Here is a 144,179-nt window from a genome sequence, read left to right as displayed (position 1 = left end):
GCTTATAGCGTAATGGGCACTTAGGATTAGTATTTCACAAGGGAGTTGTAATACAGAAACATGGTGTGGCTCACTCGCATCAGCCTTTTGCCTTTTTCCCCATATTAGCACTGAGTGGTGTAACTGGAGTTGGTAACACCCAGTGTGTCAAATAGATCATTTGCGCGTGCCGGAGGCTCGTGCGCTCGAAAAGGGGGCGTGGTCTCGCAGTGAAGTGATGTGGCCTTGCGCCACACCCCCAGGTTTCATCACTTTGGGGGCGTGCCCAGCACTCTCGGAGATGCCGGGCTGCCCCCAGAGATTCTCCCCGCGTTGTCGGCTATTCCTCAGTGACTGGGAGCCGGGCGCTGGACAGTAACATCACAGCGCCCGGCTCCCCCCTCGTACACTTGGGCATATGTAAGAAGCTCTGGAAAGTGATAAAGTAGAGAGTGATAAACGACCAACCAATCAGCTCCTAACTGTCATGTTACAGGCTGTATTTGAAAAATGACAGTTAGGAGCTGAGTGGTTGGTCATTTATCCCTCACCACTTTATCACTTTTCCAGAGCTTAATACATCTGCCCCACTGTGCAGTCTGCACCCCTGTAATGATGTCACTGTTAGTACAAGAGTCGCTCACCACTGCTGTGTCAGTACAAAACTACGTAACAGGATGCATGGCAAGGCTTAGTTGCATCATCTGTGGATTTGAGGATCGGTGTATGTCGACACAACTGTAAATACTTCAATTTCACACAATCCAATATAATGACCCTTTTTACATTAGTGCAGTCACACAATAGAAAGGAAGGGGGACATGAGGATGTTGGACGTACAGCAAAACAGTTACGTGAATAGAAAATGTCCAATGGGCTACAAGATAAGCATTTTAGTATGTACCGGTTGCAGGGAGCAGTTTGTCAACATAACATTTTTTTATTTGCAGCGAAATGTATGACTCGATCGGTTTTGTAACAAAGCGATAAAGAAACGTTGCCTGACTGTACTCTGCATGAAGGAATGAAGTTACGTATTGTGTCATCCTGAATATTAAATGCCAGCTTGACAGCTGGCGCCCATCATTAACTGGCCGCGAATCAGCAGTTACTCCATATGTGGCTATTTCATCTCCTGAGTCTCATTAGTACATAACCCCCCCTCCCCATACAGCCATGTAAATGGAGAAAAATTCCATTTCAAAGCCCGTGTTTCTCTAGCACTCTCTCCGGAGTCTGACGTCCGCATCGAGATGGGACGAGTGTTTTTTTTTCACCCTGCACAATGCAGGCAGGTAGTGCTCTCGCTGTGCTTCTCTCCCTCCTCTCTCCACTAAAGAGCAGAAATAAATTGAGTGTATCCCAGAAGAGCCATGTTGGGCTTTAAGATGAGGAGTGCTGATACCAGCAGGACAGATAGGAGCTTTGGCAGGAGCCAATCACTCATCTGAAGGATTATCAGCTGGGGATGAGACTGCCAGATCAAACCCAAAGTATGGCTCTCCAAAGGATTAACACTTTCATCCAGTAATCTCTGCTCATGGCAGGAGATATGTGATCCAGTGTCCTTACTTACACTCCCCTCTGATCGACGTAGCTGAACCACATACAGCGAATATCCACACTGTATACTGGAGGTGTTAGGGGAATGGTGGGATAGGAACACAGGGCATGATTCACTACAGATCGCCATTGCGATACCAGCTGCGATTACGCACGCAGTTCAACTGCGATAGTATGCTAATCTATTGCGATCACTATGCCCTCGCAGCACTACACAAGGACGCCCACTTTACTTATCACACATCCGTAATGTTTAGCAAGAATGTGAAACCATCGGTACAATGGGGTACCATCGCTCACTCACGCAATCTTGCACAAGCCCTGACCATACTCAGAAATTGCTAACAACCACGCACGCTATGAGGCCTCAGGCTGCGTATTCCATCGCAGTGGATAATTTATGCACGCCCCCGCAATGGCGTTGAAACACACGTTCGCCCGACCACCCCCCAGTCACCACCCACAAACGGCACTTCCCGTCAATCACTTTGCGATGGGTCTGCGTAGTCACTGCGATCGCAGTCCCGATCGCAGTAGCTAGTTCACGCACCCGCAATGCATACGCATGCGCAGAACGCAACAATCGCCCAATTGCATGCGCATTCGCAGTTGCATTCGGTAAGGAATCAGGCCCACAGGTTGGTGTGCAATGACAACATGAAGTAAAACAAGACACTAGAGTGGGGCATACTTGCCGACATTCAGCTCCTTCTGGGAGGGAGGGAGCTGAATGCCTGCATACAGCGTGGGGGTGTGTGGCCGGGCAATGACTCCGTATTGGGGGCGGGGGCATGACCACACGATTGCATCATCATGGCCCCGCCCCCTCTTCACAATGCCGAAATCAAAGGAATTGTGAAGCAGGGGGCGGGGCCACAATGACGTGATTCAGCACGATTCGCTTCATCCCCCCCCCACTGCGGGGGTTTCTATTAGTAGTCTGGGGGGGCAGGTGGCAGCCGGGTGGCTTGCCTGCCTTTCCCGGGGGTCGGGAGTGGCACCCGATATTTGGGAGGCTCCCGACCAAATCGGGGGGTAGGCAAGCCTGGAGTGGGGGCTATTGCATTGATAATCAATTATTAAATTCAGTTAAAATACGCTATTAGGAAGACATATAATAATAAGTTTATGTAAAACATTTTATTCTGTATCTATGCAACTACATGAGTTAGCCACCTGTCTGTCTGTGGTTTGGGGTAGGTACATATTCCCTGGCATCAACTTCTGGAGCTCAGGGCCTGATTCAGAGCCGGACGCTCTGACAGAGTGCTCGCTCTGAATCAGGGCCGTCCTTCTCTTTTTTAGAGCGGCCTCATGGCCGCTCGCATAGCTGTAGCAATAGCGAGCGGCCAAAAAGATGGTCGCGATAGTCAAGACCATCGGGCTTGCGACGAGACCCTTGTGGTAGGGTCTCGTCTGCCGCAAGCCCTGGAGTGCTTTTGGCTCTATCAGAGCCAAAAGCACTCCCACTGACATCATTTGTGATGTCAGTGGGCCCGGCCCCAGACGGTAGGCGTTCCCATGTGAACGCCTCCGTCTGGCCAGCCACGCCCCCGGCACGCCCACCAAAGGGCTTGCCTGTCGCTATGCGGGTCTCGCGCATGTGCACGATGGAGCCGGCTCCCTCGTGCACATGCGCACTTGGCCAACATCGACCCGCTTGCGAGCGCTCGCAAGCGGGTCTGAATCAGGCCCTCAGTCCTTTTGATCCCAGGACATAGGGGAAGAAGTTACATGGACAGGTGCCCCTGCCCATGCCATATTAGTAGCAAGAAAGCGAGCAGCATGCAGATGCGGGCTCAGTAGCGTAGTATACTCACATAATAAATCTACTTTATTACTTATTTTGGTTCCACAATACTGCTTGGTTGTGTAAATCACAGTTGATTCATATAATGTATCCACTGAGCTGAGTCTCGCTGATTAGGACTTTCTCTCTGTCAATTATACAGTAAGTACAGACAGTATACCCGGTTTAGACAGTCTCCATACAAACAACTGCCCGGTGTGGACATATATTTACTAAAGTGCAGGTTTTTTTAAAAGTTTAGATTTTGCCCATAGCAACCAATCAGATTCTGCTTAACATTTAACTAGCACCTTCTAGAAGATAATAGCTAGAATCTGATTGGCTGCTATGGGCAACATCTCCACTTCTAAAAACCAGCACTTTAGTAAATTTACCCCATAGGACCCAACTGTTTTAATTGATGGAAGGGGATAACCTTAATGCTGCACCATATGATTGAAAAATGCAATGCATAGACATGGTTAGTGGCTGAGGCAGCACAAATATTGTATGCGCTCAATCACCCACAGAACTGGCTCGTACTGTAAGTCAATACTTTTAACGTTAATCTCCCTGACAAGCCAGGCTGGCACCAACTGACCAGGCTGCAGCTCTCACCATAGTATGAGCAACGTCTCTCACTATTACTGGGTTATAGAGCCCCCTCTCAGAACTCAGGGCAGGATTCAGAGGTGCATGCAAATCCCAGAGGGACTGCAATCCCGTACGTAGCACTTCTGCAAAAATATACTAAAGATTTAGCAAGTCTTGTGCACAGAGACACCCGCCTCTGGTTCATCACAAAAGACGCAACATCGGGAACATCGGTCGCACATTGAACACCTGAGCAACCCTTTGCTACCTCAAAAAAAAGGCGTAACTAGACTTTTTGGTGCCCTGAGCCAGAAAGAACATTGGTGCCCCCCTTCCAGCGTGACATAAGACGTGTGCCCGAAAAAGGGGATTGGCCTCATGGGTAGGGGCCATGACAAATCTTATTTGACCCGTATGATGATGAAAGGGTATTGATGCTTATGTACCACTGTTATCCAGGTGTCACTGCCAAATACAGTGTGAATCCAATGGCTGCAGTGATGATACACCGTAATTATTCAGTGTAAAAAAATTGACAGGCCCAAGGTGCCCTGTGCCGTATCACATGTCGCACCACCCTAGTTACGGCCCTGCCTCAAAATGTACGTCTCAACTAAGACGCTGGAGCCTCTGCAGCTGCGTACGAATTTGCAGAGCCTCACTAGGGTGCGACCAAAACATGGTCCTGGTAGGCCTGTGTTTTTGTAGCCAACACTCGTTACCTAACCCAAATGCTGACTACAGCAGCTGGCCCTCACTTTGCTAAAAAATCCTCAATGCGACCACCGTCTGAAACCCATCACCCATGCTTTCCAACATTCTGGCAGCCCGCTCCTAGAGGGGGCAGCCAGGTCGGACAAGCAGGGGGGCGTGGCCGGGTATATTATTCTGTAATGGAGGCGGAGAGGGGGCGTGGCCACGTAATCAAGTCATTTTGGCCCCATCCCCGCTACACAATGCCAAGATTATCTCAATGTCGCGTCATCGCCCCCCCTCCCCTGCTGCAGAGGTTTTTCTAGAAATTGCAGTGCCAGAATCCTGACAGCAGTCAGAATCCTGGTTCCAGAAACCCGACCCCTGACACCACGACAGTGAGTATTAGGGTTAGGGGTTAAGGTCAGGCACTAGGGGGAGGCTGCGGGAGGGGAGGGTTAGGATTAGGCTGCACGTGGGGAGGGTTAGGGTTAGGCTGCAGGTGGGGAGGGTTAGGGTTAGGCTGCAGGTGGGGAGGGTTAGGCCTAGGGTTAGGGTAGGGCTTAGTATACTTACAAAATTCTGTCAGGATTCTGCCGGGATCCGGTACCCAACCCTTCAGATGGACTCAAGCTCTGCTGCTAGCACCATCTCTCATCCGGATGTCTGCTGGAGGGGAAACATAAGAAGCATAATCTCACCGGCTTTCTCCCTCTTTTGTAGCTGAGAGTTTTTCCGAAGGAATAGATCTAAAAATGCTCCAGACCAACGTCAGAGGTGTTACCATATTCCACATGACGCAGGAACAAAAGAGATAATAAGGAAGTTGCATAAACAATTTGTGACTGGAAAATGGTACAGAGAAGGGGCTCACTACAACTACAAAAACACTTCCCTTGTATATACACCACTTTCATGATGTATCATGTAATGCCAACATTTATCGTGCCAAATATATGTACAGTCTCCGTCAATCAGATACAGGCAGCCCCAAGTGTCTTGTAGGCTTCCCAGCAGCTATTAGTACAACAATACAACATCTCCCAGGAGCCCAAGAGACAGGAATTGATGCAAATACACAGTTCTGCCATCACTTCATCTCTGGTGACGCTGGCTGAGAAAAGTAAGAGTTCTCTTTGTGCCAGAGAGCAAGCTGCCCATCCCAAGCTTACCAAGAGGCAATAAGCAGGATCTACAGAGAGAGAAGCTGACTGTCAGTAACACCAGAGGTTTTTTACATTGTGGTTGATAGGGAGGCATTCCTTCCAACCATTCAGATTTGGCCGGACAGTCCCCATGCATGGGTGGTACGGTATTCCTACTGCCACACATAACCGCAGCAAGTTCCTCCACTGTGTACATCATTAAAATGGTGGTCTTGAAGAAGAGCTCTGCATGCCCCTCGGGGTGTGGCTATGTCATTTGGGGCATGGCCACACCCACTAAGATGCAGCCACGCCCCTGTGTCCGGATTCTGGCATTGCTAATGTTGGAAGGTATGGTGAGAAGATCTGACCTACAGGAAAACCAGAAGCCTCTGTCATTGTTGCCAAGACCCAGGCTGTGAGCAATACCGTCCTCAGTATATATAGTGGAAGCCAGTGGTGAATTTCCCATGAGGCACCTGCCTAGGGGTGCCACTTGCTGGGGGGGGGGGGCCGCACTTGGACGCTAGTTTTTAATACTGTCAGTCTCAAATTTACCAGTAACTACAAAATAGTTCTACTGCAAATACCGTACGCCATCTGCAGTGGAGTGTAGGTGGGTAGGACATGTTTAGACTGTTCCTGTAAGCTGTCCTACTTATTTAATATGTATACATAACAGTAACTAAAACTAAAAGTTATAGTTCATGGTTTGTTTTATTATTATATTAAACTGCCAATCATCAAATGAGTCTTGAGGTATATTTACTAAAGTGCAGGTCTTTAGAAGTGGAGATGTTGCCCATAGCAACCAGTCAGATTCTAATTAGCATGTATCTAGCACCTTCTAGAAGATAACAGCTAGAATCTGATTGATTGTTATGGGCAACATCTCCACTTGTATAAACCCACACGTTACTAAATATATCGCCTTATTAAAATCAAACAATGAAAATAGTAAAATTGGGTGGAGGGGGGGTATGCAATCAGGAAGCCGACTGCCTAAATACCGGCAGGCGGCTTCCCGACTGTCATATCTCGGCAAGGGTGAAATGCATCTAGACGCCCGGCATTTCCCCGACGGAGACCGGCGCCCGGCATCCCGATCGAAGAGATGTCGAGCACCGCCAGCGGACAGCCATAGGGGGGGAGGGTTAGGTTTAGGGCACCCAGGGGGGACTTAGCGTTAGGCACCCCCCCGGGAGGTTTAGGGTTAGGCTAGGGGGAGGGAGGGTTAAGGTTAGGCACCCCCGGGGGGGACTTGGGGTCAGGCACCCCCCCCCAGGAGGGTTAGGCTAGGGGGAGGGAGGGTTAGGGTTAGGCACCCCCGGGGGACTTAGGTTTAGGCAGCAGGGAAGGGGGGGTTAGGGTTAGGCACTTAGAGGGGGGATTAGGGTTAGGCACTTGGGGGGGAGGTTAGGGTTAGGCACCCCTAAGGAGGGTTAGGGGGTTAGGTTAGTTTATACTTACCTTAGCGGCGATCGGAATTTCCAGCGCTGTCAGGCTTCCGCTGCCGGGAACTCTGCTTTTGTCGGCCAGGCGCTGCCGGCATACCGATTCCCCTGGAACAGCGCCCTGCAGCCACTATCGCTGCGACAAGGCCGCCTGGAGCGTCCTTTGGGCACTCCGGACACGCACCATGCTGTGTGTGCAGCTACTCAGGGCATACGTCTAGGGAAAAGGGAAGAAGTAAGATTCCAAAGTGGCGATGGAGTACAAGAGGTTGAAAGGCAGACCATTTTATCTTGTCACATTTAATCTAACACCTAGGAATACGGCCTAGGAAATGATTTCACCTACCCTGTCTGTCTTAAATGAAATATTTGGGATCATTAGTGCACAGCCTGTAACTGCATAGTATTATGGTGAGTGAGATCCTGACACTGACCAACATGGAACTCACAATGGAAGGAATATTATTATCATTAACATTTATTACATACACACTCGCCGGGAGGCTCCGGAGAATCAGGGGGTGCTCCCAGCCACCCGGAAAAGTAGGCAAGTCTCCCCCACCCTCCTCCACTAACCCTCATCTCCTCCCCGCCCCTGTGCGGCCCCCCCCTCCACTCGCTTGCAACCCCCTCGGCCGCCCACATACAGAGCACAAGTGGGTGGTCCAGGGGTGGCTGATGACGCCATTCATGGCGAATTGCGTTTCGTATCCCCACCCCCCTCTATACAATGTGTTTTCTCGGCACTGTATAGCTTGAGGGGCACAATGATGCAATCGTGCCAGCACGCACCCTGCAATGCCCACTTTCCCACCCCCGACGCTCCCTCTCTGATAACTTGGCTGCCCCCTCCCGGAGGAGGGGGCAGCAAAGTCGGTAAGTATGATTATATAGCATTACATATTATGCAGCATATTTACAGAGCATATTTTCAGTCACAGTGACTCGGCCAGTAAGCTCTGCCTGAAAACTGGGCAGCTATTTATTATGATGTGACACAGTAGAAGAGTTCTAAATCTGACCTAATTTGTTGCTCTCGCTGGAAATAGTGCATCTCCCTGTTTAACCAGCCAGAGCAGACAAAAGCTATCACTAATGGTGGGTACACATCGGGCGATATTACTGAGCGACTGCACGATTACGACATCGTAATCGTGCAAACGCTCAGTAATTGTGCACTTTTATGTCGGAAACGACCAGCGATGCGCACTCCCGCTGGTCGTTTCCCACATTGTCCATCGCCTGAAGCACAACCTGACAATAACGACAGATTGGCATGTTCAGGAATGATCGTTCAGTGCAGACACTACAGGGGATCAGGAACGACGGTACGATTACGATGTCGTAATCGTACTGTCTTTCCTGATCGCCTAGTGTGTAGTTTACCTTTAGAGTGTAGTGAGTGGAGCAATACTCTTATAGCTATCGCCTACTTTATTTAAATAAATACAGTTTGAATTTTTATAAAAATGTATATTAAAATATTTTTTTATGAAATTATTATTTTTCTTTATTTCCAGTTGTATTATTTTATACATTTAGAAACTGCCCATGCATGTGTTGTGGCAAGCAACATGTCAAATTAGGAATTTCTGTGACTTTATATTACATTAAAAAAATATATATACATTATATATAAAATTAGCTTCATTATGGAGTACTTTCCCTGCCAAGGCAGTACATTTTAATACAACACCATAACCCATTACTAAGTCTAATATATATATATATATATATATATATATATATATATACACACACGTATGTGGCAGTGATGTATCTCACTCCCTACTCATTGTAACTCTCCCCTCACTACACTAAGCTTCAGTGTCCATTTATTCTCCTACTTGTGTCTTCTCTTGCTTCTGCTCATTGAGCTCCAATCTCTAAACACTGAAGTGCACTTCCTGTTCACATGACACATCCAAGGTGTCCATTGGTGCTCATGGCACGGCACCCATGCTCTCTTCCTGTGCAACTTACTGCCCGTGGTGTGGCCAAGCCCCCATCCGATATTGCCCGGGTTTAAATCTTCAAGTTATTAAATTATCAATGAGTTGGATGTAATTGTCAACATTATTTTTAAAAATTAGGAGCTTAACAGCTCCTCCAACACACCCATGAAGAAAGTTCTGTCTGGCGCTCTCTGCCGTGAGGTCCGACCTGACCCGAACCACTTCATTAGGCATCCAAGACCGAATGCCACCCCTCTGTGAAGTTTTCATCCAATCCATCCAGTGAGAGGTCCAGAACAGATTCCCGGGTCAAAGTTCTGCCCAGCGTACACCCACGGGAGGTCCGACCGGGAACTCAACAACCTAGTATGTCTTCTGGGACAAAATGTTAACTCTGTGAAGTTTTCATCGAAATTCCTCCAGCGAAAGGGCCAGAACAGGGTCCCGGGTCAAAGTACTGCCCAGCGTACACCAATGGGAGGTCCGACCGGGATCCTAACCACCAAAAAACCTGGCCAGGATCCAAACTTCGCGTTGGTATCATCCCAAATGGTGCAGGGTTTTACGAATGCAAAACCGGACATACACACAAACAGACAAATTAATTTTTTATATAAGATATTGATGGTTGGCAGTCGTTGAACAGCTGATTGGTTCATCCATATTTTTTATTGATTTTCTCATTTATTGTGTCTATTCTAGCGCCTTGGGTGAGTTTTTATTTATCACACAACAGGAAACTGCCCCTATGTGCTCCTCTGAGTAAAAGCAAACATTTGGCCTGGAGAATGGAAATTCGGTCTTGACTGACATCGAATAAAGCATTAATTCCAGGGGGGCTTATTTACTAAACAGGGCATCTAGAAACTGCAGATTTTTCGGCGGTTTTGCTAAGAAATTGGAAAAAGGATAATTGTTTAAAGCCAATACACGCCGCTTTAAATCTTGTAGCACAACCACTGACAATATTTTTAAGTAAATAAACGCCTAAGACCTTAATTGTAAATAGAAACAGGGCCGTAGCTAGGGTAGTGCAGCCGGTGCCATCGCACAGGGCACCACAGGTCAAGGGGCGCTGTTTGGGCCTGTCAAATTTCTATTTATTATCTTTCTTGCTTGTAGCTTCCTCTTATTTCATCCCCAGCATCTCCTGGCCTCTCCCATCTCTTCCCTGGCCCTTCCCCATAAGGCCTTAGCCCTTTTTTGGGTGCATTATGTCCCTTTGAAAAATGAGGGGGGCACCAATGCTCTTTCTGGCACAGGGCACCAGAAAGTCTAGTTACGTCTCTGAATAGAAATATCCATTTTCTGCTGAATAGTAGGAGCATAATTGTATTTCAGTACTGTGGGATGTCTTATAACTCTGTCTATGTCATACACATGCACCTGGGAAATAGTCCGTGTTATAATAGTTATTGTTCAATGATATATCGTTCATATCTTCCAGTGTGTATGCACTCACCGACGAACGTTGCGGTTCGATAACGATATCCCCATTCGGCTGTACACGCAGCTCAATCTGGGGATATTGTTAACTATGTCATGCTGCCGTTATCACTCTTTTCTAATGCAAAAAAGGTGCTTAAGCAACATTCCGGTATTTATGAAGGCAGATAACGCAGTTTAACTAACTGGAATACTCGGCTGCTTTCTCCCATTTATACAAACTTAACAATGAGCGGTGTCTGCGACTTACCGTCCCACAAATTGTGAACATTCTAATTTTCCAGGTAATCCTGGCGTCCAGCTGCGCCGGCAAGTGGTAATGTCCCGACGGGTAGACTGCATCCGGGACATTACCCACAATGCAGTGCTGCAGCACCCTCTCCTTGCCCAGCTCTCCGCCCCCCTCCCTCCGGCTCTCCGTCCCCTCTCTCCTGCTCTCTGCGCTGAAGTCCTCTTGTTCATTCTGCACACGCGCCAGCTGCCGGGACCTCCCACGGATCCTCTTCATTCATTGGCGGCCGTGGAAGAGAAAAAAAAAATGCTGCCTGGTAAAATAACACTACAGCTTGCTGCGCGGCACCGTAGTGTTAAATATCAGCAGCACTTAGGTAAATAGCGCAGTGAGTGGCAGCAAGAGTGGGCGCTATATTCCTCCCGTTATTTTCACGATGTTGAACGGGGCGCTAAATGTGGCTTTCACGCAGTCCCTCCCACAGAAAGCTATTTTTGGACTTGATAAGTAAGCCCAACGAGGACTTGCTTGTTTACATATTGCTACTAGCGAGTAGCTTACAGCTTTCCCATTGCTTCAATGAGGATGACGCCAACTAGGGCACTGTCACGTATATTTCCTTCAGCGTCACATCAATTACAGTACGCTGTTCACATGGCTTAGAAATAGCATAATTGCTTTTTTTTGCTAGAGAATAGAGAGTACAGTAGAGAAAGCTCATTCCTGAGAGAATATGGTAAACAGAGAGCAATATACTGTAATACTGGAGAGGATTTGGGAGGAATAAATGGCAATAAGCATCCTAAACTGTAATAACGCACATGGAAGTGATGCTCCTTTAGCAGACGCAGGCCTTGATACACACTGTTTATACCGGACAAAAGGCTCTGGCACCAAACCAGCCTCATCCCTCCACTCCTGACTGTCTGCTACTTCCTCATCTTGTCACTTGTCAGATTATCCTGTTCTATTCCCGCTCGCTGAATTACATTTAGACTCTCCTAATGCCTCGCTCTGTTATGCTTGCTTTTCCCTTTCATCTATTCTCCCTGTCTTACCTCCACGCTCTGTTTTTGCTTTAATCTCTCTTCCCCAACGAAAAATCTGTCATCTTCGAAGAGAAAGTAAGTACGGTACTTATGCACTAAGTATGATTTTCTGAGACAAACTAAAATCATTAACGATTTGTCATTGGTAGTGTTTGCCGGGAAATGCCGGGTCACTTCTATGCCCATGGATATTCCCCCCCGCCCCCAGCGCAGGTGATATCGTTACTTCATAAAAGAGGAGTTCAGGAGATGAGAACTGGGCACCAAGTGAGACCCAAGAACCTCCAGGTACCCCACAGACTGGAGAGGTGTGGCACTAGGGAAGCAACATTGCTGCCCCTTTGGCCTTGGGCTCAGGGCAGCAGTACAAGTCCTACCAACCTCTGCCTTAAGTGTTGTCTCTCGTAGTGGACCTGATTCTGAGTTGGAAACCAAGACGCTCACTTGCAGCCTCTTGTGAAAGTGCATTTCCATCTCTTGAAACGCATCATTGGTCACACCATCAAAACTTGCACCACACCTATGGCAGGTGCAGTTTCTCCGTCTCAATATGGCCTCCATGTGTGAGCGGTCTTGCGGGTTTGGACGTAGCCACTTTCAGCAACACACCTGCGTTGGCTTAGCCATCCCCTGTTATGTCCCAGGAACGACCACTAAAACTCACAGACCGTGCGTCTGAACCTGTTCTGCGTTCCTGAGCGATAACAATCGGGACACATGCGCCGTGCACCTCGGAAGCCTGCGCAGATTTAAAACATCGGCCAACTGCGCGTGGCATTGACACTGCGTTTGACTCACCATCAGGCCCAGGGGGATCTCAACAGGTATCTTCTGAGTTGTGAGTAAAGGGCCTCATTTATCAATGAGTTTTATCACTCAAGACAAGTAATTAAGGGGTCTATTTACTAAGCTTTGTTAGGAGATAAAGTGAACGGTGATAAGGTACCAGCCAATCAGCTCCTAACTGCCATGTCAAAGGCTGTGTTTGAAAAATGGCAGTTAGAAGCTGATTGGCTGGTACATTATCACCATTCACTTTATCTCCTAACAAAGCTTAGTAAATAGACCACTAAACTCCCTGTGTATGATAAATGGTGCTCCAGCCAATCAGCTCCCAACTGTCATTTTTCACACAGATGACAGTTGGGAGCTGATTGGCTGGGGCACCATTATCATACACAGAGAGTTTTATCACTCATTTTGAGTGATAAAACTCATTGATAAATGACTGAGGCCCTTTGTGAGTAGATTACAGTACCCCTTGGTCAGTGGCGTGCATAGCTTGGAGTAAAGGGGAATAAATCTGAGCTCCTGTCTGCCGTCACAATGTCACCATGAAAGGGTCAGGTTTAGCAATGCAATATACAATATCGACATTATTAAGACCATGTCGTCATAACACCCACGTTAACATTCTGACCGTCGACATAACATACCACAGCCATATTAGGCAGTGGTACACAGGTGTGTCTCAGAGCTGACATTCACTCCCTTGGGGACTGTCTCGCTGTCTCTCAGCTTTTATAATGTCTCACCTGTCTAGTTCTCTTTCTTTGGGGTATATTTACTAAAGTGGGAGTTTATAGAAGTGGAGATGTTGCCTATAGCAACCCATCAGATTCTGATTAGTTGCTACGGGCAACATCTCTTATTCTTTAAACCCACACTTTAGTACATACAGTATACTCCTTTGTGTCTCTCCGTTCAGTTCCCCAGAACCTGGGCTCTGGTCACTCTGCTCCTGTAACCTACACATTGACGGTTCCTGCGGACCATTGATCTACATCAGAGGTTCTCAAACTCGGTCCTCTGGACCCCACACAGTTCACGTTTTCCAGGTCACCCAGCAGGTGCACAGGTGTAGTCACTACTCAGCAACACATTTTAAAAGTTCCGCAGGTGGACCTAATTATTTCACTTGTGATTCTGGGCTCTATTTATTAACATTATTTTTACTAAAATAAAGTGAAAAAGGGTGTTTTCACACCCTTTTCACATTATTTTAGTTTCACCTCTAGTTATTACAGGGCAATTGGAGTAGAATTAGTAAAATTCTACTCCAACCCCCAGTATCACTTATTTTTAGTAAAGCAGATCGCATCTCCCATAATTGTAATGGGAAATGTGATCCGACCACAGTTACTAAAAATAAATTGTAAAAAAATACCGGGGGAAGCCCTGTGATAATAACGCCACCTGGAGGTGGCGTTATCCAGGGTCTTCCCCGGTTACCGGGCTCCCACTCTGCTCTAACTGGGAGAGCAGAGGCGGGAGCCGGTACCAGTAATCAGCTGTGTGGTCTAAGCAGACCGCAAGCTGATTACTGTAAAAAAAAGAAAAAACAATTAAACATTTTTTTTTACTTACCTGAATCCAGGGACCGGTGATCGGGCCTCCGGTGATGGCTCCTCTCCGGTCAGCTGGTCTCCCATAGTACACTGGGGCCCGGTCATCAGGTGATCGGGCCCCAGTGCAGTATGGGAGATCACCTGATCGGGAAGCCCGGAGAAGATCACTGGAGGCCAGGAGGATGCAGGTAAGTGTAATGAAGGGAGGGGGGGGGTCCGCGATCGCGGGGGCGGGGCTTAGCGCCGGGGGACGGGGCTTAGCATCGGTGGGGGGGGGTAGTAGCGGTGGACGGTCGGCGCATGCGCGGGCTCTTAGTCGCAGTATTTTTTCCGAAAATACCGCGACTAGAGTGCGGATGGGATCCGCAGGGACAGAGCTTTATCGCAAGCTCTGTCCCTGCAAGGGATTTATAGTAAATCCCTGTGATATTGCCTGAATTCGCAATGCGAATTCACTCGGTAATATCACACTACAATCCGCATTCAATATGCAGATTGTAGTAAATAGAGCCCTCTGTGAGGAAACCTGCAAAACATGCACTGTTTGGGGTCCTGAGGACTGAGTTTGAGAACCTGTAATCTACATCATGATTCGGTTACCTGGTCTCTGCAGGTTACCAAGAGTCTGTCAACAAGCTGACAGGTGCAACTCTTCAGGTAACCATGAAAGTAGACTGCGGCTAAGGAAACTAGATACACATAGTCAGGGGCGTATTAACAGAGGAGGGGACCCATGTGCAATCTCCGTCCTGGGCCCCCTCCTCTCCGCCCGGCTGCTGGCAGCGCACTGAACGCAGCAGACTCTGGGCACTAGAGTAAACTCTAATGCTCTGCCTGAGTCTACTGCGCATGCACAGATCACTGGGAAAATGGCACGGCAGCCATTTTCCCGGTGATCTCCTCACTGCGCCTGCACAAAACACCAGGAAAATGGCCGCTGTGACCATTTTCCACATGATTTGTAGAGCTATGGTACCGCCGATGCAGGACTCCAGAGAGATAAGTATTTAATAGATGGGTGTGCGGTGTGGGCCCCCTCTGGACCCAGGGGCCCGTGTGCATCGCACACTCTGGAATCTCCGCAACCTTAGGCTGAAACAGTACAGTATATTCTGTCATCAGTATTGCACACTAATCATGTCACCACACACACCACATTTGTCCCTTGGACCCCCAAAATTTGAACCCCGCAGAATATCTATGAGCAATATGCTGCTAATGGTTACATTTAAACATAAAGTGAAATAAATTATAGACTTTCTTGATGAATCCATTTTCTCTATCAAGCAAGATGCAGTCTCCTAGCCGCAAGCAGGAAATTATCCAGTAATCTTATTTCTCCTGTCAATAAAACAGCTGCTGCATGTCTCATTTAGATGAATGGTTCTGTATCCTCTGAAACATCAATTTTTGGCACGAAAACCCTCCCCCCTCTATTCCATTTAAATGGTAGTGGGGAAACTTTAAGCAGGTATGATATGGCCATTGTGCCTAGCTAAGTGAAATGTGTGCCATTTGGGTTGTAATAATGCACATTGCACACAAGTATTCTGCAAATTGTTTTATTCTATTCCCTTGATCCTAGCTGGGTTAGGGCCAATGTACTTAGGGCCTGATTCAGCAAGGAACGCACGCTAACAGACGCATGCACTTGTCCGTTGCGAGAATATGCTAATCAGTGCATATGCACGAAGACTGCAGCAGAATAGGCAGACGTCCAGCCCCATACTAAGCTGCCCATCTGCCTTTACTCACAGCCTGATCAGCATGCAAGATAGCGTAAACTTCGGTAACATCGAGAACCATCGGGCCCATTAGCATAAGACTGGTTGACCTGACCTGCCGATGGACCGCTTCCTGTGTACAGCTTACGGTATGGCTGCTTATTCCGCCGCACTGCCTTAATTATGCACACCCCGATAATGGCGTCATAACGCCTGCATTCGGCCGACCACCCCCCGTCACCGTATGTCATTCAATACTGGAGGGATCTGCGTACACACTGCGTGTAGTCTGCGTACCCTGACCCGATCGCACTGGTTAGTTCGCACACGCGCAGTGCGATGTATGCACATGCCAGTGCAAAAACAGTGTCCGACTGCGTGCGTTCTCTCCTGTGCGTTCCCTGCTGAATCAGGCCCTAAGCCTTGGATGGAGAGAAAGTGGTAATCAATCAACTCTTAGCTGTCATTTTCCAAATATAGCCTGTAAAGTGACAGTAAGGAGCTGCTTGGTTGGTACTTTATACCCTGCAATATATGCACTGAATACCTGCTACCACTGGTTGTATATGCACCACTACTACCCACATACATCACTTGCTAGTGCTCTGTATGTTCCGCTCAAGCTACACTGCATCAGATACTGTGTGTATGTAACAGTGAGTACAGGTGTCTAAACTTACTACCACTCAATAAACCACACTCTGGTTAAGCACCTGGGCCGCATCAAATGCGACCACACCAGACAGGGTTTTCCCTGACATGGTTGCATCTGAGGCGACCAGTCAGAAATGCCCACTAGGCAGCTGCGGGTAGCTAATCTTCCCACAGCCGCCTATATCAGAGGGACCTCCTGGTAGCTCCTGGTAGTCACCGCGGCTGCTGCACTATGTCCAGCCAGGGGAACCCCCCTCCCAGTGCGGCTGCCTTCAGTGAGAGCAGCCGCAGCAGCGCAGCTCCTAGCATCCGCTGCTCCTACTTAGCTGTTTCCTGCCCCCGGGGACCTTCCGCCGGCTTCACAGTGCTGCTGTGTCTGCACTAGAAGCAGACAGCGGGTTTGTCAGCGCCATCTCTGCCCTCTGCCTACCATGTGCCCGATCACTGCTGGCAACAGTGATCGGGCAGTATCTTATCTACTGAGTGTGTGTGTGTATACTGTATATATATAGATACCAACAGTCCGGCACTCCAAATACCAGTAATTAACTCCGGACGGTGCCCTCACAGAGTAATCGTATATAGTGGCAAAAGTGCGCACTCATCCTAAGAAAGACGCTCCAGACTTTTAGATAATATACATCAACGTTTCAGTGCATTTATTTGCACTATCTTCAGGATATATACCCGCCCTTCGTTTCCTCCTCCCCCAGTTAGCAGGTTTTTTAAAACTACAGTATAAAGTATTTTTTTTTCAAAAACTTCCCCAAAATGGAACATGTTATTATTATCACATTATATAATAAATAGCTATTTAAACATAATTTTACATTCTTGGTAAAAATTATATATTGAATCAAGTTTAAATAGCTATTATTTAGATAATTTGATATTAAAAAAAAAAAAAAAAAAAAACAATTTTGGGTTTGTTTTTTTTAAATAATTTCGTCAGTTAAGTGGTTAAGCACAGAAATATAGTATACTAGAGATGTACAGGTCCGGGTTTCTGAAATCCGATCTCTCCCGAATTTAGAGGTTCCAAGAAGAACCGGGTCAAGGTTCAGATACACTTTTGTGACCCGGTTCAAACCGAGTGCCGGTTTGAATCTGTTGCCGGTTCGAAAATCGGATTTAAAAACCGATCACAGGTTTTTGGATTCGGACATTGTAGTTGTTTTTAATCGATTTTTATCCGAATCCAAAACCAAAACACGAAGATGAACCCAGATCTAAAATCAAAACCAAGACATGGGGGTCCTCAAACATCGCTACAGTATACGTAGGTGTCACCTTAGTTACAGGTAGATGAACAGTAGACACAAGAGATGTACGGAAAGGCTTGTCCTGATGTGGGTCTGTAGAACATTACAGTATTTTGTTGCTCTCAGACAGCCTCCACCGGGTGGCACCACATGTTTGGCCACAACCTTTCACCCGCCTCGCTCAAAAAATGATTATATTTTATCTTCTCTCATGGGTCTATTGTTTCTATAAAGGCTTCTATGTCCTGCCGCTAGTCCCTTTCCTGCCATCCCTCTCTGGCTGTTTTGTTCTGCTATTATCCTTTCATTTAACCCTAGACGTGTATTCTCCCTCCACACTCAAACCTTTATCTCCTCTCATCTCTAGAGTCCTCATCTGGACCACATCACGCTGTTTGCTCATTTCCCCAGGCCTTTCCTCTCGCTGCGTTTTTCCTCCCCTGCCATTCCCCCTCCTCTCGCCAGCTCGCTGCTTTCTCACCGCCATCAATCTTCGCTATTGATTGGCACAAATAAATGTAAGTGATTTTACGAGAAGGAAAACTAAGGACACTGGAAATCGTCAGCTGAAGAAATGTTATTATTAATAATAGATTATATTTATGTAGGCCCTTTAGAAAACAAAGCACTTACTATCTTCACAGTCAGAGGCAACCATTTGTGGTGCAGACTTCTCACCTCCAGAATTGCTGGATTGTTTTGGAAGGAGAAAGGAGGCATAATTGTATGATTGTTTCATTTAGCAGTATACTGTAAGTTAACACTAATTACGGCCAATACTTTGTCTATTTAAATAATAACTTTTGTATGCTGGCTCTGCCAGGGTACGTTGTCCTTTTTTTATCCTAAATCTATTTATGTATTGTGAGAGGCAGATAAGGTACAGAGGACAAGTGATGGGAGAACATGGTGAGATAAAGCAATGTCAGAGGACGTTACTGTGCCAGGTCATTTTAGGATAATCTATTACAGTCATGAGCAATAGGAGTCACTCCTTAGTGAGCCCACCTGCATCACTGTCTTCTTTTGCTGCTGCTGCTGCTGACTGAGCTCCAATCTTTAAACATTGCAATACACTTCCTGGTCACATGACACATCCAAGGTGTCCATCAGTGCTGAAAGCACGCCCTCCGCCATACTCAGAGGCATGCCTCTATTATCTCTCCTTTTGTGCAGCTTACTGCCCTTGGTATGGCCCCGCCCCCAGCTCTGCAAGCAGTGTCTAACTATACAGAAGCGTCCATGAGCTGTTGCTGCCTCATCTCTCGTCTCCTTGCAGTCCCAAGGAGCTCCACAAAGCTGGTGAGTGTTAACTATAAAAATGATTACAATAAACAAAGAAGATGTTTATAAGTTATAAATATCTTCTTTGTATTATTCTAATCCCCCTGCCTACCCTGACTGCACATCCCTGGACAATACGATCCGATGCGAAACCTCCTATCGGCTGAGGGGTGTCCCCTATGCTAGCCCCATATCCTAAAAAATACTAATCAGCTCTCAACTGTCATGTGACAGGCTGTATTTGAAAAATGACAAGAGCTGATTGGTTGGTACTTTATCTTCAATAACTTTATCTCGCTACAAGGCTTAGTACATCTCCCCCGTGAGGGAGGTGTTGCTGCCCCCCGGCCCCCCCATAAGGGAGGTGCAGCTCATACTATAATCACAAAGGTGAGTGCACCCCAAAACAATGGTGTGCTATCCTGCCGTTCTTCCCCGCCCAAAATAGCCACAAAATCAAGGAGAGTCAAGCAACAGGGAGGTTGGGAAAGAGGCCTGGGCTATTGCAACACTGTACTAAATAATATCACCCCTAACACACCCCTAGCCCTACCATAGACTAGCACAACCATGTGACCAGCAACAGCCCTCAGACTTGTGGTTTGAAACACATCAGGCATATTTTGTCTTCTTCTAAATAAAGATAACGCCCAGCTCCCATCTCCCACGTGTGTCAAGAATCAAGTTACTGCCGCAGCGCCGCTGGTCGGCAAGTTCTGAGACCATCGGCCCTTCTGGCAAATGCCAGAATTACCAGATGGCCAATCCGGCGCTGCCGCCTACTGTTTTCCCATCTTCAGCCGTCATAATTAGTGTCTGGGCTTCCACCCATCCCAATCTGGCTGCAACAGGTCCGTCTGAAACAGATGTCCCACCTCTGTCCACACGCTACAATCAAGGAAGGAAGTTTGCCTATTCGACCACAACACTCCCATGAGGTGGAACAGTTCCCGCCCATTTCATGTACAGTGCAGTCTGACAGATTTATCCGTATGCAAAAATAATTTCTGTTCATGAGCGTATGCCTGATTCCGGATTATGCGCAGACGCTGATTTCATCTTTTGGCGCGTACGCAGAATGCCGATATCCACAAGATGCGCCATAACCCCCTTGCATGCGACTCAGATTGAGGCCTATAGTAAGAAAGAGAGTATCAGTTTTCCTATTTCCTCCATAGTCAGTGGTAACCTCGGCGAGTGGTTCCTCTTTCAGCACAGGTTCCTTATTTACCAGTAGGACCTTTTCTCTGGCGATGAGACACTTTTTTTTTTAATGACGCTTATTGAAGCAATAAAATCCCTTATTGCCACAATTTCACATAAAGATCTTATCTGCTGCTGTGATGTTGGCTCAGAGCGATTGAATGTAGTGGGCGTTCCTCAGAGGGGGCTTAGGTCCGTCTTATGGGCGTGTTTTGGGAGTGTCCCGTGCGTGTCAGGGAAAGCGGTTGCGTGCTGTATACAGACGTTTTGATGGTGCGACCGATGGTAGCGTCTAAGGATGCGGCAGGCGGCATTACATCGCGAACGGATGCTGAAAGTGGGCGTCTCAGTCCTTGCACATTCGGACGAACGGATGTACACCAGGGAAGCGCTCTGCAGCGGCCTTTGTATAAAGACGCAGACGATCGCCAATAGAAGCACCTGTGGGTGCTTCTATATACAGCTCTAAATTACGCCGTTGTTTTCAGAGTGTGGCGTAAATCCAATTACATGCAATGTACTCGCGGGTGCGAGTCATCATGACAACGGGCGCACTGACGGCAACCCGAATTCGCATAAGAGAGCTCACATCTCCATAGTCCTCTGAGTAAAATGATGCAAATTCGGGCTCGGAGCGGATCACGGAGGGTGCGAGATGCGGAGCTGTTGCCGGGGTCTTAACGCTGTTACAACGGCACTTTGCACCCTTCGTGTGGAATTGGATTGACCCCTATAACTGAATTATTATTATTATTATTATTACTATTATTATTACTATTATTATTATTATTACTATTATTATTATTACTATTATTATTATTACTATTATTATTATTACTATTATTATTATTATTATTATTATTATTATTATTACTATTATTATTATTACTATTATTATTACTATTACTATTATTATTATTACTATTATTACTATTATTATTATTACTATTATTATTATTATTATTATTATTATTTGAATCTTGTGATCCTGAGGTAGCGTTTTTCACCCTTTCATAAATCAGCCTAGAAATCTGCGAGCTCAGTATCCACGATTCTTTCAGGCGCATTTTTTTCTCTTGGATTTTACCTTTGACTCCAATTGCAATATATTTAATTTAATTTAGCAGTATAATTAAACACTAATTACTTTAATGGTGGCAAATACTCTTGTCAATTCAAATAATTGCCTCTGTGTGCTATGTGCCAGTATGCTGTCCTCTTATCTGGGTAATCTATTTATGGATTCTGGAGAGGCCCATAAGTTACAGAGGATAATATGGTGAGATAGAGCAGTCATGTGTTAGGTATTTTTTTGGGGTTGAAATCTTCCTTAAATCTAGCCCATGACCAAAGAATGTTTAAAATACCCCTTTTACACCAGAGCAAAAACCTGGGTTATTGCTGGGTCTACCCGGGTCGCAGCTCAGTGTAAAAGGTTCCCTGAAAAATAACCCGGGTCAAATGACCCTGCAATCTAACCCAGGTAGCTACCAGGGTCGGACCCAGGATGGACCTGGTTAATGGTGCAGTGTAAATGGCGCAACCCGGGTTATCCGACCTGGATCATGCCTAAAATGAGCTGATTGGTGGTTGTGGAGCATTCACCTCCCACTTTTTATGACCTCACAGGTTTAGCAGGGCAGACCCAGGTTCAGTGTGAATGGGGCTGACCTGAGATTAACCCAGATCGATGGTGCTGTGTAAACGGTGTCTGACCTGGGTTAGAACCATGGGCCTGATTCAGACCCACTCGCAAGCGGCTGTCCGCTCGCAAGTGGGTCGATGTTGTGCACTGCGCATGCGCACGACGGCGGGAGCTCCGTCGTGCGCATGCGCCAGACGCGACGAGCGAAGGACTTTCCTTCGCTCGTTGTGTCTGATCAAAGGGGGCGTGCTGTCGATGTTGATTGACAGCACGCCCCCTTTGGTGGGCGTGCCGGGGGCGTGCCTCCCTGACGGGGGCGTTCCCAAGGGAACGCCTACCATCAGAAGCCGGCCCACTGACATCACTAGTGATGTCAGTGGGAGTGATTTTGGCTCTGATAGAGCCAAAATCACTCCGGGCCTTGCGGTTGAAAACCTCAACCGCAGGCTCCGGCTCGCAGTGGCGATGGTCGCGATGGTCAAGACCATCGCGGCCATCAAACTGCACGCTCGTATAGGCTGTGGGTGGTGACCCACATCTATACGAGCGTCCAGGAGGACGCTCCATAATTATGGAGGGCGGCCCTCATTCGGAGCGTGCGCTCTGCTCAGAGCGTACGGCTCTGAATGAGGGCCCATGTCTGTAAACCCAGGTTGGACCCAGGTTTTTGATGGAAAAGAGGTATAACTTGGAAAAGAGTTATCCAAGTGGAAGCCCATAGGCCAGTGGTTCCCAAACTCGGTTCTCCAGACACCCTAATGGTCCAGGTTTTCAGAATATCCATACTTAAGCACAGGTTTCTTCATTAGTACCTCAGTCAGTTTGATTATACAGTCTATGTACAAGCATGGATATCCTTAAAACCTGGACTGTTCGGGTGCCTTGAGGACTGAGTTAGGGAACCGCTGCCATAGGCTAAATTGGGCCCTCTAAGGATGTCTGTGTCCAGTTGCTTCCTTGTATATACATATATTATATATGCTGACCCCTAAATGGTTTGTGTTTTCTGTGGACAATCTGGTCAATCTCATGTTTACCTGTTTCTTCTGCCAAAATTGTTCCGGCTCAGTTAGGTGTTTTTGAGGAGCAGAGTCGGTTTAAGGTTTGTGGGGACCCCAGGGCAACTTTTTTGTTGGGGCTACTACCAATAAGATGTTCAAAATGATTAGCTGTAATGTTATTAAAAATTACAGTTCAAAAATTAAATATCCCAGCACCGCAAATGTGTTGAACACAATGTTGTGACCCCAGTTTATATTATACCACACAGAAGCCCCAGCTCACATTATGCCACACAGAAACCCCCCAGCTCACATTATGCCACAGTGACCCCCCTGGTAATGCAGCTATACGTGTGGGGCCCCTGGGTGACCACCTCGGCTACTCTGTTGTTAATCCGGCACTATTGGAGATCAAAATTGGAAAACTATTCAGTTCTGCCCTTAATCACATTAAAATCAAATTACATTGTCTGTAATGTGGATATTTGTATTCATTATCATGTGTCTGAGCCTGTGTCAGAGGTGTACGATGTTAGCAGTGATGCAGCAGGAGGCACCTGGTGTAAGTAGATTGCTTGTGTGAACCGCAGCTGCATCCGAGGAAGCACCATCGGACCACTTGCGAGACCATCGGCCAAAAAAAACCCCAAGTTACTCTGATGGCGGTCTCACATCCAAAGCCAAGGCCAGAAAATATGCATCGCCTAACACAGACAGTGGCACTCCCAGAAAATGCCTCTGTTTCCCAGAATGCAGACCATCCCTGCTCACTCCTCCCCATGTCCAAACACCCGCAGCACGTCAATTAGGCTGCAGCTTTGGGGAACTGCGAGAGATCTCACAGGAGAAGACCGGCGCATGCTCAGTACAGATCCTGCACATGCGCCGATCTTCTAACATCGGAGATGTACGCTACTCTGTCTCCATGTTGGTTAGTTTTTGGAAAAGAAAACTAAGGGCGCTAATCTAATAGGTGACAGGAGCTCTGCAAGTTGTTTCTTCATCGCCTCTATTTCCAATATGCTGATTTGTTTCTGGATTTTATTTTGTTTTTGTTATGGTTTTTCTTGCAATTTTCTTCTTGTTTTCTACTCTGTTGTTCTTTCCTATTCCTTCTGCACTGCTGCCAGTCTCTCTCCCCCCTCTGTATCTAGTCTATCTGCACTCTCTTTCCAGTCTCTTTCCCTCTGCTGTCAGTCTTTCTCCCCCTTTCTTTCCAGTCTCTCTCCCCCTCTCTCCAGTCTGCTCACTCTGCTGCCAGTCTCTCTCCCTCGGAATGGGTATGGTTCGATTCCCGTCAGCGGCAGCCCGACAGGAGCAGAGTGCGATGCAGCGGAAGCCCGACAGCGCTGGAAATTCCGATCGTGGATAGGTAAGTATCCACTAACCTAACTCCCTTAACCCTCCTTAGGGGTGCCTAACCCTAATCCCCCCCTTCCCCGCTACCTAAACCTAAGTTCCCCGGGGGGTGCCTAACCCTAAGTCCCCCCCGGGGGTGCCTAACCCTAACCCTCCCTCCCCCTAGCCTAACCCTAACCCTCCCGGGGAGGTGCCTAACCCTAAGTCCCCCCCGGGAGCCCTAAACCTAACCCTCCCCCGCCAGCGGCTGTCCGCTCGCGGCACCCGGCATCACTACGATCGTGATGCCGGGCGCCGGTCTCCCGGCATCGGGGAAATGCGGCCGTCTACATCTAGACACCTGGCATTTCACCCATGCCGGGATAAGACAGTCGGGAAGCCGGCTGCCGGTATATAGGCAGTCATCTTCCCGATTGCTTCCCCTCTCCCTCTGCTGTCAGTCTGTCTCCAGTCTCTCTCCCCCTCTCTCTCCAAGTCTACTCTCCCTCTGCTGCCAGTCTCTCTACCCCTCTATCTCTAGTTTATCTCCACTCTCTTTCCAGTCTCTTTCCCTCTGCTGTCAGTCTCTCTCCCCCTCTCTCTCCCCAGTCTCTTTCCCTCTGCTGCCAGTCTCTCTCCTCCTCTCTCTCCAGTCTCTCTCTCCCCCTCTCTCCAATCTCTCTCCCTCTGCTGCCAGTCTCTCTCCAGTCTCTCTCCCTCTGCTGCCAGTCTCTCTCTCCCCCTCTCTCCAGTCTCTCTCCCTCTGCTGCCAGTCTCTCTCCAGTCTCTCTCCCTTTGCTGCCAGTCTCTCTCCCCCTCTCTCCAGTCTCTCTCCCCCTCTCTCCAGTCTCTCTCTCCCTCTCTCTCCAGTCTCTTTCCCTCTGCTGCCAGTCTCTCTCCTCCTCTCTCTCCAGTCTCTCTCTCCCCCTCTCTCCAGTCTCTCTCCCTCTGCTGCCAGTCTCTCTCCAGTCTCTCTCCCTCTGCTGCCAGTCTCTCTCCAGTCTCTCTCCCTCTGCTGCCAGTCTCTCTCCAGTCTCTCTCTCCAGTCTCTCTCTCTGCTGCCAGTCTCCCTCCCCCTCTCTCCAGTCTCTATCCCTCTGCTGCCAGTCTCTCTCCTTCTGTCTTTTGTCTCTCTCCCCCCTCTCTCCAGTCTCTCTCCCTCTGCTGCCAGTCTCTCTCCAGTCTCTCTCTGCTGCCAGTCTCCCTCCCCCTCTCTCCAGTCTCTCTCCCTCTGCTGCCAGTCTCTCTCCCGCTCTCTCCAGTCTCTCTCCCCCTCTCTATCCAGTCTCTCTCTCCCCCTCTCTATCCAGTCTCTCTCCCTCTGCTGCCAGTCTCTCTCTCCAGTCTCTCCGCTGCCAGTCTCCCTCCCCCTCTCTCCAGTCCCTATCCCTCTGCTGCCTGTCTCTCTCCGCCTCTCTCTCCAGTCTCTCTCTCCCCCTCTCTCTCTCCAGTCTCTCTCTCCCCCTCTCTCCAGTCTCTCTCTCTCTCTCTGCTGCCAGTCTCTCTCCGCCTCTCTCTCCTTCTGTCTTTAGTCTCTCTCTGTCCCCATATCCATTTTTAGGTCTTCTATTTCATTTCTAGATTTCCTCCTTCCAGATGTTGACCTGCTCGGTACATTATTCACCAATTTCGGAGTCTTTTATTTCCAGTATCGCCTTCAGCTCTTTCTGTTCCTTCTTAATGTTCTGTACGTCATAAAGTTGAGATTATAACCAAAAAGTGCTGTTTTTATCTATAGACTATAAAGCTCCATTGTAAGCACATTCATTCAACACACATCTTACGCAGTACAGTAAGAAACATCAGCGGATGCGGTATGAACAGTCGACTTATGTAGCCTAGCCCTAAACCTAATAATAAGCAAAAAACTGTGGCCATTACACCCACTTGCCTCAGATCTATAGATAGCCCTGTAATGCAGCAGTGAATATTAATACTGCCCAGAGCCAGGAATTTGTGCAGTTCCCATAATAATCACCAATTTCCCAGAACCAGAAACTAGCACTGTCCCCGTAACTATCAAATACATGCATTCGCACCATGCCCCGGACTGCGATGCACTCCATGCGGTGGGTAACGCCATTTCCCCATTTGGCACTACCCTATCTGATTGGATCCCTCCCAGCACCCCCCCCCCACCCCCTGCGGCACACACATCCTCCTGCGCATGTACAGAAGGACGCCAGAGGGGCTTCTGGGTCATAGACTCGGAAGTCCCTCCATTGCAAAGGCCCGCTCTTACTGAGAGAACGGTCCCTTGCAGTGTTCGCCATGCATACCGGAATTATCGATACCGGCATGCATGCATGCATGCAAAGAGAGGCGGGATGCATCACATCTAGAATGCGATGCGTCAGAAATCTCGCCCAGTATGGATTAAACTGTTAACATATTAGATATCTGCCACAATATTTTCCCATCCCTCACCTGAGTCTGAGGGGGTAGCCAGGCTGGAGCTGCAGGGGGCGTGGCAGTAGTAATAGTGGGCGGTACGAGGCATGGTGGTGCAATTGGTTCATCTCATCCCCACCCCCACAATGCCAAGATTACCAGCACTGAAAATCAGGGGGCGGGGCTGCAATGATTCAATGACAGGAGGTGCGGGGGGAAGTGGGGGATGGCGGCCAAACCGGGAGAATTGCCCTTTCCTGCTGGGGCCCGGGAGCGCCACCCGATAATCGGGAGCCTCCCGGCCATTGCGGGAGAGTCGGCAAGTCTGCTATATGGCAGGGTCGTATTATCATACATTTGTACATATGAATTATAAAAGATAAACAGTGACATTAGTAGGCAAACCTACTGCTAGTATTTATATGTTATGTGATTAATAATATAGTGTTTATTATTTCCCGCTTTTAAAATATGCGATTATTTGTTTGTTTCTGCCGGTGCATAAATAGCTTTTGTGATATATTACTCCATTTGGCGCTTATAAAATAAGGTCATTTTTACTTCAGTATTTTTTAAATTACAGATATTTTGTCATCTACTGCTTTTATTTGTAATAATTCTTCACTGTTTAATGATAGACCTGATACGCAGAAGCCAGGGCCGGCAACAGAAATCTCGGGGAACGGTACAGTGATGTCTCTGGGGACCCCACCTTCTCACCACCACCCCCGATCCCACACATCCCTCCCCTGCATGTGTGATATGTGAAGCATGATAATGATAATGATAAGATATACCAGCCTTTATATAAAGTAATAATACACTGTGACTTACCACACTGTCACTGATGATGTAGCTGTAGTTCTTCTCTACCGTCTCTTGCAAGGTCTTCTCGATGACAGTGGATGCCTCAGGGGTAGGACGGAAGGTGTCTGCAGCCAGCCATCCACAGTCCTCAGCCCCTCATCACCTTCCTCAAATTCCGCCTCTCATCACTATCCTCAGCCCAGAAGCCCCCCATCATCTTTCTCCATCCGCAGCCCCCATCCCCAATCACCTTCTGCCCCCAGCCCCCATCACTTTCCTCTGCCCACAGCCTCCTTCATCTTCCTCTGCTCCTTCACCATCCTCTGCTTCCAGCCCCTGTCACCTTCTGCCCCCATCACCTTCCTCTGCATCAAGCCTCCTTCACCTTCCTCCGTCACCAGGCATCGTCACCTTCCTCTGCCCCCTGCACTTTCTTCCATCCCCAGCCCTAACAGCAGCCTCAACTACTTACCACCTGATGGCCGGCCCGGGATCCATCCACTTCCACCTGGAGACGAGCGGCAACGTGACTAATGATGTCACACCGCCGCGTTGCAGTCAGATGTAAAGGTCAAGGCGCGGCCCGGGTAGCAGCTGAGCAAACTGGAAGAGCCAGCGCTGTCCGGGCCAGGCTACAAGGGAGCTGGGGCTGGGCGGGAGTGGCTATGGTTCCCCTCAGGACCTCGGGCCCCTCTGGACTTTGGGGGCCCAGTGCGGGTGTCCCCTTAGTCCCCCCTGTCGCTGGGCCTGGCAGAAGCAGAGAGCTCATGGGAATATCAATAGCTGAAATTTGGAACCAACTCATAGTTACTGTGTTGTTTTCTCCTAGCAGCAGGGTCCAGGGACACCGAGGAATCCAGCGGCCCTGAGTGCTAGAGGAGGCGTGGCCAAACACAGAGGTATGGCCACACCCACTCAATAAACTTTGATTCAAATTACTATGCTTTGCGGTGGTATGCGTTTAGAAGTGGGATGGGGTTTCTACCTCCTCCATGGAGTACTTGGGCCCCCTCCAGGCCCCACATGTGAGCCCAGGCACAGGTAATCAATACCCTTCCCACCATCCTCTCAATGCTCCTGGCTGGGTAATTGTAAGTTAAAACAGTCGGAGGGTGACATCCCGTGCGGCCTGCACCCTCCTAGTGACGGCACTGTGCATGAAGGCAATTTAACAACACAGATGGCTGTCAAATAAATCCACTTTAACTTGGTCATATGAGATAAAGTTGAATAATAAAAATATTGTTATTGTGTGGGTTCTTTCAAATACACTATTAGGACAACAAACATTTATCTAGATTAGAACAGACAGTATGGTATATTATTTCTTTTGGTTATTTAGTTTATTAAAGGTATAATACTTCCTTGTACGAAGCAACAACACAGAGCACAGGCTCACAAACTCAGGGTCTGATTTGGAGCCGGACGCTATTTGTGCTCGCTCGTTCAGAAAAAAGGGCTGGCTATTCAAATGAACTGTTCGCTCTTTGTGGTCTGTTCACGCCTCTAGGTCTGAACGAGTGAACAAAACATGCGGTCGTTTTTTGGAAAAATACGCCCCCTGGCCGCTCGCATCCTACATCATGTCCGCTATTTATTAGATTAATCGAGTACATCGAACAGCGTATGAACTGCTCGATATTCTTGTGGTTGGTTTTTCCTACCGTAATCTTGTGAGCAGTTCTGACTATAAAATAACCAAGTGACGGGGTCAATGACGCTGCTGTATTAATTATGCACACCCTTAAAACGCCCGTTTTGACCTTTAAGCACGCCTGCATTCTGAATTCCACTCCCCGTTTTCAAGCACCTTCCCCTGTTACCACCCACATACGCCTCCTCCTGTCACTCAAAATAGCAGGCATTCGCTATTTAGCGAACAAACGATTTTCGGCCGCACTGACTGGTTCGCGCATGCGTATTATGATCCGTACGCATGCGCAGTTGTGCAAACATTGCTCGGAACGAACGAGCGGCCGCTTACGAGCGGCTCTGAATGAGGGCCTCAGTCCTCATTACACCCCAACGGTGCATGTTTCCCAGGTCTCCTCACAAAATAACAAGTGAATTAGCTCCACCTGTGGATCATTTAAAATGTGTCAGTGAGTAATTACTGCACCTGTGCTCCTGCTGGATGACCTGGAAAACGTGACCTGTGTGGGGTCCTGAGGACCGAGTTTGAGAACCACTGATATAGAGTAACATATCCTACTATTGCAAGTGAGGTTTTTAGGTGTTATAATTAATCTAAAAATGACTTTTTTGGAACGAAAGCTTTTTAGATCAATTATTTGCTGAAATATACAGTAGAGTAGAAATATTTACTCATGTGGGTTAAATTAACACACTGGGGTCTACAGTATGTACTAATCCTTGGAGAAAGATAAAGTGGATGGAGACAATGGACCTCATTCAGAGGCGGCCGTTAGTTGCAAGCGGTTGCACTGAATCAGGGCGGCCGCTTGCATCCTGAACAGCCGCAACCTTGTCGATCGTTAAGCTGTGGGTCACCACCCACAGCTTAACGACCGACCTGGTTGACGATCACCATCACGACCATCGTGGCTTACGACCAGACCCTAAGGTTGGGTCTGGGCACTCGTAAGCCCCAGGGAGCTTCCTGCTCTGATGGAGCAGGAAGCTCCCCACTGACATCACTGATGATGTCAGTGCGGCCACCCACAAAACGGTAGGCATTCGTAAAGGAACGCCTCCGTTTTGGAAACCATCCCCCCGGCCCGCCTACCAAACGGGGGCATGTCGATCAACATCTAATGGAATGGGTTATGTTGGAGGGTCTGCAGTAGGGTAGAATCAGCCTAATGCTACATACAGACCGGACAACTTGCTCGATCATCGATATCGTTGAGCGATTTTTTCTATTTAAAATTGAACGATATTGTTGAACGATTTCATCAATGATCAAGAACGATTTTATGAATGATGAACACTTTCTGTCAGTATTTAATTGATGAAGAATTCCATGATATCGAGCAAGTTGGCCAGTCTGTACGGTCGACCTCAGATATTGTTATCGTCCATACGGCCACACGCATCGTTGGTCGTTCAGTGCAAAAAAAGTCAACGATATGAATGATAAACGATAACGTTATCGTTCATATCGTTGTCGAAAATCGTCCCGTGTGTACGCAGCTTAACCCGTGTATTGGTGAGGAGAGCACCTTAAGGCTTAATAGCTAGACAGTAGCTGTTGCCGTTCTTTCATATTTTGTGAGTGTTAGCTTGTTTATTCTAGCTGCAGAATTTGATGGGAAGTTATAGATTTGAATTTGCATCTTGTGTGAATACAGCAGGGGTGGGTGATAGATTGTTGTATAAGGTGTTAGGGCTTTATGTACTTTGTGTAGTGCTGGGCTCCATCTGTAGGGGCTGTCACCTGGACGCAACTCCCTGGACTATTATGGATCTGACCTGTGATGAGTTAATCTCCTCATTACTGCTTTCACCTGTTTCACCTGTTATAAACCACCCACTGACACAATGTTAGGGCTGGTGGTCATTGATGTTTTTGTTCCTGCCTATGGTACTGGTTCAGCTTTCAGTGACATCCAGAATGCCTACTCTGGTTTGTTCACAGCTACCAGTGCTATCCTGAACACTTGATCTGCGTTGCTCCACAGCAACCAGCATACCTGTATTCTCCAAGTATACTTTGATACTGTTCTGAGTCTCCTGCAAACCTGCTTGTTCTTAGTGACTGTGAACTCCCAGTGGGTATCCTGTGTTCTGTTGCAGGAGCCCGACAATCGGCATACCGAATGGAGGTAATCCGCGTGGCGGCCGCGGATAGGGGATGGATAGGTGCTCCCTGGGGAGACTTAGGGTTAGGCATCCCCCCGGGAGGGTTAGGCTAGGGGAAGGGGGTGTTAGGGTTAGGCACCCCTGTGCTGTTCTGTAATAAACCTTTTATGCACCTGTATCTGTTCTAGAATCTGAATTTGGACACGCTGTGAAGTTATAACCTAAGGATAGGATAAGTAGGAGGGAACTTCCCGTATTCTTCAGGACTCCAGAAGGATAATTATCTGTGAAGATTGAACTGCATAAGATGTTGTTTTTGCTTAACTCTCCTCCCTGCTATTGGCACTAGGGCTGGTTAAGTGGTTATACATAGGAGGGTTGTTTGACCCCCCTGGGAAATCCAGGTCTGGTGCAAACTGGTCTGGGGATGGTGGAAACATGGTCAAGCTTTGGCACCAGGGCTGGATTTCCTAGGGGGTCAGACGGCCCTCCTGTAGCATGGACAGCGGTTTACAAAAGACCATCAAAACCACTGCTTAGTAGATATTGTATTTTAAACACCAAAACTGCGAGCAATGCCCATCGGTTTTCAATTAAAAGAAAAAACGCTCATTGGAAAATTTACCCCCAAGTATTTGATTTGCTCTATATATATATTTTTTTTTTCGTCATGCTATATGTAGAAGGAAAATCAGCCAAACATGTGACATATCTACTCGTGGAAAAGTATCCATTCCACAAGAACACTATTTGATAGAAGATTAAACTTTATACAAGTTTAAACCTCTCACCACCAAGTAAGTGTTTACATATACAGATGTGTCCACATAAAGCCTCGCACGTTAAACTGCCCATCTTGTCGCACGTGGCGTGACTCTGTAGCGTAGAGCGTATTTTCATGCAACTTTTTACCTTTTAAATGCATCTTATTTGCAAAGTGATGCGAATAGGATGCAAAAGCAGCTTCTGATTGAAATGATATGCGGCATGCCTATATTCTGTGTGCCACTGCGGCTGTATCTGCATGTGATACACTACGGTACAGTGTCAGCGGCTGTGACCTTGTAACGTAGCATTTTATCAGCTGAAGGCAAAAAGTCGCACGAAAAGATGCTCTGTGCTACCGAGTTACATGGCGCTCACGTGTTTAATGTGACTTGTAGCGCATGGAGGTAAGATGTATGCGGGCACATATGTAGCAACCTTTTGTTCTTATTAAAGCCTTAAGCTAGGTACACACTAAACGACGTATGTACGCAGCGATGCAACAGACAATCCCCCCCACACTGGATGATACGGTGCCCAACCGCCCTATATATTGGCCCCCGCTGCATGGGGTCATCAGCCGCATTGTCTGATTGAACTGCATGTACAAAAGATCAGACTATGTGACTGACGGCTGCACAGGAACGCGCAATGCACGATATAGTGCATACACACTGCACGATTTTAACGATTTGTCTTTCTGATGCATCGGAATTGGCCAAATCTTTAACCAAATCGTGTGGAGTGTGTAGGGGCCTTTTAATGTCACCATCAATCGGTATCCTTAGTTATCACTGATACTGTTTGCTTGCCCAAACAATTGGTTACAGGATGATTGAGAGCTCTTGTGTCCCCTCCCGTGACCTCACCACTGCCTGCTCTTGATCTATACTCACCAGTGCCTATCTGTGGTTTTACAGTAATGTCTTATATTCATGGTTAGTTGTTCTGTATTGTACTTACTGTTTATTTCTTATTAGGTCTACCATGGGTTCAGCGCTGCGTAAACTTTGTGATTTTTAATAAATAAAAGATAATACATGTAAATAAGATTTGGGATTTACATGATGGGAGAATTAGGAAACTCTGGACCCATGGACCTCAAATAATGATATTCCTGTTTCTTTATCCCAGACTTTCTCAAAACTTTTGCAGCCCTACATGGAATGTTTAGCTGGTGTGGAAAGACTACCGATCAAGAATTGCAACATTTTCTAATGTATTTTGTTAATTTACATGTAGAAATTGTGGAAGAGTGATACCCTGGGTGGTGTTGTTGGCACAGATAAGTTAGGTTTAGATGGTATCTTACAGCTTCAGTGGATCTTACTGCTGTACTTCTCTGGCAATGACCTCACGGGTTTCATCCACCTCAGGCTGTAGCAGAGAGACTAGCCCCATACACACATTAGAATTACATAACAAGAAAGCCTTCGTAAATAGATTAAGCAAGTAGATTTATTAAAGGGGGGGGTAAAAAGATGAGTGTAGGGAGGGTCACTGTATGATGAAAATAATGATCACCATACATATGACAATAAATTGCAGCACAAAAGGTACAGCAATATAGCACAGTAGTTTGCAATACGGTGACAATTAGGCAATGACTCTTTTGGATAGTGAAATAGTCTTCTTTATCTTAACTGCTGCAGCACCTCTTTGGCTATGACTAAGCAAAAATGTAGTTTCCTAATGGTTTCACTTTACTATAATCTAAACACACAATAACATAAGGTAATGGCAAAACAGATTATCACTTAGCAGAATTATAAAGAAAAAAAAATTGATCAGTCATTCACGTTAAGCACAAAGTTCTGTTGTTGGATTATTCTGTTACTGGACAGTCACTGTCCTAAAACATGCATATAATTTTAATCCACAATAGGCAAAAGTAGTTAACATCTAATGCTGGTCTTTCTTTATTCATGTTAAACAATAGCTTTGGTTTTCCAATGTCAAGGCACAATAAACACCGTTCCACTTAATAGCAAAACTCTATTTTCAGCACTTCACAGTATCAATAGCTCAGTCCCAAAGTGCACTTTAATCATCTTAAAATTCTCTCGCAAAATAGCTTAATCTCTTTACACTGTTAAACTTGGTAACTGATTCATTAGCCACTCAAACAAGGCATATATCATGCTTTCAACACATTTAGATCTTTAGCTCAGTATTTTGCACGTTAGGATTACATAGTACTTTCAATATCTCAGTATATTCCCAACAGTTTCCAGTGTTTTTCATTATTTCAATAATATTTAGAATCTCTAAACAATTTTTGGTATCTTAATATATCAGTAGGGACATCTTCCCAAGAGCAGCCATGCCCTGTGCAGAACGGGACAGAGAATGGGTGTGTGGCCTAATTACCATAGGCCACACCCCCAAATTGTTATTTGGGGGTGTGCCTATATGGCACACCTCCCGTTTTAACAGCAGGCTGGGGGCAAGTCCTGCACTCCATCAGTAGCTAGGCTGCCCCAGCCCTCTTCCTGCACTGAATGGATGCTATGTGCATTCTCCAGGGTCCGGCAAAGCTGTGGAGGTGCCCAACCTCCCGAACACATGCAGTACACTTTGACCTGCAGGTGGAACAGCGGGGCAGTGCCTGAAAAACAGGACTTCCCACTGAAATTCGGGAATGGTTGGAAATGGGTGCGCTCTCTATGGGGTGGTGCCCCTGTTGGACCGCACTGGTTGAACGTGCCTCAAGCCAGCCCTGCATCTCCCTTTTACAGCTTGTACTCGCACACAGCCTCCACGGATCTTGGATGCAGCTCCCAGTGCTGACACATTGTCTCCAGATCTCAGCCTCACTCTGCCTAAGCTCTGCAGCAGTTCCTAATGCACCATCCATGGGCATTGAGTGGCACATTTGTCACTCTGTACCACTTCAGCATCGTAGCTTGCCCAGTCTATCTCCATACCTGTGGCACCTCACAACACTCTGCTACTCCACTCCCCTGTTCTGTTGCTAGTGTCTCTTTTTGATGCATTGCGGTTCCACCTAGTGGCAGCCTCCTAAACTGCAATGTCATTTGGCTCCTATGGAGCCAGGGGTATCACAGAAAGATTGAAGATCAGCACCTATAGTAATGGCTTCTTCAAACCTAAAAGTCCTGGACTCCATGGGAAAGTTACTATTTGCATAATAGCATTGAAATTGCTAATGTGAAAATTTTAATAAATGCAAATTAAACTGGAGGGGGCGTGTATAGAGGTTTAGCTCCCATTTGAAATATACAGTACATATGCATAAATACTCTGATATGTAAATACACATGACTTGCTCTCCTATAGGGCCTGATTCAGAGATGCACATAAACCTTATGTTTGTGCAACCCCCGATGTTCTTAGATCTGCCGCACTGCACATGTGCTGATCAGGGGCTGCAATGTCTCACTGTATCCCAATTGTCTCAGCATGTTTGACATACTGATGGCGCTGGGAGGCGGCAACACAGAGCCTCCCCAAAGATTGGGGGCATGTCGGCCTTGTTTTCTGGGTGTGCCAAAGCCAGTGGCTGCATCCTTGAATGCAGCTCACTAACCCTGGCAACGTGATATTGCTGGACGACCTGAGGGTTAATCAGATGTCCGATGGTCACCCAGTTGATCTGATGCTTCGTCCTCGGATGCAGGATTGGATCAGAAAGGCCGGAAGTGGGCATGTTTTTACTTAAGACGCCTCTTGCGGCTTTTGCATATTGTGGCGCATTTACAAAGATGCAGCAGCTGTAATACTGAGTCCATCTCTGGATCGGGGCCCTTACTTGCTTAAATTTTTTATAGCTAGTTGCAAGCTCACTAGGACACACAAAATGTGGCTGTGCTCACTGCATCTGGGCTGTTTTTAGCTACAACAGGAAGAGATGGTATATTGGCGGCTCCAGTGGGGAAATGAGATGTTCAGAGTGTACGCCCTGCACTGACAGCGCGCCGTTTGATTAAAGCACCGAGAAGCTTAGCACAAGCTAGAAATGTTCTCACAGTAACAGCTTTTCATTAATTCATGCAAACCTCTCGTCCCCTAACACCTTTGAAGCAGGAGAAGAAGGATTTACCTGCGTGTGTTTCTCACGGAGCTACTCCAAAGTACATGTTACAAAGGTTATTCACCATGCAGCTCCGAGTGATAACGTTTAAATGACAACTATGGCAAACTAATATCAGGGTTATTGCAGTAAAATATTTATTTGCAATGTGGTGATTGTTTCAGATCTCTAAAGGAAAGAAGATATATTAATCACAGTTTGGTAATAACTGCTAGACTCTCATCATTACTGGCCTTTAGCATTCCGAGCAGGCAGCTTGCAGCTGTCAGGCTTATTGCCAGAAATCTAAATCCAGTTACACACAGAGAATAGGAGTTTTTACAAAAATTTGATTAATACGTTCCTTCCTTTTACGATATTAAACAGTGACCACATTGGAAAAAAAAAATATTATTATTTAATATAGCGGTTATTTTTTCAGTTTTTGCAAAAGTTGTCTTTTAAAGTTGTACTACCACCTAGTAATATACCTCCCAGCTATCCCTAATATGTCAGGGCAGTCCCAATTTCAATGGACTGTCTCGTCATCTCGAGATCGGGATCTTCGTCTCAATTTGTGTGGGGTTTGGGATTTATGTATTTTTTTTAAATGCATCCTTAAACACCACTATTAAAGTAATAATAACAGAATGTCCTCACAGTGAGGATCGAAGTACTTAAAATTTTTACTTCAAGTGCTCATTAAAAATTTTCAACAGTATGCCCTTTGTGTGTCGCAGCACGGGCAATGAATTTCCAGAGGTTTCAATCCAAAAACACACACTGACAGGCGCTAACCAGCATGAAATTTAATAAGCAAGGTAAATCAAATTAAATTAATTAAAACCACATATAAAATGCATAGGTATGGACAAAAAAAATATATATTAAAAATAAATATAAACATATAAATAAAGGTAATAAACTCAATTAGCACAAATTAGTAGCATAAGAAAAAATAAACGATAATAGAACTTGTGTGCCCTTGTGAACTTATCTCTAAAACATATGATCATGAATTGTAAGCACAATTTATTCAACTCTAATGGCATTTAGTATAGTGGCTATTTTCCATAAGCTGTAAGCCACACTTTATTTTAAAAAATCCGTATCTAATGTAGCAATATTTATCAGTGTCTGTTACTTCCAATGAAACAATGTTGCTAAAGACCCGGATATTGATTTCCTCAACAGAGGATTGGTATAACACCGTTCTGGTTTAGATTTTTTTTAAAAAGTTCTCAGCTCCGATGCTGCTCACAAAACCATGAGACTCCCCTCTATAGCACGATATAATTATTGAATATTCCCGGATTTGGTGGCTATTCTTTGGACAAGCCACTCCAACTTTAGGATAGACTGCAAAGCCGTTGATTTAGTGCAACAAGGTTTGCCACAGGCAGAAACGAGTGTACCAATTATGCATGTATGCTTATTTTAAATGGTGTAACTCACGGTCTGCTCGGATCCACTTAGCCGGCTTGGACTTTTCTCTTGGCTCTCTGCGGGCAAGTATATATACACCGGTATAGATGGTAAGTCCGATGCAGTCACCCGTCTGTGATCTTCTGTCTCAATAGTATTTTAGCCAGTCCTAAATTTGAACCGCCAGTGGTCCGGTTAGGCGGCAAGCAGTCTGATGCTTCTCTCTACATGTTTCTCCACCTACAGAATGTCAGTGGCTTCCTCAGGAGACAGTCACAATCCAGAATATCCTAACTGTCAACTCATTTGATATTTATTCACTTCATACAATCTAGGCTAATTCATAATTATTCATAGCACGTCACCCCAATTCCAAGAAATGAACAGATATCAGCCTTAGAAGATAAATGCATCATTTACGATTGTTCATAAGAGCTCATTACGTAAAAAAGCCTGTCTATGATTGGTCTTTGGCTTTTATTTTTCTTGTAAATGGTCAGTTGTCATCTTTTAGCTCCTAACATTATGTTCTCTCCTTAGTGGCAACTTTACTTCTCCACTTTTGGGCTTTATCATCTTGTGGTTGAGAGAGTCCTTGGCAAGCACCTGTGTGTTAACAATAAATATTGAGTAGCTGTATGAGAAAAGAGAACATTTTAATTGGTTGCAGAAATAAGCCTGCTTGTTAACATTCCATAATGATTGCATCAGCTAAATGCTAAACAGAAGCCATCTATACCTGTTTTTCTAATTCGAATCCTATTTCTAAGCACTTCATATATTCTCAAATAATATAATGACCTATACAAATGCCACACACATGCTATTGCATCTAACCATCCATAATGTTCATTTTTGCCAGCCCCTCGAATTTGCTTTTGCTTGATACCATTATCTCCTGAATAGTGTCCTTTTAGCTGACCACAATTAAATAACAAAGACTGTTAATATTGTATAAGATGAAATGCCAAGGGCAAACACCTGGCATTGTAACATTATAATTCTACCATAATTCTGCTTTGTTTATCTGTTCTAGCTTTGAAACAATATGTTCTATTAATACACTATCTTCCAAGGCCTTTGGCTAGAGTAATATGTCTGCATACACAACTTTTACATACAGGTGTAGCCATCGAAATCGTTGCTGGGCACACGCATTGCGGCATAGCGCGGCTCTCGCCATGCCACATCTAGGCATAGCCGTAGTTTCCCCATTGAAGTCTATGGCATGTGCATGCCATACACGCGGCTACACTAGTCACGCCATCCATGCCGCGATGCGTTTGCGAGATATTAAACATAATGGACATCAAAGGGATTGTTTAAGGAGATAAATAATAAGTAATGAACAGGCCTATATAGTTTTTATTATTTTAACAAACAGTCCAAAAAGAAACCTCTTCTGATCCCAGAAAAAATATTGGCATGCCACCAATATAAAGCATAACCAGCTCCGGACCTATGAGCTTGTTCTAGTACAGGAAAATCGGAGGGAAAAAGCGGCATGGGGTTCCCCCTATTTTTCTATAACCAGCACCAGGCTGAACCAGCTGGGGTGGTAATGCTGTAGCAGGGGGATGCATAGCATGGGGTCGGTTCCCTTCCCCAGGTAGAATCCAAGGTCTTCTGAAAAAAAAAAATGGAATTCCCGATACCCGCAAAACGGAAATACACTATACTGCACCGACTGACAGGGCCCACGTGCGTTCCTGCACTATAGCCATGATTGGCTAAGGGCCAGCGGAGGTGTCGCCACACCATACAACAACATGCTGGGCTGCACCCAGCTCACTTTCCTTTTCCAGCAAAACATCCCTTTAACACTGTGTATCTAACATGGTTATGTGTGGTGGCATTGAAGAGACACCTGCCAGCAGGGCACCTCTCCCAACTGACCTGTAATCGGCACGGCCGTAACTAGGGTAGTGTGACCTGTGCCCTGGCACAGGGCACCGCAGGGCAGGGGGCACTGTTTGAGCCTGTCAAATTTCCTGTTTATTATCATTCTCACTTGTAGCTTCCTCTTATTTTATCCCCAGCATCTCCTGGCCGCCCCTATCTCTTCCCTGGCCCTTCCCCATGGGGCCATAGCCATTTTTGAGGTGCATTATGTCCCTATTTGAAAAATAGGGGGGGGCAACTATGCTCTTTTTGGCACAGGGCACCAAAAAGTCTAGTTACGGCTCTGGTAATCGGGACACATGTCCTAAATTGGGGCAAGTGGAAGATATGTTATACTGAATTACAACGTTCTACAGTTTCTGCTTTTTCTGACTTTTGGTTGTTCCTGTGGACAGTACTGGGGTGTATGTACATTGTGTGAGCAGACAATGCTGTCACAAGGAAAACAATATAAATGGAGACTCTTTGATTGAAAGTGTACATAGAAATATGCTTCTAGAAGGCACAAAAACTAAAAGAAGCATTGTGATTTTCCTCCAGCAGAGATCTGGTACAAAATCAGACTGCTTGTGCAAGGACCCTTTTGTGGTTGTGTGTACTTTTATTTTATTTATTTTCCAAATAATTTGTTTACAGTGGGGGTACAGGTGCCAATGGCCTGCTTGAACTTATGGTCCTACAAGTGCCGCAGGGCAGGCTTGCTGGGACCTGTAGTCCCACTGTAAAACAATATTGTCTCTAATTTTTACACCCACACCCTCCACCACCAGGGGTGCATGGAAGACCCCTGAGCTTTCAGCCCAGGACTGGTAGATCCTCAACAGAGGGGTCCCTACTTTCCGAGGTTTGTCAGCCCTGGGTTGACCAGTTTGGGGCTGTATAATGCTTTGGCAGGGGGACCCCATGCTGTGTCCCCCCGATATGGCATTACCACCCCGGCTGGTTTAGCCCAGTGCTGGTTATAAGAAAATGCACTAATCTGTGCAGTGCTTCGGCAGAGCACACAGCCCACAGGCACTTCTATTAATTTCTTCTATTGTGTTTTTAAACACAATTCTTACTAAATTCGTGAATTGTATTCCTGTCTATGGAAAGTACTTGCGTTTTGTATCAATGGTCTATTGACTTCTATTTGCATGTTTGGTCCTCCTATATCTGTGCTGGATCATATGTTTGCCTTTAGTAAATCTCCCGAGTTGCAAAATCAGGGGAAACTCGCACGAGAGTGCAATCTCGGCCAGACACGAATCTTAGTAAATTTACCCCATAGATTCCTGCTTTTTACTATTTTGGAAAGGTGGATTATTGGTGAAACAAGAACCCTTCTTGAAATTTCAATAAAAAAAACAAATATATATATTTTTTTGGGTTACACGGGTGAGAAAACACACAGTAGCGAATGGGTTAATGAGTCTTTTGTTTTAAGTTGTGTTACATGGAAGTTTAATGTTTACAGAAAAATCAATAATTCAGCGTGCTGCATTCATGTTGCGATACACTACAGTACGTATAATTACTTCCTGCACAGTGAATGTAGTTTCATTGGTACAGTTTTAAGGGACGGCATTTTGCCTCTGGCTTAGTCAAATGAAATTTGACAATATATTTATTTAACGGGGGTCTGTCACACCTTGGGTCTGATTCGGTGGCGAATGGAGTGTCGATGCGGCACGCAGGCGGCCGATGTTTTCAGTCTGAGCACGTGTCGGAGCTGCACTGCACATGTGTCCCAATGGTTAACAGCGGGAGCTGCAGAACGAATTTGGATGCACTAAGAGGCAATTTCGGTGGGTGGTAAAAAGGAGGGGGTGGCTAACCACATGGGGGCATGTTGCGTGCATTGACTACGTCTTTTGCCACAGTAACACTGGCGGCCATGATCAGACGGATATTTTGCACCGCTGTAGGGCTTTTGGAGTGTTCAATGGTGCGCACAGTGACTGGTTAGTGCAGTATTCTAGCAAGGGGCTGGTGCACATGGTGATACTAATGATTGCAGCTCCAACTTGTAGCCGCACGAATCCTCCTCCTACAGAAACTCTTATTAGCAGTAAGTCAAGATTTAGCGACTTCCCGCGAACACTGACTCTTTGCCTGCAAATCAGAATCCACCCCAGTATGTATTAATAACTGAGTGATAAAAATAAATGAGCTGTCACAGTTGCAACAATAAGCCGTGTGTTACTTGAAACTCAGAGATACTTTAATCAAACCAGGTTCACTGAGAGAATGTAGAACATTCAACTGTACCTTTTAAAAATGCTGCATATAGGGCCTGATTCAGAGCCGCTGGCAAAAAGCAAGTGCTCGCTCTGAATCAGGGTGGCCACTTTGTTTTAAAAAACCCGGCCTCCCTCCTGGCCGCTCGCTAAGCTGTGGGTGACCACCCACAGCTTTAGCGAGTGGCCAGGTGATGGTCGCGACCATCGGGCTTGCGACGAGACCCTTGTGGTAGGGTCTCGTCTGCCGCAAGCCCCAGTGAGCTTCCAGCTCTAATAAAGCCGGAAGCTCATTACTGACATCACTGGTGATGTCAGTAGGGCCGCCCCCTACAAATGGCAGGCGTTCCTTCAGGAACGCCTCCGTTTGTCTAGCCACCCCCCCAACCAGCCTACAAAACGGGGTGAGCTGTCGATCAACATCGACAGCCACCCCATTTGTAGTGAGCCCCTGAGCGAGAGAATTTCTCTCTCGCTCCGGGGTTTGCTCATGCCACACGTACGCAATGCCCCACCATCGACCCGCTTGCGAGCGCATAGTGCTTGTGAGCGGGTCTGAATCAGGCCCATAGTCCAGTAAGTGCTAATATTCACAGCAGCTCTGCAGGAGCAATGTTTTAATATAACGTAGCGGCAGTTCCAGCACTAATTTGTTCGCTCACGCATTTCTCCGCATTTGTCTCTCTAGTTTTTTTCAGATGAAGGCTCTGTGACCTGTGTTTACATTTTGTACATTGAGAGCAATGGGGCATAATTAAAATGAAATTGCTGGAAATCTTCTGAAAATACCAGTTTTTCTCTGCAAAATCTAAGGATCCCCAGCATTTAACAAAGAGGGACCGCAGCATATATCGGAGGTCCCTCAATTTCTGACCGCAAAGCAGCCCCCGTAGTTTTCTGTTAGAGCTGCTATGCTGTTGGATTTACCAAGCTCCACAACCATGGAGCCTGTAGCAGCTATAACCTTGTCATATACTTGGCAAAATTGTGCAACTCATTGCATGAATACTTTATAGCCTCATAAAAACGTGGAGCAAAAAAAGGAAAGCGTTAGAAAGGCAACGAGAAGCAAAGGGCCTTGATTTAGAGGTGGTTGCATGGTCGGACGCAAGCGGCCAATGTTTTCAGGCTGAGAATTGCATCCGAGTCGCACTGCGCATGCGTTTCAATGGATACCGCTGATGGACGTAGAACGAATTTGGACGCAAGAGCTGGGGATTTTAGTGAGCATTCCAAGGGATTAACAAGGGAGGGGCTAGCCAGATGCAGGCATGTCGCGGCCCGCGGCTGCGTCTACAGATGCAGCTGCACTGACGCTGGAAGCCATGTTCAGACAGATAATTGGCACCTTTATATGTCTGGTGCAATCCTCGATGGGGAGGCCGATGGTGCCTCTAAATATGCACAGTGATGGATTAACGCCGCAGCCAGTGGGTGTCTCAGTAGGAAGTTATCGGCCACGGCATTAGCATAAGGATGCAACTTCGTCCACCACCTTCATCCAAAGTGGACATATATAGGGGCTTATTCTGCAAAGGGATCTCGTGGATTTTCACCATACTGCACATGCATCAAAGAAAGAGATCTGCTTCTGTGGATCAGGTATCAGCATACTGATGGAGATCGCTAAGTCCTATGAACCACACTTGTGTAATGGGGGGGGGTGAGTGAGGACCACTCTTCTGTCTCTATTGTAAGGACGGAGATGGGACGTCTGTTTCAACTGGATCTTTTGCACCCATAATGGGACAGGTTTAGGGATGGGGACTTGCTTTCTTATAGTACAGACGGGCAGGGATCTGCCTCTTTTGTTTGAGTTCCAGGATCATACTGCTGTCCATCTATTTATTTTAGTTAAGTGATCATTTAGAGATCTACATTATGGTAACAATCTGACATACACTGATAGAGCGTTTATACTATACAATCTTTGTATAGTATAAACTAGTAAGCAGTCTGCCGTGGCTTTACGATAAAGAAGGCGCAGAATCGGGGCCAAAAGATAAATATTTGTATGTAACAGCTTCACTGTGTTATGAGGAGAAATATTCTGTATTGTCAGTGCATTGATTTCCTGTACACTGGGATATTCTGCTGGATATGTCGTTCTATGCCGTCCTAATTGTGTTTCACAACTGCAGTGCTGAAGGATCTCAGCAGCAGATGGCAGATACGGTATGTAATTACTGTGTGGACATTCAGAAGGTCAACCCAGTCGCGTAGAATGGCGATGTTGACAATATCGACATGCAACATATCGACCATCAATATGTCAACATTGACAAATGTTGATATCAGGGGGTAAATTTGTTGGTCGATTTTAAGAGTGATTTAGCTCTTCTCAAATCGAATTTAAAAAAAACAGTGATTTTGCCAGATTTACTATAGTTCCATTTGTTTTGCGATTTGCAAAACAAATTCGATTTGAGTCGGTTTTGAACAGTGATTTGCTGTTCGATTTGGGATGTTCATGTACAAATTGAACGGCAAATCACACCTCAAACTGAACTGCAAATCCCCGACAGCATAGAGCTGCTTCATGATTTCACTTTCAGCATGTGCAGTTCATTCTCACACAGATACATGCAGACATCAGTGAGATACCTGCATGTATCTGACTGTAAAAAGTAAATAAAGAGTTAAAACTTTAAAAAAAAATTATGTGAGGTACCCCACCCCAAAAAAAAAAAAAAAACAGAACCAGCCCCGGACTATTTAAACCCAGTTCTGGTTGACTAAGTACAGGGAAAATATTGCGTAGGGTCTCCCTATACTTAGTACAACCAGCACTGGGCTATGGGAACCATGGCTGGTTCTGGAATTGCAGGGAAAAATTTGCGTAGGGTCTCCCTGTAATTCACAGAACCAGCCCTGGACCCTTTCTAACGGGGGACTGATGCCACAGCCAGGGGAGCCCTATCACCGGGCCCCCCAGCCGCAGCATCAGCCCTGACCGCTAGTCAGCCCAGGCCAGGGATCCCTGGGGAGTTGGAGACCCCTCCAATAAAGGGGTTTCCCTCTACAGGGCACCCCTAGCCTTGGATGATAGCCCAGGGCTATCCCCGCCACCCCTGGGTGGTGGGTGGCGGGTTGATTGTGTTAGTGTAGTGTAAAAATAGAAGAATAAAAACATTGTCTTTACAGTAGAACTGCAGTTCCCAGCAAGCCTCCCCCGCATGCTGGTACTTGGAGAACTACAAGTACCAGCATGCGGGGCATTAAGGGCCCACTGGGACCTGTAGTTCACCTGTAAAGAAATGTTGAAAGAAGCACACACACACACCTTATACAGTATAAGTTTAATACAGTCAACTCCATCACAGCCCCTCCTCCTCATATCCCCTCTTCCCAGCCCCTCCATCACAGCCCCTCATACCCCTCAACATAGCCCTTCTCACTCATCACAGTCACCTCCATCACAACCCCTAAAATCCCCTCTTAACAGCTTCTCATATCCCCTCTTCACAGCCCCTCACTCATCACAGCGCTCCTCACTCATAGCTCCTCATCGCAGTCCCTCCTCATAGACCCCTACTCACACTTACCTGCTGGCTCCAACAGCGGCAGTAGAGAACTGGATGCGGGGGACAGGTCGACGGGAACCCGCCTAAGTACTGCAGCGCGTCTGCGCAAGCAGCTGTGTCACAGTGTCTGCCCGGAGGCCACTTTGGATACAGCAGCATGGGACTCACTGGGAGTGGAGGCGGGACCGCATGACGTCATGCAGTACTTGCGCAGTGCTCCTCTGGGAGCACTGTGATCAGACTAATTTCTTTGGGCAAGGGCCCCTTGGGTCCCCGCCGGGCCCTAGGCGAGCGCCTAGGATGCCTAGCGGGAAATCCGACCCTGCCCCTGGCTGTGGCATCAGTCCCCCGTTAGAAAGGGTCCAGGGCTGGTTCTGTGAATTACAGGCAGACCCTACACAAATTTTTCCCTGTAATTCCAGAACCAGCACTGATTCCCATAGCCCAGTGCTGGTTGTACTAAGTATAGGGAGACCCTACGCAATTTTTTCCCTGTACTTAGTCAACCAGAACTGGGTTTGAACAGTCCGGGGCTGGTTCTGTTTTGGGGGGGACCTCACATAATTTTTTTTTTACTGTTTATTTGCCTTTTACAGTCAGATACATGCAGGCATCTCACTGATGTATGCATGTATCTGTGTCAATCTAACCTGCTCATGCTCAAATCGAAAGCAAGAAGCAGGTCTATTCATTTGGCGATTTGAAGTTCAATTTGAAGTCCGATTTTGAGGTCGATTTCAAATCAAATGATAGTAAATAAGAGTTTTGTCTGTTGGGCTATGTAAAATTACCAATGTTTTTTCAATGTTCGATTTGAGGTCGATTTGACACAAATTCGATTTGAAATTCGATTTTACATTCGATTTGGCCTTTAGTAAATACCCAAAAGCAAAATCGAATACAAATCGATTGAAAATCGCACCTCAAATCACTCAAAATGCCAAATCGACCTTAAGTAAGAGATGGGTTAGGCATGGGTTGGGGCTGGGGTTAGGCTAAGACTGTGGTTAGGGTTAATTTGTGGTTAGGCTGCAGTTAGGGTTGGGGTTAGGCTGTTATTAGGATAAAATAGTACTGTCAACATTCTCCCTTTCCATATGCATAATGTCAACATGTTGAACATCTCAATATTATGTCAGTGTCGACACTGATACCAGGTTGACATCCTGAATTTCTACATTCATATCATGTCAACATTCTTCAATTAACAACCCGATACAGATGCAGATACAGATCATCTGATTTAGGTGGGACAGTCCCACTGTTTTTAGTATGGCTGTCATCCTGACCTCTGGTACTTTTGTCACATACAGTACATTGCTGTTTGCAGCAATGAATGACTTTATGAATATATATGTGTGTGTATCTATATATACTTCACACATTATGAAATATGAATCTGTTATCGCCATCCTGAGATGGCAATAACAGCAAGGTATTAAAGCTGGTTTATAAACACACTAGCTGAAGTACCCGGCATTACCCGGGTTTAAATCTCCAAGTTAAGTGTTATTATGTGATGTCATCCAAATCCATCCAGTGGAAGGCACAGAACAGGCTCCCCGGGTCAAAGTTCTGCCCGGCGTGCACAAACGGGCGGTCCAACCGGGAACCTCACCCCCCCCCCTAAGCTCTGCTCTGGATCCAAGTGGGTCACTTTGCATTGGTTTCATCCCAATCGGTGCAGGGGTGTCCAAATGCATAACTGGACAATTTTCTATATAAGATTTGGGGCACAGTGACCGGGCAGCAGAGAGGGGTCTGCCTTAATGTCAAAATTGCAGTGATTTCTTCATGAACATTTTTGGAAGCATTGGGCTTCCAGTAGCTGGAGTAACCTGACCAACCTGGCAGCAAGAGTCTGTACAATGACACTCGAAATTAGATATTGGTTCAACTGTTGGCGATGAAGGGGAGATTTTAAAAAGATTATGGAGAGAAAAAAAGCCACAGCAGCACTGCAAAAATATATACTGTATATGTAGAACACACAAAGGGCTCGAGGCTGGTCACGATGACCCATTGGCGTCCCTCCCCGCGGTGACATCGTGTGCAGGGAGGGATTCCATGCGCAAGCTCAGCCATGCACCACCGAAAAGGGGTATGGCCTCGGGAAGGGACGTGGCATCGGAAGGGGGCAAGGCATCACGGCTCGAACCCCGGCCCATGGCTATCAATGGGGAGATGGGAGGTGCAGGCCGGGCAGTGCCGGCTCCATCACTGTGACAGGAGCAGAGTGCTGCACTTAATGCTACAGTGCAGCACCCGGGTTCGGACACTGAGGGGGAGCCTACACCTTGGTGTCCCCCCTCAGCGGGTGACAACCAGGTATGGCCCGCACCCCCTTGGCCACATTCTTGCGCCCAAAATGCACAGGTTTAGCTGTGTAAAGCGGTTTCTCCTGTGCAAAGTGCCAGTTAAGGCGCCCAAATGCCGGGCGCGCTGCAGTTAAGGCGCTAAAAAAGCCCTACTTTAGGTAGTTTTCTGCTCGCACCTCAGGAGGCTATGAGCAGAAATCCGCGATAAGTGATGGGCCGCCCAAAACAATGTAATAGATCCCAGTCACTTTAGACGGGAGCTGCAGCTGCGAGAAACAATTGAATGCTGCCTTCATGTCTTTTTATAAGTGGATTAAACCAGTAGATCACAAACTTTCTTGAATCACAGCGCCATAGAGTATCAGCATTTTTTTTACGGCACCTCTAGACCCAAAGTCTCTACTTGAGAAACTCAGCAAAACTTATTATATTAAGTAAATTGTGCTTACCTGTGATCTTTGGGTTCAATTATCTTTAGGTGGACAGGGTTCTTTTTCTGTTTGTCTATATATTTGATAGACAAAACCAGTACTGGTGGCTGCCAATCACATTAACATAAATAATTAATTTGGGGGTCTATTTACTAAGCAGTGTTAGGAGACAGAGTGAAAAGTGATAAGTGATAAGGTGCCAGCCAATCAGCTCCCAACTGTCATCTCACAGGCTGTGTTTGATAAATGACAGTTGGGAGCTGATTGGCTGGCACCTTATCACTTTTCACTCTGTCTCCTAACACTGCTTAGTAAATAACCCCTTGATTTGGTACTGGACCACCAGCCTGTGACACCTCTGCAAGCGCTCTGTAGCACCCCAGGGTGCACCGGCACCCAGTTTAGGAACCAATAGATTAAACAATTACTTGGCACAACAAGGATAATGTGGAGTGGTGGAGTGGGAAGTTTATTCTTGGTGCCAACCCGTACTATGGGTTAATACTCTCTGGTTTCCAACTATAGCTGTGTAGAATAGAGTGTAGGATTACTGTCAGCCTTCAATTTCCTTTCTTTAATAATGTTGTAGGTTCTTGAAGGAATTACTGGAGGTTGCAAAGGCCAAGTACAGGTGCCTTATTGCTGTTCTATCTGTGTGATGTAGCTCTAGTCTACACCATCCATCTCGATTGCAGTACCCTGTGCAACACCTGCACCATAGGAGGTTAGAAACTTCTTAGTTGCAAAAAGAAATGGCTCGACTACGTATATGGGTACGGGCAACCGCCATTAGACGCTGCTGAGTGCGCTGCTGAGTGCGCTTCTTCATGCGATTCAGAATCCGTCCCAAAATGTGATGTGAGTTCGGCATTGTGTCGTTATTGGTGTTAGTACGATATGGATGGTCTTATATAGGGGAATTCAATATGGGTGCGAAAACTCAGTTTTTGCATTAATTTCGCACATATGACGTTATTATCGCAGATTTTGGTTTTACACCATATTCAATTTCAAAGACTTTTCGCAGGTTCGAAAAGTCTTTGATAAAAAACGGGGATAACTTTTCACCATTGAATAGGTGTCAAAAAAAAGTGCAGAATTGGGGTTTAAGGGTGCAGGCTTAAAAAAAATAGCCTGCACCCCTGGGAATGACATTTAAAAAATAACTGTCCAAAAAAGTAAAAAAAAAAAAAATAGGCACACCCCAAAAAATGTATTTAAAATATGGGGTGAAAAAAAAAAATGGGAAAAAATTGTTTAAAACTAGGGAAATAGGTTCAGGGCTATTCTGCAAGTATGCAGCAGGTGTTTTCTAGAATAGAATTATTAGCGGCAGGTGAACAATTGCAGAATTTTTAAAAACTTACTTTACGGACATCAAAATATGCTAGTACCCATTTTCATGTACCCCAAATTTGATGGGACAACTTAAAAAAAACGAAAAAAATAACCTAAGTGCTCTTCTGCATCACTTCTTCAATGTCGGGGAAAAAAGCACCTGCTGCGGCTATTTAAATCCCCGAATTTCATTTGCAGGCTAAAACGGGGGACCCATAGTGATCCCCCATGTTTTTACAGCTTTAGGGGGGTCCTACAATTCTTTCAAGGAAAAATTTGTTTTTTTTATGCAAATCCCACTTCGCCAGGACCCGTTTTCGGAGGTTTTATATTGAATACGGGGATAAAGCGGGCAAGCGTACGATACTTTATCCCTGAAAATTCTCCGATGTGGAGCGAAAAGTCCAGCACTGACTTTTCGCTCCCATATTGCATACCCCTCTTAGTGTGATGTTGGGATGGCAGTATGTTGTATTGGATATTATTGTACAGTATACTTGGCTCTGTAGTGTGGGTATTTTGATAGTAGATTCATAGAATCAGATGTATATGAAATTTTCACTGACCCCCCCCTCCTGTAGCAGGGATGATAGTACAGCATCACCATGTATCGCCCAGCAATTTCATAGCTCGAAAATAAAACCCAATTTGTGATCTGCCTTCAACATAACTGTGACATGAGCGACCACAAATGAGCCCGAGGAGTCAGTCTCAGGTCGGAGGTGGGGAGGGAGTGAGAAGTTCTGAGTCTTGTTTGTTCCTCTTTATGCAGTCGAGTGGTTTCCTTGGCAGGAGCGGACTGTGCAAGCAATGAATTTATTACAGCGGGGAGATTGATGACACGTGTACTGTATGTATACATTCCCATGACAGCCTTATTATGTGTATTAATCAAATTCACAGGTCTGCTTACATCAGGCAGCTGTCACCTTCTCTGTTGTGTAAGAACAAAAGGCCTGTTTATATCGGTATAAATATGTGCCATTTCTGGCCGGGTATAAATGTGTATGCACACTGATACAGTAACTACCTTTGCTGAAATTTAGGCAGTGGATTTAAAACAGACATACTCTACCTGAAAATATATATATATTTTTTTGTCTGGGACCAAATTATGTCCGAGTCAGGTTTCTGACCTATTATTGTCCATTACAGTGAATTCATTATGCTGTACTCAAATTACTTAATTGTTCAATGCGTATTGGAAATGATTAGGAATTACGATCATATGGACTGATTCTTATGTGGACGGTATTGCACAGCAGCAGGCAATCTGCAGATGCAGCAGGTGTCTATAAGAAATAGACATCACCTGGGTGCACCTGCGATCCGAGAGTGGCGTCCGTTGGTATGGTCATGCAGCGTAAGCCGAAGTTTACTCAGCCTGGCCGCTTATGAGGCCAGGAAACTTGCGTCCAACGAGGCAGAACCCCGGCCTCGCCACTCCCAGGAAACAGGATGACACACCCCCATTTTCAGAAACGCAGCCCGTCACCACCCCCTCCCCGCCCCAAAATGGCAGAACACTGTCACTCACCTGATGTCTGCAGCCGTATTGCGAGCGAGGGTGCAGGACCTTACCTTTACATGCACAGTTCGGGTCCTGCAGTTTTCCTAACCGCGGAAAACTGCGTTACTCCCCACATTACCATAGTTACCCATACCCTTACCCATACACATTACCCTTAGTTAGACCATAAGTTGGGTCCTCCTTAATCGTCATTGGAACCTATGTACAAGGTTCAAACTCACAGGTTAAAATTCATATATTATATAATATGTGATACTGCTAAAATGATAACATCCTACTGTATCTAGAAAGATCCACACGTACATGAAAAGCTGGTGAGTTATGAGAGGTTTAGATGTCTCTGTAATCCCCGAGCCATGCGACTTCACACCTTTACAACTGGAATCTATGAAAACATAAAATGCCACAGTAGGCCATAAAACTTCTATCAGATGAAGTGTGTCGTGTGTGCAAATCACCTAACAACTAAATTACAACAATAAATAAAGACACAGAGACTTAGGGGTACATTTACTAAGATGGGAGTTCTATTAAGAAGTGATGTTGCCCTTAGCAACTTGACTACCCACCCTTTTGGGTGATACTACCCCCCGATAGGGTGGTGCAGCCAACTACCAGTCAACGAAGGAATCTCATCTCAAATAAATAATTGCACCCGGACTGGTGACCTGCCGTTCTTTCCCGCCGCAACATAGCCAACACAACAAACACTAAGCCCACTTGCTCAAGCCCAAGCCCAAGCCCCTTAAATAAACTTCATACCAACCCATGCCCCTGCACTACGATAGGCTACTAAGATTAGTGATCATCACCCATGCCAGCCCTCATCCTAGAGGTTTAAACTACCTCTTTTCTTATTCAATCATTCGGTTTCTCTTCTAGTGTAGTATTATTGAAAACTAATTTTATTCCAGAATAAAAAAGCTGCATTAGAGATGAGGAGTTCGGTTTTCCTGAACACCGAACACACTCGAACTTTGGGGTTCTGAGTCATACAGAGTCCGGGCTCGGATCACTTTAGGGCTCCGATTAGAACCGTCCTGACTTGGGTCTTCTAGTTAAGTTCAGAACTGATCTAAAAAACGGATCTTGTGTATTTTGGATGTCAGGTATGTCCCTCACTCATGACTTCAGGTGCTGTGAGGTGGTCATACTTGACTGGAAATGAATGTTATTGATGTTAATAATACTAGAGGAACTAGAATTGGTCCAAATTGTATGATTTTAGCTTTTTTTTTTTAAGAAAACCAAAACACTTGAGGCTGGTTTTGCCAAAACCAAATACGACAATGATTTAGAACCAAACCATCTCTACTAAAATTATCCACTCACAATAAAAAGGATTGAAAATTATTATCTGATCAACCAGAAGATTATCTGCTTGTGGTAACTGGACTACTGCAATGTTCTGTGACACAAAAGGAAGTGGGAGGCTACTAACGCATATCACCGCCAGAACTTCATGATGACGTTTTTTAGCTTTTTGGTCTGGAATAAATTAGTTTCCGCTATACTTGGATCCACATGTGCATGAAAAAGGTACAATTCTTCTAGACAGGATGTTATAATTTTAACTATCATACTAAATGCATCTTCTTGTCCTTTGTGTTCTAAATATTGTTCCGTCGTTCAGAGCTGGACTGAAAGTTTGTGTACACACGGTCAGATAAACTGTCAGGATTATTATCAGTTATTGTACAAATCTATTGTTTAAATCCGACAGATTCTGGCCCCTGCAAACGACCAAACGATGGTCGATGCGCGGCCACGTAAGGTCATTATCGACCACCGTTGGTAGTCTGTTCAAGCAGGCATACCTGGTCGATATCAACCAAGTTAGCCTGTTTACTATAGGGACCCGCGATCATTAATCGTGGGTTGATATAGTTGTAAGGGGCTTGCAGCATGTATTGGATGTTCAAGAACGATCATCCAACACATGCAGGACTATCAAATAACGAACGCTATCTTTATCTGTTCGCCCCCCGTCGTACCGTGTGTACGCACCATTACAGCTGAACATTTTCCCACAGTAGCAAACTATACAGTATGTTTTGTGGCTGCAAAGGGGGTCAAGTGTAAAGTGGAACAATTTAAAAGTCCCACAAACACATTTTTCCGAAATGGTGCATGAATCTGCCCTGCCCAATACAGAGTGGGCAGATTATTACAAAAGGGTGAGGCACAGACCTGGGAGGGACAGATAGGCGCCATTGTGTGTCGTGCTTTGCCCCAAATCCACAAATTTAGATATGAACAATCTTCACATTGTAATGAAAATTTCTATCTGTGAGTGGCTCTTTACATAACTGACCCTCGGTGTCTATACTCGTCAAACATTCCACATTGTCAGTTCTCACTTTTGATCCTAAGTGTGTGGGCTGAGTGGTTCTGCTAGTACGTGGCTGAGATGGAGGTTCTTCTACTGAATATACAGAATACACAATAGTTACATACATCACAGACACTTTCTATTGTACTGCAATAAAGACCTTGTAATAGCAAGAGTAGAAAAAAATGTGGCATGCAGTACGTTACAACCAGGGGCATGCAGTCAGGGGAGGTAGAGTCATACTCCTGAGATTTGATATAAAAATTATTAGAATTATACAAGAAGATATTTATAACTTATAAACATTTTTTTAGTTTAGTGTAATCATTTTTATAATTCACACTCACCAGCTTTGTTGAGCTCCCTGGGACTGCAGGGAGATGAGGCAGGAACAGCTCAGCCTCACTTCTGTATAGTCAGACACTGCTTGCAGCGCTGGGGGCGGGGCCACACCACGGGCAGTAATTTGTACAGAAAGAGCTAATAGAGGCATGCCTCTGAGTATGGGGGCTTGTCTTGAGCACTGATGGACACCTTGGATGTGTCATGTGACCAGAAAGTGATCGGAGCTGTCGGCAGCAGCAAGAGAAGACAGTGATGCAGGTAGGAGACTAAATGAATACTGAAGCTTAGTGTGGTGAAGGGAGAGTTACAGTGAGTAGGGGGTGAGACAGGCTCCCAGCACTGAGACCCATCTCCATGTGTTCCTCCCCAGCTATTGACCTCCCCGCACGTCACTGGTCACAACTGCTGGGTTGTGAAGATCTAGAATGGGATCTTTGGGCTTAGCTGGCTTAGTAGATGAGAAGTTAAAGCTGGGGTCTTGAGGAAGCTGCTGCTTATCTGGGCCTTACCCAGAAGCGTGTCATGGCTTCTGTGGATGCTATGGACTTGAGAAGTGAAACTCAGAACTGGAATTTGCAGCTGTAAACTCAGTTTTGAGTGTCCCGTGACCGGTTCCAAATCTAAGACCTGAGAACAGGCGTACAGACCTGGAACCCGCTACAGGGAACTCAGAGCTGGAATGAGACTCAGAACAGGCCCAGCTGCAGAGCACTCAGACCTGGAATCTGCCACAGAGCCTCTAGTGCCGGAATCCGTGAGAACATCAGATGATGTACTGTCCAGAGTTTGACTGATGCTGTGTAGAAGGAGCTGTGCCCAGATTCGGAGGCACCTTGGTGATGCTGGCAGAAGATAATGCAAGCAGAGGGCCTGACTTGGAGATGGACGGATTTGCAGAGCTAAACACAATCAGCTGTGACAAATCCATCCATATCCGAGGCAAATACAGCAGGAGATATCGGACACCTCACTGCTGCATTTGCGATCCCAGCACTGCGACCGATGTCTCAGGCTGGGATTACCATCGCAACCGTCGCGACTGATGTTTGCTACTGTGGTGAGGCTGTGTGAGCAGAAGCTTCCAGCAGCCTGACCGATGGCTGGTCATGTAAAGAAGAGGCCAGGAATCTGTCTACCGAAGCAGACCCTGGGCTAGTTCCTCCTGGAAAATGGGGGCAACACACTCCCGTTTCCGGGAACTGTGTCCATCCACATCACCACTCCGCGGCTTGGGGGGTCTGCGAGCATAATGGCGTCTCTCCCGTCTCAATAGATTCCGGGCTTGTTGCACTTGCTGGGACTCGGGAGGCGGCGCCAGAGACTCAGACTGGGTGAGTCACACTCTGTCACATGTAGGAAGGGAGCCGGAGGCTGCGGCTGTTAACTGTCCTCCTGCTGTGCGCTGTGTCCGCGCATCATGCTTTAAGTAGCGGCCGCCCATCGCCAGCGGAGAGACTAGAGAGAAAATGTGGTGCTGGCCGGTGTTTTCCGCCATCAGGGCAGTGCCGTCAGGGCAGTTACGCTGTGTGCAGTGGCACCAAACCACCCTAGCTACGGCCCTGCTGCCTGGAAATACTACAAACAGGCTCTGACTCAGGAGACCATTCCCAGCAGGAAAAGAGTTGTTCTGGCAACGTGCAATCAGCAGTTCCTGGTTTAAATAGGGCGTCTTGAGCACTGATAGGCTGGCTGAATCATGTGCCCGGAGTTTCTGGAGTCTGGTTTGTCAGAATGGATCATGTGATGCAATCCAAGATGACCACAGCAGGGACTGTTTGTATGCAGATAGTGACTCATGACTCAGGAGTGCCACAGGTAGCCAGGAGGGGCACAGATGGCATTAGCTGACACTGCCGGACCAGGTAAATGGGTCGAAAACCCCAATGTGTGCCAGAGTTTACCAACGTTGTCTGTAACTACAATAACCAGACAAGGCTGTACAAGCAGGGCCTCTATTTGATGTATTGTAGGAACAGTAATATGCCCTACTTTCTCTTGAGGGTGAGGGTGAAGTGCTATTTATTGACAACCCTATAATAAGCATACCTCCGAAGATTTAAGATTCATGAACAGAGACATTCCCGAAAACGGGACGGTGCTTCGGGTAAAAGGGGTGGGGCATTGTAAAAATGGGGCAGAGCCTGTGGAAAACTGGGCGGAGCCTTGGGGGCACCTCCCTTTTAAGTTACTCCGAGATGCTGGGCAGTCCCCAGGCTCTCCCTGCACTAGTGACCAGATGCCGTGCGCATGCCCACGGCATGTATTCTACCTCTGCTTACATGCTGCTCTGCTATCCAGAGAGACTTTACACACGGAACTGTAGGAGCCTTGGGTGGGGAGATGTAATGACGTCTCTCCCGTCTCAATAGATACAGGGCTTGTTGCACTTGCTGGGACTATGCGCTTCTCCTAGCAGAATGCCGAATAAGAACAATAAACTATTATTGCACTTGCTATTTCATTGGTTATCTACTGCCATGAGTGACCTCCACTGTTATCATGTATGTAATCCTGCTCGCCCGTCTCTTCCATCTGTGAATAAATGGTCAGTCTAAGAGACATGCATGTGATCTACAGGGTGGCTATTGCGCCTCAATCACCACCAGGTAAGCTGTCTGCATTTTTGTCTCTATTATACAATTATGTTTTTTTTTAAGCTACTACACTATTGGCTGCCTGTGGCTTTGTTCGGGAGTGGAATGACTTGCCGACATTCAGTATGTCTACACCATGTTGACAAACATTTGGACGACAGCGAATATGCCGACATGCATTTAGGTCGACCGGGTTAACACATTCTAAATGTCGACATATAATGTCGTTTTTTAGCCTAACCCTGAAATTCATTTAAAAAAAAAGAAAACATTTTGGTGTCAACCTTTTAAACCTGTTGACATATTGGTTGTTGACCAAATTACTGTAAACATTCTGACTGTCGACATGCAGTACCTGTCTACATTCTGGTGTAGACATTGTGACTGTTGACCATCTTAATGTTCTCCCTAATTCGCAGAGAGGTGTCAATGAAACTGTTGGACTCTACCATGTTTTTTTATGGACATCGCAGACATCTATTACTATAGGTCCCAAACTGCTGTTGATATTCATACACTGTTGCTGAAGTCGTGGCAAATAGCCCCTGTGGGCGTACCAGCTCCCGGACGACTCAGCCTTACTGAGCCTCTTTCTTGCTCAAAATGTGCTTCTTATTAACAGAAATAAAACTGTGAGCAACAATAGCATTGCTAGATTACACCGATAACTTTGATGTGCGACATCCGATGTGAGCGGCTGGGGCTTTTATTTCTTTTTTTTTTAGGCCAAGTTTTGTTGTGCTTCATCTGTGACTTTTTACTTGTTTAAAACTAAAGATTTTGCGGTTATTGTCACAGCCCAGCGTTTCTAGTAGAGATGAGCGGGTTCGGATCTCAGAGATCCGAACCCACCCGAATTTTGCAGATCCGAGTCGGATCCAAGCCGGCTCGGGTTTTCCCGCCTGACTATGATCTCTAAGCGAGGCAAAACGTCATCATCCCGCTGTCGGATTCTCGCGGGTTTTTTGCATTGTATAATGGTTCCCCCCGCTCGCCTCCATTTTCATTCTGGCTGTGGAGAGTGAAGAGGATGCAAGGGAAGGGCTGTGCTGTTGCTGTGTATAGGGGCTGGCTGTTGCTGTGTATAGGGGCTGGCTGTTGTCCATAGGGGCTGGCTGTTACTGTGTATAGGGGCTGGCTGTTGTCCATAGGGGCTGGCTGTTACTGTGTATAGGGGCTGGCTGTTGTCCATAGGGGCTGGCTGGCTGTTGTCCATAGGGGCTGGCTGTGCTGTGCTGTTGTCCATAAGGGCTGTGTTGTTGTCTATACTCTATAGGATTTGTGCTGCAGACAGAAGAGGGGGGCTTTAGTGGCTCCTGTGTCACTGCAGACCATAAAGGGGTGCTGCTGCATTGTCCAGGGGGTCCTCTGTCCATCAGGGGTGCTCTTCACCCCCAGTGTGAAAAAAATGAAAATAAAAAAAGTGTTGGTTTTTTTTGTGTGTGTGCGCGCGCATTAGCCACACTTATCAGCAACGTTGCTGTGCAGGGGTGGTGCCTGTGTTGTTTATCAAGGGGCTGCTGTGTCCAACCAGGGGTGGTTGTGTTCATCTAGGGCAAGGGCTGCTGTGTCCATCCAGGGCAGGGGCTGTAGGGGTGTATTCGTAAAAAATATTGTCACACTGTAAATGCAAAACGCAGTGTGTTCGTAAAAAATATTGTCACACTGTAAGTGGTAGTGCAGTGTGTTCTTTTTTTATTCATAAAAAAATCTTGTGACACTAAGTGGAAACTTCACAATTTTACAATTTAATAACACACAGTTAGCAATAAAAAAATGCAACTTTTCACTTCTTTCCTCAATCATGAATAAATGATTAGTCTACTCTACACACAGACTACAAGACCACAACAAAGTGCTAAATAACGTGCATTATATATTAAACATAATGACATCACAAACGCCTCAGCTGAGATTCACATAAACATTTTCAAAAGGTGAAAAAAGAGGATATGGTTTAAAAAATAGAATAAAGCAGCTAAAACTGCGTTCCCTGATTATAGTGTCCCTACTCCCTACCCATGGCCCCCCTATCTGAATTTCAGCGAGTCAGAGGGGCAACTCCATGCAACCGTATTCCAGAGTGCAGCTGCTCCTCCTGTAGCCCAGGTCAGAAGATGAGTAGGGGGAGTGGTGATATGGACTAAAATGGAGCTCACATCCACTTAAGTGGACAATGAATCCCCAATCTAAGAGGGAGCACAGCTGTATTTTATACACAACACAGGATGGGATGACGATATAGGCTTGGGTGATGGTATAATCTGGGGTGATGTATACATCATCATCTTCACACAATATTAATTTGTCCCCACTGGAATCCACCATTACAGGTGCCTCTGTAATTTTGCCATGTAATTGATGGTAAAGGTCTTTCTCGTAGAATTTGTAGTTCATATTGATGGACATCATCTTTTCCACATTTTGGGGAAGTAGTCTCAGGCCGATCACTCACAAGGTTCCCGGCTTTGCTGAAAACTATTTATGAGTACACACTGGAGGGTGGGCAGCTCAAGTAAAGCAAAGCCAGTTTGTGTAAGGGCCTCCAAATTGCCTCTTTTTCCTGCCAGGAGTTCTTTACATCTCTTCAGATCTGTGTCCATTGGGAAGACAAAACAGTGTCTTCAGCCTTTCTGGGATGAAAATCCACTCCCAGCAGCAGGCATGGTGCTCAAGAATTCTTAAGAAAGACACAACGTAAGACTTAAACCTTAAATCTGAAATATTGTATTTGATCTAATCCTTTTGTCCACATATCTGTCACAGATTCTGTGCTGGTTAAGTGGACAGTGGGTACAACGGCAGTTTGAAGGCCACTAACTATGTTTTTTTTTAATGTCCCTGTACAGTTTGGGAAAAAGTTTCAAGGGGAATCTTTGCAAATGATTATTTAACATTCAATTGTTTTGGAAAGCACTCTTCCTGGTCCCCTTCTTGGATGAAAATCCACTCCTAGCAGCAGAAGCAGGCGCAGGATTCTCAAGAAAGACAAAACGTAAGGCCTTAAATCTGAAATCTTGCATTTGCTCTGTTCCGCTTGTCCACATATCTGTGCTGGTTAAGTGGACACTGTGTACAACAGCCGTTTCTAGTACATTGTGCGTGGTTTTTAGGTGCGTCTGGGCATCTTGCGCCGTATGGCTTCTATGCGCTAGATGTACGATCGAGGAGACATCCTTATTTTCTAACTTATTCTTGATGACCCCTTTATTGGCTCTAGTGATCAGACATCTATCATTCCTTGTCTAAAAATCCAGCCCTGGATTTATTTATTTGCCTATTCTACAATCTCATGTACAGTATAATATCATGTGACCTATTATCTCAGTGATAAGCTCCCAGAATCCCCCAACAAGACTGCTATCATTCTAATATACAGGACATGTAATTCTACACTGTGTCAGTTTGTGAATTGTGTGTAACATCCTCTTCGCTCTGTGCGTACATAAATTGACACCTGCTATTCTCATTGATGTAAAAAATGCAGAGAGACCACGTCTTGACACAATAACATTAGACACAGAGGTGTTACATTACGCCGCATACAAAATGATGCTAACATTTAGACACCACTGCTTATTTGCAACTGTGCTCAAGAGATCACTGATATAATTGACCAAGCTTATGTGACTTCTAACCACTAGATGGCGAAGTTGTGCTGTTTAGACTTTAGTAATTAGACTGGTACTAATCTCAGACTGATACCCTTCCCCTCTCCTCTGTCCTGTTTCCAAGTACATCCTCAAGAGCAGTTTAAATTAGGGATGTGCAGGCTCGGATAGGTTCGAGTTTGCACGTGGAGTTCGGATTTTTCCCTCCAAAAAAACGGAACTCAGAACGAGGCAAAACGTCATCTTACATGGACGAACATCATCATTCCTGGACTTTTGTCCAGGAATGATGATGTTCGTCCATGTAAGATGACGTTTTGCCTCGTTCTGAGTTCCGTTTTTTTGGAGGGAAAAATCCGAACTCCACGTGCAAACTCGAACCTATCCGAGCCTGCACATCCCTAGTTTAAATGTGTTTCAGTAATCGTGGTTTAGCAAGAAAAAAATGCAGTGTGGTTTAATAATGCGTCCTTATTTTGTTCAGGGTTTTAGGCTATGTATTCCAGTTTTCCTGGTTTATCACTCCTTACCCTGTCCAGCGCTGTAGCTAGACGGCAGTGCGCCCAGTGCAGCACTGTCGCCCCTCTCACTGACTCTCCGCCCCCCCGAGCGCTCACCCTACCTTCCGACGGCAGGAGGGAGGGCGGAATCTTCCGCCGATATTCAATGTCCGGCGCGCACCACAGCCGGAGGTCTCTATCTGCAGACCTCCGGCACAGAAAAGTGTGTGCCCGGTGCCGCTGGAGGATGGCGCCAGGTGCACATGACCCCTCAGCCCCCCCCTAGTTGCGGCCCTGCCCTGTCATTCAATTATTGATTCTCCTTCTTCTGTTCCTATTTCCGTCCCCTTTCTCTATTTTTCATCCCTCCCGTGCACAATTAGTATAATGCATCCTGTTATTACAGCACCCATTCTCCTACTTCTCAGTCATTACACTGACTCCATCATTAGTACTTGAATGCAGCCCGTCCCTCTCAGTTACACTCTATCTGCAGTTGGTGTGACCTGTATCTCTAGTTCTCACCTCTCTACCATCACTTATAGCTCCCTCTTAACCCAGAGGCGTGCTCATCTGGCAAACGGAAATGAATAGCTAAAGCTACGACCTTATCGCCTCCACTATGCGGTCCCACGGAAATATTCTTTACTGACAGATGTATAAACTGTTTACTGACAGTCAGCATATTTAAAAAATTGTTTTGGCTTAATATTTATTAAATTCCAAAATGTATAAAGGTGAAGTAACCAGGGAGATTAGCAACTAGAGGAAAAAGATGTTCATAGACGGAAAACAGATGGCTCATAACCCAGTTCAGACCCAACTGTACTGCTGTAGTGAGGGCAATGGGAAATTCGGCTCAATCAGTGGTTCTTCAATTTAATTTCTGATCTCAGTAATAATAATAATAATTAATAATAAACAGACAGGTATAAAACAGATACTATTTTAGTGACTGCCACTGATAGGGCTGTTTGGAAACCATTACGGTCATTGGTGGAGTTCCTCCATCCAAATCTTGCTAGTGGTCCCCGGGACCGCTTGTCGGATTCAAAGGTGAAATCCAAATGGAACTTGTGAACAGTAGTGAGGAGTAAAGGATGTGCACACCCAGGGCCGGCCCTAGCCCAAATTTTTTGATAAGCGAGTATATTTTTTGGCGTCCCCAGGCATATTGTTGCACGTGCCCAAACAAATTAAGGGGCCATGAAACACACCCCTTTCTCGTCACTCTGGGGAGTCCTTTCCATTCCATATGCACCTTAATACAGTCCCCCCAGTAGTGCCCCTTATACAGTACCCCAAGTATGCAATGCCCCCTAGTAGTGGTCCCTCTTATGCAGGCCCTAAGTAGTGATCCCCCCTGTGCAGTGCCCCCAGTAGTTGTCCCCCCTGTGCAGTACCCCTTGTGCCCCAGGAGTGGTCCCCCTTATGCAGTTCCCCAGTAGTAGTCCCCACTATGCAGTGCCCCCTGTAGTGGTCCCCCATATCCAGTGCCCCATGTGCCCCAGGAGAGGTCACCCTTATGCAGGACTCCAGTAGCACCCCCAGTAGTGATCCCCTCTATGCAGTGCCCCCAGTAGTGGTCCCCCCTGTGCAGTGACCCTTCTGCCCCCAGTAGTAAGCCCCTTATATAGTGCCCCCAATAGTAGTCCCCCCATGCTGTGCCCCCAATAGTGGTACCCCTTAGGCACTGCCCTTTAAACAATGGCCCCAGTTGTAGTTCTCCCCCCTATGCAGTACCCCCAGTATTGCCCTTTATATAGTGCCCCCAATAGTGGTCCCCCGATGCAGTGCCCCCAGTGTTAGCCCCCCTTGTAGTGCCCTTGTAGCAGTCCCCCCCCTTGTAGTAGTCCCCCTCTGTTATAGTAGTCCCTAGTAGCAGTCATTGGTTGTAGTGCCCCCCCCCCCTTGTAGACACACACCCCGCCATCCACTCCTCCGTTCGTCCTCCCTCCAGGTCCCGGTCTTGCAGGCTGCGCCATGTCTTTAGTTTTCTCACCTGCATCCCAGAATGCCAGGCGCGGCCGTAATTACATCACGCGGTGCATCGCACAGGCATTCTGGGAGACAGTGGGAGGGTCTTAGGGACAATGGGAGACGGTGGTCATCATGGCGCCCACCGACAGTGTTCAGGGCATGGCTGCAGCACTGGCGGTGGGCAGCGCAGCGGCATATAGTATAATAAGTCACTGACTTATTGTGATGCCGGCTGCTCCCTTACAGCTTGGCGCAGTACGCGGCTGCGTACCTGGCGTAACGGGCCAGCCGGCCCCGCACACACCTGATTGGGGACATGCCATCTTAGGTGCCTGATCAACCCTTGGGCCAGGTACACATCAGAACGATGTGTTCCTGGCCGATCCGCTGGCCGACGGACCGACTTATCACACCGTGCGTACACACTACATGATGTACAATGACATGCTGCGTTCAGCGGCACTGTATTGTAATCAATATCTTATGTTTGATCGCAAAGAACGGCCAACCAGAGTATATCGTAAATGACCCACGGGAGCTCGCAATTGCTGGTACTCGCTGAACGATCTTTCCGATTTGTCGTTCCAAGTTGCCTGGAAACAACAAATCGTGAAGATATCGTTCTAGTGTGTACCCGTCCTCAGGCTTCAGCATCTGGCTCCAGTAGGGGGCGCCGCAAAGTAGGCAGCTGGAGAATAAAATTAAGACCTAATAAATTGTTGGTTGCTGCAACGCTATATTAAATACGCTTGTTAGTTATCCAATCATACCAAAGCGTTGTTAGGGGGGATAGTTTCTGCTGTGGCTGTGTGACTTTGCATAAAATAAAGATTGTAGCAGTAAATTACACATTGTGGTAGAGCCCAATCTGGAATGCCTTCTTAGCAGCTGCCTGTGATTATCTTTGGAGTCTTCCTCGCATTCTCCAGAAGACGAAGTCTCTGTTACACTGCACAAACAACACTAGATGCCAAGCTCAGACATGTCGGTTACATGCTCAGGAGATTTCCTCAACATACATACGCACTGTGCTCTGGGCCTGGTTCCGAGAAGGACTGATTTGCAGAGCCGCACACAAGCAATTGTGCAAATCCATCAGTCTCCGATGTAAATGCAGAAGGAGGTATCGCACCACCTTGCCGCATTTGCGATCCCAGCACTGCCACAGCCTGACGGGGTGCTGGTAAAGAGGCTGGGAATCTGCGTACGCCGATCCTGACCTCATCCCGTTTCCCAGGAACTGTGATTAGCCCCGTCCCCTAGCGCTGTTCAGTAGCCTGTCCATCAGCCTGGGGGGGGGGGGCTCTGCGAGCGATATCGCAGGACCCGTTCTGCACATGCACAGAACGAGTCCTGCGCAGACCCTTTATCAATCGTCGGATGGACGTACATCTCTGAATCAGGCCCTCTATGTTTAGCAGAATTAAAGGGGGCGCTACCAGTGTATTAGCCTAAGGAGTCCAGAAGCCTTAATCAGGCCCGAACCATCTTGCACATTTATCAGCAGACAGGGTCTGAGAGGTGGACGCTATGCCAACATTGCAGTTGGGTACTGATGGCAATCGCAGTGAGAATTTGGATGCAGAGTGATTGACAGTCGGTGTGCCTTTATGGCAATGGGATGGATGGCTAGTGCTCCACAGGCGTGTCGCAGCCACTAGTACTCCACAGGCGTGTCGCAGCCACTAGTGCTCCACAGGCGTGTCGCAGCCACTAGGGCTCCACAGGCGTGTCGCAGCCACTAGGGCTCCACAGGCGTGTCGCAGCCACTAGGGCTCCACAGGCGTGTCGCAGCCACTAGGGCTCCACAGGCGTGTCGCAGCCACTAGTGCTCCATAGGCGTGTCGCAGTCACTAGTGCTCCATAGGCGTGTTGCAGACCTCATCTGTGTATGCGGTTGCCCTGGAGTAGTTCCAGCAGACATTCCATAGGGTTGCCCATGGTGCATCTTTGTACATAAGCCGGGGACTAAAGATGCAGGCAGTGGGAGTTCCTGTACAGATTTCATTGGCTGAACCATTAGCATATATTATATTCACAGTACAAAGACGCAGTTTTGAATGAAAATGCATCCACCACTGAATCAAGCTCGGCTACAAATGTATTGATGGTGGGTATTTGAAAAGCATTGTTGGAAGGGACATAGGGGCCTATTCATTAAACCTAAAAATTCTCTAGAGATAATTAGGTTTAGAACTCGCATGGAGTTCTACCTAATTATAGGTGGAATTCATCATTCCACCTCTCCATAAGTATCTATTCCGAAAAGCTGTCATATTTGCGATGACAGCTTTTCGGGAAATAGATACTTTTCCCTGCCTACACTACCTTATCGCATCTGGAAACAGTGTTGCGTATGCGCTGTTACATCTGTAAAACCAGCGCATGTGCAGCACATGCCTACAGATGCGGTAAGTTTGTGTACCCCCCCCGACCCCCCCCCACCCCCCTCCACTCACCTGTCCGCGCAGCAGCCTCCGGCTCAGTCCTGCTGGTCTGTCATGTGGTTTCCCAGCAGACCACATGACAGATTAGAAAAAAAAAAAAATCTTTTTTTGTCTAAACTTTCTTGTGCTCTGCTGGAGAGCACACATGTCCGACCAGCCTCCGGAGCCTGAGGACGGAGCAGAGCGCAGGAGGGACTTTTGATAATTTTCGGAATTTGATGAATACAACAATTTCCACATCCCCATACTAATGTATGGGGAGTGTGGAAATTAACGCAGGGGAATTTAGGAAGGAGATATCTGTGATATCTCCTGTGCTAAGTGGCTACATGAATACCAAAATAACGTTATTTAAGGAAAATGCCCTTAAAAACGTTATTTTAGTGTTGATGAATAGGCCCCATAGAATGAAGCAATAGCTTGTACATAAGCTATCAGTGCAGTAACATGCTAGAACGCAGTATGATACAAGAAGTGAAAATGAAGTGTAGAAGCAGTTCGCATACAAAATAATACCACTGCTATATCAACAACCACAGGAGAACTGTTAACCTCTCCAATTCCTTAACACTTAGCTAGTGACTGATTAGCACTCAGTCGGCCCTCTGTCTCACGCCCACACATTCTTCTACTTGCAGAGGCGCATCATGCATTGGCAAAGAGAATAGAAACCTAATAAGAGGTGTGATGCTAAGATATAATACACTAATGTGCTCAAACACATTGGTCCCGTTAAAGTATAAATGATCCCCTAGCACACCAAATCAAATTACAACCGAGATAACATTTGTGTGCTCACCTATTAATGGTGATCATTAAGCATGACGGTCCTCACAGATGTCTTTTTATCTTGGCGGGGGGACCAGCTTTATCCAGTCATTGGGAGATTTCCACGTTCCACTTTGGTTACAGAAAAAGGGTCCAATGGAAAGCGATCACATTGCTGTTCACCATTGTTTACTGCATAGAATCAAAATAAAAACTCTGTTGTGATCCTCAATCTACAATAGTGACGCGTTTCATGAGACACTGCTCACTTCATTAGACAAGTAGCACTAGCAACGTTTCACGATACACGTTACAAGTGGTTTAAGCGTATCACTCTGAGACAGGAGGCATGTCATTCCCAGACTATTTCTGATGCTGCAGATCAAAATAATTGTACATACGTAGGGTGGATGTATTACCCCTGCTAACCATGTAACCACCCCTTTTGGACATTTTTGTTTCATTGGTGAAAATATTACACTATTTTAAACATTTATTCCAGCTATAAAGCTTCTTCTCTGCTCCCGCTATTTTTTCTACAGCATGTCTTGGGAGTGAGGGCGCAGGCTTCCCTCCCCCATTATAAAGCATGCTGTGGCCTGTAGTCTCTGTCCATGACCAGCCAGTACTCCCATGGAAGTCCGAACTTTCCTTTTCTTTTTTAACTAATCAACCCTTTTTCCTTCTTTTTATTCTCTGTGACTAACGGCCCCATATATCTACAATCAATTGGGACCATTCCCGGATCCCCAAGCGTTGGGGTCTGTGCAGCGATGAAATCCAACATGTTGGATTTCACTGATTTGCCGATCACGATCAAAATATGATTGTGGTCAGCAAATTATCAGGCTTCTTTTTTAACATGTAGAATGTCACCGAATGCCAAACGGATGGGCAACCATTGATGGCTGCCAGTCGGCATCTCCAACTGGCGGATCAGCGGTTTCAGTCCGATCGGCAGATTGCCCTGTAGATGTATGGGGCCCTTAAAGGCTCATATACATCTGCTGGCCGCTCGCCCATTCCCTGATCTAACCGGAACCGCCGATCCACCAGTCGGAAATGCAGATCGGCACCCGTCAATGACCACCGACCCATTTTCATGTTAAAAATCCCCGATTTGCTTTACAATCATATTTTAATCATGACCGCCAAATCCGTGAAATCTAACATGTTGAATTTCACCGATGCCCCAGCATCTGGGAACCGGGGAATTGGCCCAATAATCACAGATGCATGGGGGGCCTTTACAACACAAACTTTCACATGAAGCTATGCATTGATCTACAGTTTGTTATTATTACAGCTGGTTCAGTGGTATGTGTCCTTTAAATATACTGTAAGCACTTTGAGGTAAAGATTTCATGACCTACTCCTGCTATTTTTTTTTTCCTTTCTGTTTTTAACTCCCTGCCTTACCCTTCCACAATGCATCTCTGCCTTTTAAAGATCATTAGGATTTTCCTGTTTTTTTCCCAAGTATTAATGTTATCTTTTATTTTTTTTAAATCCTTTGTTTCCACATTCCATTTGCCAATTACGCCATCAGTTCCCAACACAATTATTGCTTTCAGCATACTTCCTAATTGTCCCAATTTTGGTGGGTAAATCCAGAATTGCTGCCCTAGAATAGGGTGAAGTTACAACTAACTGCCAGCTATACACTTTACAGTAGGGATCGCCTTCTAGAATGAAGCAATCGATGGTTTTACACCATCGGGCAGAAACCATCCATGGTTTTGCCATGGTTGGGGACCGTGCATGCAAACATGACAATAGTCGCACATGTACAAGGACTTCTGTCATCGGACCTCTACCATTGACTGCTAAAATCAATGCCATCGGATGCAAACCAAAGAGTTTGAATCTATCGATGGTCGATGACCATCATTAAAACATTGAAAAGACTGAAATAAGTGGTGGGAAAAATTCTTGAATAATCTTCTACCTTTTTTTTTTTCTACGGGTCCCCATTGTCATTCCTAAGTATAAACTTCTTCCATTCTCTTCTGTATTTACCTCACTCCCAAGTCCTTCATTTACCGCTCACGTCCTCCATCAATCATCCACACCTCTGTCCCCACCCCTCTCACCCATCATCTCTCCTGCACATGCTGCTTACCCCATTCCTTCCTCTATACTTTCTTATTGCATTCACTTCTTCCCCTCTATGCCCATGTTTCCTCTGCCCTCGCTACATCCATGCCTTCCTTACACGCTTACCCTGCACTATACTGTACACTGGGATGGGCTGTGCCAGCTTGGAGTGTGTGCTTGCCACAGGCTGCCAATCCAAAACCTTCCAGGGATTGTCTTCTAAACCAGGTCTGTCATTATCCTGCCGTAATATAACAGATTAATGATCTTAACAGCCTGACTTGTTTGCTCCTTGATAATCCGCCTATTCAGAGTTTAAGTCTAAGTGCTTATTAAAAGCAGTGAGATATCTTAATCTGAAAATAGAGAAAAAGCAAAATATTAAAACAGAGTATAGAAGTATATGAAAATTTGTGTTTTTAAATATAGTGTATGTATGTATGTATGTGTGTATATATATATATATATATACATATATATATATATATATATATATATTATAATATATATATATATATATATATATTTATTGTGATACTTGGGGTTAATTAGCTCGGTAGACTGGGGTCAGTGGTGCAGAGAGTAGGTGCAGAATTAGACTCCACACGTAGCATTCCAGTTAAATAAACATAAATGGTGCTTTACTTCCAGCATGTGAGATCAGGAAACAGAAAAATAATAAACAAACCTAGCCCTTGTTTAGGGCACTAGCTCACTTCTGGAACCCTCTCTACAGAAGCAACTACTCTGCATGAAAGTCTCTCACAGTCTCTGAGATTTGTGGTCCTTCCTGCCACATGCAGGACTGGACACTGGCCTCCTGGCCTGGTATAGCTTCCTTAGCTTGTTGGCTGCCACCTCTCACAGTCTGGCCTTCTTCCTTGAGGGTACCATAGCTCAGTCCCAGAGTTGGATAGCCTTCCCTGTATCTCACAGGTCTAGGCTCAGGCCTCCTGGCCCTCACAGGCTTGCTAGCACAGTGAGCTCTGCCTGACTGGTCTGCCTCAGTCCTCCCTGGACTGAGTTCACTCACCAGACCGATGAGCATTGCACTGTGGAGTCCACTATGTAGGTGCAGTAAACATCCATATTTCCATTAGCTGCTATAATCCACTTTCTGTGCAGATCTTGTTGCGTAGACCTTTGTGTGTAGAATCTTTATGCCCGCATTCTCCACCACATGTGATACTTGGGGTTAATTAGCTCGGTAGACTGGGGTCGGTGGTGCAGTGAGTAGGTGCAGAATTAGACTCCACACGTAGCATTCCAGTTAAATAAACATAGACGTGCTTTACTTCTGGCATGTGAAATCAGGAAACAGAAAAATAATAAACAAACCTAGCCCTTGTTTAGGGCACTAGCTCACTTCTTGAACCCTCTCTACAGAAGCAGCTACTCTGCATGAAAGTCTCTCACAGTCTCTGAGATTGGTGGTCCATCTTGCCACATGCAGGATTGGACACTGGCCTCCTGGCCTGGTATAGCAGCCATTAGGCATGTTGGCACGATGCCTCTCTAGGCTGTGTGGGCGGATCTCCCCTGCCCCACACAGAATCACCAGTGCCACCTCTGGTGATACTGCCACTATATATATATATATATATATATATATATATATATATATATATATATATATATATATATATATATATATATTAGGGGTGTGCACCGGCCACTTTTCGTGTTTTGTGTTTTGGTTTTGGATCTGGATCTTTCTTCGTGTTTTGGATCTGGATTGGTTTTGCCAAAACCACCCTTCCGTGTTTTGGGTTCTGGGTTTTGTGTTTTGGATCTGTATTTTTTTTTTAAAAAAGCATAAAAACAGCTAAAATCACAGAATTTGTGTGTTTTTCTGCTCCTATGCTATTATTAACCTCAATAACCTTAATTTCCACTCATTTCCAGTCTATTCTGAACACTGAACACCTCACAATAGTGTTTTTATGTCCAAAAGGTTGCACCGAGGTAGCTGGATGACTATGCTAAGCGACACGAGTGGGCGGCACAAACACGTGGCCCATCTAGGAGTGACACTGCAGTGGCAGACAGGATGGCAGTTTGAAAAACTAGGCCCCAAACAGTACATAATGCAAAGAAAAAAAGAGGTGCAAGATGGAATTGTCCTCCCACCCACCCTTATGTTGTATAAACAGGACATGCACACTTTAACAAACCAAACATTTCAGCGCCAGGGTCTGCCACACGACTGTGGCTGAAATGATTGGTTCGTTTGGGCCCCACAAAACAAGCTGGCAATTAATCTGTCCCTGCACAAACTGGCTCTACGGAGGCAAGATGTCGTCCTCATCCTCCGATTCCTCACCCTCTTCAGTGTTGTGTACATCCTCATCCTCACAGAGTATTAATTCGTCCCCGCTGGAATCCACACCACAGGTCCCTCTATACGTTCTGGAGGCTGGTCTCCCTGGAAGAGTTGATAATTCATTTTATGAACATCATCTTCTCCACATTTTGTGGAAGCAACCTCTTACGCCTTTTGCTGACAAGGTTCCCGGCTGCACTAAACACTCTTTCGGAGTACACACTGGAGGGGGGGCAACTCAGGTAAAATAGAGCCAGTTTGTACAGGGACCTCCAAATTGCTTCTTTTTCCTGCCAGTACAGGTACGGACTGTCTGACATGCCTACTTGGATGCTGTCACCGATGTAATCCTTTAACAGACAGACGCACGCTTGTCGCTGCTGCTTTAAGGATGCAGGTGCGGCTACAGCCCACACATTTCACAAAGACAGAAAAAAAAAGAAGAATTTTTTAATTGTTTGTGGAGCGCACTTTGAGGGTTACACCACCCTTTAACAGACAGACGCACGCTTGTCGCTGCTGCTTTGAGGACAGTATCATATGCAGTGACAGTAGACTTGTCAGAAATTGTTGGCACGTCCTTCAGTCCGGACCAGATGTCCAAACCGGCCCTTGACTTATGACACAGGCGCACGCTTGGCGCTGCTACTGTGTTGCTGCAAGTGCGGCTACATCGCACACAATTCACAAACACATAAAAAAAATATTTTTTATTGTTTGTGGAGCACACTTTGAGGGTTACACCACCCTTTAACAGACAGACGCACGCTTGTCGCTGCTGCTTTGAGGATGCAGGTGGAATCTAGATGGGATTTGGAACCGGGGACACACTACCTCCTTCAATTGTCTAAATCCCACTGCACTAATGGCGGATACTGGACGCATGTCTAACACCAACATAGCAGTCAAGGCCTCAGTTATACGCTTTGCTTCAGGATGACTGCTGTCGTACTTCATCCTCATCGCTAGGGACTGTTGGAGGGTCAATTGTTTAGTAAAAGTGGTGGTGTTCCTACTTCCTCTCTGGGATGATGAACAACTCCCAGCAACAGCACTAGGAGGAAGTGGTTCTTGATCTTTCCCTATTTTATTTTTATCGGAGAAAGTTTGGTCCTCCATTTATGTTATATTGATATATACGTGCGGCTAAAGCGCACACAAACACAGAAAATATTTTTTTATTTTTGCTGGAGAGTAGTGCACTTTGTGGGTTACACCACCCTTTAAGAAATGAGCCAGCCGGCTCTTTACTTATGGGACACAGGCGCACGTTTGGCGCTGCTCCTTTGTTGATGCACGTGCAGCCACAGTGCACACGATTCACAAACACAGAAAATATTTTTTTATTTTGTTTGGAGTGTACTTTGGGGGTTACAGCACCCATTAACGGTCAAGCCAGCCGGCCCTTTACTTATGACACAGGCGCACGCTTGGCACTACTTTGTTGATGCACGTGCGGCTACTGCGCACACAATTCACAAACACAGAAAAAATATTTTGTTATTTGGTTTGGAGTGTACTTTGGGGGTTACAGCACCCTTTAACGGTCAAGCCAGCCGGCCCTTTACTTATGACACAGGCGCACGCTTGGCACTACTTTGTTGATGCACTTGCGGCTACTGCGCACACAATTCACAAACACAGAAAAAATATATATTTTTTTGGTTTGGACTGGAGTGTACTTTGTGGGTTACAGCACCCTTTAACGGTCAAGCCAGCCGGCCCTTTACTTATGACACAGGCGCACGCTTGGCACTACTTTGTTGATGCACGTGCGGCTACTGCGCACACAATTCACAAACACAGGAAAAATATTTGTTTTAGCACTTGGGGGGAGCACCCCTGATGGACAGAGCACCCCCTGGACAACACTACAGCACCCCTTTAGGACTGGGACACTGCACAGGACTTTGGAGTGGACACAGCCCCTATGGAGAACTGACTGCACAACACAGTCCAGCCAGCCCCCATGGACTTTGAAGTAGTGGACACAGCCCCTATTAACAACAGCAGCACAGCACAACACAGCCAGCCCCTATGGACTTTGAAGTAGTGGACAACAGCAGCACAGCGCAGCACAGCACAGCACAACACTACTCTGCACTACACTACACTACACTACACAGCCCAGCCAGCCCTAACTCCCACCCTCCCTCTTCACTGTCCACAGCCGAGTGAGAAAATGGCGCCGACGCGGGTACCTTATATAGGATCCAAAACCCGCGAGACCCGGAAGGCGGGATGATGACGTTTTGCCTCGATTTCAGATCCGAGTCAGGCGGGAAAAGTCGAGCCTGACTCGGATCGGGGGGGTTCGGATTTCAGAAATCCGAACCCGCTCACCCCTAATATATATATATATATATATATATATATATATATATATATATATATGTATAATGTGTGTCAGGTGCTTTCCTAGGTGTTCAATGGCTGATTTGCTTGAGGGTTGTCTTTTATATAAAAGCCTGTGTGCAGGTGAGCTTCAAACTAAGCAGCATATCAAGTTTAATTCTAATGTGATCGCAATTGGCAAGTTTCTAATTCTTAGTGATAGAGTAGGAACTTGTAGAAGCTACCATCCACCGCCCAGGTCAGTGCGGTCCGGAGTAGTGTAGTGCTCACACTACTCAGTAAAACAAACACACCGCTGCCGGTAGTACATTCACTGACAGTGAGTGTACTTCCCGGCGGTGGTTTTAGTTATTGTGTAGTGCAGGGTTGGCCAAAGAATCGGTCAATTGGACACACGACCAGTCGCGGTGGACGTCCGGGAGCAGCCAGCAGCAGCCAATAAGAGTCAGGCAGATTCTTATTGGCTGCTGCCCCCTGTAGTAGTGCCCCTTATGCAATGCCCCTTACATGTAAAAGACAGACACACCACTATACTTATCGGATTCCCCACTTGTGCGTCCGCCATCATCCTACTGCTTCTCTCACTCCACCCACTGCGGGAGCCAGAAGGTGGAGCTCAGGAGGCTGTAGGGAAGGAGCTGCTGGATGCCCGCTGGTAACAAAATCTCAGTGGGCGCCCAGTAAATGGAGTAGGCCGAGGCGGTGCCGGGCAGGAGAGGAGCAGTAGGATGGCGGCGTACGCAGGAGCAGGGATTCAGGTAAATATAGCTGTGTGTCTGTGCCTTTTATGTGTATGGGGCACTACTACAGGGCAGGGCCGCCAAGAGCCGCGGGGAGGGCCCGGGTGACAGGGGGCATGGTCTAATCGCGGGAGGCATGACCACGCCCCCTTAGGGAAAAAATAGAAAAACAAAAAACATTTTATCAGCGCCGGGTGGGGGGTGCTGTGAGCCCCCAGCCCAGCACACAGCTAATGGGGGGCGTGATCAGCGTGATTGCCCCCCCCATAGGCATAGGAGACTGCTGTGATGTAGAAGGGAGGGGGTGCGGTGTCAGACCTGGGCCCCTGCCGGGCCCCTCCAGCAAGCCCGAGCAATTTGTACCCGCTCCCCCCCCCCCTCTTGGCACCCTTGCTACAGGGGGCATTGCATAAGGGGCACTACTACAGGGGGCATTTCATAAGAGGCACAGTTAGAGGGGGGCGTCATTTTTCATTTTGCCCTGGGCGACAAAGACCCTAGTTAAGCCTAGTAAAACCCCAGGAGAAGTTGGTGTTACCAGAGCTTATACATATTGGTAATCTAGGCCACACTTGGTAAAGAGTCCTGACATCAAGGGGTCTATGTTATTACCATTACCCCCATTGTTGCCAGAAATGAATCCCTTAGAGTTCGATGTTGGTGGTAAAAAAATATGAAGCTGTTTCCTACCTCTGCGCCATATTAGCAGATCAAGCCCTGCTATACATATTGTGAGCTATTGATAACAAAGACCTGTACAGTATGTAGATGACACACAGGTGTGTAGTTTGTGGGCTTGTGTAAGTGTGTTCCTGTGAAATGATCACATCTTTGAATTTCTCCTCTCATTCCCCCCCCCCCCCCTCCTTATTTCACTCCGAGCAGCCTGGACTGTGAATTTTAAGTTGATTAAACCTCCTCGCTGACTCTGCATTTGCAAATTACACAGACACAATTTGGCGGAATATCAAATGTTCTCCTTTTGTGATCCAGCACTCTTCATAGTTCTCTGTAAAAACCTCCATTCTCTCCCAGGGTCCCAATCAAGTTTTCACTAAGAGCCTTCAGGAGAGGTTCAACTCTTCTGCTGTTAACGTTTCAAATGCCAAAAGAGGATGTTGGGTCCACGTATACTGCAGAAAACATCTGTTCTACGCTTATGTGCCATATGTATCTCTGCTCCTTCTTCGTAATATTTGCATCCAATATTAGCTTAAATTTTTTTTACTGAAGACGGCAGTGTGTAATGCCCCCAGTATATTTGCTAAATTTTCGTAATAAGTGCAATTTCAAATGATACCTCCCCCTCCTCAAATGTTTAGCTTTGCTCTTCACAGTGCTATAGACAAAGGTGCTGAGAGATAACGTCTAAGTACAGTATATGACATTCCCCTCTTCATTGCTGTTATAGAAGTGCTCCTCCCAGTGACTACAGAAGACCGTGCTGAGTAATCATGTCTGTGTGTACAACTTTCCCCTCCTTAGATTGCGAAGCAGAGCTCCTGCAGGGTGTATCAAACCTAAAAATGTAGCCAAAACCTCCAAACACTTCCATTTTCAGAGGTTTGCCGTAAACCCCATATGTACAAAAGTAGTCTCCAGCGGATTTCGGCACTGCAGTCCCCAAAGAACGCTACGGGTCTGTGATGGGCCGGTATGCATCAACTTAGTGGAAGTTTTCGGAGCTTGTTCCTGATAGGCAACGCCATCTATAGATGGCGTTGCCTAAAGAGTACTATGGGATTCTTAACGCAGAGTTTCCCTGCTGCTTGAACATGGGCGGAGGCATAATATGTGATGCACAGTGACACTAATGCTGGGTACACAATAGAGGATACGTCGTCCAATCCCGCGGATCGTAGCACCATATAGGGTGCGTCATCTAGTGTATACCCAAGATATGCGTGCTCCTGCGGGTCATTAGCAACATCGTCACTCGGCCCTACTGGAGGGTTGTTGCTAAGGCTGTCATGCCAAATGCAGCATGGCGTGTCTCTCCCCCAACCCCTCGGACAAATGTGCATGCACTTGCCGGGTCCCGTCGTGCTGTGTACACGTAGTCTAATGTGCACCCAGCTCAAGAGTAGGCAATATCGCATCACATCTGTTTGTATGAATCGGCAGCAGCGAGAAATTTCTTTATTTCTCATGATTGGAAACCCCAGGATGATTCTACCACTTACATACCTCCGATTCCCTCAAACTCCCCCCTGATCCACGATGATCCCCTCTCTCATCAAGCAGAAACACCCACTTTTGACTGAAACTCTGGGTCTCATTCAGACCCGCTCGCGAGCGCAGGACGCTCGCAAGCGGGTCGATGGTACCCAAATGCGCATGCGCGCAATGGAGGGAGCTCCGTCGTGCGCATGCGCAAGACCCGAATAACGACAGCCAAGCCGTCGTTATGGGTCTCGCACCACAGGGGGCGTGCTCTCGATGGTGACTGACAGCACGCCCCCTTTGGTGGGCGTGCCGGGGGTGTGGCTGCCAGACGGAGGCGCCTACCGTCTGAGTCCGGCCCCACTGACATCACTAGTGATGTCAGTGGGAGTGATTTTGGCTCTGATAGAGCCAAAATCACTCCAGGGCTTGCGGCAGCGAGACCCTACCGCAGGGTCTCATCACAAGCCCGATGGTCGCGATGGTCTTGACCATCGCGACCATCATCATGGACGCTCGCATAAGCTGTGGGTGGTCACCCACAGCTATGCGAGCGTCCAAGAGGCCGCTCCATTTTTAGGTAGGAGGGCCCTGATTCAGAGCGAGCGCTCTGGTCAGAGCGTCCGGCTCTGAATCTGGCCCTCTGTCCCTTAAAGGGACAGTTGGGAGGTTTGGTCTTGAGAATAAAAATGCTCGGAAATTTCACATTTCACTTGACCCAGATTCAAATTTATGGATTGAAATATGCAGCTTACATTAACTACTCACATTTGACTCTTGCACCTCAGTTTCATGATTCACTAAAAAAATATAAGTAGTTTCTTAAATATTTTGCAACACATTAAATAGGATTTTTAAAGTATAAAAAAAATAACTTTTTGAAAAAAAAATTTGAGCTGTGAACGCTACCAAGCTAGAAGTCCACCACTCACGTTTTGCCATCTCCTACCATCAAAAACAATTAAAATGTATCCAGAAAAGCTCAAACATATTTGAGCCAGTTTTTACGTGTTCGCAGAAGCTTGACCAGGCTTAAAGTTGGTTGACCATGGTTGAACTATACAGTAGCACCACCAGAATTGTTGGCCCAATTGGGTGACCAGAGCCTTTAAGCACAGGACAAGCCTCCAAATCCAGCTATGGTCTTCCTAATGTGTTCCTCTTTGACCCTCTAATGCAGGGGTTCCCAACCACGTTCCTCAAGGCACACTAACAGTCCATGTTTTGGGGATAGCCATACTTAACCATCTGTGCACAATCATGGATATCACTAAAACCAGGACTGTTAGTGTGCCTTGAGGACCGAGGTTGGGAATCACTGCTCTAATGCTATATAAATTGCTGGTTATTTAAATATAGATTGAGACATAGTAAATCAAAGTTGGTCATTAGTAACGATTTCTGATCATCTATCAAAAAACTAATAGAGAAAATGTCCTGTCTTGCCACAAGAAGACTCTGCAAATGTTCCTATAAGATTCACTAACAGTGATCAGCTTTCCCAGTTTCCATATTCTTTATACCAGGGGGGCAGAGGCAATTAATTACATTAATGCAAAGCTAGCAGAAAGCATGGTATGTGCTAAAAGTAAAGGATTCCCTTAGGCCCATTATTTAGTACAATAATTGATTATAGCAGTGCAACACTTTAGTATACTGCCCTTTAAATGTTAAGGTCCCTTTTGAGACATTTGGTTAAACAGGCCCATTTAAAATGAAGAAGCAGACATTGACTTTTACCAAAATATATTTCCCTAAAGCCCTTGAAAATCCATGGACTTCAGTTTGCATCTCCCCAAAATTCGGTGCGTACCTCTCATACAGTATACACATGCACTGTGGCCCACTAATCAAGTTATAACTTTGTCCGCCCATATCATAAATGGGAGGTAAACGCTGATAATATAAAGCTGCATTACTTAGGCATTATTATTATCATTTATTTATATGGCGCCACAAATGTTCCGCAGCGCCTTCCAAAGTACATAAACAAGTTGTAGACAAGCGACTTACAGAACAATACACTACAGGACCAGGACATGGATAATATATATTGCTACATTAGCGACCATAACACCCAGATAAGCACAGAGCATAAGCAACCAAGTGTTAGGTGCCCCTAGTGGTGAGTAAGAAGTAGATGAAAGTAATGTAGGGAGAAGTACAAGAGGGTAGAGGGCCCTGCTCGTAAGAGCTTACATGTTTTATATATTGGTGAAATAAGGTAGAATGCATGCCACTTATGCTGGCCATACATTGTGAGATCAAACTCGCCATTAGACAGACAGACCAATTATCTGACAGTGTATGGCGATGTCCGATAATGGATTGGGAGTACTGTATATCCACTGTCCGATCCAAACACAAATGATTGCATGCTGGTAGATTTGTCATTCCCAAAAGAGAAATAATTGCTGCTCAGTTGCGGCCATACTGTACACCGTGCAATTACCGGCCCGAGTAGAGTCAGCCAATATGCATGAATGAATTCACCAGGTAACATTAACATAACCGAGGCACCAGCGCTGTAACTTTACATTCTGGCATCTTGATCAAGAGAGAAATTTGCTCTCCAAGCCCTCAATTGTAATGAAATTAATATAGAATATTCACTCCCCCCCTTCAGCTCTGCACCCTGGGCGGCTTCCCCGCTAGCACAGCTCTAGTTACAGCCCTGTGAGATTCTACTTGTTTAGAGTAATATATATATATTATGGTATATCACATACCCGCACTCTCCTTATTTATAATTAATCCTTTGGGGTGCTACATTCAAAGCCATACCATTGTTCAGTATAGCCACAGAAGAAAAAAAATAACCATGGCACCCTCCAAATTATCCAGAAACAAACTATGCTTTACTTAATAATCACATTATCACCAGTAAGAAATTCTATACACTATATATATATATATATATATATATATAGTGACACAGTTAGGTTAGGGGGTCCCTCTCCTGGGTAGAGGACTCCTTCCTTACACACACACACAGCAGCAGGGAAGCAGCACACCAGTCTGGATGCAAGTACAAGCTGGTCGGCGCCAGCCTTTATTGTACAATGTCAGAAATATAAAGAAAACATAAATATAAATCCTAGCCCTATCGGGGCACTAACTTCACAGGTAGTTCCCTCACTACCAGAACCTGGCAGGGCCTAATGCCCTCGCCAGCAACAAAGCACAGCACAGTACTCACAGATAGGTTTTCAAGTGTCTCTGAGCAAACTCCCTGTCTGCTCTCCCAGGTGAGACAATCAGCCCTAAACACACTAGGCTTATATTGGCCACTCTCAGGTGGAAACCCTAACAAGCCTGTTGCCAGGCTGCGAGAACCAAAACCTGGAGTGGCCGTGGGTGGAGCCCTCCCTCTCCTCTCACCCACAACCCCCAGGTCCCAAACCGGCTTTTCAAAAAGCCGAAACTCAAGCCTGCTACACTGCAGACTTTCTCCTGGGGGTTTAAAACACAAAAGACAGGAATCTGGGACAAATGTACCTGCCACAGACCACTTTACCAGTGATCCTATCACAATATATATATAGAGCACAGTCACTTCACCATAAACGCTTCAGCAGAGGAAAATGCTCTTACTCGGTAAAGTACGTAATCAATTCATATTGCACCTCTGTCCCACCTGCCAGGGTGTTACTTTATCCTGTTAATGACACCAATGTACCAGAACTGTGCATGAACATTGGCATCTCATATTGGCTACTGAGCAATTTGGTCACATCCGGTTGGCAGCATGTCCATGCCGCTGGCCATTTGAACCGTGTGGTAGTCTGGAACGGCCCGGAGGTGGCTTAAGTCGACTGACATAAGTAGGAAATATCAGATGCCAATGTTCATGCATACAGAAATGTGAGGATGGCTGTACTGCGAACAATGAAGGCACCTGTGATATCTGACAGAATAGTTATAATAATTATTTTTATTTTATTATCCATACAGAGCTAGAAGTGTAGGGACAGCAGATAACTTGCATGGAGATGACCTCATCTCCAGGCGCTGGAAAATGTGGATCACCCCATGCTGTAAACGGGACTCGGGTTGGACAACCCTGGTTACCCTTTTACACTGCAGGGTTACACTGGTCGTTCCAGTGATCAACTCTGCAAGCTACCCAGGTTGGATTGTCAGGTTACTCGACCCTGGAATCCAACCCTGGACCCTTTTATACCGAGCAGCAAGCTGGGTTAACCTGTCAATACCCGGGTTTCAGTGGCAAACGCAGGATTTCTAGAGGGGGGTTTCCAAATGCTTGGTTTTAAAGAAAGTGTGGCCAGTTCACGAAAAGGGCATAATCAGCACTTAACCAGCTATAATATACGGCATACAAAGTACAGTTTACAGTAGTGTACAGTATGTAATAATTCTGACGTATGCAGGACCAGCAATAACAGTAAGCCATTATATGGGGCAATAGGGCCATCCTGTCTCAGCTGAATGTTTTTATTTCAGATGGTGGCTCCATTGCAGATCATTTGAGCAAGTTCGGGAATCTGGAGGGGCAGAAAAAGAACCTAGCACTGTCCTGGACATATATGTACAGATTGGTCTTATGTACTGGATAGTGTATTATTATACAGTGTTAATAATTGATCCTATAGATGGTTTATATCAGTGCACCCCTAACAGTGCATGTTTACCAGATCTCCAAGTTGGTGCACAAGTATATTCATTAAGGACTGACATATTTTAAAAGATCAACAGGTCGAGCTAATAATTTCACTTGTGACACTGAGGGCAGACTTTTGTATTATATGCTCTTTCAATTGTGGGTATCAGGATGTGGGCTAGGGAGGGGTGTTTCCAGGCAACTGGAAACCCCCCCTGCGTTTGCCTATGGGTTTTAGTAGTGGTGTAAAAGGGGTATAACATGTACCGATTTACATACTGTAATCAGATGAACCTGTGGTCTGACTAAGCAACATGTTTCTCCACCCCGGCAGTGAAGGGGTTACCTATATATGTATATTTATATATAAGGCCATTTATCTATCAATACTGGCACTACAGCCAAGAGGATTGATCGATACAACCACTGCAGCTCTTATTATGCTGGCTACGGGCTATGATTTATGTCCACCAATGTCAGGAGATGCTAAGTAGAAATATCATTGTGATGAGAAGCAGAAACGCTCATTTGAGATACAGCCAGAAAGCCACTTAGCTAAATGAGGAGATGGGGGGTTTTGGGATCCCAAAAGTTTAATGTCCTGGAAAGTGATGTAATGCAGCAAGACAAGGGCGCGGTTATGGCTGCACACAGGCTGAAGGACATCATAGGCGATGAACTAATTAACTCATCTACATAGTGAGACCTTTGTGGAGTCTTTCTTATAAGATGAGCCTGCTTCCCAGGCCTAAATGACCATATCGACTGCTGATCACATTATTTCACACATGGCTGCATGTGTTAATGGACTCTTGCTCTAAGACTGAGCTACTGGCGGCGCAGGCCTGCAGCCATCTTGTTCTGCAGATGGTATCTTAGGCTAATGGTATGCTGCACATCACTTAGAGCCATCAGCATCGCTGTAATTAATGGTAAAATACACACCGTTTAGCTCCATCTGCCTGGCTGTAATTGCTTCAATTGTACCCATAGGTTATTACATACATTTAATAACGGCTCACTGTCGTTTCCATGCGGCTCACTGTCGTTTCCATCCCGACAACCAACGCTTATGCTATGTGATTAATCAGAGCTACTGCTGGACAGGTGACTTCAGACCCTATACAAGTGCAAACTGGATACGTTCAATATCCGACCGCCGGAATCCCAAAGGTAAGTAGCGGGGTTAGGCACTAAGGGGGGCGGTTAGGTTTAGGCACCAGGGAGGGTTAGGATACCAACCGACAGGTGGTGGCAAATCTTTATGCGAACAGGCCATTTGGAAGAGGTGCGAGGTTCCAGCTATTTTGTCAATATTAATTTTGCTTTGCTATTTTACAGAGTGCTAATCCACGCTAAGGGCCCTATTTAACAACTATATTATATTATATTACCAGCGGCATATTTTGTTTAGCATCACAGTGATATGCTGCAGAACACTACCAGCGACGGGCTGCTCTCACGCGCATGATACTTTCACCCAAAGCAAAGCCGGGAAGGCTTCCATGCAGGGGAGTAGCGAGGGCACTGGGTCCCAGTGTGACCACCAACATGCACCTTCTGTGCATGCCAAGCCGCACTGAGGAGCAGGAAGAGGAGAATGCACGCTGAAGAAAAGACGGGTAAGTTGGAGAGGTCTGGGGAAGGGGTTGGCAGGTGTGATGGGGTATGACAGGGCTGGTATGATGGGACTGAGGAGAAAGTGGGCCGGTGTGACACGGGGGGCTGGTGTGACACGAGGGGCTGGTGTTGCGTACACACAACTAGATTTTATTACTGGAACTGGAATGTGTATATATAGCCCAACATGCCCCAGTTTGATACTGCCCCTAACATTTATTTTTATTTCCCTTTAATTTAACCCCACATGCTGGATGCGCTTCCTCCCTGGCACACTTGGGGGGGCACTGTAGCACGCACAGGCTCCAAGCTCCCTGTCCACACGCTAGCCCTCTGCTTCCATGAAGCCGAAAAAGGCTGTTGCTGGATCCCTGGCAATGGAAGCCATATTGCTTTCTTCATCTCTAGATGGCATAAGCGATACAGTGACAAACAGCGGCCATCTTAGTTTATCGCTATTTGTTAAATACTGAATCTGTTGCTAGAGAGGTTATGTCTCATTGTTAAATTGGCCCCTAAATTTGTAAACTGCTCTGAAATGACGACTGCCAACTCATTATTTTGGGCTTCAGGGCCAAATGGCCATGAAAATGACCAAGGACATAGGGGTCTATTTACTAAGCAGTGTTAGGAGACAGAGTGAAAAGTGATAAGGTATCAGCCAATCAGCTCCTGCCATCTCACAGGCTTTGTTTGAAAATGATAGTTGGGAGCTGATTGGCTGGCACCTTATCACTTTTCACTCTGTCTCCTAACACTGCTTAGTAAATAGACCCCTTAGTGTGACAAGTGGAGGAGGCGTGACCTGCGCTGTGTGGGTGTGGCCGATGCCGTGTATGAAATAAAAATATAATTTTAATATTTATGGCCGACAGTGGGCCAGCTGTACAGCTGCTCATCACTATGCTGTCATGATGATGGGCCTATTTTTATGTAGAGGCCGTCTGGGACTGTTGTCCCATCTGTCCTATTGTTAATCTGATCCTTCTGGGTGGTGCAACTGGGGTACGACTGGAGCTCATTAAGACTAAGGGGGAGATGTATCAAACGTTATAAAAAGGACCGGTATAGGTGTTACTCATAGCAACCAATCAGCTTCTAGCTATCATTTATCTGGTACATTCTTTAAAATATGAGCTAGAACATAATAGCTAGAACTCGATTGGATGCCATGGTCAACGGCTTCACTTTTCCTCCTTAGAAAGTTTGATAAACCTCCCCCCTCAATTACCATATGACAAAACACGTGGCAAATATTTCCCAGGACCGCTTTGAAAATCCTCTGAATAGCCAGCGGGAAAATTAGCTGTAACAGCGCATTTATTTGGAGCGATTTGAAGGGTGAGATGTATCAAGCCTTGGAGAGAGAGAAAGTGGTTACCCAGAGCAACCAATCAGCATCTGACTGTCATTTCATACACTGCGCTAGATAAATGACAGTTGTAAAATGTTGCCCATATCAACCAGTTTCTATTTCATCTTTCTCCATGGCTTGATCCACTTCCCCCTCAGAGTGCCAGCTATTATTATCATCCATCCTCTCCTGTAACATTTCTGTGCATGTAATATGTTAACTATCTAAAATCCCCCATTTTGCTACAGCTCACCCCATCTGCTATTAAATATCTACCCTATGAGTACATATGCTGGTGCCCATACTGTGCTTATCAATAACACTATGGGTCTAGAGATGCCCGTCTGTCACCCCTGGCACAAAGAGTGTGCACTCTAATCATGGCTGTTGAAATGTAGCAAAATGCCTTATTGCTTTCTATGTAGATAGAAGCATCCATCCTAATCTCCTGGGCACATGCATGTGCAGCTGACATTTCCCATTTACAAGGATTTTAATTAAAGCAAGTCATTAATACAGAATTAAGGCTCGTCTTCCAGAGCAGATCTCTCAGTATTACATCGGAGCTGGATAGGGGTGTGTGTCATATTCGTTTTATCCTTGTGGCCAGTGAAGCATTTAATATCTCCGAGTCAATAAGAGGCAGTAAGGATGCCAGCCCACTGGTGATTGAACGCACTCAATGTGAATGCTGATTAGGCCTGATTGGCCCACTTAGTTTGTCCCACTTCTCGTGCTATTAAAATGTCAGGCCCTCTGACTAGTCACAGTGAGAACAGTCTGCTATCCGTCAAGATCGTTTCACTGGTATCTGCAACAGGCTCTGCCGGGAGACCATTCCACAAATCTACTATGTGTTTGTATTAGGTAGGTGAGGGACCCACCTGATGGGGTTCACAGTGACTTGGTAGGTAGGTGGACATGCATTTTTGGCCAAACATCTGCTAAGAACCTTATTTTATACTTCATGTTAATTGTAGAGTTTATCACAACTGTTTTGATTATCAGTATTCTTTGCGCTTAGATTGTACACCCATATATTCATTGCAGGTCCCTGGCGAAGACCACCGGCAGATTAGACTCTGCTTCTATCCTGGGTAGCCCCAAACCTAGATGGCAAAATACAACCATTAATTATTCATGAAACCGTGACGGCTAATATTAATAAATAAATAAATCCCTTAGTCTATATATAAGTAAAGTGATTCAACCATACTTGCCTACTGTTCTGCCCCCTCCTCCATAAGGAGGCAGCCAGGTTGGCATAGAGGGGGCATGGCAGCCACATAGGTGGGCAGTACGGGGGAACATGGCGACGCGAATGTGTCATCATGGTTTCCCCCTTTCCCCCCGCTATACAGTGCCGAGATCACAGGCATTGTATAGTGGGCAAGGGTCTATGTTGATGCGATTCAGTGCAAATTGCGTTATCGGCCCCCGGCCCACCCACTTTTGCACTGTATATTTTACTAAAGTTTGGGTTTTTAGAAGTGGAGATGTTGCCCATAGCAATTAATCAGATTCTAGCTATTAGCATTTATCTAGCACCTAATAGAAGATAATAGCTAGAATCTGATTGGTTGCTATGGGCAATATCTCCACTTCTAAAACCTGCACCTAAGTAATATACCCCTAAGTGCACAGCTGCGGGTAGTTGCGAGCGGCTGTCAGGGAAGAGGGGGGGTGCGGGAGACTTGCCCTCTTTTCCAAGGGGGCTGGGAGCGCCACCCAATTTCTGAGAAGCCTCCTTCCGGGAGAGTAGGCAAGTATGGATTCAGCATTACATCAGAGGTTCAAGAGGAAAAGGAGTTATGAAGGGAACAGAGGGCCTGATTCAAACCCTATCGCAAGCACTGAGCGCTCGCAACCGGGTCGATGGTGGCCCAGAGCGCATGCGCACGAAGGAGCCGGCTCCGTCGTGTGCATGCGCGAGACCCGGATAGTGACGGGCAATCCGTCGCTCCAGGTCTTGTACCAAAGGGGGTGTGCTGTCGATGTTGAGTGACAGCTCGCCCCCTTTGGTGGGCGGGCAGGGGGAGTGGCTGCCCAAACGGAGGCGTTCCCATGTGAACACCTCCGTTTGGGGGCGGCCCCACTGACATCATGAGTGATGTCAGTGGGAGAGATTTCGGCTCTGTTAGAGCCGAAATCTCTCTGGGGCTTGCGGCAACGAGACCCTACCACAAGGGTCTCCTCACAAGCTCGATGGTCGTGATGGTCTTGACCTTCGCGACCATCTTCCTGGCCGCTCACTATAGCTGTGGGTGACCAGGAGGCCGTTGTAAAAAAAAAAAAAACAGCCCGGCCTCTGTCAGAGCGTCCGGCTCTGAATCAGGGCCAGAGGCCACAGCCCAGTTCTTCTCCACATCTTGGGCTTCCTAGGCTTGTAAACAACAATAGAGAACTGAGGTATTCTATACTGCAGCAAGTCACACACACTGAATTTAGTATTCTCTGGCAATATAAATTGCTTTAACCTTAAGAGTATGTAAGAGAGTTCCGGCTTAGTAGCACTATCCCGGCTGGGGAGAACAGCAGAGCCAGCTGCACTATGTACATCAGTCTCTGTCACTCTCCCTCTGTGTGGCTGCGTAGTATGACTGAGCGGGTCATAGTCTGTATATTAGCAAGATTTGTGGGCATAAGAGTAAAAGCCTATACTCATTTTATTGCCGTTTACCGCAGCAAACTGAGAGAGACAACAAAAAAACATTCCGCACAGTCCCCGAGAGTGTATATCACAGAGGCTTTAGGCAGAGTTACAGCATACGTGACTCTACAACTTTTGTTTACCTAGAAGACCAGGAGGTATTGCTGGGAATTGTAGTTCCTTAACAGCTGCACAGCAGCAGGGTGTCTAATCCTGGTTTAGGGAATTAACCGCTGTCAGGATCAGTTTCACAGCTTAGCAGAAGGGCCAGAACATGCCAGTAAACAACGTTGTCAAACAAACACGGTTGCCAACCTGTAATTATTATATTGTTCTAGTCTGACAACCGTGAATAAATAATCATCTGCAATAAAAGTGATGAATCAGTGAAGTACACGACACCTTTTAAATGGGCGCACACCTTAACATAAACTATACAAAAAACGATATACTAATATAATAGGTAAAAAATAAATACATGGCATGGAGAAAAAAGAATACAGTACACACTGTATACTACGTATTATGGCTTTAAACTGAAAGCATGGTATTCACGGCAGGGATCGGCTGTGGCAGGATTTGTTTTCATAAACAGCGCAATCCAGCGCCCGCCCAGCCGTGGAGGATTCCCTGGATCACTACGTACTTTCTCCGCTGCTTGGTGAACTGGTTCTGCATACAAATGAAGCCTGCTCCATCTGTATGGGGAATAGCTCGTGCACTCAGTATGGCAAACCAAGCCAAGTTCTATGTACAGCAGGCCAAACTATCCATCATATACAGGTCATTGTCCAATCCATTTACATTCTCATTATTATTATCCCATATTTATACAACACCAACATAGAATACTTGTATATAATGGGCAGATCCTGCTGATGTGGAGCTTGCAATCTAACACATACATACACAGTATGGCCAATTTAGATATTAAAATAACCTATCAGAACTAGTTTGTGGATATCAGGAGGTAACGGACCACCCAGAGACAAAAGAAAAAGCTAATTACCCTATATAGATAACACCATTGTTGATTTCATACCCTAGACCACAGTTCGGTGAGGCGACAATGCTATATACAGTGCCAATGCCCAACCTCATAGCCCCCTACAGACTCACATACTACTGCTATGACTCTCTACCCCCACTACTAAAGTGAAGCTGCTCTGTTCTTAGACCCTGATTCAGAGGCGCTCGCTATTTGCGAGCTCTCGCTCTGAATCAGGGCGGGACGTTTTTTTTTTTACCCCGGTCTCCTGGCCGCTCGCTAAGCTGTGGGTGACCACCCACAGCTCTTGTGGGCGGCCTGGCGATGGTCTAATAGAGCAGGGAGTTCACTACTGACATCACATCTTACAGAATTTCCCACCATGCATTATCACCATACACATCTCCAGGAGAGCAGGTATGTATGATTTACCTGCCTGTATGATGCACCCCTTTCATAAAATATTTCTCCTTTTGTTTTGGGAGGAGGAGTTGACATGTATCTAGGATCATTGATCTTCACCATACTCTTTCCATAGGAACGGAGTTGTCCCTAATACACTCTTAGATTCACGAGTTCTTCCACAACATATTGACGATCCAACAGGTTGATTGGTAAAACATTTTTGTGCGGATTAATATTGTTGCAATAATGAAGAATGAATTAATTCTGTATATTCTTAAATACATGGGAACATCAAGCTTAAAAGACACCAGATTCAATGTCTTCAAAATCTTAATTGACCAAATTAATCTAGAATCAAATTTATAATAAAACTGACAACGTTTAATATTTCTAGTGGAAAGATATATCATAGATGTGGTACTCTGAATACATTTTTCGATTTCCTAATTGAGATGGTTAATACAGGCCGATTATTACCTTGATTGAGGTGAGCGATTGAAGAGTTCACTTATTGCTGTGGTATCTATCTTCAGCAGCACAATGTTCTTCCCCTTTCTCCACACCACAATAGAGAGGCAAGGATTCCCACCTCCAGACACAATGGCTGGTTTTTAAAGATTTTACTATCACTTTTTAATAATTTGCCTGGAGTTGTGGCACCTGATGCAACAGCAGGCAGATGGGCTTTCCCTGTCGCGGTCCCATCCCATGCGACTGCAGGCTATCATCTTCTCTGGTGTCCTGTAATAATTGAGTCCTGAACCTACAACCCTTTCACACTGGAATCCAGTTGGGTAGTGTCCCCTAACGTAACTGTCCTGGACACTGATGTACAGTAGATGGCATTCATTAGTTTTACTTGAATGTTAGCAACCTGGGCTATATTTTAGTAGAGTTAAGCTGAGTGCACTAGTGGGGCCCTTTGCAATATAGAAACTGTGGCTATTATATTGTTAGAGCTGTTACTTAACTTCAGACAACAGGGTCTAATGCAGGGGTGAGCAATAAGCGGCCTTCCAGCTGAACTACACATCCCAGCAGGCCCTGCCACAGTTTTAGCATGCCCTTATAGCAAAGCTATGGCATGCTGTGATATGTAGCCCCACATCATCTGAAGGGCAGCTCATTGCCCACCTCTGGATGCAATGTGGCTGATCAAATCAAAAGTACAGTAATACTGGTCTGGTATCACATATCAACCAAGCAATCCCTATTTCTGGAGCTGTTGTGGTGGCTATACACTGCTTTTCTGCCAAGCAATATAAGCAAAATTAAGTGAAGTAGTTGTGATAAACAGCTTCAGAATGTTCTTTACTTCCACCATAAGGCAGTAGAGAAATTTTATATCAAGGTTTGTCAACATGCTGTGTAATGTGTCGAAGCTCTAGAAAGTATAATATAAGTCCTTTTATTTTCAGAACGTTGAAATAAATTAAAAACCATGGGAGTTTTCCATTACTGTATATAAATTACAATATATCCCTTTAATCAATGTGTCTATAAATAAATTGTCAGTGTTGCCTTTTTTCTGTTGCTATAAAATTCTGTTTACTTAAAACGTGGTACGTTGTGCAACAGAAACATACTGTATATCTGTTTTTAGGCTTTCGGTAGGAACAGAATACATCTCCCGGCCTCCCAAGGCTCTGAGCCCACCTGTCGGGTTTCTAAAAGATACAGAAAGCAGTTTTTACTTTGAATATTCGCACAGAACGCTAGCGATTCATGCACTTCTATAATCATTTCTTGTTTAACAAATCATATATTATCATGGCCTAGCAGATGACGAGCCTGCTGGCGAATGAGAGTTCTTTTTTTAGAAGCGGAATAGTAGTTATCTGCTATCTTCCTGGGAAACAAACGAGGGCTGCTGCTGCAACAAAACTTAATTAAAGGACCAAATCAAAGCATGTGGGAAGTAGAACATCTAATTCAGGGAGATCTGGAATCCCTGATCTGAAGCATTGCACAGACTGACCGCAGGATGAATGTGCTGTGTCAGTACTGAGCATCTGAGAGAATTACACAAGGGGGAGGTCAGTTGCCTGGCTTCCTGTAAGTCATGACAAATGCTGTGTCCATCTGTTACCTGTTCTGTTTGTATGCTATATATGTTAGAGAGCTTGTCGTTTCCTCACTAATCATAGGACGCCGTAGAAGACTTACTTTTCAAAGGAATACCCTTGCGAAAGACATTTTTGTGTAATGGGCTTTCATATGTTATATGAAGAAAAAATGTGTTTGTTGAGTTGATTTGGAATAACGTTGCAGATCCGCTGCACCTGCACAGTAGTTGCAGATAGGGAAGACTTTAGTTTGTATTCCACTGCGCAGTATTGAGCAGATGTCTCAGTTACAACCCATTAATCTCCATAGAATGATGGTGATAAAGACTTTTCCTTTTGGTGCTAATTAGAGATGACCATGACATTGAAAAAAACATTTTGAGTTTTTCTGAATACCGGACTTTCGCAGGCCGCCAGTTCATTTGCAGAAAAAGTTTCAGGACTATGCAGCATCTGACCACAGTGTAGCAATGTAACCTGTATTTTATATGGTTGGATCTGCTAATCTGATAACCCAGAGTTTCCCAAAGCCCACCATTACAGTCCAGGTTTTAAGGATATCCATGCTTGAGCACAGGTGACTTAATTAGAACTTCAGTCAATTTGATTTAACCATCTGAGCTGTAATGGCGGAGTTTGGGAAACTCTGTGGTGACCCTAGTTGCGTGGTTGATTTTACTAAATAAGCTCCCAGCAGTGTGTTTTATTCCCAGCAGACCTCACCCACACTTACGGCCCCACAACAGTAAGCTCAAGGGGTTACTCCTGAGACCAGCTGACTTTGGAAGTCAAAGCATCTCGCCTGTTAGCATGTATAGAGCTCTGATATACCCTGATACTGGCTGTGCCATTCCTATTATCTGAGGTGGATACAAGGGGGCAGGAGATATTGCTGCATTAAATCAAAGTACACAGTGACATTTTACTCTAGGGCCTGATTCACTACAGATCGCAACTGCAATTACGCACGCAGTCTGGCTGCGATGATATGCCAATCAATTGCGATCGCTGTGCCATCACCGTACTACATAAGGACGCCCACCTTACCTTACACAAATCCGTAATGTTTAGCAAGACTGCAGAACCATCGGTACAATCGAGTAAAATTGCAGCCTTACACACACTTACACAAGTTCTGACCATACTCAGAAATTGCTAACCTCATCGCACGCTATGAGTCCTCAGGCTGCGTACGGCATCGCAGTGCTAATTTATGCACGCCCCTGTAACGGTGTGCGAATACCTGCGTTTCCCCGACCACCCCCCCGTTACAGCACTTCCTGCCAATCACTCTGCGATGGGTCTGCATAGTCACTGCGATTTCAGTCCCGATCGCAGAACGCAACAGTGGGCCGATTGTGTGCCTAAACGAAGTTGCGATCAGTAGTGATTCCGGCCCTATAACCACATTGAACAATACTATTCAAGACTGACATTAGTTATATTCAGATGATGAACACAGTGGAATTTTTTCACAATATGTAAGAGATTGGCAGAGGACTTATCTTTACCATCATTTTATTACTGGACTCATTTTCTTTATTAGAGGTTTTCCCTGTACTACAAATTTGACATGACTGACATCATTCTGGCCCCAGAGCACTTGGTGTGTCCTGCATAACTCGTGTGTGTGTGTGTGTGGCTTGTGTGTGTGTGTGGGGGGCTGAACACCTCAACCACTTTGCAGCTAGGGGCTAACACCTAGCATACCTATTGAGCACCGTTGTACTGTGTACTGTGTAGATAAAGTGACTGGACACCCCCGCGCAAGCGAAGTGGTGCGCTCCTCCAGCAGACACGTGTTCGTGAAGGTATAAAACAAGACGTATAGAGATGTTCTCGATAACTCTGTGCTCCCTACATTGTGGCAGTTCTACGGAAACACCAAATGTTTTTTATCAAGGTGACAATGCCACCTGTCAGGTTTCCAGGGTGACGCTGGACTGGTATATAGAGGGTTTGGGAACCCGGATGGACTGGCCAGCTCAGAGTCCAGATCTGAACCCCATTGAGAACCTCTGGGACGAACTGGAGCTACAGGTACATTCTAGGCCAACTCAACTTTCTTCATTCTTCGATGTCACAGTTGGTCACATATTTTACTGCAGAGGGATCTGCCACTTACGTATGCGCTTGTGGTCCAAACCTGGAAGCAAGTTGATAGTGGCAGCTCCCCCCCCCTCCATTCCACATCACTGCCATCAGTCACCAAAGTGGAGCATGCACCCTCTCCTCTGCTCCGCTCCGTAACTGCCCTGAACCACGTGGAAGGGTAAGACCGCAGTTCCCATTACAGAGATAGGATTTGTGGAAAGAAAACAAAAGTAGCTGTACCAGATAGCTGTACCGGAGACTTCCATGAAATCAATGCGGTAATAGCATCAAACATTTACGAGATACTTAATTTTCATGTTGCTGTGCAATTGTTGTGTTTTTTAAGTCTTTTTCGCAATAATAAATGGGCCCCTATAAGCATAAACTCACCGGAGAGACTGGTCACTTTAATGGCTAGTGCAAGGGTGTTCAAAACAAGTGAGACCTTCCCTTTCCCCATGCAAAGCCCCCAACCACGCTACTCCTTCCTACATCCCCAGACTCATTTCCACTCACACTCTCTCTCACCCACTTCCCTCTGCCAATGACCAACCGCCCTTCACCTTCTCCCACTCTCACCTTTAAGGATTTCTTCCCTCCTGCCCCCAATCTTCCCTCCCTCTCCCATCCAATCAGACTCTCCTCCATCCTCTTAGCCTTTAAACGTGCCCTCAAAACTCACCTTTTCATCCGATCCTATCAACTATCCTCTAAATGGCCAATCTGCTTCCCCCATCTCTACCGGTCTCTCCCTACTTGTATCTGTGCATCCCATGTAAGCTCTAGCTAGCCGGAAACTCTCCCTTCTATATTAATGTGTTGTACTGTTGGCTCTGGTTACCTCTATGTATTTTGTTAAAGAATTCTTGTAGCACTAAATAAATAAAAGATTGTAATAATACAATATGCTTTATATTTCATGTACTTACCTATTTCAAAATGTTGTAAGACCGAGAAACCCCCACCCGCCCCATCATATACAGTACATTAAGATATCAGACATTTCTGTTATGTTATTATGCTTAGTAACACAAAAGCAGCAAAACGAGACAGCACTCGGGGCACCATAGTGATAAAGCTTCATAACTCCTGTACAGTATTAATTGTGATACTTGAAAGTTATACTCCCCGAGGAATTCTGGGATTCTGTAATGCGGAGAGGAAACATTACAATAATACAGTATACAACAATCCCTCTCTAGACAATAAACAATAATCTCATAATAACTTCTCTCACACTGTGCTGCTGGGATTCTGCTGGAGACTATTTACCTAAACATTAAAGGGAAATTAAAGCTATAATACAAAATATTTCTGTGATAATAAAAAAAAAAAATATTCTGTGTTTGCTTAGCGGTACACAAAACAATTTAACTGGTATTGTGTTTATTTTTGTTTTGTGTATGGGGTGGTTATATGTTCTTTATTTTATTTCACAAAATACACAAATATTGTAAATCTTAAATAAAAAAGAAAGCAAAAAAAAAATGACAATGAAAAAATAAATAATACAACTCATAGTTGGTCCTGTCTTTCCCGGAACCTTTCACCTATGTCAAGTAAAACGTTGGACCACCCAGCCTCGATTTGAAAGGCTGATCTACTCTCCAAGAGGTGCCAATGATATCCCCTCCTAACGGTGAATACTAAGGCCGGTATCCAATTAGCCCCGATAATTTTTCTCATGTGAAAAAACGGGCGATTATTACGTTTTTTGGCCAATGGTCATTATCGTTCTATCCAATTAGAGCCTATTTTTTCCATGAGAAAAATGTCCCGTTTTCATGAGAAAAAAAACACAGGGTCCGTGAAACCTGTCTTTTCGCGATAGCCGACACGAAAATGGGGCTGTTTTTTTTAATTTACTGTAGTTTCGCCTGCCCGAGGCACGTGAAACAAATCCCCGATAAGTGCTGGCTTTCGGGGCTTATTGGATAGCCTTGGGGGATCCGTTAGCGCCCGAATATTGTTTGGGGCTAATTGGATTCCGGCCTAAGTGGCGACATATGTGACTAAAATACATGCATTTAGGAAGGGGTGTAATACCTTGGTGTTGGCACCTTATACAAAGGACCTGTTTCTGATTCACACGTAAATCCGTATGCTTCGGCATTTTACCAATTTTACCCATACTGCGCATGTGCTGAAGCCTAAATACTCAATGTGGAGAAGCTACGAATTGGGCACATGTCAGTCACTGATGGCTGAATTGTTCCTGGGTGGCAGTTGGACGGCAATAACGTGTTCTGAGTTGTGCATTTGGAGTGCGAGCGCCAGTTTCCGTTGCATCTTCTGCAACATGCATGGGATAGGTGTAAGTAGCGTTACTAGTGATGACGGGTGGGTGGCTTGGGGTAGGGCCATCACATACACTCATACAGTATTCCTCGGAATACAGGCGGATAGTTACATAGGCTTATGATCACTGTAGACGTCCATACACCTGACTGCATTATGTGTGAATCAGGCCCGAAGTTCAGTTCCATGTCTGAGGAATACAGCAGTGAAATTATTGTTCCCCCCCCTCTAGGGTCTTCCTCACAGCAGTGTTCAAAGCAAGTCTCCTTTTGAATGAATTTTCAGAAAAATAAACATTTGGCCCTAGGAAATAATAAGCTGTCTATAGTTTGAGAACCTCAGGATTTGTTACCACTACTGTATGTATAATAAACCAATAAACTAGAATTAATGACACAAGTATTAGGATTTAAGTAAGGTCAGAACTAGAGATGTGCTGTTCGGTTCTCCAGAAGTCCAAATCCACCCGAATTTCGTGAATCCGGGTAAATCCAGGTTGCGGTTCTGATCTTTTTGCGGTTCGGAATTCGGATTTTAGATCTGAATTTCGGGTTTTGGATTGCATAAATTACATGATTTTAGCTGTTTATTAAAGTTTTTTTTTTTAAATCCAGATCCAAAATAAAAAAAACTTGAGGGTGGTTTTTCAAGACCAAGGGGCCCATTCATCATAACTTAAACTTAAATTTCTCTGGAGGTAATTAGGTTTAGAACTCGCATGGAGTTCTACCTAATTACCGGTGGAATTCATCATTCCTCCTCTCCATCAGTATCTATTCCGAAAAGCTGTAATTTTTGCGATGACAGTTTTTTGGTAAATAGATAGTTTTCCCTGTCTACTCTACCTTACCGCAGCTGGAATCTGTGCTGCACATGCGCTGTTACATTCGTAAAACCAGTGCATGCGCAACACTGCCTACAGCTGCGGTAATTTTGTGTGTGTGTGTCCAACCCCCCCTCCCCCCTCAGAAAACCTCCCCCCCTGTCCCGCACTTACCTGCCCGCTGCAGCGCCTCCAGCTCTTGTGTCTGCCCTGACACATGTTCTCCCAGCAGACCACAGTACAGTTTAGAAAAAAAAAACATTAAAAAGTATTTTTTTTTCTTTCTAAACTTTATTGTGTTCTGCTGGGAAACACAGTGTCCGAGCAGCCACCGGAGCCAGAGGAGGGACCAGAGCGCCGGAGGGAGACGCCGGGGGACCTCACATGTGGATAGTAAATTCCATCAAATTCTGAAAATACATAATTTTCAGAATTTGATGAATAGCATAATTTCCATATCCCCATACTAATGTATGGGGAGTGTGGAAATTAACGCAGGGGGACTTAGCAAGGAGATATCAGTGATATCTCCTGTGTTAAGATACTTCATGAATACTAAAATAACAGTATTTAAGAAAAAATTTCCTTTAAAACATTATTTTAGTGTTGATGAATAGGCCCCCAAATCCAGATCCAAAACCTTTAAGGATATACAGATCCAAAACCAAAACATGGGGGTCGGGGCACATCCCTAGTCAGAACTCTTATTAAATTGATATAGATTGAATAAAGGTGGTCTAAAAAAGTATTATGAAACTAAGCTCTAGCGAAGATGTATTTCTCTAACAGTGGGGGGCAGCTGTATGACCCCCAACGCAAACTGAGCTGCAAAGGCCTACACTCCCCTCTAGTACTACTAGGGCCCATCCATAATGAAAAGCCCTGCATAGGCAAATGCAGGGGGGGTTTCCGTCTGCCTGGGAACCCCCCTCCCCAGCCCACACCATGACCACAATAGAAATAGTAATATAATAGAATGTTACTAGTGCTGCATTTATTCTCAGTATCACACATGAATTAATTAGCACCACCTGTGGATCTTTTAACATGTATCGGCCATTGATAAATAAACTGTGCACCAACTAGGAGATCTGGAAAACATGTACTGTTAGGGATGCACTACTATAGAGCCTATTTTGTACATATATGTCCAGGGCAGTGCTAGGTTCTTCTGCTGTTCCACCAGACTCCTGAACTTGCTCCAATATCTGGAATGGTGCCCACATTTAAAATAAATACATTCAGCTCAGGCAGGATGGCCCTACTGCCGCATCTAATGGCTTACTGTGATTACTGGTCCTGTATATGCTGGAATTATCACACACAGTACAGTATGTATGACGTATAGTAAAGCTGGATAAGTACTAATTATGCCCTCTTTGTAGACTGGTAACACTCGCTCTAAAATCAAGCATTTGGAAAAACCCCTCTAGAAATCCTGCATTTGCCACTGCCCTGGGCTGGGTCCCCTGTTTTGGCAAAGACACTCACCCTATGAAAGGGAAGAAGCCCCACAGCTACAACAATATATTGGCCGCTGAGAAGCAATGCTTTCCCACCAAGCTGAGTCTTTGCTAAATTTGATATTGAAATTCTTTGAATTCAGATGAACAAAGCAACAACCACAATATATCAAACAACAAAACACATTAGGGAGTGTGGGTGGGTAATCCTGCAGAAAAGAGGAAGTGACTGAAACATGACCCTAAGACCCTCCCCTACTATGCTGCAATAGGCTAACTGGCTCCAACTACACCTGTCAATCTAAACCATTTGCCTCCTAACAGCTGACCTACCAATCAGCTCCAAGACTAACCACTTATCTAACAATAGGCATATACAGCCTTTAGCTTCCTTACCCTTAACATTTTTACATATACTGTATCCATAAGCCACAAAGGCCTCACTCAAGACAAATTCTCTTTAAACAATAGCATTTTGGCACAATAATTTGTTTATTAATGATGCAGAAAATATGTTACATTCATTTGGGTCCTATTAGCTGAACGCTTTACTTGCGCAAGAATACTACACTTTTTATGCCAAAAGTTCTACTTAACTACTTGGGTCCAACTTTCAGTAGCGCTGATTCACCAACTATTTCTAACAAGCTGGAAACCCCACTGAAATGAATGGACTATTGGAATGCATGAGAAAAGCGCTGAGCCCTTTGCGCACTTAATGTAGCACTGGATAACATTCTAAAAGTGAACAAATCAACATTCCAGAGATCAATATAAAATAGAGGGTATTCCAGAGATCAATATACAATAGAGGGTATTCCAGAGATCAATATACAATAGAGGGTATTCCAGAGATCAATATACAATAGAGAAAGTATTGCAGAGACAGACATACATTAAGTAAGCATACTAGTTAACGAGATACAATATAGAGATAATCCCAATGACCAATATTCAATGCAGAGCACATCCTAGTTACCACATAACAAAACAGAGAGCATCCTAGTGACCATCTAACAATACAGGCTACACGCTAAGATAATGGACAATATTCAATACAGAGAGTATCCCAGCGAATGCCACACAATACAGAGGCCATCCTAGTGACCACTATACAATGCAGAGAGCATCCTAGTGATCTGATCACCATACAAGACATAGACCATATTGGTGACAATCATATAATACATAAAGCATCACAGTAATTGCCATGTAATACAGAGCTCAATGCACAGTGACGTACCCAGCCTATACTCAAGCTGCACTTTACACAAGTTTCCTCCCATTGAAGTCTGTGACCTGCCTTCACCTTTGTTAACATCCCTAATTTGGCAACTGCTGAAAAACTCAATGGCTCTATATATACTACACCAAATTACAGAAGCCCGAGAGATTCAAATAACAAACTACAGTTAAGGCATACCTCATACATATTGGAGTATGAAAGAAGGACTTTAGGCACATGGCCTTGTGGGAAAGGGGGTGTGGCCTCACATCACACCCCCATTTTTTGTCACTCTTGGGATGTGCCCAACACTCTCCAAGCAGCAGAGCCCAAAAAGCAGGACTGTCCCTCTGAAATCATGATGGCTGGGAGGTATGGTTAAAGGCTACGTAAGGTTTATAGGGACAAAGTTAACAACAAAACATAATGATAGTGAGCTACGTCTCGACTTATTCCATCTACATCCTTTTGAAATAAAACATTTATTATGTTTATTATTATGTTTTCTGTGCTAGATTCTAAACAATATTAACACAGTTTCTAGGTTTGGGATGTCTTTCTGCATGGGAATACAATACAGGTTTCTGGCCAGCGGCAGTGTTGTCAGCATTGCAGAAAATGATTGGATCGCATTTGAAAATATCCTTGATGTTGCCCTCTTTGACACTGCTGGTTAGTTTGTCTTGAGAAAGGAGTTTACTCTTGTGGAAATACTGTGTATATTTACTTTGCTGGCACTCGGAGAAAGCTATGGTGTGCGGGTATGTAGTACGGTCACAATCCCGATGGCAGAATGCCGGCTAGGGATTCATGATAGGCGTCAAGATGCTGACGCCTATCATAATCCTGTCGCCGGAAATCCAGGACGACGCTGGCCTGAACGAGGTAAGTCCGGGGCACCCATCCTCTTAGCTTCAGGGGCGAGGGAGGGTTAGGTTTAGGGCACCCCAGGGGGGACTTAGGGTTAGGCACCCCCCGGAGAGGGCTAGGGGAAAGGGGGAGTTAGGGTTAGGCACCCCCCCAGAAGGGTTAAGTTTAGGGTGCAGGGAGGGGGGGTTAGGTTTAGGGTTGGGAACTTAGAGATGGCTAACCCTAACCTCCCCCCCCAAGTGCCTAACCCTAACCTCCCCCCAGGGGTGCCTAAACCTAACCCTCCCCTCCCCGCACCCTAAACTTAACCCTCCTGGGGGGGTGCCTAACCCCCCCTTCCCCTAGCCCAACCCAAGAGAGGGTTAGAAGGGGGAGAGGGGAGGGTTAGGTTACTTACGTGCTGCTGTCGGGATTTCCTTCCTTCAATCAGCCGATGTCGGGATTTGAACCGCCGGCATTTCTATCCCATACCGGTGTGCCTGCTTTCCTTCCCACCACTGCCAGTAGCCAGCTTTTCCCATCTGTTCTGTGTTTTTTACATTTTTTCCTGGACCAAGGGGCGAGTGTTGATAACCTCTTTTCCAGGGGCATTTTAAGAGAGCAGAGGGCACATGTGCAAACTCAGTGTGAGCCTCCAACCCTCTGGCAACGCAGTAAATTCTGGCTTTGTGCCAGAATCTACTACGCATGCTCAGGTCTCTGGGCAAATGGCGCCAATGCCTTAATCCCGGGGACATCTCTACTGTGCATGCACAAGTCACTGGGAAAATGGCCGCTGTGATTTTTACTGCTGTGCAGCTCTATGGAGACTGTGGATCCTGGACCCTGGGGCCCGTGTGCACCGAACACCCTGCTCCTATTATAGATACACCATTGCCCTTTTCCAGTGTTTTTCCCCCCAAAAAAGGGGTTATTACTGATTCTCCAAAATGTATGAAGAGGCAGACTGTTCAGAAATCAGGGAATTGTCAAGTGGCGCCTTGTGCCTCTATTAATAACACTGCTGCCATAGCCAGATATGGCGGCGAAGCAGAGATTTTTTAAAGCTTGTCGCCAAACACATAGCGACATCCAAGAATGGCCCTTTGTGTTAGCAGCCCTGCCAACGCCTCCCGACATCTTGGCACATGTGTGGTTCTTGAGATGTCCCCTACTGGGAGTGGGAGTGGGACTATAGACAGACAGTAATTAGATAGACAATGTCTAGATAGATACCAGATGTTAGACAGTCAATAGTTAGACATGGATAAGACACACTAAAGTTAGACATGTAAAAAGTTTGACAGGTACAAAAGGTCGACATGAAAATGATTAACACAAAAATAGTCAACACATTTTTTTTCTTTTTTTTTTTTATAATTAGGGTTAGGATTAGGTACTTACTGGAGGATTAGGGTTAGGCACTTACCCAGATGGTTAGGGTTAGGCACCAGGAGGAAGGGTTAGGGTTAGGCTCCAAGGGGAGGGTTAGGGTGAAGATTAGGGCTGAAAAACAGACAAAAAAATTGACGACCATTTTTGTGTCAACCATTTTCTTGTCAAACTTTTGTACCTGTCGAACTTTTTACATGTCTCAATTTAGTGTGTCTGACTTTTGTCTGTGTCAAACTTTTTTCCCTGTCTAACTCTCAGTGGCGTAACTAGGGCAGGGCGAGTGGGGCACGTGCCCTGAGCACCATATTACAGGCAGCGCGGGGGGGGGCCCGCCGGCCACGGTCTGGCCCGTCCTGTCCTAGCTAGGCAGTGTAGCGCCTACCGCAGTGTGTGTGGTCAGCGCTACACATTTACACAGAAAAGGGGCTCGGCTTCCCTGCGCCCAGCGCCGGTCCTGAGCTGCACAGCTGAGCCCCTTCCCTCCCCCTGAGTGCTTACCCAATAGCGCCAATGGGCTCAGGCTGTGCAGTTTAACACACAAATCACCGCCAGCGCGGCAGCGATGTATGTGTTAACCAGCAGCCAATGAGAGTCAGACCTGTGCTCCTTGCTTACCATGCACTTATTGCACTACTGGTGCTGTGCAGTCAGGTAATGCCCAAGTTTCTGCTTGGCTTAGGGAGTACCTTTGAGAGAAACTTCTAATGGCTGGTAGAGTGACCATACAATGAAGCTATATTACACTTACAATAGCAGTAGTTTGAGAAGAGTACATATATCAGAGTAGATATCTCTACAATTGTATAGAAGTCCTGAATACTATTAATGGTACAGTAGATGGTAGTTGAGAAAACAATAGCATTACACCGCTATTAAACTAACAATAACAGCAGTAAATTAGTAGAGTAGAATAAAATAACGTAATGTACCACAGAACTAAAAATAAAGATGATATATTAGTTGCAAATTAATTACAGTAGCCTACAAGGCATAAATAATGTGAATTGTTTAAAGAAAAAAATATTGAGTGAATAGAATTAATCGCAGATAGGAGAGGGATAATATTGCTGAGGTAGTACAATAACAATTAGAATAACAATATTAAAATAAGACAAAATAAAATGAAAGTGATTATAGACATAAAATAATATAAAGCATCATTAGTACTAATTAAAAGTTCTAAAAATAGTGTACCGGGATTAGATAGTATAAAGAATATAAGATTGTAACAGAAATTGCTAGGAAAGCGGCGAGGAAAACACTCACCGGCTAATCCTGCCTCATACCTGGAACCCACGCCATCTAGCACCCTGCTTCCTCACCACAATCTATGGATTTCAGCTACAACCACCATTTGCAGACCTTGGCGCTACCATGACAACCATTTACAAGCCGCACTCCACGGCTATGGACCCATAAGCATCATATAAATAATTTCTTCACAGTTTCTTTGCAGTTGCTGTGAAATATATTACAGTGCCCATTATTGTATCTGTAGTGCGCCTTTATAGCTTTCCAATATTAAAATCGATGTATCTGCCGTAGCAATCCACTGCAATTTGGGAACTGAAAACTCATTCCATGTTAACAGGATTGATCTTAAAACTTGCAATGCCCGTTCTGTGACTTCCCATGGCAGCAGTGTTCCTGTGATGGGTCTCATTTGATTAGCATGGTATGTTGGAGAACTTGCCATCAACGTTACAATGTCCTCACTAACGTTATGTGTGGCCAGAACACCACTTGCCTTACAATGTTCTCGGGGGACATGATGTATTTTCCACAATGGTTCACAATCCAGTCATCCATAAATATGCACCCATTTCTCTCCTGCCAAGATGAGCTTACAGATGTGAGGAAGAGTTGGTGCCCACAATAACGTTATACCAGTTGGTGGGGAAACGTGTGCTTACTATAAGGTAGCACCATTATTAGCCACCAATACTAAAGCTGGCATTTCTGTTCAGCTACCTGGGTAGTGTTCATTCTAGCACCCTGCACCTGTCACAGTTCCTCTTTCCTACCTGGGGTGGCGCTCTCTGCTCTGGTACATTCACTAATGGTGGTACAGACTTTCCCCACAATTTGCTTGCCCAAAACATGCCAACTGCACCCGGGCTGGTGATGGCCATACCTTCACTCCATGAAAAAATAGCCAAAAACAAACAGCAAATGGGGAAGGGAAGACAGGAATTTTCCTCAGGGAAAGAGGCCCAAAAGCCTGCAATCAAAGGCTCAAATAAACTTCCTAAAAACCACAACCCTGACACCTATAGGTAATCCAGTGCATGTGATCACCACTCCAGAAAGCCACGCCAGGCTCATCCGTCTGTTATTCTAGTTGCAGTGAGGGGAGACAATCATCCTAGATATCTTAATACAGACGGCTGCTGGAAAACTAAGACTGTCCTTCGTTTATCTCACCTGAACCTCATCTCCTGCCTGGCACTAGAGAAGGCTGCCGCTTTTGTGTTGCATGGGCTCCCTTGTATCTGTCTTCCAGCTGGCTTCATGCTCGCTGCTGGACACATGGCTAGGACACTTGTTCCCCCATGTTCGTAGACATTGTGGTGGCAGCTGCAGCCATCAAGTCAGGCCCAGCAATATAAATCTTGGTGCCTCTACATGTTTTTGGGTGCCCCGATTACTTATAATATATGCCACACTGTGCCCCTTGTTCACATTTATATTGCACAAATATTTAGTATGTCACACTATGCTCCCAGTTTCCCTTATATGCCACACTGTGCCTCCAGCTTCCCTTATATGCCACACTGTGCCTCCAGTTTCCCTTATATGGCACACTGTGCCTCCAGTTTCCCTTATATGCCACACCGTGCCTCCAGTTTCCATTGTATACCATACTGTACCTCCAGTTTCCCTTATATGCCACACTGTGCCTCCAGTTTCCCTTATATGCCACACTGTGCCTCCAGCTTCCCTTATATGCCACACTGTGCCTCCAGCTTCCCTTATATGCCACACTGTGCCTCCAGTTTCCCTTATATGGCACACTGTGCCTCCAGTTTCCCTTATATGCCACACCGTGCCTCCAGTTTCCATTGTATACCATACTGTACCTCCAGTTTCCCTTATATGCTACACTGTGCCTCCAGTTTCCCTTATATGCCACACTGTGCCCCAGTTTCCCTTATATGCCACTCTGTGCCTCCAGTTTCCATTGTATACCATACTGTACCCCCAGTTTCCATTGTATGCCACACTGTGCCTCCAGTTTTCATTGTATGCCACACTGTGCCTCCAGTTTCCCTTATATGCCACACCGTGCCTCCAGTTTTCCTTATATACCACACTGTGCCTCTAGTTTCCATTGTATACCATACTGTACCTTCAGTTTCCTTTATATGCCACACTGTGCCTCCAGTTTCCATTGTATACAACACTGTGCCTCCAGTTTCCCTTATATGCCACTCTGTGCCTCCAGTATCCATTGTATACCATACTGTGCCTCCAGTTTTCCTTATATGCCACACTGTGCCTCCAGTTTCCATTGTATACCATACTGTGCCTTCAGTTTCCTTTATATGCCACACTGTGCCTCCAGTTTCCATTGTATACAACACTGTGCCTCCAGTTTCCTTTATATGCCACACTGCGCCTCCAGTATCCATTGTATACCATACTGTGCCTTCAGTTTCCATTATATGCCCCACCGTGCCTCCACGTTCTATTTGTATACCATACTGTACCTCCAGTTTCCCTTATATGCCACACCGTGCCTCCAGTTTCCCTTATATGCCACACTGTGCCTCTAGTTTCCATTGTATACCATACTGTACCTTCAGTTTCCTTTACATGCCACACTGTGCCTCCAGTTTCCATTGTATACAACACTGTGCCTCCAGTTTCCCTTATATGCCACTCTGTGCCTCCAGTATCCATTGTATACCATACTGTGCCTTCAGTTTCCATTATATGCCCCACCGTGCCTCCAATTTCCATTGTATACAACACTGTGCCTCCAGTTTTCCTTATATGTCACACTGTGCCTCCAGTTTTCATTGTATACAACACTGTGCCTCCAGTTTCCATTGAATACAACACTGTGCCTCCAGTTCACATTCTATGCTCTCTTGCTGCTTAGTTATCATAGTGCTGCTACTCTCTCTTTCTGACTTTTCTACGTTTGTTATTTATTTTTTTTCTCTCCTATCACCATGTTTCTCTCAACAGCTCCCTTTGCCCTCTTCCACGCTCTCATTAGTGCCACTCAAATGTCTTCTTCTGCACATGTGCCAGCCATCCATCCAGCAACGGCTGTCTCTGTGGCTTCTTATCTGGTCTAACTGCATCAAGAGGAAAGTAATTCTTCCTAACTCTGTCAATATCCTAACCCTCCCCGGTGCCTATACCTAACCTCCCTCTCCCCGCAACCTAACCCCAATACTTACCATCGGGATGTCAGTGGTTGGGATTCCAACGCCGCCATTCTAAGCGCTGGCATCCCGACTGTCGGGATATTGACCGCATCCCCCTCCAACATGCCACAGGATGGCTGGCAGAGCTGCTGGTCAAGTAATACCTTGCAATGGCGGGGTATTACAGTTCAGTGTAGAGACAAAAACTTGGGAGCCAGTACATGTGGTCCCCCCCCACCCCTTCCTCCCCCTCCCCGGTTCCCGCTGCATTAGAGAGGCTGCAGGGATCACCAGTGGAGGAAAGAGATGACCACAGTAATGCCAATTGAATTTTGTGGGTAGCAGCTGAACTGAGATAGTAATAATCCTGACCTTAAAAATAGCCCTGTCTTTTGTGATTGCGAGATGACATTTCCGCACTCGCGTGTAATTACCCACTGCCATTACACATCTTTAAAATGAATTATGCAGTATATCTGAGAAGGTGGTTATTTAAGAGGTGGAGAACAGACCTGGAATATCTAAATGCCATCCTCATGTTAAATCATAATGTTAATGTTTGTGCTTTGCCCCCTCTATATTTTACTTACTCATGTACCAGCATGTACATTTAGTGCTGCAGCCTCCTGCACCGTCATTCTGGCTTGTGACACTTTCCGAGTCCTGGAACTTCTTTAGGCTGAGTAGTTTTGCCTGAGAATCCGTTCTTTTACTCTGCATTAATATGCAATTGCTGATCATATCGTCTGGGTCTTTGAACACGCAGCCCTGTGCAATCTGTTTTAGCTGAGTTAGACATTCTATTGTTGACTGATCTCACTTTTGATATCTTTCGCTGGGATTTTTTATTAGGTTTCAGATTTGTCTATAAATAGGTCTGATTTCTCTTTGTCTGCTGCCGACAGCTCACCGCTATCACACGTGGGTACAAATTCATCAAGGGCAAATGGGCTTTTGTTTGTTTCGTCCTATGTGGTGGATGATCAGTACTAAGCCTTGGGGGTCTATTCAGCAAGAGTGACAATGTTGCCCAGAATATTATCGGGCAACAACGTCACGAGTTTTTATCAATATGATAATTTATTGCTGCTATTCAGAAATATTTTCCGCAGGGACAGTGGCTGCGGTAACACGCTGTTCCTGCGATGTCCCAGAAGGTATTGTTTTCGGGATGCCGAAACAATACCTTCTATTTGTTCTGCGCATACTCAGTCATGTGCTCCATAATAGTCTCTGTCCCTGCTTGTGGTGACCGCCGTCATTTTCAACTAAGTGACGTGTGCTATGACGCTGCGATTTAGTTCTGTACGCCTCTGCAACAGCGTTAAGACGCTCAGGCACGCCTGCGTCCGCACCACCATTCCCCCATTTCCACCGACCAACCCCTGTCGCCACCCACAAACGGCTTGTCTTGTCACTCAGTCTAGCGAGCAGTCTATGCGCAGCAAGCGAATGCTTCCTGATCGCCTGGACTAGTTCACGCACGCGCACTGCAATACGTACGCATGCGCAGATTGTGAACCATCGGCAGCTACGAGCGAATGCAGCCTAGCGAGCGGGTCTGAATTGGGCCCACTGTTTTGGACAGTGATAGTCCTGCCGGCGGTAAGGTTCACTGGCTATTGTTGGCTAAAGCTTCCTCATTGCAATCGGGAAGCCTATCTAGCAAGTATCACTTGTATGATCAGTACTAAGCCTTGGGGGTCTATATACCTCAGTACCTTCTGTTATATACTATAATTATAGTACAGGTGTCAGTATCCTAATCCTAACCATATCGGGATGTCGGTGCTGAGATTCTGACTGCCGGGATCCTGAGCTTCGGCATCCGGTACCCAGCACCAAGCAATATGGGAGTTATTTTATGGTGTGAGACCACTAAAGCAGTGGTCAGGGAACAGGGGTAAATTACCCCACATGGGGTAAAAATGAAATTCCTGGGGGTAATGGACGGACAGCAGGGCATGCATATGAATCATTCTATAATATAGAATGATTCATATGCATGCCCGGCTGTGCCGCAGGGAGGCTCTAAGCTGGACGCCCGCTGAGATGTTATTACCAGCGGGTGCCCAGCTCCTTCCCTCCAGCGCCGCATTAGCCGGAGGCTCAGTGGCAAACGCAGGATTTCTAGAGGGGGGGTTTCCAAATGCTTGACTTTAGAGCGAGTGTGCCCAGTCCATGAAGAGGGCATAATTAGCACTTAACCAGCTTTAATATGTGTCATACATAGTGTATAGCATGTCATGATAATTCCAGCATACACAGGACCAGTGATCACAGTAAGCCATTATATATGAGCTGAATGTTTTAATTTCAGATGTGGGCTCCATTCCAGAGCATTGGAGCAAATCCGGGAGTCTGGGGAGCAGCAGAAGAACCCAGCACTACCCTGGGCATATATGTACATATTGGCCTCGTTATGCACTGGATAGTGTATTATTATATGGTATTAATAATTAACCATATTGATGGTCTATAGCAGTGCACCCCTAACAGTGCATGTTTTCGAGATCTCCTAGTTGGTGCACAGATGTATGTTAAAAGATCCACAGGCTGGTGTTAATTATTTAATTTGTGATAGTGAGAAGCACATGCAGCACTAGTAAAATTCTATATTACTATTTCTATTGTGGTCATGGTATGGGCTGGGGAGGGGGGTTTCCAGGCAACCGGAAACCCCCCCTGCGTCTGCCTATGAGGCTGGAGTTCTCTTCTGAACTCCAGTTTCCACCTCTCTCCATGCGCACTATGGGAGAGACGTCATGACATCTCTCCCATAGTACCGAGGAGCAGCCAGGCGGACAGGACAGTGGCGGCTGCAAGAGCGGTGATTGAGGCAAGTATTTTTTTTGTACAAGCGGCACTATGGGAGCACTTCTACAGGGGCATTATATGGGGGCACTACTACAGGGCCACTATATGGGGGCACTACTACAGGGGCAATATATGGGGGCACTACTACAGGGGCAATATATGGGGGCACTACTATATGATTTCCTTCCTTTCAAATCAAGGGGGAAACATCGGCGTATCTAAATATATTTTGGGGTAAAAGGTAAAAAAGTTCCCTGACCCCTGCACTAAAGGTTCCACAAATGAATAGGGGAAGTTAAAAATTCTTCCCAATTTAAAATTGACCTAAAGTGTATCAGCTAACAGCCGAGGCTGCTATATGGGGGACTATATGCAGCCTTTACATTCACAGAGCACAACTAAACAGTATTTACTTTCTATCATGCTCTACACACTCTATTTGATTAGTTTTATGGGGGAATTTTCTACACCTTTTTAGACCTCTGTTGTCAGTTATAGTTATTATGTCATATCTGTTGCTCAGTTTAGACCTCGTGGTATCTACATTTCTAAACAGAGAAGTTTTAAGACCCGGTATTCCTATTCAGGCGCTACACAGGGCTGCGTTTTCCAGCAGCTGTCTAATAATGGGGGTAGTTGTTCCCCAAATCAAAAGTTACCACATATGTACAATATAACAGCGCTCTAGAGGAAATAATGATTATCGCCAGATAGAATAGATAAAAAAATGCTCATATTTATTATACAAAAATATACACAGATTAAAAAGCTATTTCAAACAATGGTATAAAATGATATAAAAATGTATAAATTCATACGTATATACTCCTTTCCTCTGTTTCTGTTCCGATTTTAGAGGTCTGTTTAGACTCTAGTTTGTAGGTTGCAAGGTCCAGTAGGTAAGAGGAAATCAGGGTGTAGGTACACTGATGCGTTTCGCTGTGTCCCCCACAGCTTCATCAAAGTTTTAAGACCTCCCCCCAACTCTAAGGTTTTATATTCTCTCTCTTACTTTCAATTATCTTTTTTTATTTTTTCATAGTTTTCGTTCAAAGTACACCTGATTCTCCCTGACCTCACTCCAGAGATGGTCACGCTCCTTTTTGGTTAGGAAAAATTAGAAAAATAATTGAAGCACAGGTGTTTTATTATATTTTTGTAATCACTATGGTAATAGCTCTTTTGAGCTTTTCTCAACTATTACATGTTTGCGATGTCTCTGCTAATTTGAACCATATTATCTGTGTTGTATCTGAATGGGGAGGTATTTATCAAAGTTTGGAGAGAGACAAAATTGTGAGCGCTTTTAAAATCAAAGTTAGAAGCTGATTGGTTAGTACTTTAGCTGTCACATTTGTATCTCTCTCCAATCACCTCTCTTTGTTCGATACATCAGTCTTCTTCCTTTCTGCTATAGGGCTCTATTTACTACAATCCGCATTTGATTTAGGCAATATCACAGGGATTTATCAAGAGCTTGCGATACAGTTCTGTCCCTGCAAAACCCATAAAAAAAATACAGTGAGAAGGTGCCCGCGCATGCACCGACTGGCTCACTATACAAACCCCCCCACGTACGCACCCCACCCGCACTATCATCCCCCCAACCCTCACCGATCGCCCCTGCCATGACCACCCCTTCTTCCGCACTTTCACTTACCTCCGGTGATCAGTGCTTGGTGGTGTCCTCCATGGCTCTGGTCAGCTGGTCTCCCATCCTGCACTGTGACCCTGGTCAGCTGTTCTATGCAGCAGCTGACCAGGGTCACAGTGCAGGAGCCGGGAGACCAGCTGACCAGAGCCCTGGGTGAGGACATCACCAAGCACCGATCCCCCTGGATGCAGGTAAGTTTTTTTTTTTTTTTGTATTTTTTCCAGTGATCAGTTTGTGGTTTGTTAGACCACAAACTGATCACAGGGGCCGGCTATTGCACTGCCTGTCAAAGCAGAGCAGTAGTCGGGGAACTGGGGAAAACCCTGGATAACGCCATCTCCAGGTGGCGTTATTATCACAGGGCTTCCCTCTGGTATTTTTTCACAATATATTTTTAGTAACTCTGGCCAGATCACATTCCCCATTACAATTATGGGAAATGTGATCTGCTTACTAAAAATATGTGATAATTAGAGTTTGGAGTAGAATTTTACGAATTCTGGGCCTGATTCAGAGCCGGACGCTAATTGCGAACGGTCGTTCAGAAAAAGGGGCCGGCTATTTAAATTGAGCGCTCGCTATTTTGCCGTTGGCATCATACATCATCTCCGCTATTTATTAGATTAATCGAGTACATCGAAAGGCGTCTGAACTGCTCGCAGTGCTTGTGGTAGGTTTTACTTCCCGCAATCACTGCGAGCAGTTCAGGCTAAAAGACAACCAAGTGACGTGGTCGATGACGCTGCTTTGTTAATTATGCACACCCATTAAACGCCCGTTTTGACCGTTAGGCACGCCTGCGTTCGGATCTCCACTCACAAATGCCTCATTCTGTCACTCAAATTAGCAGGCCCTCGCTGTTTTGCGAGTGCACGATTTCCGACCGCAATGACTGGTTGGCGCATGCCCATTTCGACCCATACGCATGCGCAGATGTACGAACATCGCTCGGATCGAGTGGCCGCTTAGGAGCGGCTCTGAATCAGGCCCTCTGCCCCTTAGTAAATTTATGTGATACTAAAATAATGTGAAAAGGGTGTGAAAACCACCCTTTTTCACTTTATTTTAGTAAAAATAATGTTAATAAATAGAGCCTATAGTATGCTCCAGTATGTTATTGTTACCAATTTTTGTATCCATGTTTATCTTGAGATCCTGTTATTGTAACCTTTCCTACAATTGCTTGAACATGCTAAACTTAAATAAAAACAATCACAGACGCTAGGCATAGCACTGAGAAAAGACACAGACTTCCACTATGAACAGCACATTTTTAGTATAATAAACACAGTTTATATAATGGCACAAAGCAATGACAGTTACAGCAATACAATGGTCGGTTTATGAATATATTCCATTGGGAAGATTAACAAACACGTTTTTGAGCAAATCAAGCCATGTATCCATGCACATAGATGTATTAACCCCAAAGGAGGGACAGCTTGTAAAGACAGACAGGTAGATTTATCTCTAAAATAGGGACTACTGAGATGTACATATAATACACTGCAGTCTGCAAGGTAAATGTTTGCTATTCATCTAAGTCACTACCTTCAGTGTTGTGGCTACAGGACTCAGGATGAAAGTCTCATTTGCATTTCATTATTTAACTGCTTAGATACAGTGCACACTATAGATTCTCTAATCCAGTGGTTTTATACACCTGCCAAGTGCCAGCTAGCAGATACCGAGGCCAAACGTAATAGCCTCCTGGTTGCAGAGATTTCGGTAATATAGCAAAACAATTAAAATCTCTCACTTTCCGCAACCTGCAAGCTACCTCAGACATTTGATGCCCTATGTACTAAGCCTTGGTTGGAGAGAGATTAAGTGGATGAAGATAAAAGTACCAATCAATCAATCAGCTCCTATCTGTCACTTTACAGGTTGTGTTTGAAAAATTACAGGAGCTGATTGGTTGGTACTTTATTGCTCTCCACGGCTTAGTACATAGACCCCCTTTCTGATAGTCAATGCTATGTAATATAATCCTTTTTTTTTTTTTTATATAAAGTTGCATTGAAGGGCAATAGCTAACAATGAGCAAATGTTTTACTTTGTAGGCAGATTACTAGAACATGTATTCGGGTCAATCATGATTTCTGGTTAGCTCGGGGCATATAAACCAGCCTCTGCCCTGCAAAGCTGGGTAAACACTGTGCAGGATATTCAGTCACCTTGTCGACATTTATCAGGGTGACTTTCAAAATGTTGACACCACAATGTCGTCACTAGAATGTCGACATTGTTCAATGAGGACGAATATGTAAGCATCTCATAAGATGTGGCCTGCTGATCCCACTGTTGCAGGAGTGTTTGAAGTCGTGTATCAGTTAACGCTCCTGCATACACACCTATGCAATTATTGGGCCGATCAGCTGATATCGGGTGACTGGCCTGGTAGTTAAAAAGGTATGTACCCAGCGTGCGATTGTCATCTTCCAGATGGTAGATCTTTCCAGGAGATACGGGTCCACAAAGTTGAACAGACGAAGCCTTTCTTCCTTCCGTAATGTAATAAATATAGTAGGGATGACTGGAGAGTTAAGAAGTGGGATACAACTAAAAACCTATATATAAAAGGGAACAATACATTGCAATTGTTAAATAGAAACTGATATATAAATGTGTATGCGAATGATGCATGTGGATACTAGATTGTAGTCAGTCAGGGGTACACTTAGGGGTGGTTTCCAGTTGCCAGGCCGCTCACTGGCAAGACTGACTGACTATATTTGCATTCCGTTTTGGATGCTTTGGTGTCTGCACTGCTACCTTGGGCTACCATATCAGGAAGCGTGGTATTAGCCCTGTGTGTTGCTTACAGCGCACTCCCGCAGTGAGCACTTCTCATCAGAAACATTTGGACTGTAAAACACGAATCGCCGCCTGTTCCACACCCCCCTCACCATTGGTCAGCCAATAAAGTAAGGGTTTACTATTCAGAAAAGACCTATTTATGGGCCTGTCCTTCAATGGATACGGAGAAAAGATTCAATAGCTTTAGTACATAGATTAAGTTCAGATTAAGCTAAGAATTCTATATACTATATTATTTTTGGAACATCAAACTCTAGATTGGGCTTTTTTTTTTCATCGTGAAGGAAAGCACAAAGAACCGAGGCATACACACATGATAGAGGTGCATGTGTTATTACATGGGAGATTGGAGCGGGATGGAGGAACACTGGCGCTTGTTACAATAGGTGCTAGTCACACCCCCTTATAGGGATGGCTATTCCCCAGACACACATTCTCTGGAAGTCTAAAGGTGCCCATGCACTAGACGATTAAGTTGAGCGATTGAACGATAACGATATCGCTCAATCGTTCAACAGTACTTTGAGGATCACAAAACAGCAGCTCAATGTTGAAAATGTAAAAAAAAAAAAAAAAAGACCAACACAGACAATCAGTGGTTGGCAAAATGAGGGAAAGGAAACGAAGGGTAGAAAGGGAGGGGAAAAGAAAGGGAGGGGAAAAGTAGGATAGGGAAGGGAAAGGAAGGGTAGTGGATGGAAGTGAATGGAAAGAAAGGGTAGATAATGGAAATGAAGTGTAGTTAAGGGAATGGAAAGAAAAGAAAGGGCAAAGAAAGGAAGGGTAGGGAAAAGAGGGGAAGAGAAAAGAAAGATAGGAAAAGGCAGGGAAGGGTAAAGAAGGCAATGGAAAGAAAAGTAAGGGTAAAGAAAGGAAAGGAAGGGTAAAGAAAGGAAAGGAAGGGTAAAGAAAGGAAAGGAAGGGTAAAGAAAGGAAAGGAAAGAAAAGTAAGGGTAAAGAAGGGAAAAGAAAAGAAAGGAAGGGTAGGGAATGGTGTGGTGGTTAAAGGAAAGTAAAAGAAGTGAAGGAAGAGTAGAGAAGAGAGAGTAAGGATATGGGTAGGGAAGGGAATGGAAAGTCCATCCATATAACAAGGACAATCTTCTGTACCTCTAGTGTGGAAATAATTTTTTTACTGAAACAAAAAAAACTTATCTAAAGGATTTAAAAATAACCCAACAAAGGAGGCGGGTCAGCGTCTTGGTCATTGTCTTGGACATGACTTTAGGAAAAGAGTTACAAATACCCACCCTTCTACCCATGGATGATGGATACTACATATAATTAGTGAACTAATACCTATGTAAATAAGCAAAGAAGGTTTGCACTGATAATTCGGCCACACTAATCTATGACTGCAGCCGTACTGTAGTTATCACACATACATTGTAAGCCCAAGGTTTGTGGCTACAAGCACGTGATCTGTAGGAGACCGAATGACACAAGGGGGTCCAAAATCGAATAAAGCGATATTTACTTGCAAATATAAACTGAATTTAATACTACAAATAAATCTACCATACTGTACATAAAAACAATAAATATAAAATGAGACAAATATACCCTGTAGATAAGAAATATTTTTGAGAAACACTAATTCACACATGCACACACATATATATATATATATGTGTCAGAGTTTTATAAAAGTTATCCCAAATGCTGTTTATGTAATATGCATCTAACCGGGATCCAGCGAATATCCTGGCGTGCGGGATGCCGATGCTTAGAATACTGGCGCCAGAATCCCAGCATCGGCAACCAAAGGTAAGTGGCGGGGTTAGGGTTATGGGTTAGGCACTAGGGAGAGGGTTAGGGTTAGGCACTAGAGGGGGAGGTCAGGTTTAGGCACCGGGGAGGGAGGTTTAGGATACCTACCGACAGGTGTTGGTATCCTAACCCTGTCACGATGCCGACGTCGGGATTTTGACCGCTGGGATCCCGAGCATCGGCATCCCATACCCAACCCATCTAAAGGACCAAGGGTGGAATGTACTAAAGGCAAAATGTGGTCAAAACTCTGAAAAACACATTTTTCTGAGGTTTTACCGCATTTCCCAAGAACACCCCTCCCAGTGTCCCCCCGCTGCCCGCTCTGTCACCGCTGGCCACGCATGTCCAGAAGGGCTCCCAAGTCAAAAAACAAGAAGTACTCCCGCCGCAAAGGACACGCTCCTATCAGAAGGACCGTCCTTTGAGATATTAATTGCAAATCTACATGCATAGCGGCGTTCATAAATGCTGTTAAGCATGCGATGAGTGGCGGGATGTGTTGCGTTATAAAATGCGACGCTTGAAGCATCCTGCCCCAATCGTGTACATCATAAAGTAGAAATATGCTTTCCTTACCTGGTCTCACCCACAGCTCTGTCATACACTCTCATTTCATGTGTTAGTTATTAAACTGTCCAAATTGCAAAAAAATATATCTCGGCGCCCATCCTGTTATTTCCCTGAAGATTACGGTAATGTCTGTACCTGTATATACACACACACACAGGGACGCACTGGACATTAACGATGACAGAATCACAAAGCCGATAACGTGTATGTACTGTGTGTGCGGGGCAGAGCAGTGAGAGAGATGAATAGTATGCAGGGAAATTACAGGGGGTACGGGAGAAAATCACAGATGGATGGGGAGAACAAAAATAATAGAAAAAGCAAAAATTACATAAGGAGAGTGAAAAATGACAGAGTGAGAGAACATCAGCACACAGGAGACCAGCAATAACTGGATGAGGTAATAACAGAGAGAAAGTGTGGGAGCATCCGGGAGAGAGAGGAGAACGGCAGGCGAGGAGAAGGGGGGAGGAGGAGGAGAGGAAGTTACAGACAGAAGAAAAGAGAAGATGAATATGAAGGCGCTGGGTTAGAAGGATAGGTGTTGTAGAATTGTGTAGGCTATAGATAGGATAAGTGCCATGCATAAACTATTGTTTCCATATGTTTAATGGACCCATTCATGTTGATGAATAGGCCTCTGGCAGAGGAACAAAATAACTCGGATAAACAAACTTTTTTATTCATACAGAGGTTATTTTGTTGCTGCAATCTTCTCATAATCTGCCGTATATTCAGCTATCTCATTCTCAGTTTCCTGTTGCCCACCTTCCTACATGCCCCTTGTCACATTATGTCACTGACGGAACACAGTGCCAGACTGATAATAATAATAATAATAATTGTATTTATATAGCGCTTTTCTCCCGCAGGACTCAAAGTCGCTTTACAGACATTAGAAAAACATGGTACATTGATCAAGGATTAGGTATTGCAGAAAATAGAAAACCACACGGAGATAATTAAAAACAACCAGAAACTAAAGAGTACAATAAACATATTGTGGGGTTGGTGCAGACATTTTGTGAAATAACTTCCACGGGTTATATATTTCACCAACGAAAGGTACCAGATGAGGCAGCCATCTTGGGCGCGCTACATAGGATTACCCTGGGTGGAATAGGTTATGCCTAGAAGAGATGACACAAAATGAGTGGTGGCAGCATCCTAACGCTAGGAGTAGGGTCCCACCATAATAGTCAGGTCCATGTATTTTTCACCCCATCCACGAGTGTACCAGATGAGGCAGCCATGTTGGGCGCACTACGAAGGTTACCATGTGGAAGATAAGCCGTACAAGGACCCAAGGCATATATGAGAAAACTGACATGTGTGTGGCAGTATGATATACCCAGTATGAATAATTAAGGTTCACACGGGCCTGCAGCTGATATTTCTGATGGGCCGAAGAGGGTGTGACCAGCGCCGCAGGGGGCGTGGCTAGTGATGTGGAGGGGTGGGAGCATGATCAGTGCTGTGGGTATGTGATCTGCGCAGGGGGTGTGACTTGCATCATAGACTGTGGCTCGCGCCTTCCGTTAATCACCCTCCCCACTTTGCTTGTATCGATAGTGTAATGTGAGAGCAAGGCTAAATATTAATGAAAGGAAACACTTATTTTTTACGTGACAAAAAAAGGGAAAATAACACCAATCACGTAAATGTGAATGTGAAACCTCTCTACTAAAGAGCAGGCAGATCGTTTAGTGAGGCCCGGGGGGCGGTACCTATGTGATGTCATGCGGTGCAGGGAGAGCTTGTGAAGCCTTTCACTGCGCCGCCATTTGCCTGGGACCCGGAGAATGAAGATGTACTCTTGGGCAGGCCCAGCAGAGTTTGTATGGGAGGGGGTTAGGAGGACGGCCGCTGGCAGCCTGTGACAGGAAAAAGTATTTTCCCTATCAAGGCTGTCAGTGTCCGGTGGGCCTGTTTTCATGGTGAGCCTGGAGCTGTAGCTCCACCTGCCCCACTGTTAATCTGGCTCTGGCCATGACGATGCAAACTCTGCGACAGCCTCCAGCCCTACCCACCTGTCTACTCCATGGGGACCTCCCACCAGGCTGCTCCCTCCAGGTAGCCATGAGTCAGGTGTCGGCGAGGATGCTACAGTGACTGCTCTACATGTCACTCCTGCCTTACCCATTTTCCTCTTCTTCCTCTTCTATCCTAGTTCTCTTCTTTGCACCCCTTCTCTCCATATCTCCTGCTCCTATCTACTTCAACCTACCCTCTCAAAACATCAACTGTCTAGCCTCCACCTCCTATACTAACACCCTAGACCACTAAGCTCAATGTGCCTTTAGCTCCTATTGTCTCTCATCTCCCTCTAGGGAGGAAGCTCTCACGGGCAGGGCCCTCTACCCCAAGCCTCACGGGTAGGACCCTATACCCCATGTCTCACGGGTAAGACAGTCTACCCCATGTCTTACGGCTAGGACCCTCTACCCAATGTCTCACAGGCAGGGACCTCAATCCTATGTCTCATGTCTGTCCCCCTTGTTTGTTCCTGTCATATCTTTTGCAGAATTGTTTCTGTATGCTATGGGAATTGTTCTGCTATTTACATCCATGCATTAATCATTCTGCTAATCTCTGTCTATGTATGCTCACTGTCTATATTTACATGATTTCCTATGCACTCATAGCTGTTTGTTCATAGTACAATATAACTATATTGAGTATGTATTATTTAGTTTTGTGAATGTGTGCTGTCACCCCCCTATGTACAGAGCTGGCGACACTTTGTGGCGCCTTAAAAATAAATGATAATAATAATGATCACAATAATAATACTGACAAGAAGGAGAATTTTAAATAGGGATGTAGTTATATTACCGACCCCCGGAATGTCGGCCGTCAGAATCCTGGCGTTGGAAGGCCGGCCCGAGACTAAAGGTAGGCATCGAAATCCCACTGCCTATCGTTAGCCCGATGACAAAATCCCGTTGGCCGGCATCCCGAACAAAGGTAAGCGAGGCACCTCCGGTTGGACTTAGGGTTAGCCCCCCCCCCGGGAGGGTAAAGATTACGCTAGGGGGAGTTAGTGTTAGGCATCCCCGGGGCTTCTGGCGTCGGTATGAAAACCGCCGGCTATTCAGCCGTCGATGTTTCATACCGATTCCTTTTAAATAAATGGTGCTGTGATCCAAGTCAGATATACAGGGCTGGATCAGGGTGATAATGCTTCCTATGCCAGCCCCGCCCCCAAACATGTGATGTCATGACATCACAATGAGCGATGGGGCAGATGGAACTAGTGATGGCCAACGGAAGGGTTTCCATCGATGGTTACCATCAATGGCACACAAACCATCTATGGTGAATCATTGGTGGTTTGCAACCCTCGATGGCCACTTCTGCGGTGGGGAACAGGGGTCACATTCCAATTAAAAGGGGTGGAGCTTAGGACTACCAGGAGAGGGGCTAAGCTCGGTCCCATCCAGGACAGAAAAAAAAATCGGCTCCCCGCCGCACAATGTGACACCACCGGCACAGTAATCGAAAGACGCATCGGATTTCCCTGCAGCGTCTTGCCTCTGGGACTAGGCAGAAGCTGAAAAAGCCCCCAGGCAACGGCTTTCTAGGCAACAGGGTGCCGCTCCGCATAACCTGCGCGGCACCGATCGTCCTCCCCTAGTTTCAGCCCTGTACATGTTGAGAAACATAAAAAGCAGTAAACTGTATTTCTGTATTAATACACCCCTGCTGTGTCTATGTAAATGCAAAGTGCTTCTAGTCACGTCCCTATGTATATAGAGCTCTGTCTATACACATATTCCTGTGGATTTCCTGATGTCTGTATATCAGGCTGCGTGTGTGTTTGTCCTTGTGTGGATTATTGTCTAGTGTGTGTTTCCCGTCTGTGTCTCTCCTCCTGTTTGTGCACTGTTTGGAAGTCTATATGAGCAGTGGAGTATTTCTCTCTCTCAGTACAGTGTGTTAGGTGCTCTGTCAGTCTGATAAGGGCTAATGAAATTTCAGGCTGGCTGATTAGATCAGTACACTGGCGGCTGGGAAGGGATTCACAGGATTAGTGAATTGTGCCAGTTGTGAGAGGGAGATGGGGAGGAGGTAGTGAGGGAGAAAGCTAGCTTTACACCAGATGCGCTGACAGCTTTCTACACAAATGTACCCTTTTCTCTGTACAGTATATCCGATATTATATATGTCTAGACATTACATGGCAGTGTCTGAAAACGTATTTTAGTGTATCAGGCGAGGATCTCAAATCCGCTAATCTTCTAGTATTATGAATCTGCCAATTGCCGGCTACACACTTGTACGACCTGCAACTGTGCCGATGGAGGGGGCGATTTCTCTTTGCCGCGCTCCAACGGAGATTGCCGGTACCCACTTCAAAGATTTAATGAATGACGAAATGATCACCGTTTCGTTCTTCATTAATATGCACAGCCTCGCATGCGATATTGTGTGATTGGCCGTGGAGCACAGCCAATCACGCGGCACTGCATGCGAATTGTGGAAGCGCGCAGTCGGGCATACAGACTCCATGAAACGCTGTTCCGATTTACACGCGTGTACCCACCTTTTGAGTAAAATGATCAATTTCAGAAGAAATTAGTGACATTTTCAAAACTGTTTTGTGTTTCGTTTAGCAAGTGACCCCAAAATTGTGTAAGGGTAGTTTGGTCTTAGAGGGGAAAGTACATACTTGCCAACTGTGTCGGTAGGTCCAGGAGAGTCCCAAATATGGTTGGGGTTCTCCTGGCTAATTTCCCAGTTCTGCTCACTTCACGTCCGAAGTGGGGACTGGGAGACTGAAAAATGCGGCTCTAAATTGCGTCAGCCCAACCATTACCCTTGTTGTAAAATACAGTGAATCACAGCTTTAAACAGCAGGGGGAAGGGCCCTAATTATGTGTAGCCCCACCCCTACTGTAAAATGCAGCAAATTGCCGCTTTAAACAGCAGGGGGCAGGGCCATTATAACAAAAATGTGGCATCACATCCCCCCCCAGTGGAGTGAAAAGTGGAGCTGGCATTGATCAAGTACATTCTACAATATGTTTGGTAAAAGGTCCAATGGTCCACTCCACTCTTTAGAAAAGTGTCTTCAAGTTCTAACCTTCTCCCACCATAACACAAAATGTTATCTGACAATTGTGTCCCTGCCCTAAAATTGTCTGTGACTAGTACAGGGGCAACGTGGCTGTAGTTGCTAGCAGCTGCAAACATTAGATTTACTACCTTATGTTAATGCAAGAATCCATTTAACTAATGCAGGGTTCATGCACAAGCGGAACCCAGTCCCACAGCCATCATCATTAGCTCCTGCACTTGTCTCAGCGCCATGTTGATGCAAGATATACGTCCGAAACAGATTTTGATACACATGACACTCCCACAAGTCAGGGTGGTTATGTACGACTGCTTTGCCACCACCAAGTTCCCACCACGAAATGCCCTATTTCATGCCAGGGTCAGCTCCAGATGGAGCAGCGCCCTGTGTAAATAATGTTTGGTGCCCTAATTACCCCTGCGTGCAACTGAGCGAGAAATGGCGTTTGGTGGATTGTTGAAATAAGAGTGGGACTCAGAGAGTCTACTGCTGGAACAATTTGCACAAATTTTATTACAGTATGTAACTTTAGGGTTAGGGGTAGGCTAGAACCCCTAGGAACATTTTTGTCGACATTTTGGTCATGTCAACATAATGAATATTGACATACCAAACATGTCGACAAGCTGTGCGAGAACATTACAACCATGTTGACATTATGCATGTCAGCAAAGTATACCACTCCCAATGAGGAGACAGATGGAGTAGACAATGATATTGGGGAATTGATGGGGGCATGGAGTTATGTGGGACATGATATGGGGGATTAGGAGGGGAGTTGATGATATGAGGGATAGAGGGTGGAAATGATGGGGACACAGCCTGGAAGAGCATGGGGTGACAGCAGTAATAGCCCTTCCCACTAATATCCTGAGTTTATTACAGTTTTCAATAAGATTGTGACTCTATATATAACAGCTGTCTTTAGGTGCACCTAATTACCCAAACATAATTGCAATACAAAGATGCCCCTCGGTCCCACATATTTCTTATTTTCTTCTGTAAGTTCTCATTGAAATAAACCCACTGCTACAAGGCCAATATTTAAACTTTTCCACCTCCTATATATGGATGCCTCCTATGGATTCTCAGTTCTAAATCTGTGTTGCAGTCAGTTGCATAGCCTTATTAAATGAGGGGTACAGTGTGCACGTGTCCTGACCCCTCTCTCTCAGGGGGCCACCCAGAAGAATGACCGGTTAGGTGACCAACATCTGGGTCTCCTGGTGGGTGGTCCCTATTGGCAGAGCACCTACACATCCCCTCCACACTTTCCTGTCATAGCCCTTGCTGATACTGCTGTACAGTACATACTGTACATACACTGAAGGGCCAAAAGTCATGGGATAGCAGTATGTAAAGCTAATGGTAGGTGTCGTCACTGTACTGTGACATCTTGGAAATGCCCAGACCTGCCTCAGTTGTAATCTGACATATCGTGAGTCAGTTTGAACACCGGCTAGCCTGCTCGTGGCAAGACGACGTGAATTATTGGAATTTGAACGTGGCATGATAGTGGGTGCCCAACAGACTGGACATTCCATTTCCGAAGTTGTGCGTACATTCAGCATTCCTCGATCTACGTTGTCACGTGTATTCCAGGGACAACTCATGGAAGGCATTACGACCTACCGTGGACAGCGCAGTGGTGCTTAATGATCATCACCAGAATTGTCCGTGGTAACAGACGAGCAACGCTGGCTCAAATAACATCCACATTCCATGCAGAAGGTACCAGATGCATATTCAGTAGGTCAGTACGACGTTCTTTAGCTTCCATGGAATTTGGAAACAGAAGACTCACCAGAGTGCCCCTGTTAATACTACAACATCAGACACAGCTGCTCACCTGTGCTTGTGACGTCACTATTTGGACCCTGGAGAACTGGCAATATGTGGCATGGTCCGTTGAGTCATGGTTCCAGTTGTTTTGGACTGATGGCAGGGTTCGGGTGTGGTGCAGACTCCTTGAGGTTATGGACCCCAGTTGTCAACAAGGCACTGTGGCAGGCTGGTGGTGGCTCCATAATGGTATGGGGTGAGTTCATGGGGCATGGGTTGTGTCCGTTGGTCCACCTGAACATGTCATTGACCAGTAACTGCTATGTTGCATTGCTTGATAACCATTTGCAGCCCTTCATGGACTTCATGTACCCCCACAACAATGGAATATTCCAGCAGGATGATGCACCGTCATCGGTCCCAAGTTGTCCAGAATTGGTTTGAGGAGCACATTCTGAAGAGTTCCGACAAATGGTAAGGCCACCACGTATGCCTGACATGAACCCAATCAAGCATTTATGAGGTGTGGTGGAGAGGTCCATTTGCACTCAAGATCCTGCACCTACAAATATCAGGGAGCTGCGGGAAGCTATCCAGACAACATGGGTCAACATCTCTCCAGAGATCTTTTGTCCACTTGTGGAATTGATGCCACATCGAGTTACAGTACTGCACTTTGCCGGGCTAGAGCGGGGTCCTACACGATACTAGGCGTCTATCCCATGACTTTTGGCATTACACAAATTAGTTGCAATGAAGAATATTCTCTAAGAAAGCAGAGATGATGATCGGGATGTGTTCAAAGCTTTTCTGAAGGGAATTCTTATCACTAGAGTGACAATGATAAAAAAAAAATAAAGCATTCACAGAAGAGGCAGCATGACTATAACTTGACCTATATGGTAAAGAGATACTGTGACTATCTACCCAATAGACCTGGTGTCGTTTATTTAGCAGTAGTGTGAATAGTACAGCCAAACTCCCATTTAGGCATACACAGACCCTGTTGCATGGAGCGGAGTATAGAGGTCACGAGTCGGTGACTTTATGTGGGTGCCAGTGCAGGATGCAAGTGGTACCAGAGTGTCTAACAGGGTGGAACAAGCAGGGTTATCAGCAGGGTCTCTCTGAGCTAAATGTGGCGCCCTATCACAGTGACAAGATGGCGCAGCGCAGGAGCAGAAGTACAGTTGGCAGCCATCTTGCTAAAGGAATTGAAGCCTCCCTAAAGGAGCCAACATGGAGCATGTGCAGTTGTGCTCTCCAGCTTCAACACTACCTGCAGCGCAAAATGGCCTACTGTACCTATGCATAGAGCATTCTGTGTATCAAAGCTCTGACAAACTTTTAGTTAACCTCTGTCTGTGCAGCCCCAGCCAAGTCAGTGGTGCTTATATATGCACTCCATAAGCGCAGCAAAGTTGGGTATAGAGGACCTGATTCAGAGCCGGACGCTATTTGCGCTCGCTCGTCCAGAAAAAGGGGCTGGCTATTTAAATTAACCGTTCGCTCTTTGCGATCTGTTCACGCCTCTATGTCTGAACGAGCGAACAAAACATGCGAACGTAATTTTGAAAAAAACGCCCCCTGGACATCATACGCCATGTCCGCTATTTATTAGATTAATCGAGTACATCGGATGGCGTATGAACTGCTCGCTATTCTTGTGGTTGGTTTTTCCTACCACAATCATGCGATCAGTTCTGACTATAAAACAACCAAGTGACGTGGTCGATGACGCAGCTTTAGTAATTATGCACACCCTTAAAACGCCCGTTTTGAGTTTGACCATTTGGCACGCCTGCGTTCGGATCTCCACTCCCCGTTTTCAAGCACCTTCCCCTGTTACCACTCACAAACGCCTCCTCCTGTCACTCAAAATAGCAGGCATTCGCTATTTAGCGAGCACACGATTTTCGACCGCACTGACTGGTTCGCGCATGCGTATTAAAATCCGTACGCATGCGCAGTTGTGCGTTCATCGGTCGGAACGAACGAGCGGCCGCTTACGAGCGTCTGTGAATCAGGCCCAGAGTTGCAGACCAAAACACTGGCTATCAATGTCTCCTTTGCTATTTTTTTCTGCTACATCTCTACATGACATCATACTTACCGACTTTTTGTCTGCCTCCTCCAGGAAGGGCCAGCCAGGTCGGCAGTGGGCGGTGCTGCAATTGCGTCATTGATGGGTTAGAGTGGAGTGTGACATGAAGAGCAGTCACTTTGCTGGCAGCTGACTCCTGGCTGCCAGAAGGAATCAGCCAAATGGGAGGTCCCAGCTGGTGTGGAGTAAACTAGGGGGCGGCACAGAGTTTGCATCATTGTGGCCCCACCCCTCACTGTACAATGTTGCAATTCTCAGTATTTTAAGGTGTTGGGGCATGGCAATGATGATGCGATTCAGCGCAAATCACGTCATCGTGCTGCTTGGACTGCCCACTTCTCTGGTGAACATGGCAGCAGCGGCAGGTGGCCTCCAGGAAACCTGACTACTATTTCCGTGTGTCCGAGAGAACCACTAGAGTCAAAGAATAGACCAGTCTGCATCACATAGGCTTCTGAAAGCATAACAGGTCAGTTACAGCTTAGGTCAGACTTCCCTGTCTGCCATGGTCTGTTGAAGGGGATGTAGTTACTTTGCCACTGCATGGGATGCCTGCGGTTGAAACCCCAGCGCCAGAATCCTGACCCGCGAACAGAACACTGGCGCCGGAATCCCGAACATAAGTATAGTTCGCGGGGGGGGGGGGTTAGGTTTAGCCTCCACCGAGGGGGATAGGGTTAGGCTGTGAGGCGGGGGGAGGTTAGGGTTAGGCTGCGGACGTGGGGATAAGTTTAGGCACTAAGGGGGGAGGGTTAGGTTTGGCACTAACGGGGAGGCTTATGATTATGATTACAATGCAGGAAGGAAGGATTAGGGTTAGCATACTTGCAGAGCCTCTGTCGGGTTTCTAAGCATCGGGATGCCTCTGTCTGAGCTTTGACAGTCAGCCTCCCAACTGCCGGCCTCCTATACCCAACCCCTGTTGAAGTGATGATATCATAACTCACCAATTATAAATGAAGGCATCAGATAATAGGGCCTGATTCAGATTTACGGAGAAACATAAATGTTGAGTCTTTGCACGCAGCCGGTGAGCTAAAATAGGCAAAAGTCACAGGTGGCTTCTTAAGTAAAAAGACGCCCAACTGCCGCCTTCTCTGATTCGCTGCTGCGTGCGACTTTGCAGCACCAGACCTGCACGTGCGTAGTGCGCAGAACAAAAACCATTGGAGATTTATGTGAATAGCAAATTTTTGTAAATCTCTGAAACATGCCCTCAGCACTTCTGTAATAATAATTGTATGAGTTCATACTGTACACCTATTAGTATCACCAGTGCATTATATTGTTTAATCATACATTGGCGTGCATAGTGTTATTTAGTGCTGCAGCTGCATGGATTATCTGTTTGTAACCAGTCTTGCATACTCTGTTTCACAGTACTCCCTAATTGGACATCCCATATGGTATTTGTGCAATTACAATATATACACAAGTGTTTTGCCCCCCCTGCTGGAAGTGGAAAGGTGTACCATACATTATTGCATTATAAGCAGCCTGCGTGCTACCAGGATTTGCATAGATTCCAGACTGCAGACTGGCACAACTATGCAGCGCACAGATAGGACAGAACGAGCAGCCAGGGACAATCTAATTGTATTTCCTTATACTGTCGTAAAAACATTTATAATTAAGAGAAAGTGGGAGAAGAAAAGAGTCTGGAATGAATCACTTACATTTGGCCTCAGCTTCAATCATTTGCTCTCTGCATCACAACACAGAGGTGAGGAGCACTGCAGACACCTCCCTCTGAAATACGGCTCTTTATTAATGATTTGTCTCTCTGCGTCTTACTGACACGGCGCACAATGCAAATCAGAGAGTCATACAGCTGTGGTCTTTACAAGAACCTTAATCTGTGCAGCTATGCAATCTGTTTTACTATATGCCGCAGGCTTTCTGCCTGTGCATGGTGTAACTGCTGATCTTTGGTTATCACTGTAAATGGCAATCACCATTGCAGGAGGGGATGGGTTACCGGTGTTCGATATCCCGGCGGTCAGAAACCCGACGCCGGCTCCTGACCAGGTTAGAATGCCAACGTCCCCAGGTAAGTAAGCCTAACCTATCCCCTAACCCTCCCTCCCGGTGCCTAAACCTAACCTCCCCCCTAATGCCTAAACCTAACCCTCCCTCCCCTCAGCCTAAACCTAACCTCCCCACCTAGTGCCTAAACCTAACCCTCCCTCCCCTCAGCCTAAACCTAACCTCCCCACCTAGTGCCTAAACCTAACCCTCCCTCCCCTCAGCCTAAACCTAACCTCCCCACCTAGTGCCTAAACCTAACCCTCCCTCCCCTCAGCCTAAACCTAACCTCCCCACCTAGTGCCTAAACCTAACCCTCCTTCCCCTCAGCCTAAACCTAACCTCCCCACCCAGTGCCTAAACCTAACCCTCCTTCCCCTCAGCCTAAACCTAACCCCTAACCCTCCCTCCCTGGTGCCTAAACCTAACCTCCCCTCCCTAATACCTAACCCTCCCTCCCCTCAGCCTAAACCTAACCTCCCAAGCGAAGCTTAACCCTTCCCCGATGCCTAACCCCTTACTCTCCCCCTAACCCCATCACTTACCTTCAGGATTCCGGCGGTCAGGATGCCGGTGCCGGTATTCTGACAAGTGTCGGGAATACGGCATCAGCAATCTGACCGCCGAAATCCCAGCGGTTGGCATTCTGACTGTATCACTTACAGGAGGTGCAGCGGCTGGATGGATTGGAGATGAGGGGGACCAGCAATGCCAGTATATACTCTTAAGACCCCTGCTTTGCTCTTCTGAGCATACATGGCGAACTGTCCTTCCCCAAATTTTGCTATGGAGCTCAGTTATAAAGAGTTCCAGGCCTGCTCACAGCAAATTGGGTACTGTCCTTTTTGGCAGTGCTTCGCAAATTAACAGTCCAGGTTTCAAGGATTTCCATGCTGTTAAGGTGGCGTAGTCATTGCCGGCCAGAAGAGGGAATGTCCATTGCTGCTGCTGTCTCTATTGCAAGGTAACTTATCTGTGCCCACTTCCACATCGTGGTACCGCACAGGGAAAAACATTCCGTTACCAGCTAGTATACTGAATACCCCAGTTTTCCCGTCATAAACTGCATAAAGATACCCAATGTTTTCAATTATATATTACCCTCACCAGTCATCTCCCCCCTTTTCTGCCACCCCAGCGATTTACCTGGTAACCAGAAGAGGGCAGTATGACCTCATCCTCCCATTAGCATCACACTTGCTGACTGTCACTCAGGGCTATGAGTGCATTATGTATTTGTGTGTGATGTAAAGAAACTAATACACTACTAAATAATTCCATGCAGTTAATAAAGGATTACACTGACACCAGAGAGCATCAGATCTGTTTTACGGTGGTAAAAGCAGAGCTGTATCATAGTAGGGTAACCAGGGTGCTAGCCTGGAGCCTCCACACAAGATGGGTCTCCACAAACAAAATGGCCTCCTTGGTGTGTTGTTCACAGAGCGTTCGGCTGCCCGATGGTCTGACAGCGCCACTGAGCATTACTTGCATTCAATGGAGTGGGTTAGATGGGGGCACTGTACTTGATGTAGAGCGCAACCTTGGTGATGAAGTAGAGCACTTAGTTGCCATTGTGTAGCGTCACAAAGAAGTCTGTAATTACAACAGCCAAAAGAACTGTTCCCCTACAAGACTCTTGTTGAGAAAGACTTAACAGCAATATTTCCAAATGTCGGAGTTCTGAGAGTATACTTGTTAATGATGTTGTCGAACTTCTCTGGTGAACGGCCCTTTTTTTCCAAGATGAAGATAATAAAGAACAAACTAAGAACAACAATGAATCAAAGTCTCCGTTCGCGGCTCACGTTAATGAGTATTGAACATGATATACTGCCTGAACTGGATTTCAAAGTTGTCAGTGAAATATTCCCCTCTCAGGAACTTCAGAAGCATGCTTTATTTACAGAAAACGCCAGCTAAATGAGATGACTTATTTTGGTACATACTGTGATATGCTAAAAGTTTGTTGTGCTACTTTGTGTACTGTATATGTCTTATTGCATTCAACTTTGTAAATAGCTATTGGTAGTGTTTTACTTCATATACTGTATGTTTTTGTTTGGCAGATTTTAGTGCAAATCTTAATCTAGCCGTGACAACCTCAAAAATGGTACATTGACGTTGCCATAGAAACCAAAAAGAATTTTGCTTTTTATGTTTCAAGACTTATTAGAATAATGACAGTGTCTGATTGGTTGCTAGAATGCCACCTTTTATGCAAACTCATTGGTGGAACCTCATGCTCTTCTCTTTGAACGTCTATACAGAGAATAGTTACATAATATGTGTTGCCTATCACTTTTAACTTAAGTAAATTGTAGAGAATCCGTTGAATAAATGGACATTTTATTTGTGCCATTGCCTGAGTTAGTGTTACCTGGCTGTCACACATCGTGATCGGCCTAACAATCAGTTAAGTGATAATATGCATCTTTCACAGACTAACCAATATGATGTATACCCGTAGCTTTGTGTATATATATATATATATATATATATATATATATATATATATATACATACATATACACAGTATAATTGGCAATAAAATATCTGTGTTCAACCCAGTATTTAATTTACTCCTTTTTATATTCTGAATCTATTCAATTTCAAATACAGTACTAAATATCAATCTCATTGTTCATAACACTCTCTCTCTCTCTCTCTCACTCTCTATACACATGTGGATGCGGTTAAGATCCCGAAAACCGGGATGCCGTCTGCCAGAACCCCGGCGACGGAATCCTGATCGCAGATATGACACTGGTGGCGAAATCCCAACATGACTCAGGATGCTGATGCCGGCAGACGGTATCCCGATTGTAAGGACACCGGGGAAAGGTAATTATCAGCCGCGAGGGGGGGAGAGTTAGGTTTAGGCAGTTGGGGGGACTTAGGGTTAGGCTGTGGGAGGGGGGAGGTAAGTGTTAGACTCCAGGCAGGGGGGGGTTGTTAGGTTCAGGCACCACCTGGTGGGGTTAGGTTTAGGCACTTACCGGGAGGGTTAGGGTGCGGGGTAGGGAGGGTTAGTATAAGTGTTTGGCAAAGGAGTGTTACTTAGAAGGTAAATAGGATATGGGAACATTACTTACTGTTCCCCTGTTGGGATTTGAACCATCGGGATGCCGCTGTCAGTGTACTGACAGCCGGCATCCCGTCCATCGGTATTTCATACCGATTCCTCCTACACATGCCGAGGGGGGTGGCATGGATGCATCTCTGGCAGTGGGCAAGTCTGGCTCCCAACTTCCTGCTCTTGGCCTCTGGTTCTATGACACCATGAACAGAGGCCATCGCCACCTCCTCCTCACCGAGAAATGACAGCAAACTGTCAATTTACTGACAGTCCGCAGCTTCTCTTTTGGGGGGCTCCACAGTCACTCAATCCGAGTAGGTGCTATGCCCTTAATGGTACCAGCTGTCTTGAAGGAGCCCGTTGTAGGTTTTGGCATGCCTGCCTCTGCTGTGGGGGACCCCACCACAGAAAAGACGGCTTCTGTGCTACGGAAGGATCTGCCGCCAATGGCCCATCTGGGGTGGTGGGCCAAAGTAAAGCCACATCTCCTATATGCCTTCGCCAGATGTTACGCTGGTTGGAATTATATCCACACAAGGCTGAGGCAAAATTTGTGTGTTTGGGCTTTCGCAGCAGGTTTTGATTGCCAATTTTGGGGTGTCCCTTCTGCGATGACAAAGAAAAAAACTGAAATCAGCTATGGATCTACCACATGTGTTGCTTGAAAAAGTCAGAAAGGAGATGGAGCCGGGAGTATGGCTGGATCTTTTCCTTTACCTCCTTTGGTAGACATGGTTCTGTCTCCAGTGGGAGTGGTCCCCAAGAAGGAGCCATGGAAATATCAGTTGATCCAGCACCTGTCTTATCTGTACAGATCTTCTGTGAATGTTGCAATTACCCCTGATTTGTTTTGAGTGGAATATCAGTCCTTTGGACAGGTGCTTGACCTGGTGAAAGTTGTGTGGTCATCAATGGTCCCGAGATGTGGCTGGCAGGATTGAAAAAAACTCGAGCTGTGTTGAGAGTGTCCAGGAAAAAGGTCAATGCAGCTGTGCGGAATCGGTATGTAATGCTAAACAGCCACCAGATCAAATACCGACATCGGCAGGCCGGCGGGTCGAAATCCCGACAGGTACAGGTAAGTACCATAACTATCCCCTCTCCCCCTCCTAACCCGCCTTCAGGGGTGCCTAACCCTAACCTCCCCCTTAATGCCTAACCCTAACTTCCCCCAGGGGTGCCTAACCCTAACCTCCCCCAGGGGTGCCTAAACCTAACCCCTCCTCCCCACACCCTAAACCTAACCCTCCCAGGGGGGTACCTAACCCTAACTCCCCCTTCCCCTAGTCTAACCCTAACCTTCCCCGGTGGGTGCCTAACCCTGTCTCCCTGGGGGTCCCTACTTACCCATCCGAAGAAGATCGGGATGGTGGGGGTCGTTCTTCCTGCGTCCCATTTCAACGTCTATCTTAAGTACCTAGTCGGACAGGAGGTCGGGATTTACACTGGTGGCATCGCGTCCGTCGATCTATTAACTTCATCCCCAGCTGTGCCACGCTACTTAATAGTGGTGTTGTGGAGCACGTTTTGATCTGATTTCAGGATGCCCACCTACACTATATCAGTCCTCTGGGGTTCACCTTAGCCTGGAAGGTTTGTCTTTGTTTTTGGAAGATTTATTTTGGTGGCTGAGGGAGTTTCCTTAGAGCGGTGTTGGTGGATGCATTGGCTGTGCATGTGCGGGTTTAGCTTGCAGGGAGAAACCTTTGAAAAGGAGATGAGCCCCTGCTAATTTGTTTACAGCTGCAGAGGTCCCGTCGTCTTAGGTGAGACGCTCATTCTGAGACAGCATAGGTTTAATCAAAATCCAAGTGCGACCAATGTTTCTGCTTTTATATGTAAGTGGCGGATGTGAGACGCCTGAGGTGGGCGTCTCAGTGCACAAGACATCAGCTAAGTCATTAGCATATTTTCGCAAGTGCGCTGTGAACAGAATCCTAGTCCCTACGGGATTTGAGTCCATGTCTGAACCAGGCCCTATGTACTAAGCCTTGGAGAGATCAATTGGATGGAGGTAAAGTATCTACCAATCAACGGCGGCAACAGGAATCTGCGTCCAAAAACTAGCTGCGCCCTCTGCTGAAACAGGCCCAGAATCTGCCTATTTGTTTTGTAAACTGGGTGTAATTCTCAGTACAGTATCTGTCCTTGCACTATATGCATAGGGAACTCTCCCCGATTCTCCTGTTTGGTATACTGAGCATAATTCCCAGTAGCCATTAGCAGCGAGGGCTGCGCAGTACATACTGAGTACAGTTTCAGTGGACAGTAGCTGAGGACTAAGTAGTAAATCCAGGTTATCTTCTGACAAAGCAGTGAAAAGAAGAGGATATTGGAGTTGATTGCAATAAATATTCTGTGCTGAGGTGTGACGATAACTACAATAAACGTTCGACCATCTGTATTACAGGCTTTGTTCTATATGCTATATGTACTGTAACTGTGTAATTGGGGTGAGGTATATTTTTTCGAAATGGGCATCATGTCGACCTTCAGCATGTCAGCATGCTTGCAATGATAAATTTGACCAGGTCGACATTTATCATGTTGACACTGATGAGATGTCTGACATGATTAGAATAGTAGTCTAGCGGTGACTTACCCAATTCGGGTGTCCGGCTGCTCCGGTTGTGTCGTTCATGTCTGGATGTCAGGTGATGATGACTTCCAGTGGATCTATCGGCACTTTTGGCGGTGAATATAACTAATCTCCTAACCCTCCCCCTAGTGCCTAACCGTAACCTCTACTGCTGCAGCCTAAACCTAACCTCCCCTCCTGCAGCCTAAACCTAACCTCCCCTCCTGCAGCCTAACCATAACCTCCCCTCCTGCAGCCTAACCATAACCTCGCCTCCTGCAGCCTATCAGTAACCTCCCCTCCTGCAACCCAAATTTAACCTCCCCTTCCACAGCCTATCCCTAACCTCCCCTCCCGCAGCTTATCCCTAACCTCCCCTCCCGCAGCCTATCCCTAGCCTCCCCTCCCTGCAGCCTCTCTAACCTCCCCTCCCGCAGCCTATCCCATATCCTGCCCTTCTGCAGCCTATCCCTAACCTCCTTTCTTACAGCCTTACCTTTCCCTCCTGCAGCCTAACCCTAACTTCCTCTCCTGCAGCCCAACCTTAACCTCCCCTCCCGCACCCTATCCCTAACCTCCCCTCCTACAGCCTTACTCTCTCCTCCTGCAGCCTAACCCTAACCTCCCCTCCCGCAGCCTAATCCTAACCTCCCCTCTTGCAGCCCAAAATTAACCTCCCCTCCTGTGTAATTGAAGTGTCCCTGTAATATTATTCGCAGTTATTAATATTCTCACGCTGCACAAAGTTCGTGTTAAAGCAAAGTATATAATATTTTTATGTATTATTATATTTAAAAAGTTTACGTACATAAATAATGCATGATTTATATACCCAGATTTACTGTATACTGTATATGAATAACATTATCGCTCTCCCTGTGACACAACCCCTGTGATACTAATGAAACAGGTGTTTGTGCACCTGCCTGCGCTGTAAGATGTGTGCGGACGATCACCTCCGTTAGCTGCGCAGACAGGAAGCGTATGATGGATAGGCTGTCTGTCTGCAGTGCGTAGGGCACCTGAAACAGTTAAAGTTGACTGCTGTCATTTCCCTCCTTACACTTCATTGGTGCTGAGGTGGCATTTAATCGGAATTTATTATTCTGATTGGATATTCACGCTGATAGGGGCAGAGGCATAACATCTATTTAAGAGACGATAAATCATGCTGTTCCTTTTTTATTATAAATATTTAATTCTGCATCTCTTGTCATATGTCATATGTTTATTTTCAACGTCTGGCATATTTTCCGCCATCTATCAGCTTCTGTGGCTGGGAAAAGAGCTTTAGTAATTGACATTTTATATAAAAAGCTTATGCAAAACAAACACCATGGGTTTACAATACAGCAAGAGCTTTCCCCACCGTGGCCTGATTGTGTAGATGTAGGTCAGCAGTCCCTGTCGATGTGACCTACAGCGTTCTGTAGTGTGATGTACTGGTCTCTGAATACAGCACGGTTTATGGGGGGATGTCAGGCAAGGCGCAGGGTCCACTGATAGCCCTGCAGACAGGTCCTGTTCATGGTCAATACAGCTGTTCTTGCCCTCAGACCCTTCAGCTATTATAAGTCAGCAATTAAGCAGGAATTAGCCTGTGCCTGACAAAATGTAATTATTTTCATTAATTGCCTGAAAATGCTCTTGCACTTAAAGTATACTATATGCAGGGGCGGTTGAAGAGAAGGGAGGTCTCAGAGTCTACTGAGCATGCACGATCTCCGGGAAAATGGAGCAGCGACCATTTTCTCAGTGATTTTTGTAGTGTGCATGTGGAGATCTCCAGAAACGATTATATCTGCTGCACCAACGGAGAGTGAAGTATAGTGAACCCATTATTGATACATCCTTGACTATATGCAGGGGCGTTTCAAGAGAGGAGGGGGTCCGTGTGCAGTCTCCGTCCGGGGCCCCCTCCTCTCTCTCTGGCAGCCAGCAGCACACTGAGCGCAGCGCCGCAGTGGTAGTCTCTATGCCCAGAGTCTATAGCGCATGCGCAGGTCACCAGGAAAATGGCGCAGTAGCCATTTTCCCGATGTTTTCCATATTGCGCATGGGCAAAACATTTTTACAGTGCTGACATCGGCACCGACGTGGGACTCCGAAGTAGTAAGTACAATATGGGTACAATGTGGGCCCCCTGTGTGCGCCGCACACCCTGCACCCACTATACATCGGAATGGTATGTAATGCCGGCGGCTGTTTAGCTGCTGGATCAAATACCGGCGGTCTCATAACTACATCCCATACATACGCCCTTGACTATATGTATAACAATGAATTATATAAACTAACCAGGTGATTTTTAGTAGAGCTGCACCAAAGACAGAATGAAGTTAGGCTAAAAAAGGTTTTTAAAAATGTGGGGGGGGGGAAAGGGAAAGTAACAAAAGGTAGAAATAAGGATGGGGAAGGGTTAATACTGGGGATGTGAATAGAAAAGCCAGAGAATTAAAAACAATGGGTCAAAATGACCACAATGGTTATAGCCCCTTAGGGATTGGTTGGGTGGCAATTGCCGGCACGGTCCGATGTTGTGGAAGTGCTGTCCCTAACTTACCCTATACTGGGCTAGGACAGCTTTCGCCGCAGCGGGTACTGATGATATCAGATGCCGGGAGTGTTGTGGTGTCTGGGTCAGGCTTGCCTACCCTTCCGATTTGGCCGGGAGCCTCCCAATTTTCGGGTGCCGCTCCCAGCCCCCCTGGAAAGGCAGGCAAGCCTCCCGACATTCCCCAACCCTCCCGGCCTCCCCCCCAGAATACACTAGCAATCCCCACAGCGGGGGGGCGGTGATGCGATTCGCGCTGAATTGCGTAATCGTGGACCCGCCCCCTGCTTTACAGTGCCGAAAATAACGGCATTGTGAAGAGGGGGCGGGGCCACAATGATGCAATCATGCTGCCCCACCCCTGGCTCCGCCCCCAACGAGTCACAGTTGTCCGGACACGCCCCCCGCTGTTAGCCGACAATCAGCTCCTTCCCGGAAGGAGGGGGCTGATTGTCGGCAAGTATGGTCTGGGTCCAGTTGCCTTGCCTTCTGCCCTTGTGTGGTCCCTTCTTCTGCATCCAACACTCAAATCAATAGATTCAAACCATAATTATCACGTGTTAATTATGTTTTGATGAATAGGCCCCAATTGCTTGTCTAAAGATTCTCCTTAAGGACCTCCTTCTAGAGTTACAGCAAGGAGTACTGCTAAAACATTTAATGAAAATGGAAATGCCAGGAGCAGTGGGTAAAAGACAAGAAACTCCATATACCAAGCATGGATTGTAATAAATACCATACATGCATTGTCATTTTAATCATCATTCATTATTACCAGTTATTTATATAGCGCACACATTCTGCAGCACATTACAGAGCATATTTTTGGGCATACACATCAATCCCTGCCCCAGCGGAGCTTGCAATCTATATTCCCTACCACATACACACTAGGGATAATTTTTGGTTGGGAGCAAATTAACCTACCAGTATATTTTTGGAGCGTGGGAGGAAACTGGAGTACCCGGAGGAAACCCACGCTAGCACAGGGAGAATGTACAAACTCTACACAATTGGGCATGGAACCCATGACCTCAGTGCGGTGAGGCTGCAATAACAGTAACACAGTTGCAACTGAAATAATATAAAGCAAACAAGTAGAGAAAATTGAAGTATAACAATCTATGAGCATCTATTAGTATAACAGTATTAAACAGTCTTCGGGGGGGGGGGGGGGGGGGAGGTCATTTTGCTATTGATTTGTAACACCTGTATGTGTGCGCAAAAATAAACACATAGTATTAATAGTGTATCTAAATAAAATAAATATATATTAGCGTTAGCAAACAGACACCGCAGTGCATTATTAGTCACACAGGACCGAGGGTTAAAGTAGCATCTGCTGTCTTGTCTGCCGGGAAAACATTTTCCTGGTCCCTCTAGTAGCCGGGAAAACACAGCGCGGTTTCATTATCCATCGTACTGTATATAAAAAAATAATTCCTCCCGGCTCTAAGTTATTTCCTAGAAGCTCATTACCATAATCACCGTCTGATTTCACGCACGCATTAAAAAGGTAATGAATTATCAAAATATTTTCATCAGACACTAAATCGCAGAGGGAAAGGAGAGACAGACAGCAGGAGCAGCCATTCCTACCCGCTTGCAGCAGCTCTGCCTTCTAGAGTTCATTGTGCAGTGAGAGTGTAATTGATGGAGAACAGCCTCGGGGCCTTAGAACCTGTTAAAATATAGCTCACCTAGAGGATTCTGGGATGCTGCTTTCTTAAACTGCAAATTGCTGTTAGGTTGCTTCACTGCATAATTGTTACGTGTTGTGGTCTAGCAGGTGCTGTGATTTCAATGTAAATTGAGCAAAACTATATTTTCTTACTCTCCTGTCCATTCAAACCCAGAACCTGCTATGTAGTGTAGACCATAGGTTCCCAAACGCGGTCTTCCAGGCTCCCCAACAGTTCAGGTTTTAGAGGTATCCATGGTTGACCACAGGTGGTTAAATCAAATGAACTGAGGTACTAATTAAGTCACCTGTGGTCAAGCATGGATATCCTTAAAACCTTGACTGTTACTGTGCCTTGAGGACCGAGTTTGGGAGCCTCTGGTATAGACCAAAGTCAGGTCATTTATTAGGCAACCTAGGGTCCAGCAAGGGACCCAGATTGCCCTAAACAGGTTTGATGTTTTTTGGTGTCCACAGTCCTCGAGTACCACCAACAGGCCATGTTTTCTGGATGTCTTTAATCATGCACAGGTGAGTTAATCTCTGTTGCTGGGTCAGTAATTATGCCACCTGTGTCCACAGACAGAAATGCTCAAAACATCACAACTTGTTGGTCAAGGTTGATCTAGAGCCGGGGCGGGCAAGAGGCGTCACCCAGCTGTTGTAGAACTACACATACCAGCATGCCCTGTCACAGTTTTGCTTTTTGGCTATGCTAAAACTGTTGCAGGGCATGTTGGGATTTTAGTTCAACAGCAGCTGGAGGATTGCTTATTGTCCACCCTTGCAGGGGTGTATCTAGGGACCCGAGCGCCCCTGGCAAAGTAAGGGACTGGTGCCCCCCTCCCCCATATTTTTTAGAATAATTACACAATGTACTTATATAATTGAAAACTAATAAAAAATTATTTTAGTTTAAATATTAGAGCGATGAGCGATTAAATATAAAAAAAGTACCCACCATCACTTATCAGTTTAGCTGCCCTTCCCAGGATGCCCCTGTCTGCTGTGATGATCTGTGCACGCAAGTCACCCCATAGTCGTCACAAACCGCACACTTATGGTGCATACACACGGTCAGATTTTTCCTTCAGATATGAACGATAACGATTTAAAAATCGTTCAGTCGTTCATATCTGAAGGAAAATCGTTCATATCTGACATGCCTGAACGATGGACGATCAACGATGCGCGTTCCCGATGGTCAGATAACGATTTCTGATATCTGATGTGTTTGCAGTCAGACTTGGACGATTCCATTCATTTTAATGCAGTCAAAAATCGTTCAATCGTTCAAATCATTCAAAACTTTGGTAAAATCGTTCAAATCGTTTAATCGTTCAATCGTTCATCTGACAAATCTGACAAGTCTGACAAATCTGACCGTGTGTACGCTCCATTAGCTGCCCAGTCTATCTCACTGTCAGTGTGTGTCACTCAAAACTTGTGATCCTGGTAGACGGTGTCAGAGACCATAACAGCTTCTGCCAGGATCACCACAGTTCGAGTTGCGCAACTTTTCAGTAAAACACACTTAGGCTTCCTCATCCCACACTGTGCTCCCCTTCTCCCTCCACACCCCACACTGTGCTCCCCTTTTCCCTCCACACCCCACACTGTGCTCCCCTTTTCCCTCCACACCCCACACTGTGCTCCCCTTTTCCCTCCACACCCCACACTGTGCTCCCCTTTTCCCTCCACACCCCACACTGTGCTCCCCTTTTCCCTCCACACCCCACACTGTGCTCCCCTTTTCCCTCCACCCCACACTGTGCTCCCCTTTTCCCTCCACACCCCACACTGTGCTCCCCTTTTCCCTCCACACCCCACACTGTGCTCCCCTTTTCCCTCCACACCCCACACTGTGCTCCCCTTTTCCCTCCACACCCCACACTGTGCTCCCCTTTTCCCTCCACACCCCACACTGTGCTCCCCTTTTCCCTCCACACCCCACACTGTGCTCCCCTTTTCCCTCCACACCCCACACTGTGCTCCCCTTCTCCCTCCACACCCCACACTGTGCTCCCCTTCTCCCTCCACACCCCACACTTACCATATACAGATGGAGGGAAATGAATTACACTATTCAATGACAAGGTATTTATTTATTACCTCCCCGTCATCTATCGGTGACCCCAGCTGGCAAGCATGTGACACCAACAAGAACCACAATTCCTGCAGAATTTTACTTTACCAAAAAAACAAATGAGAGACCTAAATATGAAACCTGCTGGTTTAGCTTGAATCAGTGGTGCTCCGGCAGTCTATAGCTGTGAAATACAGTCTGGGTTAACGCTCCCTTTTTGCTGAGAAAAACGTGGGAAAACCAGGCTTGCCTACCCTCCCGATTTGGCCAGGAGCCTCCCGATTTTCGGGTGCCGCTCCCGGCCCCCCGGAAAGGCAGGCAAGCCTCCCTCCCGGAAGCTTTCGAGCCTCCCAACCTCCCCCCTGAAACAAACGGATACCCCCGCAGCGGGGGGCCCGGTGACGCGATTGGAGCAGAATCGCGTCATCGTGGCCCCGCCCCCTGCTTCACAATGCTGAAAATAAGAGCATTGTGAAGAGGGGGCGGAGTCACGATGACGCAATCGTGCGTCCCCGTCCCCGCCCCCAGTGTGCCACCAAATGGCCGCCCCCACCCCCGGCTCCGCCCCCAAAGGCCGGCCCCGCCCCCTGCTATTAGCCGACAATCAGCTCCCTCCCGGAAGGCTGGAGCTGATTGTCGGCAAGTATGGGGAAAACACATGCAGGTTGGATAGGTTCTTGTAGTGCGCCAGCTGTAACAACAAATAGTCTATGCAAAATAATTAGCTCCAAGCAGGGTTATGCACCTGCCGGTTGGATAGGTTCTTGTAGTGCACCAGCTGTAACAACAAATAGTCTATACAAAATAATTAGCTGCAAGCAGGGTTATGCACCTGCAGGTTGGATAGGTTCTTGTAGTGCACCAGCTGTAACAACAAATAGTCTATGCAAAATAATTAGCTCCAAGCAGGGTTATGCACCTGCCGGTTGGATAGGTTCTTGTAGTGCACCAGCTGTAACAACAAATAGTCTATGCAAAATAATTAGCTCCAAGCAGGGTTATGCACATGTAGGTTGGATAGGTTCTTGTAGTGCACCAGCTGTAACAACAAATAGTCTATGCAAAATAATTAGCTGCAAGCAGGGTTATGCACCTGCCAGTTGGATAGGTTCTTGTAGTGCAATTACAGCAGCATGAATGTACTTTGAAATGGATGCCGGGCCAAGCAGTGTATAAGAGACAATTTATATTAACCCCAATATAGTAAAGATTCAAAAATTTCATGCAAGCAAAATATTAATCAGCATTGACAATAATAACACAGCGAGCAGTGAACAGCTTTACAGAGTATTATAACAGATAAAGGGCCTAGAGGGCCACTATCATCCCTTTAGCTAACACACGAGTCAAACAGTAAACAGAGCCAAATACATATCACATGACATTACATTTACTTTAAAGCTAGACATAAAATACTTTGTACATCACCCACAGTGGCATCGGACATGAGCCGGCACCCATAAGGCACGTCCCCTCCTGGACATGAGCCAGAGGTTCACAGGAAAGAAAATGACCACCAATGCAATACTTGGGGAAAAGAGGGGGTGACCTATCTGTTACTTCCCCCCCTATTTCATCACTACACACACTTTACCTAATTTAAAACACTATTACCCCTTTCTATACCCAGTTGTGTGGGAGACTAACCCCCGGTCCCAGCTTTTACACAAAACCTAGTCTCCCAGCCTAATCATGGTTAGCCACAAGGTAAAGGATAAAGCAATAGACCCAGGGGACCCAGATAGGATAGGTGTACAGAGGGGCAGGGCCATAATGGAGGAAAGATAGGAGCTGTGGAGGGACAGAGTATAGGGAGGTTCTGGTATGATCTCACCCCTGACAGTGGCTATTCAGCCTCCTCCGATGTCCAGGGCAACTCTGGGATGCACAGCACCGCACCAGAGCTCCCAACTGCAGACCTCCGGCAGGTATTTTACAAGGAGCAACAGGTGCAAAATCCCTTTCCACAGGGGCTCTGCCCAGCAAACACACACAGCAGCAGGAGGGGTCCTGAAGCACTCTTCCTCTGTGGCTGTCTTTTCTTCTGCCTGTGCGGGTGCCAGCAGGGTTTTCGTCACTGGCGGGACCTTTTCCTCAGCTGGGGCTTCATCCGCGACGATGGAGCGATTAGAGCTTCTTCCCAGGCAGCTCCTTTTCTCTCCCAGCATGCGCAGACTACCATATGTAGTGACTCCTGATAACAGGCACCAGGGGTGTATCTTGGGGTCCGAGCACCCCTGGCAAACTAAGGGACTGGCGCCCCCTCCAATGACTGCTTCTACTTGAAAAAATAAAATAACACACACTGGGGGTAGTTTAATTCAGACACCTGTAGAAATAGGGAGAATATTTTATTTTATTTCTCTTTTTAATATATATATATATATCTTTTACAGAACTTACTCTATTGCAAACCACTATTTATTAATACCAAAAAACACAGGAAAAGCTTGAAAACATAGCATCAAAAACAAACATGCATTATGGGTAAAATAATTCACATATATTCAAATTGGACTGTCTACACTGCATTATGCTTTTTAACTCTGCCATAAAGTTCACTGATAAAACAGCCCACATGTGTCCATTGCAATCTCACCCACATTAATAAAAACAGTCCATATGGATCATATCTTAATCCTGACACCAGAGTATCCACAACCTATAAAGATCATGGTCAATTCCCCACACTAAGGAAAAGATAGATTTATTAGTACTTACACTGGGGGTAGTTCAACTTACACACCTGTAGAAATAGGGAGACAATATATATATATATATATATATATATATATATACTTTCTTTTTAATATATATATATATATTATTTTTCAGTTATAATACTTACTACATGCAAGCACTGTTTATTAATTTCTATATGTCAACAACACAGGAAATGAGGGCATCAATAACAAACAAGGTGCATTGTGGGCAAGATAATTTGCATATATGCAAATTATCTTGCGAATAGAGCATTGTGGTTGATGTGGTGCTTGCACTCTTTTCCTGCAAAGTTGACATATGGGAATTAGTGAGTGGTGATTGGTATGTGGTGGGTATTGTGGGAGAAGAGATATATTAAAAAAAAAAAAATTAGTTTCTCTAATTTTAAATGTTTCTGATATAAAGGGACATATAAGAAGCCTGATACACATTAACAATCAATGGAGGACACTGATAAGAGCAGAGGAGACACAAGGAGACCAGGGATCATTTACTAATGACAGCTGTCTGCGGGACACTGCACAGAGCAAACAGGAGACCAGTGATCATTTGCTAATGATGTCGGGTGGCAACGGCGCCCCCCCCTCGGCCGGCGCCCCTGGCGAGGGCCATCCAGGCCAATAGGAAGATACGCCCTTGACAGGCGCTTAGGGAGGCAGTCCTTTATTCAGAGGGGGCTTCTTCCAAAGCAGGGTGCTCTATGCAAATCCCCAGGCAAGCTTCCTCCAGGGACTCACATCCAGCATCAGAGCCCCTGGCAGATCGGATAGGTAGCCTTCTGGGCTAATATGAAGTCTGGTAATTGTAATCCAGGGCAACATTAAAGTTATAGCATCCTTATGTTTACAGCTCCAAGGGCAGTCCACTGACACTCCTTACAGACAGCATCCCAGGTGCAGTATTTGTAATCCAGGGTAAATGGGAGGGGTTACTGCTCCCCTATTTGTACAGATCCAGGGACACTCCACAGCAACTCATTACAGACAGCATACGAGGTGCAGTATTTGTAATCCAGTTTAAAGGAGAGGGGTTTCTGTACCCCTATTTTATAAATCCAGGGACACTCCACAGCAACTCTTCACAGTCAATCATTCTTCAGAAATTCCTCCCAGACTCTTTCTACAGAAATGTGATCTGTGACTGTGCTTCCCTTCTCCCTCCACACCCCACACTGTGCTCCCCTTCTCCCTCCACACCCCACACTGTGCTCCCCTTCTCCCTCCACACCCCACACTGTGCTCCCCTTCTCCCTCCACACCCCACACTGTGCGCCCCTTCCCCCATCCACACCCCACACTCTCTCCCCTTCTCCCTCCACACCCCACACTGTGCTTCCCTTCTCCCTCCACACCCCACACTGTGCGTCCCTTCCCCCATCCACACCCCACACTCTGTTCATCTTCCCCATCTACATCCCACACTGTGCTCCTCTTCCCATATCCACATCCCACTCTCTGTTCCCCTCCCCCCACACACTCTGCTCCCCTGTCCCTATACCACTGTATGCTCCCTTGTTTCCCTTACACATCCCACACTATATTATGTGCCCCCCCCCCTCCACATTGATCCCACATTGTGTGCTCCCCAGGACCAGATGCCCCCTCAGCAGTAGTTACTTTAAGTAACTTACTAATCATTCTGGAAAGGAGCTCCAGGGCCGTCTCTTGCCATTTTCGTCCAGTGCTGCTTGCTGGCTCCGATGTCACTGCCAGCTATTATTATCATGATCAGGCAGCGCAGGGAGTCGGGTGCCCAGAAGAGAAAGCAGGCCGGCTGCCTGCTGTGTTGATGACGCTGCTGTGGCCAGGGGGCGGGGCTGCCTGGTGAAGTTGGATCTTTCAGCCAGAGCCAGTTATTCAAGGAAGGAGTCAGGTGACCTGTCATTAGTTTTGGAGGCACACGAGCATCAATGCTGGTCCCTTTGATGCTGCAGAGTGCAGAGACCTTTCAGTGGGGGATGGATCCCGGCACCTGCAGGCGGGGCGCGGGTACCCGGCAAACGCTGGCAGGCAGAAGGGAGTTCAAAGGGACAGCGCACAACACAAGCTAAAATGCTGGACTATGGCAAATCTACCCCATGGCTGCTGGTGGCACCGCCGGGTGGCGCCCCTGGCGAGTGCCATCCTGGCCAATAGGTAGATACACCCCTGCACCCTTGAACCAGAGCCTGGCTACAACTTTCTTATGCAAGGTGTACTTAGAGAAGATATGAGGGAGTCAGGAGATGGGAGCAGTATAAAGGGCACACTGTAGAGAGCCTCAGAAAGGCTGGCAATACAAATCAAATGCCTAAATGTGTGTGTGCGTGTGTGGGGAGGGGGGGTTGTTTGTGGAACATGGGGGGCTGGCTTTAGGAATGCCAATGAGTGCCAAGTTCACAGAATGCTGTTAGTTCTACAGGATCATATTATCATAACAATAGGATTTCAAGAAATAACATACAAAAGGGACAATGTATCAAGCCTTGTAGAGAGATAAAGTGGGGAAGTTGCCCAAAACAACCAATCAGCTTCTAAATGTCAATTCAAAGACTGTAGCCGGGATGTACTAACCTTGCGGAAGTTGCGGTGTACATCTCGCCAGTCACCGCAAAAATACTAATTACATATGTACTAACATATGCGATTAGTATCGCAAAGGACAGCTCTTATGACAAGAAATGCCCTTTGCGAAGCAGCCGCCACCGGGTGACGGGGTCTCCGTGGGTCTCCTCCCACTCCTAGCCCCGGGAGCTTCCTGCTGGTGACCTCTGCAGGAAGTCCCTCGCTCCTCCTCCTCCCTGCACCTGCAAGAAGAATAGGAGGAGGAAAAGGAGGCTGAGGTGAGTGGGACCGGCAGTGAGAGGTGCTGGGTGACTGCAAGGCGTCTGGGAGCGGGATGCGGTAAGAAGCCCTTAGGCTTCTATAAGGTAACGCCATAAAAACCTGGCATTACCCTCCTCATCAAAAATCGGGCGGCCGGGGCTTAGTACATATGAAAATGCGGTAAAACCCCCAAAAACTGGGTTTTTACCGCTTTTTTCCTTTAGTACATCCCAGCCTTTGCTAGGTAAATGACAGTTAGATGCTTTATTTCTCTCCAAGGATTTATTCTGTACATATCCCCCAAAATGGCCTCAACGTGAATAGGTCCATTAAATGGGAAGCAGTCAGGAAGCCGACGGATGCAATCCCGACCGCCGGCTTCCCGACTGTCTAATCCCGGCATGATACAAATGACAGGCGTGGAAATACCGACACCTGTCACTTTACCTACGCCGGGAGCCCGACGTCCTGCATCCCGATCGAAGGTAAGCCATGCGGCCGCCGGTAATACATACCATTCCCATTAAACATGTGGAATCAATAGTTTCCGCATATTTACCCCATTTTTAAATAAAGGACCCATTCATTACAGTTGCAGCAAATGGAAACCCAAGAGTATATTTGTAAATTACAGTTACTGTGCACTAGGGAAGCCACACCCGGAATTTAGCTTAAAAAACTCCGGGATTTCAATCCCAGGATTGGATGCTTCAATCCCTGGATTTCGGGATTAGTTGAAAGATGGTGAGGTGTTCTCTGCAGCGGTGCAGTGTCCCCCAGAGCCGTGCAGCCAGTCCCTACAGTGCTGTTTTGGCCTGGGCAGTCCTGGGCTCTTCCAGTGGCTCAGACTCGGGTTGGGCAGGCTGGGACAGTAGTGGATAATGTTGAGAGGAGAACATCCTGTTCATGTCTGCATTCATTTTCATTGGAGGCTGGTGTCAGTATAATATTGCAATCCTGAAGCAATGAATCATGAATGTGTTTTTTTTTTATTGCTGTGGGGGCCAATGTGTGTGTAATGTTACTGTGGGTGTCAATGGGGGCTGCTCATTCCTTGGAATCCCAGGATAGATATTTTTTTCAATCCCGAATCCCGGGATTACTAAATTGAAGCGTGATTGGCTTCTCTACTGTGCACATGACAGATCTGGCTTAGGGACTAAACAGAGAGATACTGCAATGCATAAAAAAGAAAAAATATAAAAGCTTCCCTGGCCAGGTGTAGAAATGAACGCACTGATGCGCTATGTGTGAGCCTCAGGCCAGACGCAGCCTTATTAGCCTTTACCTAGAGCCTCCAGCTCCTTATGACTATATGCCCTGCTATGACAGTTGTTGAATAGCAGCTGGGGCCATGGGAACAGTTTGGTATCTGATAAATGAAAGACTGATCAGAGCAGCCACTTCCGCATCATGTGATTGCACACTGGAAGCCATGTACGTATGTAAGATGGGAGGAGGAGGAGGAGAGAGGGAATTGCTCTTGGTCCCATGTGATCTCCCTCCTTCCACAAAGAGAAACCATGATTAATGATTGACTGAACATTTTCAATCGGTAAGAAATTCATTTCACGACCCCATATGTTTCTATGGGCGCTGCTATACAAGTCGGTTTCTAGAGCTTGGACCCGGCAGCTAATGCCACCTGAGGATGGTGTTAGCCCATAGAAGCCTTTGGGCTACTTTTTCACAAAGAGCACCGGAGAGGGATCATCCGAATCCCTCTCCATCAGCCCCACTGATGCATGCACTAGCCGAGGGCTGTGCGTGTGCTGTATGTGCGCCAGTGCTGAGCCAGGATGTAAAGTGACAGCTCTCCAACATTGTTAAATGCATTACGAGGCTAAATGTCATACCATAGCTGCCCTTTATATGGAGTTGTTGGTAAATATGCCACTAAGAGAGAGTGGAGGTGTGTGTAAGTAAAACTGCATTTATTACTGAGATTGAGGTTTATACTGCACCTGCCACATGATACACCAAGGCAGTCACCTTGGGATCCAGGTTTTAGGGGGTGCCAAAAAAAGTTAAGCGAGTGAGATCGGAGCTTATACAGAGTTGGAATTCACTATAGAAAAAGTTGCAACAAGAAATAGCATATTTCCATACATATGCAGAGTACAAAATGACAGAGTAGCACATATGCCTACTTTATAGGGGGGGCTCACATCACAGTTGTTGGAATATATGTGTGTACAGGTAGCAGTAGTATGCCAGAGTGTATGTACACATCAGCAGATGCCCTAAGACAACGAACAGCCCAGTACTTAACCAGGGGGATGGTTTATATGGTAGCAATGTGGTAGCACAGCCATACTCACAGTTATACAGACACTGGGCATGGAGATGAGCTTGAGCGGAGCAGGGCATACAGCTCACCAGCCAGTGACTGTATGTTGGTAGTGCGGTAGCAGTGCAGCGTTGAACCAGGCTCTATGGCAGATGTCGGTAGCCGTATTCTGCAGGTCTCAGAGAGCTAAGTGCGAGATGTCCGTCCCCCACTTTGGCGCTCAACACAGTGACAAGATGGCATCACGCCTTGACAGTTCTAGGCTTGGCGACCATCTTCGTCAGGGAAAGAATTATCCCTGGAGGATCCAATATATACTGCTATGGACACAAATTCACAAGTTAAGTTCTGTAGCATCGCCGTAGAAATCTTCTCATCATCTACTTTCACTCCAACAGACATTACTTCTTGAGAAATGTACAGCATTTGGTCATTATAGTAACTCATACTTGTTACATGCTGCCATTGC

The 144,179-nt window shown here is 45.9% G+C and overlaps 1 long non-coding RNA gene across 2 annotated transcripts; it reads right to left on the bottom strand.

Moving 5' to 3' along the window:
• Nucleotides 1–36,987: 36,987 nt before the first annotated feature.
• Nucleotides 36,988–137,925, bottom strand: LOC148481243 (uncharacterized). Of its 2 annotated transcripts, XR_015871931.1 has the most exons (4): nucleotides 137,727–137,925; nucleotides 67,605–67,719; nucleotides 65,413–65,573; nucleotides 36,988–38,147 (listed from the first exon to the last, which is right to left on the bottom strand). It is a non-coding gene; the product is annotated as an uncharacterized LOC148481243 (long non-coding RNA). The 2 variants fall into 2 exon arrangements; XR_015871932.1 differs by lacking the exons at nucleotides 67,605–67,719; nucleotides 137,727–137,925 and adding an exon at nucleotides 78,259–78,301.
• Between the last annotated feature and the right edge of the window lie 6,254 nt (nucleotides 137,926–144,179).

The sequence above is a fragment of the Taudactylus pleione genome, unplaced genomic scaffold (genome assembly GCF_031769625.1).
Source record: "Taudactylus pleione unplaced genomic scaffold, aTauple2 ptg000587l, whole genome shotgun sequence".
Taxonomy (NCBI): Eukaryota; Metazoa; Chordata; class Amphibia; order Anura; family Myobatrachidae; genus Taudactylus; species Taudactylus pleione.
The sequence above is the reverse complement of the archived record's forward strand: the minus strand, read 5'-3'. Positions and strand labels throughout refer to the sequence as shown.